The sequence below is a fragment of the Lepisosteus platostomus genome, chromosome 8 (genome assembly GCF_059453375.1).
Source record: "Lepisosteus platostomus isolate fLepPlt1 chromosome 8, fLepPlt1.hap1, whole genome shotgun sequence".
In the NCBI taxonomy this organism is placed as follows: Eukaryota; Metazoa; Chordata; class Actinopteri; order Semionotiformes; family Lepisosteidae; genus Lepisosteus; species Lepisosteus platostomus.
This window is the reverse complement of record NC_142618.1, coordinates 24737785-24848558: the sequence shown is the minus strand read 5'-3', so window position 1 is coordinate 24848558 and position 110774 is coordinate 24737785. Positions and strand designations below refer to the sequence as shown.

Below are 110774 nucleotides of genomic sequence, written 5' to 3'. Positions count from 1 at the left end.
TCTTTCATGTGTTAAGGTAAAACAATTAACTAAAAACTTCTAATTTAACAAGCATTATGAACCTCTTCAATGTCAGCTGAAAAACTGGTTTATATAATTGAAACAGCCCTTATTTAGGTTGATAATGATCTTTTGATGGCTTCATACCCAGATGCTTCCTCTATTCTAATTTTAAGTCCTCCCTGTCACTTTCAATATTGTTAAACATAATATTTGATTTATTTGGCCACATGCTCACTTATCATTTCTAGTTCCTGATTTCTGATAGCCTCCTAGTCTCCTCTAGTGTTCCCCAGGGGTCCAGACTGGGGCCTATTCTTTCTAGTGTATATACAGTATGTTGAACCTGGCCAACACTTGGGATATTTTGGTGTGAATTTCCACCTTCACACTGACAATATTCAGATTCTCTTGCATACCAGTCCTTAACAAAAGTTGATGTTTCTGTGCTTATGCATTGCACAGCTGAGAATAAATTTAGGACATATCGTAACTAAACAATAATATGCATGAGATTGTGTTATTGTGTTATGTATCAGCTGCAAAAACAAAATTATCTAGGCAGATCAGGATTTGTGCTAAAATGATAACTTTGGAGGCCAGTTTTGACCCTTGTTAAACTTCTGAGGTGCAGGTCTTTCTTTAATCTTAGGAGCATTACTGGGTTCCATTCTGTCAATTCCAGCTGTGGAAAAAATAATCCATGCTTTTGTTTCATTCCATAAATGACTACTGAAAGACCCTACTTGCCAGTCTATCAAAGAAACGGTTACAAAAACTCTTGACTAATGGACCATAACCCCTGTCTTGATATCCCTGCACTGGCATCCTGTTGAAAGATATATAAAATTTAGGCTAGCACTCTTGACTTTTCAGGGTATAGAGGAAGTCTCTTCTCTTATTTATGACCTCCTTAAAAATTACAATTTTTGACTCTCTAGTCCTCGACTGCTGGTCTCTTGTCCTTCCTGAGAGGAAAACTGGTTACTGTTCCTACACAATTCAGCTTTTCTGGAAATACTTCATTATTTACCAATTCACTTGTCAAATAAAAATGTGGTCTGAGTAGGCCAGAAAGTGGTTCACATGGCTTAGTTAATTAGCCTTAGTGTCTGGGATTTTATAAATGGTGGTTGACAATTAACAGAGTGCCCACTGGGCTTAGGTAGTCTTGACGTGGTTATATTATTCTCTACTTTCCATGCAGCTGTGATCCCTGCGAGCTGCCAGTCACCTCTGAGTTTGAAGTTTCATAAGTGAGATATACAGCACTCCTTGTACTCTTTGTGATGCATAGAGCTCAGATCATTTCAAATCCAAGTGGTTTAAGAGAATCCAAAGTCCTCCATTCACCTTTCCATGGTACAGTGGTTGAAACAGCAAGGTGAGATGGTCAGCTTACCAAACTGAAAGGGTATATTGCTATAATATTTAGTGATTTTGCATTTTATAAATGTTTGCTTGGAACAAAACATAGCTGAGAGCTTTCTACAATAGATGAGTACGTTATAATAACATACCGAGAGATTGCATCATTTTCTCTTTTACTAATAACAATGGCCTAGAAAAGGGATTTTGGATCATTTCCATCAGCAGTATTAGCCAGCTGTCCCAGAATTTCTCTTTTTAAAAGACCGCTCTGTCCTGTTCAATATTCATAAGTGATGTCTGCTATCTAATGGTGGTTGACACAAGTGGTAGTTTTGTTAATGATCTCAGTAAGTGTACCTCATGGCACACATAAAAACCATGATATTTATCATTAACCCCATTAAGATGCATTGCAAAAAATTAATAATCTTATTTTAGTCATTTTATAATCCTGTGTACAAATATCTAAAGAATGGTGAGGGTTGAATAATTTAAATTTATCAAGCTTGTTTCATTTTTAAATTTCCCTTCTGACTTGCTTTATGATGAAAGTTATCATTGAGACAAAAACATTTATACTTTTATACTGCCAGAAGTCTCTAATGTCTCTGTCACTGATAACAAAAACATTATCTACCAATTTCAATAAATTACTAGCAAAAGAAGCAACCACATTAATTTCAATATATGAATGGAGTATTACAATTAAACTTGGTTTATGCCTGGGCTGTCATCTGGGATCTGTGACCAAATAAAAGTATATATTGTCAGAGGAATCAACAATCCACGCAATGATGAATTGTCTGGCATGTCTGAGCTTGCAATTTTGTCAGAGAAACTGTAGCACTTGAGAAAATAGTTACAAAAGTAGAGGAGGCAATTTGTCCCGTTTAGCCAGCTTGGTAGTTTGTGGCTAATTTAAGATTTCATCCAGCGATTTCCTGAAAAAAAGCAGTATACTGGCTTCCAAAACACGGAGAGAAAACTTGTTCCAGACTCCTCCCCTTGGGTCTAACCCAGACCATTTGTGAAGGGAGGCCCTCCTTACTCAGTTATACTTGTACTTTCACATAGTTCTCTTCTATATCTTCTGGTTTGTGTTCCACGGCTGATTCTGAAGAAATCCATTGGATTGACCAATGGATTGATTAATGTCTTTGTGGTTTTCCTATGCATTTGAGGACTTGATCTCACATAGATTAAGCTAATTTGTGATTTCATACACATGTAAAACAGACATCAGTCCTCATCAGTAGAGCCATAAAGCAATTTCCACAACCTCTTTACATGGAGAGTCTGTTGCATTTATTTATTTCCAGAGACACTTCATTACGTAGGTGTAAATAATGAGGTGAAATGGAGGTTATTGAGGACCAAATCAGATTTCAGTCAAAACAGACAAAATAATTTGGGTCAGAATTAATCTCTGCATGCGTGTCCATCCCAGTAATGACTCAATACCTAACTAGTGAAAAATTCCAGATTTTGCTGGAAGACAAAAGCACTACATTTACCACCTTTTCTTGAGGTTGATTTTAAGGAATAAGAATTTAACTCAGCTTCTATTGTAAAGAGCAGTTAGATTGTATATATTAAATTAGTGAATTAACATTTATGTTAAATCCTTTTCTGACTCTTGTTTTATTTTTTTTTGTTCAAGTATTTATCAAATGGAATTAATTAAGTCTGGATTTCTCAGTGATGAGCAATTCTTCCATCTGCAGCCTTTAATTTCCTGGAAATCAGGTTAGCAGTATAAAAAATGTTCTTCGTGCTATTTAGTGGGATGTGAAAAAATGGATTCCGCCCTTTTAACACCAGCAGTTGAGTTATGCTGGCATGGTTTAAAGTCAGTTTGCGCTGCAGAGTAACAATGTGTTTTTTTTGTAATGTTACCATATTCCATTGTTAGTACCCTCTCAAAGCATCACCAAATTGACAGGGTGAAATTTCTTAACCTTCCTCTAATCCACTCCAATCCTTTAATCTCTACAGCTTTAGGTATGTTATGGTATTAAAATGTTGATTAAGGCATGGTAACTACTGGCTGTTAGCAGCAGTGTCCAGGATTCATCACAAGCAGGTACTGTAGATGTTGATTTTTCAGACATATTTAGTTTTGTTCATAGTGGACATATCTAATGCATAAAAGCAAAACCTTACATTCATTTTTTAGCTTGTCTCATAGCAAAATGCCAGACTGAAAACTGAAATATGTCATTAGACAACTGCGTGTAGGGTTGAGTGGACTCAACTTATCTAGGATATTCTCAGCTCAGCTTGCTCTGCAAACCAGCATTACCAGTGACAACTGCATGAGCCTTGAGCAGAGCAGAGGGAACTCCATGGGAGGAATAATAATAATAATAATAATAATAATAATAATAATAATAATAATAATAATAATAATAATAATAATATTTTTTAAACCCCTGAAGGAATATCACGCCTGTTGTACTAACCTGAGAGCACCATGTCCAAATTTGGATTGCTATTGCGACCTGATATTTTTCTTATTAATATAATATTAAAATATGAGAAGTATCATATTAAAATGTTCGAAAAATAAATTATATAGTTTTTTTACCACGGATATACCTGTTATCAGAAAGGCCCACATATTCCATTCCTTATTGCACATACTCTTGAAGTATGTCTATACATTCATATACATTTCATCTTATATTAGCATAGTATCATATATCCAGCATTTTGTGTACATCTGTCTTGTATACATTCAGGCAACACTCATACTCATTTATAAGGACCAAATCTCTGAATTATTCAAACCTGACAGTCATTCGCCTTTAACAGAATTAGTATTCTTATTAACGAATATTAGCATTACAGTACCACCTGCTGGCTAATATAGGTAAATAAAAAATACGTTTATTACCTGTGTTAGTTGACCACATTGTTTCCTATGATTTTATCTATCTGAATATGGATTTAAATTTTCTTCTTATTCAGTACACATTTTATTGTGTTTATAACATCTTAAATTCCCTTTGAAGAATATATGTATCATGTGATATGATTAAATTTGACTTTCATGAGATATGATTAACTTTGACTTTGTCAAATCCTTTCAGGATTTTGCATACTTCATCTGAAACTTCTGGAACTTTTTTTTACCCTGGAACAAAACAGGACATTAGAGAGATTTAATTAAAATCCTGTGACCTAATTACAGGTTCATATTTAACACACAGTTTAATACTGGAGGCACAAGCCAAAACAGTGTTTTGGACCTCTGGAGAGGTACTTGAGATCCAGGATAATTAGAAAAATGGTTGCAGTACTTGCTTATTCTACTATAGTATTTGACACCCTCACACTGATACAATTACAAATCAAAATAAATTGAAAGGTGACTTTTGAAAATTCCAACTTTATAAACATATTCTTATTCTTAGTATGTCGAGCTTTGAACATGTTGTTAATACTGTGGCTACTGGAGAGGAAATCTCAAAGGCAAGAGCAAAGGAAACAAAGGTCTAACTAATGCAGGCTACTTGGAAACTTTTGCTTCATCCCATTTATGAGTCTCTTCTCCTTGACTAAAGGCTTATGAACAGTTTCACCCAGCAGTCCACTCATTTCCTAAACTTTTTACCCAATTCAAGGTCGCTGGGGAGTCACAGCCAATCCTGGCAAGCAATGGGCACCAGGCAGCATACACCATGGACTGGACACCAGTCCATCACAGGGCACACACTCACACCAAGGCCAATTTTCACAGTAGCCAATTAACCTGCCAGAATGTCTTTGGAATGTGGGAGGAACCCAGAGCACCCAGAGGAAACCCATGAGAACACAAGGAAAACATACAGACTCCATGCAGAGAGAAGTCCAAAAATTGAACCAGGGCCACAGCACTTCAAGGCAGCAATCAATGTTTACCACTGCACCCCCATGCTACCCGAAGACGCAATTGTGCGTTAATGTGTACTTTGCTGTTCTTAAAGAAACATTAACACCTGCACTAAATAAAAACAGTTGAGATCTTCAGCAAATCATGCAGTTGGATTGGGAGAAACAAGAAGCCGTCACTCAATATAAGTTAAAGGAAAACGAATGAAATGAGAATGAAATAAGAACTATCGTTTTTAAAAAAAGGAGACTGTGAATCAAATGTGTTGGTCCAGAAAGAGCCAATCTAGTGTTGTTATATCTAGTGTCAATCTAGTGTCAAACAATGGGAAGGAAGTACCTAATGTACTTATTATGGACTGAATGCATGCATTTGTCTCAGCTGTTTAGTGCTGATCCGCAAATGTGTTCTGTACAGTATTTCTGTATGATTTGCAATCTATATTCTGAGGCATTTTTAATCAGAACAGCAATGATGTATACATTCTTGTATAGACAAAAGCTCATAAATTGTGAAAATGTGCAATAGACAACATAAATAATAATACATTTATCCAGAGCATCTGTGTAGCACAATAGTGGGACATTTTCTTGGGTGAAACTAGAGACTATACATAATTCAAAAGTATGTTGTTCTAACAGTAAAACTAGAGAGAACAAAAACATATGTTCACAGGAAATGCAGCATCTGTACCATTGGGTAAATTAAATTCGAAATACTCGAATATAAGTTTTTTTAAAGTGCAGTAAGCTTGTCAAAATGTTCTGTCATTGCCCGTTGCTATGCAACTGTAAGGAGACAGAGAGTGTGGGTTGAGTAACCACACAATGCTACAATATAATTCAACCTTTTACCTCAGCAGTTGTCCAAGTGCAGTCTTTAAAAGGTGAAAGCTTAATTTCTCTGAAATATTATGTCACAGGCGAAGTTTTCCTATAATATTTCTTAGTGAAAATTCACCAAAGTTGAGAGATATGTGAAAAATAGACTCCTACACATAGGAGCCATGTAGGAATATGATTAAAGTTGATAGCACATTGGTTACATCACTCTTATCCATTTCAGGTGAGTTTTTATGTATTGTTACTAGTATTATAATTATTAAAAAAGGGCTCATAATTGCTCAGAGGCATTCTTTCCACTGGGGAGTGAGATATGAGTGGGACAAGAATAAGCACAAAAGGTCAAATGAACAATTCAAAGTATTTTTTAAAATTTGATTTCAAAAGATTAATTACCTCATTGGATTTACTGTACAGTATGTTTCAGTGTTCTCGTGTTCAGTTTCACATTCTGAAGCTCAGTTTTGGATGTAGTTCAGTTTAATGTGAAAATGTGTAACACAATTCAGAGATAGATATCCACTTTAGACTTGGTATTGCACCACACTATATACAGTGCCTTGCGAAAGTATTCGGCCCCCTTGAACTTTTCAACCTTTTGCCACATTTCAGGCTTCAAACATAAAGATATAAATTTTTTATTTTATGTGAAGAATCACCAACAAGTGGGACACAATTGTGAAGTGGAACGAAATCTATTGGATTTTTGAAACTTTTTTAACTAATAAAAAAATGAAAAGTGGGGCGTGCAAAATTATTCGGCCCCCTTGCGTTAATACTTTGTAGAGCCACCTTTTGCTGCGATTACAGCTGCAAGTCGCTTGGGGTATGTCTCTATCAGTTTTGCACATCGAGAGACTGAAATTCTTGCCCATTCTTCCTTGCAAAACAGCTCGAGCTCAGTGAGGTTGGATGGAGAGCGTTTGTGAACAGCAGTTTTCAGCTCTTTCCACAGATTCTCGATTGGATTCAGGTCTGGACTTTGACTTGGCCATTCAAACACCTGGATACGTTTATTTGTGAACCATTCCTTTGTAGATTTTGCTGTATGTTTGGGATCATTGTCTTGTTGGAAGATAAATCTCCGTCCCAGTTTCAGGTCTTTTGCAGACTCCAACAGGTTTTCATCCAGAATGGTCCTGTATTTGGCTGCATCCATCTTCCCCTCAATTTTAACCATCTTCCCTGTCCCTGCTGAAGAAAAGCAGGCCCAAACCATGATGCTGCCACCACCATGTTTGACAGTGGGGATGGTGTGTTGAGGTTGATGAGCTGTGTTGCTTTTACGCCAAACATATCGTTTTGCATTGTGGCCAAAAAGTTCGATTTTGGTTTCATCTGACCAGAGCACCTTCTTCCACATGTTTGGGGTGTCTCCCAGGTGGCTTGTGGCAAACTTTAGACGAGACTTTTTATGGATATCTTTGAGAAATGGCTTTCTTCTTGCCACTCTTCCATAAAGGCCAGATTTGTGCAGTGTAAGACTGATTGTTGTCCTATGGACAGACTCTCCCACCTCAGCTGTAGTTCTCTGCAGTTCATCCAGAGTGATCATGGGCCTCTTGGCTGCATCTCTGATCAGTCTTCTCCTTGTCTGAGCTGAAAGTTTAGAGGGACGGCCAGGTCTTGGTAGATTTGCAGTGGTCTGCTACTCCTTCCATTTCAAGATGATCGCTTGCACAGTGCTCCTTGGGATGTTTGAAGCTTGGGAAATCTTTTTGTATCCAAATCCGGCTTTAAACTTCTCCACAACAGTATTACGGACCTGCCTGGTGTGTTCCTTGGTCTTCATGATGCTCTCTGCGCTTTCAACAGAACCTTGAGACTATCACAGAGCAGGTTCATTTATACAGAGACTTGATTACACACAGGTGGATTCTATTTATCACCATCAGTCATTTAGGACAACATTGGATCATTCAGAGATCCTCGCTGAACTTCTGGAGTGAGTTTGCTGCACTGAAAGTAAAGGGGCCGAATAATTTTGCACGCCCCACTTTTCATTTTTTTATTAGTTAAAAAAGTTTCAAAAATCCAGTAGATTTCGTTCCACTTCACAATTGTGTCCCACTTGTTGGTGATTCTTCACATAAAATAAAAAATTTATATCTTTATGTTTGAAGCCTGAAATGTGGCAAAAGGTTGAAAAGTTCAAGGGGGCCGAATACTTTCGCAAGGCACTGTACTTCTGATCTACGAACTCTGTGGATTATCACAATTGTTACGGATACATTCAGGAATTCCACAGTTCCTGTAGTCATGATAACATCAAATGATTCTTTTTAGCAGTATGATGAAACCAAGCAAAGAAAGAAATTATTTATTTACTGTCTTTACTTATTTTACTGCTCCCTATATACCTTTAATCTAATCCATTATCTTCTATATTGGTTGATAAAAGGCACAGGGATTGTGGGTTTAAATTTAGATAAACAAACAACAGTGTTTGAATAAATAAGGTAGTAAGACCTCTCGTGATTGAGATCAAGTTACATTGGTGGATTTGAACTTCAGTATAAAACATACAGTATAAGGTGTGCATACATATCAAATTGTGAATATCAAAATAGACATCACTCTGATTATGTATGATTTTAGAAGAATAAATTATACAGATTTTAAACAGCAAATAAAAAATCAATTAATTAATCATTCAAAATTGTCTACTGTACACTACATCACTTGAATAGTGAGAAAGTTGTTTGCACAGAGATAATGAAGTGATTTAACCTGTCCAATGTCCATTCAGGTGGGTAGCTGCATCAGCATGCGTAGGCTGCAAAGGAACAAGTAATAGGTTTATTCCATGCTGAAAAGAGAAGAAAGAAAACACAACGTTTCGGCCGTGGAGCCTTCTTCAGGTGTGAGCATACCCCACACCTGAAGAAGGCTCCACGGCTGAAACGTTGTGTTTTCCTTCTTCTCTTTTCAGCATGGAAAAAACCTATTTCTTGTTCCAATGTCCATTCAGGTGAAAATCATGAAAGAAAAATACAAACAAGAACCAATACACCTTCCTAATGATGAAAACTAAGCAACATATTAATACCTGAGGTAGGCTCAATAATGCAACCAAGTCCTTTTTAGGACTTCACCAATTTGGTGAAAAACCAAGGAGTTGAACACCACGATAAATGTCAGTGATCATGACACAGAGTTCAGAATGATATGCTAATCGTTACGTACAACAGACCAATAATAGGGAGGTCGAGGTGTGATGCTCTAGGCAGGACAGTCTAGATGATACAAAACTCCACTTGTAGTGACTGATGGTAGCCTAACTATGGCACTGCAGTACATTGATCAGGTCCTGGACCTTAACCCGACAAATACCAGCGAGACAATGCCCACACAAATGACAATGGCTGACTTGCAAGATGACAGTTATGCACAGCATGACTACAGCCCCATTGAACATTTGTGAGACTAGCCAGGACAATGTCATGTGGCATCTAGGGATCAGAAACTAGTGAATAGGTACAGTACACGTCTGCCCAGATTCATGCTGTACGCCCACAGCAGAAGAAATGGCAATCCTATGGTTTTGTGATGTAATTGTATGAAGGGCTGCTGAGATTGCAGAGAGCTTTGTATTTCTCGGCTTCAACACTTTTAAGTTTGGAATTATTTCCATCTTTGGAATTATTTTTGAATTAAGCTTTTCACAGGGGGTATTGGGATGGTATGCTGAAAAAATAAATAATATTTTAATTACATTTTATAGCAGATTTCTGTTTATATTTCACTTAAAATGTGTAGCCATGAAAAAACTGACATGAAGCATAAAACAACAGAACAGGATGCAAGTCCTTGCATTCTGCTGCGCTGCTGATGTGCTGTGAGTGTCGACTATGTTGTCAGTGCAGTAATGTGCAATGGGCACATAACAGGAGCATCAGACATGCACAAAAATGCAGTAAATCTAGATCAGCCTTTAGTGTTCAACCCAGTAACTTCGAGTGAGAGGAAGTACAAATTAACTTTAAATGCATTTCAGAGGGAAAATGTCAATATTTGGTTGGTTATCCTTTTGACAATAACAGCAGGAAGTCTGTAACCCATTGAGCACACTAAGCTCTTTGTGTAATCATGTAATGTGTGTGTAATCACATTTCCAGAGGTGGCCATGCATGAAGAATGTATATATGATATTGTACTTATCCATCCATCCTTTTCTAAACCGCTTTATCCAGTACAAGGTCACAGGAAAAGCGAGAGCCTAAACCGGCAAGCAGTGAGCACAAGACCAGATACACCCTGGATGTGATGTCAATCCCTCACAAGGCACACACAAACAAGCACAGCATATCTTTGGACTGTGATTGGGAACCAGCGCACCTGGAGGAAACTCAGGCGAACACAGGTAGAATATACAAACTCCATGCAGATAGCACCAAGCAATTAAACCCAGGGCCCCAGCCCCAGAAGACAGCAGTATTAACTGCTGCACCACTTCGTGGCCCTTTGTTCTTATCATTCATATTAATCCCATGTTCATCAATACAAATCGCTTGACTGTAAAGATAAAAGTTCTGCCTTTGCTGCCCAAAACAGTCTAACTAAATTCCCCAAAACATATCAAAGGGTTAAACACCTAGAGCTACAATATACATGTGGCAGAAAAAAAGGTCAACTTAGATTAGAAAAATATAAATTCTCAAGAGATTCAAGTAAGCAAATGCTGGAGGAAATGGATAAAATGCGAAATGACCTCATTTTCTTTTCTTGAAATTAACAAATGCAGGGAATGTACTTAATGAGTAAGTACTTACCGTACTCTGATGGAGTACTAGAGTAAATATTAATAATGATATGGATAACTGCGTCTCCCTAAATCGACTACAACTGAGTACTCCACATAGATTTTGTTTCAATTAATCTCTCAATCCATTTTCAGCTTTTATTATTTTATAGACATTTTTCATACAATGCTTAGGATACTAAAACAATTTGTACATAAAAGTGTCTTCAGCCTTTTTGTGTTCTTAAGTTTAAGACATTTATTTACTGTTTTTTTAATTCCCAGCTCTTATAAAAATATTTTACTTGAGCAAATCTTTATCCTGAAATAAATCATTACAAACTAAATAGCTAAATGAAAATAGTTTGGTTGAAGCATTACCTTAAGTTCTTAGTTCAAAAAGGACAGAAATCACACCGTACTTCGTTCACATTAATAGATGATTAACATTACTTTTCTTAATGTGCGAGCGTTACAGTAAGAAAAGGTATTAATGACAAGAATTATTATTAAATCTACTGCTTACGCGTGGACATGTATGGAAGTTCATTGCTGCCATTAAGGAAAAAAAATACTTCTTGTGGGATGTCGTGTTTAGGCGAAATTATCTCGTTATTACAATAGTACATTATATCATAATAATAATATGGTAAATTATCTCCTATTTACACGATAGGAAATTATCTTGTTATTGCAAGATACTAAATTATTTCCAATGACCATTTGAGTGTACAGTATGGACGACCCATTACTTTGGAGCGCATAGAAGCTAGAAGCTACAGAATGTACGTGGGCTTATTTTCAATTGGGATATAGACGTAACGAAATGATACACTTTTTACGGTTATATAATAACTGTGAGGACACACACTTGTCCTTAAATAGGAGTGTACCATGCCATCGATTCCACTGTTTAAAAAACTGAAAGTCGACTAATGATAATGTACATGTAGGTATTGTATGACAATTGTGCCATCATATAATTAGCACATACAGTACGCGATACGTACTATTCTCGTAATTTCAAGATAATTTTCTTGTAATTAAGCGCTAACACATGAAATATTTTCTTTTTCCTTGATGGTAGCAAAGTGCTTTTTTAAACTTGTAATGCTCACATCACTTTTCTCAGAATATGATATTGTGTATTTTTGAGAGTGAAAGAGTTCATATGTTCTGTACCTTTCACGTGTGAAACTGTCATGGTGAATTTATTCACCATTTCCTATGGATTTAACGTGCATTCTCAGTGCAGTAAAAGAAAGTGAATGCATATTGAAACCATTTTTTCATTTCCATAATTAAGATAATGTTTTTCAGTGTACACAAAAAATAAAAATGTTCATGTAAAATGCTTTATAAATGACATAGCTGTACTTGATGACTTGGTGGAAATGGTGGAAGATTGTTGTCCTGCATTTGCTAAACATAACAAAGTTCTCACAAGTACCATTAAACATTTTGATTTTTATCTTCACACTAACCAACTTCAAATGTCTTGTGAAGGCATTAGGCATGAAGAAAACATTTCAACTTGCATTTAGAGATGCTTAATTTATTCTAATTTACTGCCTTTTAGTTGCAGAAAGCACATTAGTACCTATTATCTTTTCTATTAATGAGGTACATCAAAAGAGCCCTATGATAATGGATAAGGACTCATATGGTGCATTAGCCTACTGTAAAAACATCTGCAAGCCAAGTGTGTTTATTTTACACCCAAGGAGTAGTCAGACAACAGAGGAAATGTGAAGCTTTTACAATATCATATAATGTTTAGAACATTAGTAATGCATTAAATATTGAATTGAATAACCAATCTTTTTTCCAAACTGGGAACTTTATTTCCTAATAGCAATGTTTAACTGTTTACAACACAAACATAAGTATTTGACAAGACTGAAATGATATTTTTTTTATTATTATTATGCTACGCAAATAAAAAAGAAATAACTTAATGTACTTTTTGATTTTATTGATTGAATATATATGCCACTTGTGAAACTAAATTTAAAATAGTGAGACAAAAAAAAGAAGGCATACCCATCAATGATAAGATTGGGAACTCGATAAGAAATACAGAATTTCATATTCCAAAAGCTTATAGCTATAACACACATCTAAGAATTCAATGATTGTGGTTTTTAATGTCAAATATGATTGGTCTAAACAGACTACTGTTGTAAAACAATATATGTGTGAGAACTTCAATAAAAGGAGATTTGTGAGGCTTTCTAATGGAACTGTATGTCGCTAAGTAAGATGATTTGGTTCTAGTTCAAGAAAGCCATTAGATCTACAGTGATATAAAGTCAGATATGGGGCACAAAAATGAGTTAGGTTAGCTTCAGGATACTATTACTGTCACTGTAATAGTCTTATTGTCTAACACTGGTGGACACTCCTGGAGTTCATGTTTTTGGTCATTAAATATAAATAGGTTTAAAACGGGAGTGTGTTTTAATTGGAATTATTGAGGGGTTTTCATACACTACAGAACTTGTAACGAACAGTTCTTTCCGGACCCTATGCGGACGACACAATCCAAAGAAGTGGGGAAACACTGGGAAAACGTCATGCAGGAATACGGGGCTGAAAACAGGGGGGCGTGTCCAAAGTGCGCTGGTGCACGGGGAAGGTGTGGCCGAGGCAAACAATCCAAGAGAGGGTATCCAAAAACACAAGAGTAAGTTCAAAGCCAGGAGATCCATCAAAACAAGGAATTAAAAACCATGAACCGGGTTGGAACCGGCGGACTAGGAACAGGAACAGAGGTTAAAACCTTAATGGGACCAGGCACTTCCAGGTCCCGGACTCGCATGGTGCGGAAACCGGATGCAGAGCCCGGATGAGCGTCAGCGCCTGGCTTTTAAGGTGGGCTGGGAATAGGGATCAGGTGCACAGAATAAAGTCTAAAGTGAAAGGGCTGGAGCACCCTTAAGGAGGGGGAACTATAATCGTGACAGAACTTCACCGTTGTTTTAAAAAGCTGTCAAATTTCAATGTTGCACTTATTCTCTGAATCAGTCAACTGGCTATGATACTTTTTCTTTTTGTATTGGAGGTTATTTGTCCAATGGCTTCTGTTGGTAGTACTTTCCAATGTACGCTAATTTAGTAATTTCCTTTGAGGCTTACCACATTCAAAATGCTGTAGTTGTTAATGGAATACAAATTGTCCATGAAAGCCTTGTGGTACAATGTAGATGATGACACTTCCTCATACACCAATTTTCAATTTAAAAGAAATACTAAGACTAGTATGGGAAACAATACCTTAAAATGGGACAGTGTTGGTAAACAAGAGACATCCAGAAAATACATAGAAATGGTGCTGAATTTGAAATCTCTGTCAAAATTTGCTCATACTGCACAATTTAAATTCACGATGACGAAAATAATTTGCAATGTATCTGTAATATGGTTCATTAGGGTGAATTCTGGAGGGTGTGAGTTTTTACTGTACTTAAATATAAACACTCTATTAGTTGCAATCAGTACAGTTTTGGTTGAACTCACATTGCCAACCTATGGGCAGAGGTCATGTCATTCGTTGACTCTGAGTTTCCTAAGCAGCAGCACACAACAGGCTGAGAATCTCCAGGAATGCGTGGGTTGGAGTTGGCCTTTAATGTTATTCTTGAGAACTGTGCTTCTCCTCCACTTGACAGAGTAGGAGCGCCCTCTGGCTGCAGGTCATCACACTCTTGTTCTTTGCTGTCCTTCTGGTGTCTCTCTGTCTAGGGCTATATATTTCCGGGTCACTCATTCCCCTTTGCTCAGCACTGACGTTCGGATGTCCTGAGACCTGCCTAGCACCAGGCCGCCGCTCCGTCCGTGGCCTGAGGGCATAGTTTTCTATACGGCAATTCCTGAACTCTTGCATTGCTGAGCTCGGGCTAACTCCCTGTTCCGCCGCTTTGCATAGGATCTTTTTCCGCTCTCCTGTCATTCCACGGTTCGTCCCTTCCAACATCCATGACATGTACAGTTCTGATCTTGCAGTGTGTGAAATGGCAAATGGCTCAAGAGTGTGTGTGTCAGTACAGTATGTAATCTTGATTCCCACTGTGCTAGTGCAAAGAATATGAATCAGAATCACTTTATTTGCCAAGTATGTTACATGTACATAGTGACTTAGTGCATAAAAGCATAGAAACAATTCAATAAGTTCATTAACTGGTCTCTAGTCATTAAAATGTGCTATTTTATCCTTCGTGGGAACAGGAATGATAGTAGAGGATTTGAAGCATGCAGAGACCCTGCACTGGCCCAGGGACTAGTTGAATATGCCTGTGAACATGCCTGAGATAGCCGAGCAACACAGGGGCTGGAGAAACCTGATCAGGTTCAGCAGCCTTCCTGCAGTTTTAATTTGCAAAATTCTGTTGACTGAGAGGTAGAAAAATATTTATATTTTAAATATTTTTCATAAGTGAAGAATGAGGAAATATAATTAATTCATAAGACTGGTCACAAACAAGAAGAGGCCATTCAGCCCATCTATCTCATTGGGTAGTTTTAAGTGCACCTCCACATAGTGTCTACTCTTGCCCTTTGTGTTTCCTTGTTTATTAGTTTAGTTCATTTAGTTCAGGCAAGATGAGTTTGCACGAATCCATATCACATTTTCCCAGTAAATTAATATTTTGTGCAAGCAGCTCAACAACTAAATTTGTGCATCACATATACCTGTTTCGTGGGTCTTGGAAGTACATCTGCCTCTGAAGAGCCTGATCTCAAATGCCCTAAGTACTGGCCTTTCTGTGGCAGCTGGAAGGCAAAATGTAATACCTATATTCTGGCAGAACCTGTTTTTTTTTATCCGTTAGTCCAAAATAGAATCAGCTTTATTCTGGATAAAAAAGTATGTCATGATGGGGCTTGTGTAAGTGCCGGGATCTCTGTCCCTACAGGATTAGGATATCATCAGTGTAATGAAGCAAAAAAGCCCGTCCTTCCTGTCCTTGTGGTGTGCAGAAAATTGGGTTAGGATCTTTTCTGCTCAGTTCACAAGGTCATCACACTCTTGGACATAACTTATTAGTGACATTTGTGGTCATCAGAAGCCCATCATCACCACATTGATTTAAATAAAAGAGTGCCGTCTGTATGCAGACTCCATATATAGGAAGGGTTAGAAATTCCACATGGATAACGTTTTGCTTTATATATCATATTATTAAAGGCAAATTAAATGTCTTTTTTCAATGTCAAGACTTTGACAGATAACCCTATAGAGTCGCTTTTCTGTGTGGCTAGTTATTTCTGCTGCCCATCCTGTTGTTGTTATTGTTGTAATAATGTCTTTATCTGTTAACATGTAAGTATGGTAGTAGATTTTTCTGAAATACTTTTCCAAACAATCTTTATCAGATTAGGATCCATCAGCATAATGAGGCAAAAGGCATTAAAATAGATGAAATGCCCAGATTTGGGGTCATTGTCTTAAGGGTAGTTGCATAATTCCTACAGTAAGTTAATGACATCTGAATTGTACTGTTCAATACCAGCAACAGATGAAAGACATTACAGTTTTAGAGATTGAAATTAACCTGTTAGAATAATTTGTATGCTTTCTTCAAAAGGTGCAAGATTACTGATAACACAGTACATATTAGGTTATGCAAAGGGAAAACTGCCCACGCATAGCAGAGAAGCAACTGCTTATATTCAAACAAGTGAAATGCCTAAAAATCAGTTTTTTTATAAATTATTATGCATTTCTCTGTCTTTCATAAGTAAAATCAATGCCTTGAACTCATAATATGTTAGAATATACTTTGCCCAAAAGCAGGTCTGATTCCAATAAAAGAAGACGTGGCCTTTACGTATCCAGCTAATTTTGCATGTATTTGTAAGATTCGTTGTTTGACGTGTACAATTCAGCTGAGTCTTATCGAGGTCTTAGGAGAAAATCAGGAGTGAAGACATCACAGACAGATCAATTGGCAGATGTTGAGACAGATAAACCTGATCCCTAAGCAAAACTGGCATAGAAACCAGGTGCCCTTTCTACCCGCCCAAATTTCTGCATTCTGATGCAAGCACAAGAGATTATTGACCCTAAATGCTACATGAACTGTGAATAAGGACAAAATCCATAATAAAAAGCTGTGTAAGCCCAACGAAAATGGAAAGAATTTTAATTCCTGACGCATGAGCGCACTGTCTAGGAAGGAGCTTTTTCAAAGTCCCCTGTCAACAGAACAAAGCAATTAAACAAAACAATGGTTCAGGAGTCAAAATCATTTTTTCTCGTCTTGCATGACAACACTTAAGCACATGCTTGCCACTTTACTTCCCTTGCTCCGTACATCATCACCCTACCAGGCAATTAACTTACAATTGTTAATTAATAAGTGTCCGATCATCCATGTTGTGAATGTGCATTTTGGATTAGTTCCTTCCTCCCTGGATTCTACCTGCTTTTGTAGTTCTGTGTCAACATGGGGTGTGAAGTTATACTGCCTGCCCCAACTATGGATTATCTCTAGTCAAGGATACACAACTGAAAAGGTAGATTGGGAAGTGTAGGCATGCTAAACATGGAATGATTGTACTGTTACTAAACTAATGCTTAATAAACACATTTGTTTATCTAATAATAAACACAAGTTCATTATCTGTGAACTTGACTAATTTACTGACTATACCAGAATCTAAGTCTCTGATATTATTATGGAGCTGTCCCACTGTCACCTGTCCACTCTTCACAGCCTGGAAAATAATAAAATAATAATCAAGGATAAAAAATATGGCACTTAGGATTTCAGGAGTTTACACTTCAGGGCCACCGTGTCTAGACACAGATTTCGGAGGGAAAATTAGATAAAATTTATCTGTCTTCTAAAACTGTATATTTTTCTCCTTCTTTCTCCGTCTTGATAAGATTCCTCTAATAAAGGGATTTTGCATCTAGTCCCAGCCCTAAACCCAACTCTTGAACCAGACTTCAAACGTGCAACTCTAGAAACCCTTGAATTTATATTTAACTCCTTCCTGAATAAATACTAACCCCTACAACTAAGGTAGTCAAAATAAACAAAATCCAGATGGGGACGGTCCAAACATTCTCACCTTCAGCATCATACTGATGACATGCTGTATACCAAAACTAACCAAAATCCTCTTGTTTATGCCAACAGAGTAATGGGAATGCTACCAAGGGCAGGTCTTGCATGACCAAGTAAAAGTACTCCTCTGTGCTACATGATCACAAGAGCAACCTCTGTCCAAAATCCCAGATTAACACATTAGAGGTAAATTAAGCTTTTTATTGTTAGTTTCCTTAGTTCACTGTCTTGCCATTTCCCCCCAAGTGCTGATTCCCACTTTACAGCATCAATATAGGCAATGAGGAAACACAGATGGCGTGGTCTGTGTCTGTCATAAGAAAAAGCAAACAACCTGTCCTAACCCTAACAAGACATGGTCTTTAATGTCTGCGTTAATTAAAATTAATTGAAAGTCTTACAGGAAAACAAGAAAAAACTTAGATATTGCTACCCTGTTCTTTCCAAGCTTCCTTTCCACAGTCGACAATAATGGTACCAAGGGCATCCATAGTTTTCCTCCTACCAAACATAACAGTTCTTTGTATGGAATCACTCAATTCGGATGCTGGTATCCGGTTTGTTGCCACTGTCAATGTTTATATGCTCTAAGTGCCACGTTTGGAAAGTCCTAATACAATTAGACTGAAACACCACAACAGAAACTAATCTGCACAATAAACTACCTGAATCTCCTTAATTAACCCACATCACAGAAATCTAACACAATAAAGCAGTACAATGGGAGTGACATACTGCTCTCTGCAGAGGATGATTACTACAGTTAATTGGCTATTCAGTTAACATTATCAACAAAATTCCCAATAAAAGATGGCAGATGACCATGTAATTTTGTGGTTGGATCTAATAAGCTAACATTATTACACGTACACTTCCTACCAAGTCCAAACCACCCTAGCGAAAGCTGGAAAGGAAAAGGCTGCACTAACTCAATTCACCCACTAAAGATATCACGTTGATAGAGGCCATATCTGTTTGAGATCATCTGGAGAGGATGAATGATTGTTCCATCGTCGCAAAGCAAGGTCATCTCTCCCAGGCAAAGTAAACTGTTTATAGTTCTGCAACTGAGGTTTAGGTAATAATATTGGTAAGACCATGAATACTGGTTTTAAATGTGCTGAGAAACGAGCAGCTGTAGGTGTGAACGTGAAGCTTCCCTGAAAGTGTTACAGTCCGACTCCTGGGCCAATCAAACTGCATCGTAATCAAATTAATTATATACACGTAAATGTAAATTGCAATATTCTGAACCCATTACATTTTTATCTTTAACATTTCAAGTGGGTAGCTGCATCAGCCGAAACGTTGCGTTTCCTTTCTTCTCTTTTCAGCAGGGAATAAACCTATTACTTGTTCCTTTTTAAGTTTGGTTTCATGACGTTATAACACTTATGGCCTTCAAGATACAGATACTGTTTTTTTAACCCAGTCTTGACCTCTCCTAGCAGCAGAAACACATCTGCTTGGATGGTCTAATTGTGACTAAATAGATGCTGGTGCTACTTTGTGAGCATTTGCATCTCCTACCCTGGGATCATTGGCTCCTGTCTTGGAATTGTTCACATGCAGCTGATGCGACCAAATCCTTTTTTCACGGCCCTTCTATCATAGCTGTCCAACTTTAATAGAAAGTCGGAGGGGGTTACCACTGATTGTGGGGGAGGGGGGTTTTATGGGATGCTTGTGCATACGTAGCACTATAACAAGACTCACACTGTAAGAATTTCAAGCACTGTGAGGCCCAAGAACTTAATCGGGTATGAGAATTGTGAAACACTACAGGCTAGAATATAAATTGCCACAAAGATAGACCTACAATACATATTCTGAATTTTGATCTCCTTCAGTATTTATTCTGCAGTTAGTGTACAAAACTAGTTTTCGTTTGATTTTTGGCCCTTCGTCCACTCTGCTGTTATGTTGTGACGCATAAAAGAAGATGGCTGGGCTAAAAAATTGGCTTCAGAAACTAGAGCATTTATACTTTCATGTTCCTATAATTAGGTTACCAACAAGAGGCAATCATTTAGCCCATGTAGCTCATTTGGTTGCAAGCTAATTTACTATTAATTTGGAGGAAATGTTTATTCTTAATGACTTACAGAGGTTACATTACCTATTTTATATCATGCACATTTCAGGTAAATTTGCTTTATGTCCTATACCCTAATATCAGCAGATCTTGTTTCTTTAAACACTGGTTACAAATCTGTCTGCCAGGATCAGTTTTTTAACAGGGAGTCCTAATTAGGTTTCTTGAACTCACCATAAACTACAGTGAGACTTTTGAGGATGGGGGTGCTCACCAGTGATTTTGCAAAGAAATTTTCAAAAGGAAAGCAGAAATTAATTCCTCTTATCTATAACCTACACACTGTCATATATGAGAGGTACAGGAAAGATCCTTGTAGTATAACATAATTATTTCATAACGAAGTAAAGAAACATTAAGTTGACAAGAGATTACAAATATTTTACAAACACTCAAAATATAAAAAGGATAATTTAAGAATATGCAAAATGCTTGTGTGACCAAATCAGTTTTATCACTTTCAACCTTGAAAATATTTAAAAAACAACAAATATGTTGTTGTATGATGTTAATTTACAAAGATATACGGGATGAATGCTTTTTTAGTCTACATTCTTTTGAGGTAAATGAATTACTGTTTTAAAGAGCAATTTGCATACAAAACTACTAAATGTTTAGGTATAAGGCGTTATCACACAAGCTATTACATTCCACTTATGTATGTCAAACTTAATTAGCTTAGACTTGTACCTAATGACAACTATCTGGATCATTTCCCAAGTTAAATTCCTTTTAAAAATAGCATATGGAGGACTGCAACAAAATAGACCTTTTTACTTTTAATTTTTAGAATTGGCAAAAACATAACATAGCAGATATAATACTGATGAAAACTGGAGCAACTTTTTTGGGATTACTTTTCTTATCAGAATAAAGCCTTTTTTAACTAATAAGAATGACTGTATAGAGTACTTCATCATCTGTGAAAACCTGAAAACTTGAGTTCTAATATGCCTCTAACCATAGCTCAACCACGATGGCAAACATTTATCTGAAACAGTTAATTGGAAAACATATGAAAACATATGTTCCACCATTATGGACTAGTGATAAATACAGGGAAGAATAAAGATCTTAATTTATAAACCTATTAAACCGAGCTCAGAGATGTGACTATGTGCCACTTTCACTGTCCTAAAATGATAGTATTGAACACAGAAGAAGCACTATTCAGTTGAACGGTCTTGTCTTGCATGGGGGTGTTGTTAGAGAAGACAGACACAGTAGATGTAAACACTTGCAAATGACCAATGAGCAAAACAAACCCAACCAGAAGGGAAAAATGAAAGTCAATATACTTTATATGTGAAAAAAACAGAGAGCCTGTGCTGTACCCAAAGAAATTACAGAGGATTCTAAAAGTGATATATTACAATAAATCACAATTTGTTTCTAAAAAAAGGAGTAGCAATTTATTGGTCTCATCTCATGGCTGAAAAGGCCAATGTAATTGTCCAAATTTCTATTTAATTTGAGCTTTTTGATTTTCAGAGCAAACGTCAATTGTCAGGTTCTCCCACTCTGCACTACAGAGAGATGGAATACATCTAGCTACATGTGCATAAGCAATTCAGTGGATTTAATAAACAGCCCAGTACAGCTGTTCTAAAAAAATTGAAATACTTCACTCAAGAGGCCTGTAGGCAGGAAACAAAAAGGTAAGCTCATACATATTTGGAGAACAAACAAAAAAAAAAGCAAACTTAAATGAAGAAATAAAGATGCTACAAGTGCTGAAGTACCTCTTCCAGAGATAAGTCAACAATGCATCAAAACAGTACTGATACTGCTGTAAAGATCAATTTACATAAGTGTTGCAATGTGACAATCAAAGGGCAAAAAGAACTGAGCAGGTCAAAGCTTTTAAATCATATATTTTCCATACTTAAAAAATAGATGAACACGCTCTGCATGTTCATGATGTTGACATAATAAGTAATTGTAACCTCCTTCCAAGTCCCTCCTTTCAACTGCAGGGCAGGTGTAATTATCCTGACTTCCTCTCCAGTACCGCCCTAGAACTTAATTCTTTCTTTTTCTCCTCATACAGCCTGAGCAGATAGTCATCAGGTTCAATTCCAAACTCCTTCAATTCGGACATTATCTTCTCCAGTTTGGGCTGAGTCCTGGCACTAGACACCTTGCGGCCTGTGATATAAAGTGTGAATTCCTGGAAATCCATCAGCTTGCAAGTATCTGCATCACAGAGGTTCTGAACAGGCTGCGTTGTGTCCAACTTTGGGAAGAAAGTAAGACCTGACATCTTCTCCAGGTATTGCAGACTGACCTGGTACTCTGTCAGAGGATGGTCAAAACTTATTGGCTTGTTTGGCGCCACAAAGGCCCCCAGAGCAAGAGGTTCAGAGGATGACTGCTTTCTTTGTACAAGGATGACTTTGTAGAGGTGTGTGGGGACAGCAACGTCATCTTTTCCAATTACCTAGTTTAAAATAAAAGACAGTTATGTAAATACATGTCTGAATCAGTACCAGTGTGGACAAAATCCACATTTCTATGTATTACATATTTACTTGCAGGCTAAAGAACATGACAAATACAGCCCCTTTATCACATTAACTATACTGTACATATTTAAGAAGTGCTAGCTTTCTAGAATAATATTTCATACATAAATTAAACCACAAATATAATTCATTATTAATGACAGAAGCTATTGAATCTAACTAGAGGTTATACTCTGTATACATTTATATTACGATTTAGTAGTAAAATGAACATAGACTTCAAGATCATTATTAAATCAAATCAATCCATTCAACCATCCACTTTCTAACTGGTTTATCCAGTATAGCGTCGCAGGGAAGCCGGAGCCTATGCCAGGAAACAACAGTTACACAGTATATACCTGGATGGGATGCCAGGAAACCACACATACAAATTTGGACACACTCACACAAGGCCCAATTTTTCCAGAAGCCAATTAACCAACTAGTATGTCTTTGGACTTAGGGAGGATGTTTAAGAACATTTGCAACTAAATTTGAACTGCAGTCTTATAAGTTCAAATGGATGAAGGGAAAAGAAAATATGGAAAGGATGAGAAATTTAGAACTATATGGGTAGATATATCCTAATTGACAGTATTGACAGAACTAAAAACTACACCTACGTATTATATGCCATTATTACATTCAAATAATGTTTAACAACCTTTCAAAAACAAAAACAACTGTCTATTTGCACCAAAACTGATATACAGAAACAGCAAAAAGCACTTAATCCAAAGAAAATGTCTTTCTATAATATACAGTACGACCAACCTCAACCCTTAATATTAGCTGTTTCTTGTACAAAGGTCTTCCTTCATCCATGGTGGTAATTAAGTACTGCTTTTTAGAGAGCTGGAAAAAAAGTATGTGTGGGTGCTTAAGTGTTTGCACACGTAAATGGAGGAAAGCCTACAGGCAACACTTTCTTTTACATAAATACATTAGGACATTTTACACACTGTATTAGATTGTCTACATCACTAAGATTTCCATAAAGCACAATACTGACCTCTCAAGGACAAAGACAGGCACTGACAGCTCTCTTAAAAGCTACAGGGGCTGTAAGCAACAGACTTGTATTCATCTATAGTTTTAATAATAATTAACACTTATAATAATTGAATGCCCAACAGATTGACTTAGAACATCATGGTTAACACAAACATAAAAAACATATATAAATATTTACATAGGGGGACATGAATTTTGAGTGGGGAGTTGTATTAGCACACAGTTGTATTTAAAAAACAAGTAAATATTAATCAATTCTATAAAGTATAAATAAATATATGAGTAAAAACAATGTTTTGACCATGGATCATTGAAGTCTATACGTGAACCAAGACTTAAATAAAACGTGTATTTCATTTTTATTTTTCATTTAAATTAACCTCTGCTTGTTCCTATATATATTCATAATTACAAATATACAGTCATCAACACACTGAGATTACTATTTAGATATTGTATACTATATATTCTGGAACACAGTCATCAGGGCTCATTCAAAATAATTGCTACTGTAGCTAAAATGAGCTGCTTGACATTTAATAGTATACTATTCTGAAATTAAGACTTTCAGTCTAAACTCTACAAGAAGGAGTCTTTGTTGTTACAATTAAGAGTCAGAAGAAAAGATTTACTACAAAACATTCCAGGACTATCTGTAACACTTAAATCATTTTTTTTTTGTACAGCCAAAATACCTTGCATTGTTTTTAAATTTTATTCATCACCTTACACTAAGTTTCATGGAGATCATGCTGTTGACATTCATGTTCATAAGGAAAACATAAATGAAAAACTAATCACAAGAATAAATTAATGGCTTCTCACTTCTGTAAGAAATGCATAAATCACTTTGTTAATACTGACCTCAGAAAGACAAAATGTTTATTTTATCCAGATACCAAAAACCCTCAGTCACCAACATCAAAAATGAGAGATTTACTTTGTAATGGTAGGCAACCATCATCCAGATGGCCTTGCTCAGCATTAATTACATTTAAGATGGTCTCTTTCTAGATGTATTTTTTTCCCTGTGAAATGAGCTGCCACCTTATATACTATTAAATGCAAAAAAGACAAGCCTGTTAAGGGGCTAATTAGGATGCTTTCAATAATGTGCTGCTTGTTGCACTCTCAGTGTAATCTAACACCCTAATTGTTATCTGTCAAGTATAATAGCGACTCATGTTGTAAGCTGTGATACTATGTTCTCCAAAATGTAACTTACAGGAGACAAGGCATACCTCGGCAAAAACATATGCAGATAATGGCTTTTTACTGCTGTAATATGTTGTTCAGCTAACTGGTAACTTTTCCAGAAGGTGCATGCTATGCATCTATGACATTACCAGAGTAATTTTAAGGTACATATTTCACCTTCACCTAGACCTAAGTTATTGCTGCTAAAGGAGATGCCACAAGTTACGGAATCAGAGATGGAACTTACTTTATCACACAAAGATGCAAATGCTATTTTTAAAAAATAATTAAATAGAAAAATTAAAATAAGTTGATTTTGTGTTTGTTATTTGTCAAATCAGGTTAGTTTTATATACTATTTGGACTTGGTAAGGACAAGGTGAAGGTCAAATATGTCTAAATATGATCAACCAAAAATCTTTTCTGTTTTCTGTTTTTGTGAATTGGCCCCTTTTCCTGAATGTGTATATGAACCATCCATGCCATTGCCTGAGTAATTTACAAAGATTTTAACTTTTAAAAAAAACAACAAATATATTAAGAATGCATTTTTTTAAAAAGATAAATTTTTACAATTGCCATTCTTTTAAAGTAAAATAAACCAAGAGGTTTCTTTTCTTTTGTTCTTTTACTCATTTATGATTTAATTATATTATTAATAGTTATATTATAGTAACAACTATATGAAAATACTGGCACTCTACATATTCTGCAAACTGCAGATATGATATGCCACCACATTATTACTATAGACTGTCTTAAATTAGAACATCATTGAACCAAAAATCGCTGGCATAGATCCAGTGGAAACTGTAAGGATCCCGAAAAATATTTTTTAAGCAATTTCACTAGAAGGCAAAAGGCCTCTCTGACTATCCTGAAAGCATTGTCATGCTAAACATTTTCCTTCATGCTAATCAATGTTCACCAGCCTTTGCATTGTGCCCCCAATCATGACAGGTAGGGAACTCTGGCAGCTTCTCTTGATGATTTAGCCAGTCACTCACACTGGACACAAAGGGTTCCCAAGGAAGCCAGCTGTGCACATGGTCCCCTGCTGGACATTACTCCTCTGCATGGCACTGGTTAGCAAACAGACAGAGAACTAAATGCACTTTTCCCCAGATGGCTCACAGAATATAATAGAATTCATTCCAGATTAATAAACATCATCATTTCACCCTAGAATACCTCAGACCGACACTGTACCAAATCCTCTGGGCATTAGCAGAGAAAAGGTTAAACCAGAATAATGTGAATTTACGGCTGATTTATTTTTCATAAGGTCGAAACAACATGTTTCTTTCAACAAATGAACTCTGAAGACTCCTTGCCTACATGACAAATTAAGCCTGTGTTAGTATACACCCCACATATATTCACTGATGGGCAGTGGACTGGATACTGCAGCTGAACTGCTCTGCAGGAAATTTTGCAACAGACATTTCAAGACCCCAAAAATATGACAAACAAACGTTCTTCTACTCTTACATACAGTAGTGGAGATGTCTTGATGTGATTCTACATTTTAGTATAATTCTAGTATTATATTGAGGCCAGATGCAGATACATTTATTCTAATTTATTCTTGCCTAATGTAATTAAAACAATGCAACTTGCTTCAGCTGCCTATGGAAGCAGGAATGATATGCCTATGAACTCCTTTCATTACACATCTGAGACTCCAGTTGTTTATTTAATTAAAACCTGGGATTATTACTTTGAGCTTTTCATGAATCATAATCTACTAAAAGAAGGTGTAATTCTTTTAAACAAGGGTATTGTTCATGCGGATAAAGCTGTTTATCCTTTGGCTTGGTTTGCTTGGGCTTTTGTGTGGTATGATAGTACAGAGGAAACACACTACCATCCCTTGTGAAGGAAGAGCTAAAGAGGATTTGAGAGTGATGCCACAACAACAGTTACTTTTTTTCTAATTGTATCATTGTTATTATTAAAGTGCTTGGTTAAAACTGCCAAGTCAAATTTTCTGATATCACATACGTATAGATACAGCTTTTGTCTTAATATGCATTTGTACTGTATTGCCCATTTTGCTATATATATACAGTATTATATATAAAGTAAAAAACGATCAGTTGAAAAAATATGTATACACATACATACGGTCATGTGAAAAAGAAAGAACACCCTCTTTCAATTCAATGGTTTTACATATCAGGGCATAAATAACAATCGTCTGGTCTTCACCAACTTCTATAATTAGACAAATCTAGCATCATAACAGATTTCACTATGTCATTATTTATTCAACAAAAAGTAAGCCAAAATGCAGAAACCATGTGGGAAAAATTAAGCACACCCTTACTGCTTCAATAGGAATTAAGAAGCTAATTAGCAGCCAGGTGCTTCTCATCAAATGCACTTGATTAGTTGATCATCAGGAAGTGTGACCACTTCTATAAAAGCAGAATTTTGGCAGTTTCGTGGTCTGGAGCTTTCAGGTGTGTGTTAACACCATGCCAAGGAGAAAAGACAGCAGCAATGAACTTGTTGCTGTTCATCAATCTGGGAAGGGTTATATGGCCATTTCCAAACAATTTGAAACCCATCATTCTACAGTGAGAAGGACGATTTACAAATGGAGAACATTCAGTTGCCAATCTTCCCAGGAGTGAGCGTCCCAGCAATTTCACCTCAAGGTCAGACTGTATAATGCCCAGAGAAATCGCAAAGAACCCAAGTTCATAACAGTACGATCAGAAAAAGACTGAACAAGTATGGCTTTCATGGAAGGGTAAATAGGAGCAAGCCCCTTCTCTCCAAAAAGAACATGGCAGCACAGCTTTGGCTTGCAAAGTTGCATCTGAACAAACCACAAGATTTCTGTAACAATGTCCTTTGGACAGATGAGACCAAAGTGGAGATGTTTGGTCATTATGCATAATGCCATGTTTGGTGAAAACCAAACACAGCTTATCACCACAAACACCTCATACCAACCATCAAGCACGGTGGTGGATGGGTGATGATTTGGACTTGTTTTACAGCCACGGGACCTGGGCACCTTGCAGTCATCGAGTCGACCATTAACTCCTCTTTATACCAAAGTATTCTAGAGAGAAATGTGAGGCCGTCTGTCCAACAGCTAAAGCTTGGCTGAAATTGGGTCATGTAACAGGACAATGATCCCAAGCACACCAGCAAATCTACAACTGAATGGCTGAAAGAGAAAAGAATCAAGGTGTTGGAATGGCCAAGTCAAAGTCCAGACCTCAACCCCATTGAGATGCTGTGGCAGGAACTTAAGAGAGCTGTGCATAAATGAATGCCCCCAAACATCAATGAACTGAAGCAATGTTGTAAAGAGGAGTGGGCCAAAATTCCTCCCAACCGATGTGAGAGACTGATAAACTCATACAGAAAACAATTACTTCACGTTATTGCTGCTAAAAGTGGTTCGATAAGCTACTCAATCATGGAGTGGACTTAGTTTTTCACACATGGCTTCTGCATGTTGGCTTATTTTTGTTAATGACATAGTGGAATCTGTTATGTGTTGTTCGTCACGTGAGGTTAGATTTGCCTAATTTGAGGACCTGGTAAGGACCAGATGATATTTTTATTATCCTGATATATAAAATCACAGAATTGAAAGAGGGTGTACTTTCTTTTTTACATGACTGCATATAACTGCATCCCAAGGAAATGCAGTCATGTTTTTAATTTAGTTTATGCATTATGTAGGTTCTTCCTGTGAACATATGAGTTTCCTCTGGGTTCTCTGTTTTCCTCCCACAGTCCAAAAACATACTGGAAGGTTATTTGGCTTCTGGGAAAATTGTCCCTGACCTCAGTGTGTATGTGCCTGTGTCTGCATGTGCCCTGTGATGGACTGGCGTCCTGTCTAGGATGTATCCTGCCTTGAGCCTGTTGCTTGCCAGGATAGGCATTGACCACCCCACAACATTGTATCCATCTATCCATTACATGGATACATGGATACAATAAATAGAGAACATGTGGGGACTAGTGTTCCACTAGCATCCTAGAGGATGGTTTTTGAACTGAAATTCCAGGTGCACATTTTGCTGCTGTACCTCCAGAAGAAAGTAGTTTACTCAAAATTACTCCAGCAGTATTGGCTGTATAAATTGATACCAGAAGCCAAATGACTTAGAAAACAATAAATCCTTTGGGAAAAAAATGAATATATGTCACTCTGGATAAAAAAAAAACTGCCAGATAAATTATGTATTTAATAATATTGAGTTACTATTTAGGAGTTATGGTTTGCAGTAATTGCATTAGTCTGCTCTGTTCTTCTGTCTTAATTCCCAATCCCAAGTCCAACACTGCCATCTAGTGTACATTTAGCTGTTTATCTAGTCATATATCTATTTCTGCTATGAAGGCCAGCTACCGAGTTATATGTTTTCCTGTGTTTCTTTTCCAAAACACTGTATTAGGACATCTAAAATTAAAGATACGTAAATATGCAAATACCCCCATCTCAAAGATTACAACACCTTTTATGAACTTTCTGACAACATAGGCCTAATAATTTAAATGAAATCACAGAATACAAAAGACATTCCTGAAAACTGAACGTAGTAAGATTTTAACTACGGTTAATTTACCTTCAAGATTTATTCTAAGCCTGCAATTAATAATCTTGTTCTGTAAACTGGCATTTGCAATTCATCTACAAACAACACTTACTACATTAGTACCAATCATAATAACAATTCTTACTTTGTATGATACAGTTTTGCTCCCATCAGCTCCAACTTCAGGCAAGACTAGGGGTCCTGTAATGATCCATACATCATCAAACCTCTTTGTCAGATCTCTGCAGTACATTTCAAGCCTGAAAAAATAAAACCAATAACATTAATTATCCATTCTTTATTATTACAGAATTCTGTCCAGTATCCTGTTTTGAAAACTCACAAGGGGTAGTAATCACACAGAACACAAAATATTCACTGGAAGTATTTAAAAAATCTTAATTTGGAAGATGACGGATTAAACAAGTCACACAAAATTAATGAGCAGATTAATTACAATATATTTCCACATTTCTCATGGACAGATAATTTTACACCCAAAATGCAAGTGCTGGCTGAACAGCGGAATACATCTTTTCCATTAACAATTTTTGAAAACTGTATTTGCTTTACCTGTTCCAGAAACCACCATTGTTTTCAATGTTCTGTGGCACGATATTAGACAGGTAAAATGTTTCAGCCATTGACTGCTGTGTAAAGAAAGAGATATAGTCAAAAATCAATCCAAATGTGCTGAGATGTTAAATGGAACTTAAAGTAATCCACCAGTAAAAACAAAGAAGAAGTAAAAGAAAATAGCAGAAAGGAATGAAAAAATGAAACTTTTAAGGAATCTGGAGTATAGTCTCTCAGTGTCTCGCCTTAGTCCACCCCTTTAGCTATCACTGTGAAACACAGACAATTGATCCCCTCACTCTCACTGTGGGACTTGGGTAATGACTAACGTATGGTCAGAAGGATTGCCTTATAATTTACCTCACTACTCCCTGCCCTAGCCAAAGAGAATAAGCATTAAACTTAAAGATCTCAAAAATTAAGACTGTTCAGATAATACATAGCCAGAAATTAAAGAACCCGTATTGGATCATGAAAGACAATCACTTTTGAATGCAAGGAATAGACAAAATGTAGCAGAATTTGTAAGTGTTGTCCAACTCTAATTAAAGCAGTCACACAATTAGAAGTGTATATTCTCTGCAATATTTAGACTGAATATGAATGAACAAAAAGGTACATGTATTTAGTCTATTTAAAGACAGTCAAGTAAATAAAACAAGTCTCAGTCCTAAAGAATAATGGAGTTTTAAAGTCCATTATAAATTTCTTCCCATTGTCTGCACCTTAATGTTACCAAAAGCATATCAACTAAAGACAAAAGCGTTAGTACAAAACTTGTCTGTTTTCACAATTCAACTTTGCATCATAATAATAAGTGGAGAGAAGTCTCATGATGTGTGCAGGGATCAAATATTGTCTTATAAAAGAAACAAAGGTTATAGCCAAAGGGAAACAGAACAATAGGATAACAATACAACACCAGTCAAAGCATGTGCCCTCCATACTACAGAAGTACGTAAAAACTGAAGTGAGCATACTACAAGCAAAAGGGAGAAGAATCCCCACAGAGCACTGCACAGAGTGAATTAATGCAAAAAGAAGAGAGTACTGAACATATGTACAAATGTAATACTTCTGAATATTTATTGTCACCCGCTGGTGCCATATGTCCTCGTGACCAGCCGCTGTGCAAATAGTCCTCGTTCACAGCTGTGAAAAGCGGAGGAACACTTGGGTCGGGCTTGAATTTGCAGTGCTTCCTGTCTGCTTTGCCTGAAGGACCAAAAGGAAAAGAACAATCACAGTCTGACTGTATTTTTGTAAGACCATATGAGAGTTTGCAATGGTGAGGAGGCCATTAGGCCCATCCAGACACCATTCGGTATTAAGTAGGTAATTGGCCAAAGATATATCTTTGGCCTCGATGATAGGGTTCAGATTTCAACAACATGGCTGTGTAGCATGTTCCATGTTCCATAATCCCACAAACTTGTGTCCTTGAATTTATGTTTCATCGTTTATTTTGAAGTACACAGGTTGACTTTGGCAATGCCTTTGAAGGTGCTGAATACTTGTATCAGGTCTGTTAGTTATTTGTCTCTGTTCAGGATTGAAAATATTCTGTATCATAATGTTCCCCTGACTTTTCATATTGTAAAGTAACTCTTTTCAATTACCACAACCACTACTCCAGACAGATATGGTTAACAAGTAGGCAATATGAATTAATAGACACAACTGTTCTGTGCATGTACAAAAACTATCAAGTCCTTTTTTATTATTTTGTCCTGCTATCATGACTTCAGCTGTTTTACTAGTGAGTGCTGCTGACATCCCAGTGCAGCAAAACTGCACAATTCTAAATGCTGATATGGCATTCTGAGCTCAGGGCGAATAACAGCAGAATGCATACTATAGAGACAGCATTAACCAGATAACTGCAGTATGAAATACACAATGGACACCTCAAAAAATAATACAACTAAATTCTGTAGATTAATAATATTCTGCTTGTGGTAAATCATCGTTTATATCTGGCTGGCAATGCACTGTATGACTTGCATGCCCTGATTGCACACCCTTGTTATACTGTTGTAGAATAAATATACTGGTATGTCAAAATTCTTATAGAAAATGCTACTTAAAGGGGAACTGCAACACTATTTTTATACTTTGGGGTTAGAAAGAAATCAGCATTGATGAGTGCATTTTCAGCTACAATCAAAGTAAAAGGTACACATTAGCTTGTAAAACCTCCAATTTCCATCACAAAGCAGACAAAATTTTCACCATATTCTGTGATTCATAATGAGGCAACAAAATGTCCGGGGATGTGAAACAGCCCTCTTACATTGTTAACAAGCAAGCTTCTTGTACATCCATCTGTTTTATAATAGAAATATTAAGATCACTTTATTGGCCATATACAACTTCTTGTTTTAGGAATTAGTTTTTTTGCATACCCCAGCTTGCTCTCCATGAGACATACAGACAGGGAGAGAAGCTTGGGGTCAGATCATAGGGTCAGCCATTTATACAGCACCCCTGGAGCAGTTGGGGTTAAGGGCCTTGCTCAGGAGCCCAACGGAGTAGGATTCCTCTGCAGGACGCGGGATCCGAACTGACAACCTTCCAGCCACAGGGGCAGATCCTTAGCCACAGAGCCACCGCACCTGGTCCTTCCAGTTCTTTTTTTGAGACACAGTGTCCCAGGGTGAATCCATGTCTGATGACCAGTTACTAGATCAGCAGAAAATGCACTGGATCAACAATGCAGTTTTATTAAGCATAACTTGTAGTGGACCAACATGGAGCTTTTACTGGTTATAATTTTGAGAATTGAGATTTCTGGAAAATGTTCTTGTAGAGACCTTTGACATAAAAAAAAACTTAAGGACGATCCCCTAAGCACTTTCATGGGAACTGCTCCCCTCTTCTGTTTCACGTTGTGTTGCCATGAGTTAAGCACTGGACCCTGGGTATTTACCAAGGGACAGTCTCCACCCTTGAGCTCAGCTGATCACTCTGCTACAGTCATGTTTCTGGCCCCTCCATCATCACCAATCTTGATAGATTTCCATTAGTTTTGCACCTGCCTTAACTAGAAACATGAGAATTTGACCCAAAACCAACACAATAGCTTCCATGGGCTCCACAATAAAATGTATAAGGAAAGAAGAGTTTATGTTACACATGTAAAGAGCAAGTAGCAAGTTCCTTCTGTGGATTAATAGTGCAGACTGAGCAAACTGCGTGCCCACCAGGGCTCTGTTTTACACTTCAGGATTGTTTCACTTTTGTGCATGTGTGGCTACCACTACATATTATTTTGCACTTTTTCATTGAGAATTGTGAGAAATTCAGATTGTTAGGAATAGCTCCCAAGTGATTTTATTATTTTTATTATTCACTGTGCATTTTATTTTGTGTTTAATTACTGAACAGTAAGTAGAACTGTAAGATAAGTGTTAGCTAATAAAATGTACAGTTTTATGAATTAATTAAAAGTTCATTCTAATGTAGCTGTTGCATTTGTAAGTGTATGCTATATATGACATTTTAATTAGTTTTTTTAAATGCTTTTTTCATTAATTTATTTCTTTCAATATAAATGGGGGAAGCATCCTTTTTCTAGCTCACTGTTAGCTACTGCTATGTTCTCTCTCTCGCTTTCAAGCCCCCTCCATGACGAGCACACACACCTGTTAACCAGACGTGGACAATAAACCTTGGTGATCCTGCAATTCTGCTCTATGGTCCTTCCTTCCTAACTGACAGACACAGCAAAGGAAAATAATGGACAACTGCTGAAGTATCTTAGATGGTATACGGTATGTATTCACACAACAGCTAAGAAAGGGCCGCATTGATTTATGCAAGATTTGAGTTCAAGACTTCAGGAATTGAACCCTTATGTAACCCAGGGAGTTAGTGCACATCTAAAAGTTGAACACACTGGAGGATGTTCATTGCTTACCTAACAATTTTGCACTTGAAATATGTTCAGCCACCCATCTAGGTATCCTTTTGGCCTGGTCATATGATAATGTATGGTTGGTGTAATATCTTAGTTCTGCACCTGTCAATGGAAAACCATACCTCCCCAACTCTTCATTTTGAGGCTCTTCTGTAAAACAAACAAAAGTTGTTTTTTTTAAATGTACTTTCTCTGAGAAACAATGAAATCCATGAACCACCACAAAATTCTGCAAGCACATAAGGTTACAAACGACCGATTCCTAAACTTCCTCTTGTTATTTAAGGCTGTGTCCGCCTTCTTGCTACAGTATTCTGCGAATAAAAAACCGTACAAAGTGTTTATGCCAAAATATTAGTGCTTCCTTGTGCGTAAAACCCCTGCAAAGACAAAACAGTACATTGGCAAAGTATAATTGTAGTTACGTTCAGATGCATGATTTTTAATTTAAACAACAAAAAAAGAAAACATACAAAATATATCTTACGTGAAAATCGTTTTAGAACAAAACAATTCTCTTATCATATATATATATAGCCTGGATTACAGTATCTTCAACCAGGTCAGTGCATTTCAGATACCACTATCTGTCGACAACTCTACTAAAACTGTACTAAATTTTATTCCGTTTGAAGAGCTGGTTTTCTTTCATTTATGAATCTCGCGGTACGTGTGCATACTTACAGTCCTACGCCACATGGCGAACAAGGAAACAGGGAACTTGTCTGTTAAAAAATTAAAGGAATTTGTCTTTGATTACATTGCTGTGCAGTATGAGTGAATTCAGTCTTTCCTACAGTACTTCATCTTACCATTATTTCTACTATCAATCTTTTTCGAACTATTCCGCTTGTAAAATTGCATCAGTGTAACGCATGTTGCTGTGCTTACTGCAGCACCAGACACAAAACCACTAATGAATTTGTACTGAAAGAGCTTTTTCCACCGTAGGAACATTTTTTTTCTCCTTTTTCTTCTCGCAAGAGCAGAAAGTTTTAGTTGAGCTTCATAATTCCTTGCAGCACACACACAAAGCTAACCTACGGAACAAGAATCAACGTTAACGAAACAGGAAAGAGAGACTACTGTAAAGTTAATAAAAGATTGCGACTGACATCTAGTGGTAGTGAAAATGTACGCTCGTGTATAAACCGTGCAATCAACTTTTTCTACCCCTTTTACCATTTTGAACAACAGATGTATACAAATTTGAAATAAAACCTTGTTTTTTGAAAATTGGGTCAAAAATTGTATAATTTGGGTTAAACAATTAATCAATGCTGACGGTGAAATATATTATAATATATAATTACACCGAGTTTGTTAAAAGATATTTTTCAATTTCATTGTAATTAACGCGATTCCTAGAGAAATATTGACTCTTTTAAGGAGTTGCAATAGTACTCCATTAGAAACTTTGAAAGAATTTACAGCTAGCATCAGACTACAAGGAAAGGACATTTTGAGTTTTGTATGTAATACATTTTTAAGATCTGTTGCAAGATGATAGTATCCTCACTGTTACAGTATATTGGAATTCCTCATTTGGAAAATAGGGTTTCCCATAAAAAATAAAATTACTGGATAATAAAAAAATATAAGAAAATAAAAACTGGATGATGCCCAATAAATAGTGTGTAACTAATAAGGTTAAGGAAAATAAAAACTGGATGATGCCCAATAAATATTGTATAACTAATGAGGTTAAGGAGGTTTCATACAAAATAATTCATTGAATTTACCCAATTAAGACCCGTTTTGTCCAGCGATTTAAAATTAATATAAATGATAAATGTGTTTTTTGTGACAGAAAATTATAACTAATGCGCTTATTATTACATATAAAAATTAGAACTGCATATCCTTTTTAAAATTGTTTTAGCAGATCACATATTTTACTATTTTGAGCATTACAGGTTTACAGAATTACTATACATTAACATATACTAAAGGAACACAAAATCTGTAATTAAAATTGAAATGAACAAAGAAGAGAAAAAAGACAAAAACGTATGTCAGTCAATTACAACTCGTTTAACATAAATTATGAGTAAAGAGATAACAGAGTAGATAACACTGTCAGCTTTCTGTAGCCTTTAAGATAATTACCAATCATGGCCTCCTAATAGTCCCCATCTACAGTGCCTTGCGAAAGTATTCGGCCCCCTTGAACTTTTCAACCTTTTGCCACATTTCAGGCTTCAAACATAAAGATATAAATTTTTTATTTTATGTGAAGAATCACCAACAAGTGGGACACAATTGTGAAGTGGAACGAAATCTATTGGATTTTTGAAACTTTTTTAACTAATAAAAAAATGAAAAGTGGGGCGTGCAAAATTAATCGGCCCCTTTACTTTCAGTGCAGCAAACTCACTCCAGAAGTTCAGCGAGGATCTCTGAATGATCCAATGTTGTCCTAAATGACTGATGGTGATAAATAGAATCCACCTGTGTGTAATCAAGTCTCTGTATAAATGCACCTGCTCTGTGATAGTCTCAAGGTTCTGTTGAAAGTGCAGAGAGCATCATGAAGAGCAAGGAACACACCAGGCAGGTCCGTAATACTGTTGTGGAGAAGTTTAAAGCCGGATTTGGATACAAAAAGATTTCCCAAGCTTCAAACATCCCAAGGAGCACTGTGCAAGCGATCATCTTGAAATGGAAGGAGTATCAGACCACTGCAAATCTACCAAGACCTGGCCGTCCCTCTAAACTTTCAGCTCAGACAAGGAGAAGACTGATCAGAGATGCAGCCAAGAGGCCCATGATCATTCTGGATGAACTGCAGAGAACTACAGCTGAGGTGGGAGAGTCTGTCCATAGGACAACAATCAGTCTTACACTGCACAAATCTGGCCTTTATGGAAGAGTGGCAAGAAGAAAGCCATTTCTAAAGATATCCATAAAAAGTCTCGTCTAAAGTTTGCCACAAGCCACCTGGGAGACACCCCAAACATGTGGAAGAAGGTGCTCTGCTCAGATGAAACCAAAATCGAACTTTTTGGCCACAATGCAAAACGATATGTTTGGCGTAAAAGCAACACAGCTCATCACCCTCAACACACCATCCCCACTGTCAAACATGGTGGTGGCAGCATCATGGTTTGGGCCTGCTTTTCTTCAGCAGGGACAGGGAAGATGGTTAAAATTGAGGGGAAGATGGATGCAGCCAAATACAGGACCATTCTGGATGAAAACCTGTTGGAGTCTGCAAAAGACCTGAAACTGGGACGGAGATTTATCTTCCAACAAGACAATGATCCCAAACATACAGCAAAATCTACAAAGGAATGGTTCACAAATAAACGTATCCAGGTGTTTGAATGGCCAAGTCAAAGTCCAGACCTGAATCCAATCGAGAATCTGTGGGAAGAGCTGAAAACTGCTGTTCACAAACGCTCTCCACCCAACCTCACTGAGCTCGAGCTGTTTTGCAAGGAAGAATGGGCAAGAATTTCAGTCTCTCGATGTGCAAAACTGATAGAGACATACCCCAAGCGACTTGCAGCTGTAATCGCAGCAAAAGGTGGCTCTACAAAGTATTATCGCAAGGGGGCCGAATAATTTTGCACGCCCCACTTTTCATTTTTTTATTAGTTAAAAAAGTTTCAAAAATCCAATAGATTTCGTTCCACTTCACAAATGTGTCCCACTTGTTGGTGATTCTTCACATAAAATAAAAAATTTATATCTTTATGTTTGAAGCCTGAAATGTGGCAAAAGGTTGAAAAGTTCAAGGGGGCCGAATACTTTCGCAAGGCACTGTATATGAATTGGCTTCATTACTCTGCTCTCCTCCCCACTGATAGCTGATGTGTGGTGAGCGTTCTGGTGCACTATGGCTGCTGTCGCATCATCCAGGTGGATGTTGCACATTGGTGGTGTTGGAGGGAAGTCCCCATTACCTGTAAAGTGCTTTGAGTGGAGTGTCCAGAAAAGCCCTATATAAGTGTAAGCCATTATTATTAATTATTAATCTACCAGGGCTTAATGATGCCGTTTCCAAGCATACAAAATTGAAACAAAGGCTTGTGTGAACTACCCATTGAGTCCTTGCTCATATGACTGGGAATGCCAAGTCAAGAAAAGAAAGTCTAGGTAGAAATTGCATGTAATTTTGAAATAAAAAAAAACAGTGCACACCTCTTCTTCACTTAAAAACAGTTTAATACCATATCTTAAAAACACTATATCCTGGTGTTAGTCCCTCCTGGGTATGGTTTGTTTGACCTTCCACGTCTTTCAGGCAGAGGCGGGGGGCATTATTGTTATTTACAACGGTTTTTACAATCTAAGTCCTATTACTGTACTTCCTCCCTCTTCTTTTGAGTGCCTTGTTTTAAACGTTTCTATTCCCAGTCTACTATTATTGCCACAGTTTATAGACCACCCAAACCCAGTGAAGCCTTCTTAGGTGGGTTTGCTGATTTTCTCTCATTTTTATGCCTTAAGTTTAAAATAATCTTTATTCTAGTGGGCTTTAATATACACATCAATTCAAGGTCTTCCAGTCTAGCTAAAGACTTCTTTTCTCTATTGGGATGTTTTGATTACTCAGTTTGTTTGTAACCCTACACATAACAAAGGACACACCTTAGATTTAATTATGCAAATTACTCTTTTGTCTCCCACTGCTCTCCCCTTGATCTTGGGCCCTCTGACCACTTAGCTATTCTTTTCAATTTGGAATTACCTGTTTCTAACACGTCCCCCCCACACTCTGTAAATTTCAGCAACTGGCGATCAATTGATCACCCAAGGTTTGCAAATTCTGTTCTGCGCTCCTTATTTTGTTTCTCTTCCTCTGACCCTCTAGAGGACAAAATACAGTTACTTGACAGTGCTCTTTTATCTACCCTTGACACCTTTGCCCCTTTAAAAACTCAAACCATCTCCTTCTCTCGCCCTGCACCCTGGTACAACAACTATCTGCGATCCATGAAGGCAGCCTCCCGCAAACTTGAGTGTAGGCGGCGTCTTTCTGGCTTATGTACATTATCAGGCTTGAAGAGATTACTTGTCTGAATATAAGGTTACTATAGAGTCTGCTAGATCCACCTACTTCTCTCACATCATTGAAAATCGCCAAAACAACCCCAGACATCTTTTCTTTACCATCAACAGACTGCTCAAGCCAATCTGCCCCACCACATTACCTGCCTCATTGCAACTTTGCAACACATTCTTATATTTCTTTAGTTCTAAGATCAACAACATACGGCATCACATTCTCTCCACTACGCATATCATTTCCATACCTCCTCCCTCCTCATCCAACTTCTCTGGTTCCCTTCTCTCCAGCTTCTCTCTTCTTGACTCAGCATCCCTTAATAAACTAGTTACACGCATGAAACCCACCACATTTATTTTAGTTCCCATTCCCACCACTATATTTCAGTCCTGTTTCTCTTCTCTCTGTCCCATTGTCCTCAATATTATACATGAATCCATGAGCACTGGCATTGTACCAACGGTCCTCAAAACTGCTGCCATTACCCCCGTGCCAAAAAAGCTTAGCATGGCTTTCAACAACCTTAACAATTTTCGCCCCATCTCCAACTTACCCTTTCTTGCAAAAATTCTAGAACGTGCTGTCACACTTCAGTTACATAACCACCTCATGACAAACAACCTTTTCGAACCCCTCCAATCTGGCTTCTGTCAACTTCACAGCACAGAAACTGCCCTGGTCAAAGTCACTAACAATCTTTTTATAGCTTCTGATTCTGGTTCTCTTTCTATACTCACCCTTCTTGATCTCAGTGCTGCTTTTGACACTGTTGACCATGACATCTTACTATCTCATCTTGAGACTGTGTTTGGAGTTTCTGACACTGCTCTCAAATGGTTCAAATCTTACCTCACTGATCGCTGTCACTTTGTCTCTCTTAATGGGTATAGGCCTGAAATTGGTCTTGTTAAATCTGGTGTTCCTCAGGGCTCAATACTGGGCCCCTTGCTTTTCAGCATTTACATGTTTCCACTTGGTCAGCTTTTAAGATCACATGGCCTCAGCTATCATTTCTACGCTGACAATACTCAAATATACATCCGTACCAAACCTGACACTGATGTGGCCGTCTCTATTCTATCTAATTGCATCTCTGACATAAAAATTTGGATGACTCAAAATTTCCTTCATCTTAACTGTGACAAGACTGAAGTCATGCTTATTGGCACCCCCCATCAACTTCGTAAAGCCAGTCCTGTAACCCTATCTGTAGATGGTTCTGTACTTGAGCTTCAATCTAAATTGAAAAACCTTGGGGTTATATTCAATTCTGGCTTAACATTTGACACACATGTGCAGCATATTGTCAAAACATCTTTTTTTCACCTCAGAAATATCGCTAGACTACGCCCTATGCTATCACTAACTGTGGCTGAAAAGCTGATCAACACATTTGTGTTCTCTTGAATTGACTACTGTAATGCTCTACTTGCTGGGGCATCTAAATCTACTTTGAACAAACTGCAATATGTCCAAAATTAAGCAGCCAGAATCCTGACCAGGTCTAGTGCAAATGATAACATTACTCCTATCCTGGAGTCCTTGCACTGGCTTCCTGTCAAATTCCGTGTAGACTTTAATTCCTCATGCTCACCTATAAGGCTCTGCATGGCTTGGCACCTCAGTACCTGTGTGAACTATTATCGCCCTATTCCCCACCTCGCAACCTTCGCTCTTCTAATTCTGGTCTCCTTAATGTCCCCCTAGCCCATCTGCATTGTATGAGTGACAGGGCCTTCTCCTGTTATGCCCCCAAGCTCCCCAAGGATATCAGAGAGTCACCTTCTCTAAACTCCTTCGAATCCAGACTCAAAACCTTCTTCTTTAGAAAAGCCTTTACTTAACTGGTTCCATTCTTCACCCTTCCGCTTTTCTTAGTACCACCATCCACAGTCTCTTCTTTATATTGTAATTGTGTTTTATCTTGTGTATTCTTTTTATTTATTGTCGTCATTCTGTAAAGCACTTTGAGAAGCCACCTTTAAAGGCGCTATATAAAATAACGTTTATTGCAAAAGTATTCAATCCTTTCCAAAGATGCCCCATTTTGTTGAATTACTAGTGACATATACTTTTTAAATGACTTCAGTCAAAACTTGAATGCTCAATCTGAGCACATTTATGGAGGAAAAGTTAAATGCCAGAGAAGCCTGCAGACAAAAATTAGAAAAACAAGTGTTGGTTGCATTTATCCCCCCCAGTCAATACGAGATGGAAGCTCTTTTTAAGTTGCAGGATAGTGTCATGTCCACCCATTCTTATTTACAAATCTGTTCAAGCTCTGTCAAGTTCTGCTGCAAGGTGAATTTGAGGCATAATTCTAGGCCTTTGACACGCAGACAGGCTTTCCTATAGTTTTTGCCTACGACTTTGGTCTATCCATTTCCCCCACAAATCTGACAAACCAAGTCCCCACTGATGAAAAGTGCCCCACAAAACAATGCCGCCACCACCATGTTTGAGTGCAGGCGTAGTGTTAACTGAGTGATGCACAGTGTTAGGCTTACGCCAGACACGTTGCATTTAGACACATAAGCTTGAGTTTTATCTTTCAGTAGTTTGGAAAGGTCCCTGGCCTTCGTGCTCGAATCTTTATGTGAAATTACTGACTGATGGGCCATACATAGATGCATTTACTCCGAAGTGAAGCAAATCACTATTTTACACTGAGGCCTTTGAACTAATCATCTGACTTGTCAAAGCAATTTTGTGCTCCTGTTCTAATTTAAGCTCGTCATAGTATGGAGGGTGAATACTCTGTAATCAGTTATGTAATTTTATTTCTTGTTTTATCCCTGCATTTTTTAGTGACATGCAGCTTATTTCATGTATAAAAATGCAGATTGGGCATTCACATTGATTAAAAATATTCAGTTTAAAAAGTGCATAATTCAACAAAACCAGACATTGGGAGTAGAAATTACTTTTATAAGGCACTAACTACGGAATACTTGGTCGAGGAAAATTAAATGCAACGGTCATTTTGGTTAACTATTCGCAGTATAAGAATTTGCACGAGTGCCTATTTGCAGTTGACCCATCTAAATAATCTTAATTAAAAAAAGATGCACCCTCAAGAATTTCTAAAATTGGAAGTGTTTTTCATTTGTTTTGGAATAACAGACACCAGCGTGAATGGTTTATCAGTATTTTATTTTCATATACAAAAAGATAAACTTGAAATAATCCTTTCTAGTATTTTTTCTCTACATGTTGGGGTGTAGTTGCTTCACACAGGGCAAATACTACATTCATACTGGTTTATTCTGGCACCCAGTGTCGAGAGCTGAAACAACAACACCCCAAAACTAGGCAAATCTAAGTCAAACTCCTGATACTCAGTTCTAAAATTACCACAGTAAAAATGAACAATAATCCACTGCAAATTAATGAACTATGTTACAATGATCGTTCAAAAAAGTCCTCATTTCATTACGGCGATACAACTGATGTTTTTTTCCAGGGCATTTCATATATATATATAAAACTTAACATACTTCCATCCAAAAAAAGGGGATACAGCAACAAGTTTAATTCTCTGTATACATTTGTCGTCTTTTACAGGATACTTTTTAGTATAATTGTTAAAATCAGTAGTACAAGCCATTTCTGATCTACATTTTTAGCTACAATAGTGAAATATAACCTACAACATTTACATTTCACATATCCTGGTAAAGAAACAGCACTTGAGTGACCCCTTGACAAAGAACTCTCTTCTCTTCACCCCTACACAGATCCCCCTTTACTAACTCCTCAGCAGTTTATTTGGGAATCCCAGAGACTTGGGTGGATACATACCCTGCAAATGATGGAAACACACTTTCAAGTTTGCAATTGATATTATAGAAACTACGGCTATTGGTTTGAAAAACTGTCAAGTATTAGAAAAGGCCTTCCTAAATTCAGTCCACTAAAAAAGTTGAGTTTTCCCAAACACTACAGTTCAGACAACGTAGTGCTGACATCAGTTAAGAGCAAACGAAATGGTATTGTGCAAGTGTTATGTTGTGTTAGAGCAAAGCAGAAAGCAAGATGTCAGTAACTGCTCCTTAAAGATGAAGAATCTTTGACATTTCAAGAGCCATTAGCGTTCATATTCAAACTTTTTCAACTAGGGGAAATGTTAATACTTTTTTGACCAAAAACTGTAAATAACCTAGTCAGCCCTACCTGAAGTTCAATACTTACAGTAAACACTGATAACTTAGGAACATGTGGTAATGATTTTGATGTAGAAATGTGTCCCAAGACAGAACTTTCCACAGCTCCTCCAAAATTTTTTCCGAACTGTTTTATTTTAAGGTAAACTTACTGGCATAAATATTTGTAAGACTTAATTTTAGAAATTATCACCATTAAATATTAAATACTGAAAATAATGAAACTGTGTAGTTAGCCATCATTTTTTGCTGTTGACATTAAATTATTAAACTTTCCTGAAAAAATAAGTCTTCTACAGTGCTTTAACAAATTAATTCTATAGATATTCAATGGGGGACAATTTAGAGATGCCAATTAACCTAGACTGCATGTATTTTGACTGTGGAAGCTGGAACACAGAAAGCCCACACAGCTACAAGGAGAACATACAAACCCCACACAAAATATTCACCCACATGGAATCAGACCTACAACCCAAGAGGTGGATCCGCTGCCTGCGATTTTCAACTTTTCTCAAATATTTTCAGAGATTAAAAAGACAGCGGATAACTTTACTGTGCTTTCCATCCACTTGAGAAACCTTGCTATGTACTGACTCCTAGAAGTTGACCCATTCTTTACTTCAAATCTCCTACCAATTGCACAAATTGTTACAAGCGTTTTCATTTTTTTTGCAAAAATTACATGTGTGAACAATGTTATTCATTGTTCATATATTGTTCATATATTTTTTTATAGTTTTATGGATTGGAAAGCCAATGCTAAATGAAAACTTCACAGAAATGTACAACACAGAAAACTACTTAACAAATCCTCATTGTTATGGCTCAAGTAACAAAGTTGGGGACACCAGTATTTAAGAAGGTCATCTACATCACATATGAAAAAAATTAAAGTAGAAAGGAAGCACTCTTGAATATTTACAGCACAATACCATTTCTCAGCTCAATTTCAAAGGTGTGAATCTAAAAAGAGGAAGGTTTCACAATTGGCAAGGGGGCCGTTACACGTTACACTGGTACAAAGAGGTTTCCTGTTTGTGTTTTATAGTATACATTATGTGATATCAAGGAGTATCCAGCTAGCAACACTGTTTCACATGAGGTTTGAGGTAATTGGTTCCTGAAATACCTGGATCTCTGACTGCATCCAGAATTTACAGCTGGCCATATTTTATGAACTTTTTGTCAGGTACTACAACAAAAAAAAAAAGGCTCACAGCAGTTGCTTTTACTTGTTTGAGGGAAAAAAGGCACAACATCAAAACACACCTTCATTTCTGCAAGATGGCCAAGTCTTTGTTCTCTGTATTTCAAATATTAATGCCACTGACACCCATACGCATTCTGATCTCCAGGACAGACTTTGTGACTTTTCCGTCATCATTTAATCAGGAATACACCAAGGTCAGCCTTTAGAATCTGTTGGATAACTACATTAAAGCTAATACAATCGATTTGGAAAAAATCTGAAGTGATATTTTTGAAAAATATACGAGATTTTCTAAACATCTACCCTGGTCTTATTTTATTGAGTAACTCAGAAAAAGGGAGCTAAAAACACTCCAGAAATTTCTCTGCCCACTCAAGAACCATTTGAAAACTTCTCCTCAACATGGCACCTTATATTTTTATACATTTATTTTCAAAAAGTAAATAATTTAAAGAATTCCACAAGCTGGGAAAAAAAATAAACCTCATGTAAAATGTAATGTTCTACAGAGCTCTGTACAACTATTGCATATTTTTGCAGATTTGCACAAACAGGAATTTTATTCAACATAATACTGATCACAAGGCTTTGAAGTTAAACATGATTCCATCCCACGTCAAAACTTACTTCACTTATGACCTTTATAAAAATCATTCTAGAAGGTTATGCTACAATGTAAAAGCCAAAGAACCGTTTGAAGTTCCATGGTGAAATTCAATACTAAACAGCACCCCAAAAATCCACCCCCCCACACATTTCAAATTCAAAGCCTATTCTAATTCCAACAATCAACACTGAGTTTATTCTGACTTGATATATGTAAAATACTCTATTGGCTATTTTATAGTTTACGGAATAAAAACAAACTTCTACAAAATTAAAATTTTATAATTACAATCCTCCATTTAAAAAAAAATGGAGAAAACTTGCCTTTATGGGAGAGTGAACAAATACCTGTCCTTCCCGTAAAAAAAAGCAATGTAGTGTGTGGTACATCATTTTATCACAGGCTTTTAAATATTTTGAGACTGCTCTTTTCATAAGGTCCAAAAAAACAGCATGATGCTGGATTTACACATAGCAACACAAGGCTAAACCTGATCTTACTATTTCCTGTACCAAATATTTCTAGACATGATCAGAGCAGTCAGAAGCTTACATTCTTAACTGCCCAATAAAACTTCAATTTGGTTTTTTTCAGAGATTGTCTAAAGTCAAAATTCTCATGTGCCTGAAAAAACAATTAGAAAAGCCAGAATGTTGATCTAGCCATCCCTTACATTAAAAACAGACACAATGAAGAATATCCTACTCTACTAAAAAAATAAAACTTTGGTTATTTTCTAAGTAGTCAAATGCTTGCTTAAAATTAGAAGCATTACTGAAATACTTAACTAGGTTAAATTTTTCAAGGTATTTCACAATATGACAGTTACACATTTTATACTTGATAAACTTCACCTTAATACTTAAGTAAAATTAAAAATGCTTAAAAAAACGTCAGCAAAACCCCACTGTTCTGACAATCATTTACAACAAATCATTTTTCATTAACTGGATCTAGTGTATTTCAAAGACCTATGGACTTTTTGTAGGACTTCCAAACCTTAAGTCTAAAACAGCACAGCGTATTGTGGTCTTTATTAACAATTTGGTTGATTGCTTTAGGGCCATTTACAGTCCCCAAGAGTTCATTTTTTAAACCTGAAAACAGAAAAAAATATATGCCTTAAGGCTATTGCTGTTGATATTGCTTGCTACATAGCTTGCCAAGTCCTTTTGTATCTCGCATCGGAAATTCAAATCACAAAGCAGAACCCTCTTGATTATATCCCTGTAAAAAGTAAATGATTTTTAAAAACTTCATTTTAGCCTTCCGAGATTAAGCATGAACTTAAATTTAGAATTAATGGATAAATGAAGTTATTAATGATGTCTGAAAGAAAGAGAAAATGTCATTCAATGACAGCAGTTAAAAAGTTCTAATTTCACAGATGTATGATTAAACTCAGTTATAGGTTTCTGACTTGGTTGTCTTTATATGAAATGTTGCTTCACGAACCCAACTCACTGTTTTTAAAGTAATACTTAGCTGAAGAAATGCTGTAGATAGCACCCTTCCCATGATTCATAGACCTGACAATACATTTGCCACAGTCAAAGAGGCAGACAGCATTACAAGACTGAGCTGCTTCAGTACATTTTCTGGCAATCCATTTCGAAAGGGGCGTTCTTCTACTTTTTCAAAACATTGGTTTGAAAATTATCTACCTATTAAGCACTACTATAAACTTCAAACCTCAACTGAAAAGAGCTGTACAGATATTGCTTACCCACAACAACCCTGACTTATTAAATACTTAACAGTTACTTGTTAATGAGATGATTTTTGACAACAAAAATGAAAAAGCCCAAAGTCACAATGTGTGTACCCTTTTCATGAAAGGTATCAGAAATAATTTTCAATTCATATGATTCCAATTAAATAGATATCTGAGCAGAAAAGTAAAACCTCTAGATAAATATGGCACCATGAAAAAAACAAAGCTCATAGGAGGGAGATTTTGTTTTTGAAAAAGCAACTGCTGTATAGCCTTAGTCAGTATGTGTAGAAAACAGCTGAAACAGCACAAAAACAGGGACACTAAACCTTTTTGATCTCTATCAATTCAGCCTTGTATCATACTTTTTATAAGCTTTTTTGTTTAACGGTATAATTATATGGCTCCAGACTGAAATATGTGAAGAAATTTGTCCACCAAGTAAACAATTGCAAATTGGACAGATATAACCCCATACCTGCCTCAAATCCCATGCAAAACTTAATTCCTTTAAGTGCATTGAATGATTACATTTCTTCTTTCATTTCTGTTCTGCACTAAATCAATCCAGAAAATGTGCTTAATAGATAGTATGTACCAGAAACACTTTCCAGATGATTATTGAAATTCACCTGGAAATCTAAAAAGGTTTGTAAATGGGTAAAAAAAGGTTTGTTGTCCCTTTACATGTCAGACAAAAATGTAGAAACAGCCAGCACAGAATGAATAATGCCCAGGTACCTTGTATAGGCAGTATTCTACAACTGTATACAGTTATTTACAGGTTTTCTTTTTTGTTTATACAACATAAAATGGTAGCACTTCCTAAAAGATTTTGGAACTTTTTTTTTCAAAACTCCCTTGTCATAAAAGCCAACTTACATTAAAATATACTTACTACAAGACAACACAACTAACAAAATATATAATAAAACTGATACACGTAGAAAAATCTGAGGTATTTCTGGTTTGAGGTGGTCTGTGGTCATGAACTTTATAGTTTTGTTTTTTTTTTAATTTTGTTTTTACCTCGGAAGCCACGTGGTTTCTGTTTATGTGTGTTTGCATGTGTATGCTGTTATCTTCAGAATGTTGCACATTTTGCAAAAAATAATAAAATAATATATATATAAATTCATCTTTGAGTTGAAACAGCAGCATTAGGGACATTCACCGACTGTGTAAGTTATGGCATACTGAAATGTTTTCTATATAAAGAATATGCACCACTTTAAGACATAAGTTATCACTGTGGTTTGTGTAAGGAGAAAGTTACCACTCACAGCCTCTGTAACCTGAATGTGCAGTTGAATCTGTAGTTTGTCATCCAACCCATTTCCCCATGTGGACCTAACTTCAAAGTACGGCCTATATGTTCAGAAATCATTTTGGTCCCTGTGAGTAGAAGTTAAAATTAAGGGACCTAACAAGTCAGATGAACTGAATCCTCTCTCCTAATACCTCTGTAAATGAAAATACAGGCTGATCCAAGGACTGAGTCTGGTCTTGAAACTCCTCAAAACAGGTCCTTAACTCTTGCTGTCCCAAATATACACTGTTTAAATAAAGAAACTTGGACACATCAACAAAATAGTTGCTTAAGCCCACAATATCTTTCTTAGACTGTATATCATGGACCTAATCAAACACATACATACACTCGCACATCAATACATAGTACATACACACACACATACTTATTCCTTCACCATGGTCTTCCATCTACTAAGGATTTGTTTGGGCAACTACCACTTTAGTCTATTAACCCCGGCTGCATTGGCCATTTTTTTAAATGATGCCTAGTGAACCCCTCCCCCCACCCAACCATCATCATCATCCCTGTCCATGAGTGGATGTTCTGGCTCTCTCCTTACGTAATTGGTTGCTGTTGACGACACCCCGCCTCAAAAGCTCTGCCCGATGAGACCGGTTACCTGAGAAGTAGTTCCGTACCTAACAAAATGTTTTGTCCAAATGCTGCAAAGCTCAAATCTCAATTTTGCCATATTCTCTTATCCTTTTTTTTCCTTTTACCCCCTCTTAAATATGCTTAACGAACCCCTCATAGACACCAGTCTCTTAAGAAACAAAGAAAAACAATTAGTCCTGTTGCCTTCCACTTTTTTTACGTGTTCTAGTGACACCCGTTAGTTCCGTAAAAGACACGTTTACCGTTATTTTGTTAAGCACTCACTTTCAGCAAAAAGAAAAATAAGTGTAAAAGAAAAAATAATCCCTCGAGGAAGGTAAATTGTATGTAACAGTCTTAAGTTTCCTCCAGGGTTTTGCAGCATTGTTATATTGTCCAAAATGGTTAGATGGTTTATTTGTCACAGACAGTCCTGTCTAAAAGACAGGAAAAAAGAAAAACTTGAGTAAAAAAATGAAATGAAACAGTTGAGGTACCTGCACCTTTTTCAGCATTCATAAGTCGGCACCTGAATGCGCTTGAGATGTCCGTTTTAGCTTTTTTCCTCTCGAAAAAATACAGTAGAGAAGTGTGCTGGTAATATTGATCCAATCAAAAATAATAATTAATAAAAAAGTCAGGATAAAATAGCAGCTGCATTCATGTTTTTTTTTCCACTGTTTTCTGAAATCCACTGAGTCTGGAAAGACAAGGGTTTGATGGACTCAGATACTGGACTCTTTGGGTGGCAAGTCCACATTGGTGACAGAGGTCACCATGGAGACCAGGCAGTCCGAGGTAGTGCCGTTTGTCAGTCTGCGAATTTGCGAGATGCGCTCCTCAACGCACCCTGCCGACAGACGGGCCTCTGCATCGTGGTCCCAGCATTCCTCTATTGTCTCGCACAGCTGTGCCAAACCCTTTAGAACAGAAGAAAATTAAATTAATCACGGCCTCTTACACCATCGGTTAGGACTCTCTTAAATCTGTTTTCACCAGTCCTTTGGAAATTTCACATTTAACTACTTTTTTATGGCTGCACTGTGAAATTCAGGCTCTCCCAAAGTTAATAAAACCAGTGTATTTTTACAGCAAATTCTCATTTTAATCATGGATATGCTGCAGCGTTTTAAAATCCAAAGTATTTACAGATCAGTCTGTAATATGCCTTAGCTGCCTTAAGTGAGCACGGCTCACCCTGCAACAGTTTTAGTTATTCTACGGTGAACATACCAGTCCATAATTAGGCACAGTTCTCTATGCTTGACATTTCACAGAATTGCCCAAGAGCTTTGCAAGGTGTGTATTTCTCTCTACCAGCTTCCAAAACCATAGCAACTTCTGCAGCAAAGTTGCTGTAACCATGAATAATACATTACAGATCACAGAGAAGAGTATGTCAACATCAGCATGCAGAATTTGCCTCACAAATTCATTCACATGATCTAATTTAGTCTTTAATAGATCGATGCTTACTAATATCCTTTGCATCTTGGCCATAAGTGATTATAGGTCTTGGATAAAAGCACCTGGCCAATGAATACATGCATATCTAAAGGCATACACTGGCCATTCAAATTACCATGAAGAATTAGGACCTTCACATGCACAGTGAGATTTCTAAGGAAATTCCCTGCCTCTGCTCCAACCCATAGGACTACTCTTACCTCCCAAAAAATAATTCATGAATTAGGGCATTTGGTTTTAATGTTTTTAAAAATGAAGATAATGGTATGAATGATTTTTTTTTGCTGGATTTCATTGCAATGCCATTTATTGGACTTCAGTTCAAAATAAAGACTTATTTTTTAATATTTTCATATTTCACTATCCATGCCACATTTTTACAGTTATGAATTTGGTGAGGCTTTAATCATAGTGCTCATCTTGGTATGGATTAGCAAATTCATTTTGTTGATTTAAAACAGCCAATACAACATTTTGTGTATTGAGTGATGAACTGAAGGAAAGGGATTATGAAATCAGTTTCTTTACAATTATTACTTATACCTCCTTTGATGTTCCTAAATTGTCCCTTGCTGTTCAAGGAACAAAAAACATCACACAGGTATGGAAACTAAGTGTCAAATCAGAAGTATAATGAGGACACTCACAGAATGTTTGAGCCAGCAGTCCTTGAAAGTGGGCCTCATCTTTTTGTGGACAACCACTTCCTGCAAATCTTCCAGGGACGGGTGTTGCCCAATCTCCTCTTCAAACGGCAACATGTACTCATCTACAGGGCCTGAAAGAAAAGAAAGACCAGTTGATGAAGCTATACTGCCAATTAGCATACAAATGCTTTTAATTCTCACAGGTGGATAATGCTGGTAGATGCTGGAGCTGAATAACGTTGGGGTGGTGTGGTGGCTCTGTGGCTAAGGATCTGCACCTGAGGTTGGAAGGTTGCCGGTTTGTATCCCGCGGCCAGCAGAGGAATCCTACTCCGTTGGGCCCCTGAGCAAGGCCCTTAACCCCAACTGCTCCAGGGGCGCCGTAAAAATGGCTGACCCTGAGCTCTGACCCCAATCCCTGTCTCTGTGTCTCATGGAAAGCAAGTTGGGGTATGTGAAAAAACAAATCCCTAATGCAAAAAATTGTGCATGGCCAATAAAGTGATCTTATCTCACAAAATCCAGAGTGAAATACTACATTAATAAAATATATGGATATGAAAATGTATCACATGTCTAAACTAGAATTTTACATTTGCAGTTAAAATCCTTTGAATATCCAAAAAACAGGAGTCAGTCTGAGTCTGTACTAGCAAGTGTATTCTGCTTTCTCAATGCAAGCTCCATTATACCTACGTGATTTTCAGAATTCAATTCCATTAGGAACGGGTTTCTCATAATAGTTTTATGCCATTCAACCTCAATTCTCAGCAAAAGCTCTTTTTTTCTGATTCGCAATTATACTTAAAAATCTATTATTTTAACACTTCCTTAGAAGACGTTAGCCTGACTTGTGTTACTTTTACTTAATGAATGTACATACAACTTGTGCTATGAATGCAGGTGTATTGTCTCTTTCAGAAAGTTTGCTATGGTTTCTGTATTTTAATGTGCAATGTTTTACAAGCACTCCAAACTACATGCACATTAGGCAATGTAATTTAAGAAGCCTTTTGTATCATTCATCCTTTGTCCTAACATTAGTGTCAATGCACAGCGGAAAAAGAAGTTCAGGAAACTACTGAAATTTAACCTTATACCTGATAAACAGACCCTTATACCATAGACCAGATGTCACCCCTTGATGACATCTGATGTGCACAGTCACAAGATGACTGAAGACGGTGGCTGAAAAGTACAGAGGACTATCAGTCCAGTTTTAAATGACCTTCACTACAGAACTGTTCAGATAAGACAGCTGGAAAATGACACAGGTGTACACCAGACAGAAAAGTCATTTTCATAGGACTGAAAGTTTCTTTCAAAGGTTTGGGTAAGCCAAAGCAGCAACTGTTAGCACCTTAGTCTCAGAGAAATAATAATCGACTTCGTGGTTCTATCTATGCATATAACAGTAGGACCCACTGAATTTAGTCATTTTCAGCACAACAACTTTTGAAGTTAAACTGAGATCAATAATTCTTTGGAAGGTCTCCATTGCTTACCATCAGCAGCTTTGCATCGCGTTACCAGTTCCCACAGCACCAGGCCCATGGCATACATATCTATCCTCAGAAAGGCATCTCGCTGGAAGTTAATGGCCCCCTCCAACACCTCAGGTGCCATGTATCTCCTCGTCCCCACCTGCATAAAAAGAGAATTTTCCAATCAATCCGCAACTATGAGCCACAATCCCCAACAAAAACTTTCAGGTAACTAGTCATGAACATCAACAAGAGTCATGTTAAGCCGTTTTTCATACCTGGCCATGTGTATCTCCTGGTGGCTTCCCAGGCTCAAATCGAACCGCAAGTCCAAAGTCTCCTATAATAGCTGTCAGGTCGTGCTTAAGCAATACATTCTTACTTTTAAAGTCCCTGCAAAGTTCCAGAAAAGAATGTAAGTTGTGAAGTAAAAGCAGAACCCATGCATCATAAGAGAAACAGTAATTTCAGTATATGATTTTTGCCAAATATGGATAGTGTATTATGCATACACTGTTCTGCTTGGTTACCAAGCAAAAATAGATTTAAGCACTAGCTAACTTTTCTGAGGAGTTAAGCATCTCCAGTTTGTAATCATTTAACCACAAAAATAATTGACGTGAAGTATATAAAGGTAAATGCATCATTTAGGTTTTTTAATAATTGTACCATGCAGTTCAAATGTGACATTCTTAACCCATTTTAAGTAAGTTCAGTAGTACAGAGAGTAAGATGTGCAAATCGGAGGCTTATAGTTTAACGGCTGGCAGCAAAGTTCAGTAAAAACAGGTCACATCACTGCTCAGCAGTCAATATGCAATGAGGACAGATACAACTACAGACTGTTGTAATGACTGAAGAGACTGGCAGAAAAGTGTGGATAAAACACTCAATTTTTACATTTTTCACAGAATTTTTCTAGTTCATAATGACATTCAATATGAAACTGCTCAGATAGGACAGTGGGAAAGTGGAACAGGTGTATATCTGGGAGAAAGGAGCACTTTTCACAACACTGAGAATTTGTCTTTCAAAAGGTCTGTTTGTCAAAAGGACAAACTGCAACACTAGCCAGAAAAACTGCACATCTTTAATGAACAGATAATTCAAAGGCATCTCCCAAAAGGTTGGGTGCAAACTGTTTAATTTTAAACTCTTATGATTCTTGGATATTCTTATACAGGTATATTAAACTCCATAATAGGGAAAAAAAACAGTACAAAGTTCTCCCACTGGAGGGCAGTGTCATCCATAAAAAATCAGTATAGAAACTTGCTTACTGAAAGTTCTGCAATCACATTATCTGCTTCATATGCACTATAACCAAATGTGAGCCCTGAAGAATCATTAAAATTGGTACATTTCTAACATCCACCTCTCAATGTGCTGCCATTAACATGATCTGTCATACAATTAATCACTTCTATATTAATCATTTTCATCTTAATTTGAAATTAATTGAAAGTCTCCCAGGTGCTTTATAGGATTATATAGAAAAAAAAAGTTTAAACCCTTGATCTGTTCTACAGCATTATGTGCAGCAGGCTGGTGATCTTACCTGTGGGCAATGGCAGGCTTGGGCCCTTCGCCCTTGTACCGAGGCACATCCTCGTGCAGATAGGCCAGGCCACGGGCCATCGTCTCCGCAATGTGACACAGCTCATTCCAGCTCACAATGTTTCCTTTCAGGTAATCAGTCAGGGAGCCCTGTGCACAGATTGAAAACAAAAACATCATGATCATTAAATAAACACAAGACATAACCTACTTTTCCTTTCCCCAGAACTTTGTGCTCTGGGGATGTTCATGTTTTTCTTGAGCATCTACTTTTCCTGAATTTATAACCTTGCCACTTCCAAGGTCAGTCCGGAAGGATTAAGCAGTCGTCTGGTGCAGAGATCTGCGATTTTATCTGGTCCAGGGCTGCCACAAAAGTGTGTTTTCTCAAGTGGAGGCAGGCCTCAGATGGAAAAGGTTTAGGTTACTAATTTGAAGGCTAACTTAGAAACTGGAACAGTGTTATTTTCATATGTTTGCAAACTCCATAGTCCCCCTCAAATACAAACATTTATAGTTCTTGACTTTCAGTATATCAGTTTAAGTCAATATATATCAACACAGTATAGGAACTATAAAAAAAAACTTGTTTGGAATGTGGTTCACACTTCTCCTATGAAAACTCTCTTCTTTAATCAGCGGTCACGATACAGTAGGCTCCCTCGGCTGTGATTTGTTAAACCCAGGCATCACTAAAACCTGCACCATAATCACCCAGCTTGCCAGGGCTCAGTTTTTTTCTTCATTTCAGAGCTTGAGTATTACCACCTCTGAGACTTCATTAGTTGTTTCTTTTCCAACAGTCACTAAGAATATCACCTTTTCCAGAGTGGTTATAGGTACCTTAAAAGCCAACTGAGAGGCAGCTTCAATTTCCTCTAGACTGTTTATGTTCTTCCTGCAAGTACATGCTGTAGCATAGTTATTTAATTAGATAAGTGCATCCGATTGATTCCCAAATCAGTCAGTAAAATAGCCAGCAATAAACTGCAATGTTAAGGTTAACAAATTCTTGGCAGTTAAATGCTAGCAAATACTAAAGAAGCACTGCAAGGAATACCTTTCAATTGTACAACCACACAAAAAGCATGTGGAATGTATACAAAAGTAGAATGCAGAAATTCAAACCTCTTCCTTTACTTTTTTCAAGTGGCGTCATTTAAATTTGTGGACAAGTAAAAAAAAAACACTGCAATGCGATTTTTCTTTAATTCCGTCGAACCCTTCCTTACATTCATTCAGCTAATCTAGCCTGTAGCTAATTGATCCAAGGATCTCATCCAGCCATTTCTTGAAGTCAGACAGGGTGTAACAACATGGCTGGATATTACACAGAATAAGCAGTGCTATCCTTCCAAAGACAAGCATTACTATTTGATCGCATACATTTCGCAGAATTAAGTTTTAACACAAAACCACATCTTTCGATATAATGATAATAAAATTTGAATTAGCTACCCACCCAAACCATTCAAACTTCTAAGACAATATTACAAGTGCCCTACATTTCTGCAGCAAGAATATGAATAAAATTGCAGCTCAGATCCTTGCAAAGAAAAAAAGAAAAAAGTAATCACATCTTTATTAGTGATTTACCAAACTAAAAAGTATTTTTTAAACCACTAGAGTGTAAATAAAATGGACTTAAACGACAAAACACTAAAATTATTTTGTATAACCTTAAGCACTTCACAATAATTACTCCTCAACACAAATTAAATGAAATCATGGCGAGGTCTATTAGCAATTAGCAAAAGAAGGGCACATGATTGAAATGTTTTTAACATTATGCCTTGCTTAAAACTTAGATACAGTGTTTCCACTTGATACCTGAAAATATCTTGATAAATTCACAATAAGCTATGCCTTACTACTCACAGTGCTTTGATTATATGAAAGGAAAACCATCAGCTGGCATGTTCCCTTTAACATCAGGTTAGTCTCTTCTTCCCATCTGGCATTTTTGTGTCTTTTTACTTTAGTGCAGCACCTGACTTACACTTGTGATCTAACTGTGAAATTCCAGGAAAGAGGAGGCGAGGTGTAGCCTCATTTTAATTTTTTTCTAGCAATTTTACTGTGCCATCCAATTGTATTCTTCTGGGATTTTCAGCATTAATTAAGTAGTGCCCTGGGTATATAAAAATTATAATTATATATAAAAATTTTGGGAAAGGCCACGCTTGAAAAACTCATTTTTGGCGACCTCACAGCTAGACTGTCAAAAGTTATAAAAGTTGCTTTAAGCATATGCTACAACTCATTAAATCGAAAAAAACACTGGAAAAAATCCCATTTCTTAAGCTTCCTTTACCTTGGCAAAGATAAATGCTTCACAGTCTTAATGTCCTTTATTATGCAGTGTTTCTCTTTCACAGATGAGAATGTCTCCACAGTCACTTGCCAGAGAACAGATAGTGAAAGAACACATTCTTTACCTTTTCGTGAAACTCTGTGATCAGCCACAGCTCCATCTCCAGGTTGGTACCTCGTTTCTCTGCTGCAATGTAGCGCAGCAGATTCTCATGCTTCATTCCAGGAGTTATGAAGATGTCACGCTCATTCTGCCAGGACTGCTTATCCTTTAGAAAAAGGAGGAATTTCTGGTCACTTTTTAGGATTTCATGACCGTGGCTCTTTCACATGTGCTCCCCCCCCCCCAAAAAAAAGTTTAATGCTCGATTAAAAATGATGTTTTCCTAACATTTCTTAAAAGTACTACTCCATATTAAAACCATTCCCAAATTCTACAATCTAATTTCACAATGGAAAACAAATAGCACAGACAGTAAAACTCTGAAAAACTGTCAAAAAAATGAACTTTAAAAAAAATCTGAAACACCTCAAACAGCCATTATTTAATTCATGTCCTAAACATTAATACATGAGCTAAGTAAATAATGTTACTAAATTACTTACTTGAATTGGAAATATCTTCACCGCTACATATTCATTCATTAACTGTGCCTTCCAGACACAGCCAAAGCGCCCCCTAGCTTTAATTTCCAGTAACTGTAGTGGTTTGAGGCCTACAAGAGGTGAAGGCGGAGGGGGACCAGGATCCTGGTAAGTAAAACAGGGAAAGGAGACTTATAGACTCACACAGATATAAGCATAGGCATTAGAAGTCTCAGTATTCGCTGAACAGAAGCTGGACAACTCCCTGACTTGCAATGATACTACCATACAGGCCCTGGCACAATCTGGTTTTACTCTCTGTTAAACAATAAGCACTTTGTCAGCTACCTTAACTCCATCAAAGATGTTTAATGCTTTTGTCTTTCCAAATATTCAGGACACCTGATAAGACATTAGTTTATCAGTCCTTACGGTTTTCATAAGCAATGCAAGAAAATATTCATACAAATTAGGCCACAGCAAAAAGAAATCTCCAGAGATTTCAAGACGTCAAGACAGAACGTGGTATCAGGATAGCCTTGAAGTAAAATCAACAGTCGCTGGTAAAGCTGCTGAAAGCAAGAAAAACAATATACATTTACAAATGTCAGCAGCCATATCACCCTGCAACTCACAACTGGCAACCCACTGAAGCTAAGCAGGTGTGAGCCTGGTCAGTACCTGGATGGAGACCTCCTGGGAAAAACTAAGGTTGCTGCTGGAAGAGGTGTTAGTGGGGCCAGCAGGGGGCGCTCACCCTGTGGTCTATGTGGGTCCTAATGCCCCAGTATAGTGACGGGAACACTATACTGTAAACAGGCGCCGTCCTTCAGATGAGACGTTAAACCGAGGTCCTGACTCTCTGTGGTAATTAAAAATCCCAGGGTGTTTCTCGAAAAGAGTAGGGGTGTAACCCCGGCGTCCTGGATAATCCCATTGGGATTTCCCATTATCAATCATGGCCTCCTAATAATCCCCCTCTATGAATTGGCTACTTTACTCTGCTCTCCTCCCCACTAATAGCTGATGTGTGGTGAGCGTTATGGCATCCAGGTGGATGCTGCACATTGGTGGTGGTGGAGGAGAGTCCCCATTACCTGTAAAGCGCTTTGAGTGGAGTGTCCAGAAAAGCGCTATATAAGTGTAAGCAATTATTATTATTATTATTATTATTATTATTATTATTATTATTATTATTATTATTACGTTACTATTGTCATGAGAGACACTGTAAAAAAATATTCTAATCCAGGAGATTGTTAGTGGAAACATTTGTCAAGATCATATCCCTAAGCCGAGAATTAAAAGTAAACCCAGGCAAAGATAACAGAGGCGCACAAGCCCGATTCCTTCCCAGAAATATTTCTGGCTGCGCTGATGGTTTGGCGGTGGTGTTGCAGGGCTTGCGAAGATGGATTCAGGCAGCCACGAAAGAGATGATCACAAATCCGAGAATGAGAAGAGATGGCCGCCAACCAAATGATGATTAAAGTTTGCATGCTCACAGATATGTTCTGGGGAAACGTCTCATCCCTTTACTCACCTCATTGATGTCGACGTGGCCATATGGAGGTTTGCGGTGACGGTACATCCAGAAGGCAAGCAGCATGGCCATGGACAGGACAGTAATGGGAAGCAGCGAGTACACCAGGATGTTGATTAATGAAGGTGTCGGAGGAGGGGGCTCAATGTTGACTGCAACATGCACACATACAAAAATCAAAAATCACCTTGCGCTCAGTACAGTCGGAAAACAAAAGGCAGAAGCAGCTTCCTTATGAAAGTACAGATCAATATTTCAGCAGAAAATGCAACAAAAGGGCAACTAAACTGCTTAAGGGGCACCTGATCCCAAAACGAAACACACATGTTGTACAAATACAGCATTAAAAAAAACTAATGGTCAAAACTAATGAGCACTGCTTCAAGCCATAAGTAAGAGAAGTGTTTTTGCCTAGGTCTAGGAATATAATAGATTATAATATAATCTTATAATAGAAGAATATAATTACCCCTGTTGCACACATTTGAAAAAAAAATAAATTGTGGTATTCAACTAAAATGACTTGCTAAAGAAAAACATTTTTCGTCTTAAACACTATAAGTGGACAAACTCTATGGACGTGAATTTAAAAATAAGAACAGAAGGCACTTTTATTTTTTACCTAAAGAGTTGTAGGAATATGAAACAAGCTTCCTCACCCATGTTGTTGTAGCCTATATCCTAGCTTATTCTAAGAGCTAGCTGAATGACATCCTGGGATCAATCAGCTACTAACAAACTAACTAAATATGCTAAATAGTTGTAACCTTTCGTATCTCTATTTCATACTGGGGACTGACTTTGAAAAATTAACAGCAGATAAGTGTTTGCTGAATACCTGTAAAGGTATTTAAAGAAGAGGATGAAATCTATTAACATCATTAAACCCCATCTGTAAAAGAGCTCTGCAGATGCAGGCCCAGCTTGACATAGATGTTGCAGATGGATCTTGCACAGGTCTCTGGCTACGCATCATAAATAACGCAATGATACTTAAAAAAGCAACAATGTGGAGAAATTAATGAACGAGTTTAATATTAAACTGACCTTAATAGAGATCAATGCTGATAAAAGACAGGAAATATTTCGCTTACTTCCTGCAGTAAGGTATTAGATGCTATTCAAGCTCTGACTGGAAAGGCAAAATTCCGCCTTTCTAATCAAACACTGCCTATGTTCGTTTATTATGCAAAGCATCTGAAGTCACGTCTCATTGTGTGCAAAGATGGGCAGAAACATTTTACTGCAGTTAGATTTAAATTTCAACAAACATCCAATTCAATTTAAATTAGATTTACTGGCATCTGTTCTACTAGTATTAAAAATACACTACATTTGTTACCACGAATTGTAACAGCTTTAAAATCCTATAGCAACAGCATGCTAAATATAGCAGACTAGCAATTTGTTGGATTTTGCACAATAATACCATTCACGGAACAGTGCAGCTTTAAATACGTGTCTAACAGATATTTATTAAATGGTTAAAAAATAAATTCTCACCACTTGGTGTAGTCACACCAGGTAAATGGGTAAATTTTTCATTGCAGTAGTTTCCCTCGCAGCAGCAGAAAAAGACTTGGGGGTTTTCCTCTGTGGCTACACACTCTTGTCTGTCAGGGTACAAAAACACGTCAAACAACTGATACAGCTTTGAGTGAAACATACCAAGCCTGCACAGAATGACAGGTGATGGAGAAACTAAGCGTTAGAGTTTTGACACCTAGCTTTCTGTATTGACAAGTGACTGCAAAATTCTACAGCAGCTCGCCATGAGACGGCATTTTTGAATTGGATACAATGGCTTTTTTGGGCTTATTCTGATCCTGAGTACAGAATGCCTCTGTATGAAAAGTCACAAAATCTACAGGAGCATTTGCTCCTTGCATAGGAGCCTGCAGTCACTTTAAGACTGATTCGTGCCAGTTTAAGAAAATGAACCATAATCCATAATGGACCAACCAGTTTTAAAAAAAGTTAATTTTGAATATGCAAAACCATTTTCTGAATTACAAATGCACTGCGAGCAATTGTAAATCCATTACCTCTGCTACAGTCATAGTGATTAAAATAACCACTTATACTTTAACACCATTTGTCTTTGATGTCAAATAATGCAGGATTTCTTCCAATGACACCTCAAATAGAAGTCTCTATGTGAAATACAGGTCACGTTCTCTAAACTGGAAAGATCCTGCTAAAATCCAGTTTGTACTACCTGGCTGCTATGACCAGGAAACTTCAGTGGCAATACAAAATTGGTCATGTGCTGCAGGGAAAACGTGGAAAGAATCCAGCTAGGAAATTCTTAAAATTGTTCTACAGAATTGCTCTGCAGAAAGTGGCCAAGTAAGACAAGTTATTACAAACAGGGATTCTGTCCTGCACCTGAAGTTTAAGTTTCAGGGTCTCTAATTTGGATGGACAAAAATAGAAATGACTCACTGACTGAACAGAAGAAACAAACTTTCTTCATGTCTGAGTTACAGCAGTCTCTTTATTCAAAAAGGCACACAGACTCTTTTAAAGCTTGTCAATTAATACAATTATAAAAAAGGCAAAATAAATTACAAGCTTCATCCAAAAGAAAATAGTTTTTTTAATCCGTTTCGGGGGGGGGGGGGGGAACCCCCAGCTTGCTCAACTTATTTGCACAAGAACAGAAGTACAGATGAAGACCTTTACATTCACCTGACGTTCAGTATTGAAAAGCTTAGTATGTTGGAACAAATCACCATCACAGAAACAGTTCCCATTTAAGGTTTACAAATACTAAGCGCTTGCAAAAAAAAGGGCAGTTCAAAGTCACTGAGAAACCTATGCTGACCTGTCATAGCAGTTGAAGTCGTCCAGCCAGCAGCCCTTCTTCACCAGCTCGATGGTGCCCGAGTTATTGCGCCAGGAAGCATAGCAATGGAGCCGCTTGTCCTTCTCCCCCTCGCAGCGCTCCACGCCGCTCTGATTCGTCTTATCAAACTCCCAGTTGGCATTGTAGAAGATGCACTCTCGGATCTCAGCCTCCCCACGGCCCGGCCCTGAGAGGGGGGGGGGGGGGAAGGTTGAGGCAAACTTAGAAGCATTCCAATGAAAGTTCGGCACTTGCCACCGCAATCCACGAAGCCTTTGCTGCATTTGAAATATCACGCAACGGGATAAGTTCTGATCACTTGTCGGGGGGGGGGCAGTTTTGGGTGGTGTCTTTTAGTTTTTCAGACAGATTCAATTAAGAACAATAACCAATCGATATTCTTCAGGTAAGAAACTTTCATGTGATATACAATGCATCTGATAAGGTGCAAATCTGAAGTGAGCAACAAGATTTTAAAGCATACCAATTTTAAGTGGAAATATGAGCTTTTGGAAACCACACATGCATCAAAAGACTAATGCCATCACTGCTTTTAATACTTTCATTGTTTTAAGACCAGGGGCTTGGCACTTTCTCTTGAGCCATGATGATTACTGCATTCCCAAACACCAAATGTATCCTGCTGGCAGGAGAAGAGTGAAAAATATCCTGTGACGTGGAGAAAGGTTCTCTCTGCTTTGATTTGTTTATACTGCTCCTCAGGATTGTGTTCATCTCAGAATATAACCATGATCAAAGGGACACTGCTGTCGTAAGGCCAACGCCACATGCATGTTCAATACAGGCATCAAGCCTTGAGAGTAAAAATAGGAGCTTTGAGATGTCTCCCACAGTGCTAAAATAGCTATTGAACCCTTTTAAGTACTGCCAAGGGTACACTGCTATAATAAATAAGTAAAACTGTGACTGCAAATGTCATCCTGAAAGCTCTATTTGTATCCCTTGACTGTCACAACATGATCAGAACCAATTCTGATCGCACAGAGGTCAACTTTCTCTTTATGAAGCCCGCTATTTTAGTCCACCTTTAGTTTATATGGAACACATAGCAGGGTATTGTGAACCCAGTGTTGTACATAAACTCAGAAGAAATCTTTCCCTGATCACGTAACAAAAAGGTTCAATATGACAGATACCACAACAGCGCAGCCTGTTGTTTATAAGCCACTCTGAAAGAAGAACATGTACAAGCATAATAACTTTGGATTAACTTGACATTAATAAAGAAACAGACCAATTATTAAAATTTCACATTAAAAAAAAAACGAATTTAATCAAATTCTATCACCCATTCAAAGCTCACCCATTATATTAGATTGCAAACTGTTTTGCTAAAATAGGTTTATAAAGCACATTTCCCAGTATATGAACATTTTGCATTACAGTACAAGGGCTTTTTTAGGCTTGAATGCTTGAATTTTTACGTTTTACTCTCTAAGTTGTTTTACAGAGCAGTTTAAACCTAAAAACATACAGTTGCTGCTAAAGAGTATAATTTTTCAATAGTCCTTTCACACATGGCATCCAAAATGATTTCTTTACCCAGACTTTCCAATTTTTACAGTTTTTTTTACAGTTTGACAGCAGACAACTTAAACTTAAAATCTGACTGAACCATGGTCACCTTACACACAAACAAAATTTTGTATATTCACTTATCAACACTTGTGTTGTAAAATCAATTTTGTAACAAAATCAAAGACTAAAGATTATCAAAACGGGGGAAAAACAAAAGCTTATGCATGACATTGAGGTGACAGAAAATCATTGAAATACAGATGTGATAAAAGGTCATCTGAAGGACTACAGCTATTTCATAGAACTGTGGGAAAAAAAACAAGCAAAAACAAAAGCTTAACTTCTTGTAAATTCTGACAAAAGGGCAAAGAACATGACTATAAATATAAAGCAACTGCAATCTTCTCATTGGAGACCCAAGCGTGAAGCAATGTTTACTATACGACACAAATTTGGCAAGGTTGGATACAGCAGATGTTCCCACAAATCTGTGCATTACGGTTGCTAAGCAACATGAAATGTAGGGAGCCTTGGTGACAACCCATCCCCCGACAAGCCTCCCCTCACACACATACATGATACACAAACAGCTTATGTGATTGCTGTGGAAATGAACAGGAAAAAAATGTCCTGTATACATTAATGTACAAACATTATAACACCCTGCTGCCTCAGTTAAAGACTCTTAACAACACAACAGAAGACATTACAAGATCCCCTAGCAGACATTAAGGTTAATGGAAATTTCAAATCGTGGACATGGCAGGAAAAATCTTTTTTTAGGACAACAACTAGGCACGAGCACACAAGAACATTCACATTTTCAGAAAAGGATCTCACCCTAGCTTCTTTCTATAACTTACCGGGTATCTGTCTCAACATGCTACTTATAACAGTAGCTTTTTCCACACTCCCACAAGGCTTTATGTAAATAACCTTTGTTCTCCGTTTAAAATGCATGTCCACAGTTTTCTTTGTACAACATATGGGTTGTGTTTGCTTGTTGATTCTAAAGAAGTCCACTGTGTTGACACCACCAAAGCCACCAAGCAATCTAAAATCTTGAATTGGGTCCTCTCAGTTCAAGACTTAAAACATTTAGAGTGTATCTGGTTGCTTTTTTCTGAATTGATCCTAGATTTGTATTCTTAAAATGTTTTTTTTTAATTACGGTGACTACAATTGTACACAATATTCCAAACGAAGTTTTCCCATCTTATTTATTATACTATTTGAACATCCCTTAACTGAAATCCACCCTTTATCTTTATATCTGAACAGCTTAGTTTTTATGACTTTTCCACAGGATAGATAATGCTAATGTGGGCACATCATTTTCATTTGTACTACAGACAGTTCCTTGCACCATGGAACAAAATATTTTAACCTGCTCAATTCAGCTGATTTGTCAGTCTTTCTATAGCACAGCAGATAGGATATTCAGGCATGTTCTTATAAATATTTAAAACATAACAAATGATTAGGATATTGAGGGTATGCACTATTTTAAAATCATTTTTAGTGTTGCCATTTCTTGTTCATAATGGTATTAAGCAGGTAAGCATGAGAATTATTAAACTCCTGCCTGTAATTTAGGATATGCCACCAAATATGCCACAAATAGAAAAAAATAGCCCATACCCCAGGGAAAGAATACTGATCCAGTTCAAAGAAGAGCTATAAAACATTTCTCCATCTCAAAACAAAGCAAGTGGAAGAGAAGCTCAGGGTGAACCGCGGACACTGAAACTGGTAAAGCGCTTGGGAGTTTCATTGCAGACAGGAAAAAGAAATGGAAGGTACAACCAAAGGCCTCATAAATTCAGCACAGCAAATGTGTCACTACTGAGAAAGAAGTATTTTAAAGCATGGATATTTAATGGCTATACCAGAGAAAATGTTCCTTCAGGTTACAAAGGAGAAAAAAGTATGTAGCAGTAATTTCATTTATGTGGCTACATACTATCTTTAGTATTAAAAGATACTAAAATAAGCTTTGGGAAAAATAATGAAATGTCTACTTTGCTATACTGTAAATTTATATGAAATGGATCTCCCCCTGCTGTAACTATCTCCAACCCCATGATTAAACTGAGAAGTCAGAACAGAACAGGCAATCCCTCAATGTGATGATTTTTAAAGTAATCTGTAACAAAATATGAAAAAATCTTTTTGCAGAGAAACAATCATAGATGAGTAGCAATCTCTCATGTGGCCTGATCATATGATCAAAGTTATCAGGGATCAAAGGCCCTAGGCAGGGCAGTCCAATCCTGGTCCTGGAGGGCCAGTGTCACTGCAGGTTTTCCAGGTCTCTTTAAAGCAGCAGCTTCTGAAGAGGTTGAAGAAGCTGCTAAATTGGTCCACTTAAGCCAGTAGCCAGACAATTTAGCTCATTAAGTGTCATGCTGGAATGAAAGCCCTCAGACACACTGGTCCTCCAGGACAAGGACTGGCTGCTTTCTGTACCACGGGTGTCCAACCTAACTGCCTGTTTACAAAGTCTGGGTGTCTGCATTAACTCCTTAAATAAAATCCGTTAAGTCTTTTGGTTTCTGCTACAAAGCTTCAGTTAATTTAATTTAAAAATTTAAAAAGCTACTGTCATGTGTACTACTCATCAGAATCTACCACTGTGATTTGTTTGACTTCCATAAAGTAAAACACCATTGGTAAGCAGTTCAAACAGAAAAGAACCTTTGAGTGAGTGCAGGCTGACTTTTTTAAAACAATTTGCTTAAACAAAACTTAATTTATTCAAAAGCTGCACAGAAATCTCTTGCAAGCTTTTCACTCGGTTTAAAAAAGTGTTTTCATTGTTCTAAATTGTCTGTGTCTTTTAAATAAATCAATGCAAAAACATACATTTAATTTGTATGACTTGAGGATTTTACTGTCCCTCATTTTTAAATGCCTAAACTGTGTACACAGAGCTAGCCAGTCCTTTAGTAGGATTAATGTTCCAGACTGATCCACTTCTAAAACTTCACTGTCCCCATGCTGTCAACATTAACCTGTCAGGTTGCTGCTGGAAGAGGTGTTAGTGGGGCCAGCAGGGGGCGCTCACCCTGCGGTCCATGTGGGTCCTAATGCCCCAGTATAGTAACGGGGACACTATACTGTAAACAGGCGCCGTCCTTCGGATGAGACGTAAAACCGAGGTCCTGACTCTCTGTGGTCATTAAAAATCCCAGGGTGCTTCTCGAAAAGAGTAGGGGTGTAACCCCGGTGTCCTGGCCAAATTTCCCCCCTGGCCTTTACCCCATCATGGCCTCCTAATAATCCCCCTCTATGAATTGGCTACATTACTTTGCTCTCCTCCCCACTGATAGCTGATGTGTGGTGAGCGTTCTGGCGCACTATGGCTGCCGTCGCATCATCCAGGTGGATGCTGCACATTGGTGGTGGTGGAGGGGAGTCCCCATTACCTGTAAAGCGCTTTGAGTGGAGTGTCCAGAAAAGCGCTATATAAGTGTAAGCAATTATTATTATTATTATTATTATTAACATTTAGTGTCATCACAAGTTGAGTAAAGTGTTCTTAGTCTCACGTCAGCTAAGGAATGGACTCCCCCATTACTGCTTCTAATAACATGCTGTGAACTTTAAAACAACACAGACTGTCATTTGAATAAGAATAAAAATCAAAAGCTTACCACTAAACTCGCAGACCTAAACGTCTTTAGGCTGAACTATGTTACCTCAACACAGAGGTAATTCTTGGGAGGTATTCTTTCCTTGACAGCACACCTATCAGCAGTGCACTATTTTTTTCCTCAATAATGTTAAGGATTATGTTCTACAATCGGATACTCTGATTTAAAAATTATCCATTAAAATTTTGGGTACAAAACATCTGCTATGGTTCGCTGATTATGTTTTTATTTTTAGATGCCTACAGACAGGTTTCTTTGGTGCTAAACAAACTGCAGGAACAGGTCTCAATTTTGCGTGTTGCCATCTTGCAGTTTTATAAGTAGGCTTACAGATTGTATGGACGTGTAGGCCTCAAAAGCTATTTTAGTTGGCCAATACGGCTTTGGTGGTATTACAACAAGATAAAATACAATGGTTGGTGAATAGTGGAGTGGTAATGTATTAGGCATAAAACAATATTGGGAGACCTGTTTAAGGGAGTGTAAGAGTTGGACTGTACTACACAGAAAAAGTTTAAATTACCCGATACATTTTTTACAGTTTTTGTTAAATTATTGCAAAAGTGTTAAGAAACACCATGAGAATTAGCTGGCACAAATTAGACATAGCCAATTGTCCAAAGGCCTGGTAAGAGGCTAGAACCCTTTTTATTAAAACAATATTCTACTTTTATGCAAACTACTTCAATTATTGGAAAAGTTTCACAGCTGATTTAAAAAAATAATTTAAAATTTAACAGTTAGTTTTCTCAGAAGTGTTTTGTATAGTTATTCTACCAAATCAGTTGTAGCATAAGTCATTTTAGGGCTTTTAACAGATTTTACGGATTCCCTCACAACTCGGAGACATGGGTTATAATAAAAGCCAACCAAACATAAAATAGTCCTTCTCACCATACTGCTGAAGTCTGGAACTCATTTCATACATCCCATAAACATATCCCAGAAACAACCCTCCTACTGGATTCACATCCCACAACACAAACACTAAACCTCAACATTACACAGGCATTTCATACAACCACCAAGATCTCTAATTAAACACAGATGTGGTAACCACAAACCCACAGCGAGTTTTTGTATCACACAAAAATTAAGGAGCAACAAATACGTTCATTTGGCTTTAAACCTCTTTTAAAAATAGCCTAAGGCACATTGCCGTTTTACATAAACCAATTTTGCCCTTGTAGCCTTTAACAAGGCTGTCAACGAAAGTATAATCATTAGAATCCACAAGTTTGTGTTGCTGCACGACATGACTGTTTTGTAACTACAGGGAATGATGAATATCTGGTCTTGCATTATCTTATCCCAGATTTTTAATCACCAACCTGATGAAGGGACAAAAATGTTAGCACAGTTCATTTTAAATCAAGTGAGTTAAGCACATGGGTGGAAAATTCTTGCATGGGCAATACTGTATTACACACTCTAGGATTCTAGTTACTTTTAAAATGAAATATACAACCATTTTAAGTTATACTTCAGTCTAAAGCAGTCTAACATTAGTTGAGAGCAAAAAGGTTTCTCCACATAAAATTAACAAGTGGGAGTTATTACAAGGTCTCCTTGAACAAATGTATGAAAACATACAGCAGAATGTTAACAGAACAAAAACTTTGATAATGAAACTAAGACCATTTTGAAATTGTACAAAGCTCTACCAGATTTAAACTAAATATCCCTAGGTTCATAACAGTTTGCAATTCTTTTGTTAGGTGTTAGACATTATATTATGTACAAAAGATGTCATCATTCAGAGGAACATTGTTTTTTCTCAACTTCAACATGCATTACTGAGTTATGAATGTAAAACAAATCCTAAATAATTTATTGCAAGACTAAAAGCACTTCATCTCTTGATTTAAGTACTGGAAACCAGGTACATTCCTATACTATATATCCCAGTATAGTCATTTGAGTGAAATAACAGAAAGCGAGATGGACACAGACAACTCATGGCAATAGACTACCATTACAAACACGTTTTAATCATAGTATCCCTTCAGGGAACAATTTTAGTTCCCTCTCCCCAGGAAATACACAGTTGGTTTGGGTAACTGCATACTATCCTTGGGTTAATTGGTCCCATCTGGTTCCCAAGCACATGTGGTAAATTCCCCTTGGTGGGCTGCCCAGAGAATTTATGAAAACAGTTAAATGGAGAGATTAGTGGTATGTGGTAGTAAGATTAGTGAATTGCCCCCAGACTAGCAATGCCCCAGTCTCCCACCAATTTAAGACTGCTGTGGCTTTTGGGAATAGTAACTATAACAATTTTTCACACTTATAGGGTGCTTTACATCCCAAAGGATCCAAAAGCTGTTTACACATAGGAGAGGACCCACATCAACCAGCAGAGCATAACACACAATTGGGTGTCATGTGGCAGCAATTGTAAGTCAGCAGCTCTACTTCAAAGTAGCGAGAGCAGAGCCAGTAGAAAGAAAACAGGAAATGCAGCACATGTTATAGCCAGTTGCAGTTCTTTCACACTTGTTCAAAATGTAAGATTTCCCCAAACACTTGTTTTATAATTCTTCTGCAGACCAGCCAATAGTCTTCATTCCACTCCCACCTTCCTCCCTCTCCATCAGAAACATTAAAGACTGTAGACAGATGTGTTTTGAAATAATGTATTACTGTTCTTGTATGTGCTCTGGTTTTGTTAAATAAGTTTAGATACAGGAATTATTAGTGGAACTTGCTGACTAACTTCTGGTACCAAGAATCAGATTGCTAATTTGGCTGGTGACTGGATATGAGATTATTGTAGAAGAAAAAAAAATCTTTAGTTTATAGTGTATAAAATACAGTCTTAAAAATGCATTCTTTTTCTATACTTAATATAGGATTTTATAAAAATTGAACTTTAAATGAATCCAAGATTGACATGCATATTCATTGCTTTAGCCTTGGTGAATTCTTCTTTATTTTGTGATAATGGATAATAAACTGCTCCTGCTAACAAAGACATTTCAACTGGAAATGATACACTAGTCTTGGTGAAACATTACAATTCCCTCGGTGACAAGATTAATACCAAGTCACTTAAAACTCATGTGTCCTTGAACCTGTTAAATGAGAATTCCTGCCATTACAGCTTTCAAACAAAGAAATACTGTAAATTCTTCTATCAATGGACTGTTTTTAAAAAATCTTTATTATACCTTTTAAAGTCGCAGGCTACTGCATGAATATGAAAAAGGTTAAGAAAATACTGAAAAACATTAAATGGTCTTAACTATCTCGGAATATCAAGACATTGCATACAACACCACAAAGAAAAGGTGACGTTATATACAAATGGCAGAAAACTGGATACACATGTGTATACATATTCCAATGACAATATGATCTAAATTTGATATAAAAAACTTCCTTGACCATTCCCCCTCAGGCTTTATGAATATTTCTGGAAGACACATCTGGCACTCATGCAGATAAAAGAAATTGGAGCCCGGTAATTAGAAGATTCACTGAACAATGAGGGGATATCAAGTAAGACAGCAGCATTGATGTACATCTTGGTGACAAATGCTTTTCCCCCCTGTAAAGACTGTCAGTTATTTTTATTGTTCACAGTTTGAAATTGCTATTAGTCAAGACTTTGACAATGTCCCCCATAACATAAGGAGAAAGAGGAAGAATAAACAGGCTTCTCCAACTGCAACTCATGCTTCTGACCTCATCACTGCAGCGACACAAGCTTCAACACTATGTGATGCACCTTGTTGATGTCAGTTCCCAAGATGTTGGAGGGGTTTGCCATTTCACTGAAAGGCAAGAGCCCCAACAAAATAATCCCAGCATAGAGCTTGGTGGTACTGAGCCAACTGTACAGCACCACATGGAGAATCTTGTTGGCTAGTAACACGACCGTGTCTTGAACTTCATATCTGAATCACAAAGCCAGCACTTTTTTCCACACTTGAGTCACTTTGGTGCTTAAATATGAACTCTTAATGTATTTATGAAATGCCACTGAGTTGTTTCTTTTTCAAAACAGGAAAAGTTTAACTTTGCAATGCGAGCAGTGGGACTGATAGAAACAGTAGTTAAAACGTTACTGAATTTTAAATTCCCATTTATTGGCTAATCGCACTCCCATACATCATTAAACATTAAAGTAACTGAATTGACATAAAACATTGGTAATGTTGCAGGTGGATGTGGGAAAAGGGACTTGTTTTTTTCTTGGTAAATCATTTGTGAGTAACCTTAATCCATCCATCTTCTAACCTTCTAATCTTATCCAATTTGGTGCTGTGGGGATGCCACAGCCTATCCCAGCAAGCAACTGGGGCGCAAAATAGGATATATCCTGGATGGGACACCAATCCACCGCAGGGCACACACAAACTCATACCAGGACCAATTTTAACTATACTTCAGGACCAATTAACTTTCCACTATATCTTTGGACTGTGGGTGGGACCAGAGTGTCTAGAAGAAATTCACACAAACGCAGAAAGAACATAGAAATAAGAAACCCAGGGCCACAACACTGGCCTAACTTGATCCCAGAATTTCAAAATCCTTTTTAATGAAATGTAGTTGGAAAAAAGTTTAAATGGAATGGGAAAAAACAAACAGCTGCACATACTATCTAACAACGGCAGCTACTTCACTGGTCACATATGACCAGTGCATCATACACACACAGATGTAAATCCAGCTCTGGTGATGTTTTAATTTACAGATCTCTGGAGTTCATCAGGTTTCAGTGTGAGAGCAAGCTTGAGTAGAATACCCTCTCCAGCAAGTCAAAAATGCCAATTTTTAAATAAATATTATCTGATGAGTGGTAGGAAGCTGACCAAGGTATCCATCCTTGTGCTATGAGACATGACTTAATTCCCAAAGTCATCTGAACACAATCAATAAAGGATGAGAACAGCCATATGCAAAATGTTCCCATCTCCGATGCTGCATTATTTTACAAAATGCTGGTAACCTGCTGAATTAAAGTGTGCCCTCCATTCATTTATGCATCACTTCAATTTTATAGCTCTACAATAATTAATTGTATTTTTCAGAAACTCAGAGATAAATTAAGAATTTAGTCTATATCCGAGTATTACAAGAAATGAAATTACTATTGACTCCAAACCATTTGGACTTTATTTTTCCTGAATTCAGCCCTGCCCTAATTCGATCCCCAAAATAAACTATTTCAACAAATACACAGAGCCAGGGGAACGTTTGATCACACATCCCCAAATTGTTGATTGGAACAAAGCTTCTTAGGAAAATCCACAAAGGCCACTGAAGTCTTTCCTTACTGTGCCCTTTCTTCAGAACACACCATGACACCCTTAATTTGTGGAAAGTAAAAAGCAACTGACAGTGCAAAGCAGAGCCTTGCAACATGCTGGGAGGATGGACTAAGTCCTGATTATCTACAGGCAGGATCTGACACGTGATCAAGCAAACCCTGCGGTAAGCAATCTTCCTACTGAGCCAACAACACACGCTGTATAAATAAACCACCCCAAGACAGCGCTTAGACTTGGCAAAGGCACATACTCTAACAGCTAAGTATTAAGCGCATGTGTCTTTAAGAGCAGAGGGGAGAAATGGCATTATAATTAAGCAACACTCCTAAAAATTCTCCTGTAACAGGGTGTGTCTGTCTGCCATGATCATTTAATCCCCAAACCCTTCATAGCAACAGCAGCATTTAGTGTCCACATACATCACTGTCGACCAGCTAGCTGTAGCCAAGAGGGCAGTGCCAGATTGATGAGGTTTCACAAGCAAACAAGACTGCATTAGCCCTTAACTCGGACATAAGCTGTGGCTAGTCAGCAGACAGCCAGATTAAAATGTTCACAGGTTTTATTTCTGCAGCTTCCTAAATATGAACACCTAAAGCCACTCAGACTGTTTCCGTATTTTGCTTTCTTGAAAACAAAAAGGCCATCCAATTATAAGAAGGTATAGCAAATTTTGATTTTATCTAATCTTTGTCACAAATCACCACAAGCTCCAGGAAAAAACAGATCTCAGGATTGATTGTGCAGACAAAATGCTTTTTTCACCTTAAACATTAAATATCATTCATTAAAGTACCTTAACTCTAAGATCATTATAACACTGTGAATGTCTCATTCACAATATGCAAGTCATTACACCCTATGAAACAAACATAATACTCAATGTTTTAACACACACACCCCTTTAATACTAAGATAACTAAAAGCACTTAAACCTTAGGTTTTTCATTTAATTGGGAATTCTGTTAGCTGTATTTATGTATATACAGTATATAAATGGTTGATAAATACTACATCTTATAAACATGCCAAAAAATACTATACTTTGAACATTGTGCCATCATCTACAATAGCTTCAACACTTTAAGGTTCAAACGAACTTGAGGATATAAAAATCACTAGAAACATGACATTTTAATTTACACAGGCCCAAGGGCAAGTGTATATAAAAGACAAATTCCGGTATACACAAAACGCTTTTTCGTTCTGGAACATTATTAACATAGATGGTGAATGTAATAAATTGTAAAAAAAAAAAAAAGATTAATTTCCTTCCTAAGGAGTCTTTGCGTGTTGCAGATATCTGGGTCCAAACAAATCTCACAACACAACATCCGCCAGCTTAATAAAACAATATAATTTTTACTTTGATAAGCCTGTAATCCCTTAAATCTGAACTATGGTTCACAACCCATTCATCAGTTGTATGAACTGCAGAGGCTGAGTCTTCCCTTATCCACTAACCAAGTGGTATTGACTATACCAATCTAGCCAACAGTACAGAAACATACCCAAGTAAACTTACACCAGTAACACTAGGCACTGGAGTTCTGGGAACACTCAGCGAAAATTCTTCTTCTGGAGTGTCACCAAGTACGAGTACCAAGTGGCTATGGAGAAAACCCCTAATGAAGACAATGGACAAAGAGGAGAATACACCAAACCCGAACAATGCCTGGGAAAAAAATGAAAAGGGGGCCCACAACACCCCCATAGAAGAGAATACATAGAGGACTAAGTATTACCTGCATGTATCAGGGGCTGTAATTTTCTTCACAGAATGGAATTGGTAAACTCGATGGGTCACTCTTTGTATCAGTACATCAATTTAATCTTTGTTAAACATGAAATGCATAATTCTTGCCATAATAAACGCATAAGACCCAGATAGCGGCTATAAGCCACGGAGGCAGTCAACTGCAAAAGGTCTTAAATTATCATCCCACTTACCTCCAACCCTATTAGATCTGGGACAAAATAATATTGAACACTGAAGCTAGTGTCAGATGTAAAAATATTTTGATTGTACTACATCTTCTGTGGTCATATTTCATTGTAAACTGCCATGTGGCAAGGCCATCTAAAAAAAATAAAATCAAGCAAAACACGAAAGGATCTGTTAAATGTTTTTTCAACAAGCAGTCACTGACATTTAGACAAAGTGGTTCTATTTTAAAACTATTTTGTTTAGAATTAATTTTCTACAGTTCTTCACCAATGAAAGACATACAAAGATTGCATATTGGTGCACAACATCTTGTCAATTATATGCATACTACACAAAAATATGATAAAGGAATACTTCTGTTAGTAGAAAAATCACAAATGTTAAATTCTTAATCAAAAAAATAATTTTCGATAAGGAACATGTAAAGGTTTATTCCAATGCTGAAAAGAGAAGAAAAGAAACAACGTTTCGGCTGTGGAGCCTTCTTTGGGTCACAGCCGAACAAAAAAAAAAGATGGATTAATCATTAAAACCCAACAACGACAGCAAACTTTAGGAATACCAAGATACTCAAAAAAATAAGGACCGTTTCATACGAGGCAAAATAAGTAAAAGAATCTAGGGATTAAACATGTCTGATCTATAAATTAAATTATAAATCTGTTAAGCAGAAAAAAAAATCCTAGCAAATATCCAGCCAGGATTATTAAATTTAAAATGCTTTATGAGTCAATTTCATTCCTAATCCAATACTGAGTTCACAAAACAGTGTTAGAGAGGAGGTGCTACGATGGCACAAATGAAAACTAAAGGCCAAGTCTCTCTAGAGACCAAGGAAGCTGAATGCTTCTTTATGACTGCAGGTCTTTGAAAAATGCTGAGTGCAGAATTCTCTCTTTGGCCCCATTTATTGCTCTCATCAACACAGCAATCAAAGGACTTAAGTTCAGATGCTTAAGAAACCAGCTCCACACAGACTTTGTTGGACAGCAGCTTCATGCATACTACTGATAAACAGTAATATAAAGGCTCCTCCTGTGGATTATCGGCATTTCCTGACAATTTTTTACCCCGACTGCAAATCTCTACATATTTCACAGTCGTTGTGCACCTTTCGAATGCTACACCACAGTGAACCGAAAGCCCCTGGACACCCATGTTGTGAAACCTGTTTATGTGCACTGAGGGCCATCTTTTTTTTTAATGGAAAAGGCAGTCCTGAAGGCAAACTCTTGCAATTTTAAGAAGCCTCATTCCAACAAAAAGCAGCAGCTTTTCACTAAACAAATTCATTTCAGTGGAGTCAAGCACGATTCAGAAAAGACTGTGAAAGAAGGATAAATTACCTGAAATAACTGAGCTACGACCAACGTTTTTTCTCACCTTCGCACTTAGCGATGGAAGTCTTCCCTAACAGTTTTTTTTTTCTCTGCAAAACACAGGAATTAATTTGCAGAACAACTTTTACACCAAACACTTCTCTAGCCCTTAGCTTGTAGGATTTGAACCATTTCCTCATTATTGTCCAAATGAAACTTCTATGGAAAACAAAAAAGCAAGATACAATCTTGAGCTTTCATTAAAAGCTTTTGGGTGACCGCCTACATGCGCTACCCAAATAAAAAGTGGACTTTTTTGGGGGGGATACTTTGTATCAAATATGAATGATAACATGTTATTGGATAAAAAAAAATAGTATTCCATACACTTCTCCTTTAATTAAATAGAAAGAAAACCCTTAGTGCCTCACCCACTGAAACTAGTAAATAATACTCTATAAACACACACAGCTTCTCACACGCCTTCCTGGCCAGGAACCCAGGACACTCTTTGTTTTATTGAGCTATAGCCAGCTCCGCTACGCCAGCTCTCAGTGGCACTTGGTCTTCCACGCTGCCCTGTCAAACTGCCTGTGAACTCAAGTGTTGTTCTTGGCAGAACCTACCTGGCCTGCATTTTCTTTCTTTCCAGGCTCGGTGAAAGGGAGTCACTTCCAAAACAGAAGACTCTAAGAAGTAAAACGCAGGTTCCACCCATGATGAAAGCAAGAGTTTCCACATTTTCATTCATCTAAATCAGCTGTCCACCCTCTGCACAGAATTCAGCTATCCTGGCGATACGAAGCCTTTATTTAACCAGAAGGCAATTGAAAAATTCTCATTTACAACAATGACGTGATGAGTACCCATTTATTCACCAGGGCACTTTACAGAAGCAATCTGGCAATCTGAGTGAAGTGTTACTCAAGGGTATACGAGCAGTACCCCACCCAGGACTTGAATCTAAAACTTTTCCCTGTCCAACGCTGCCCCCACAATGATAGAAATGTTAATTCATCAAATGTGTGAATTGAAAAATGACAGCTAAGCTAGAAAAACATGACCAAAGAACATTTTATCAGCATCTTTCGCCATCTTCCATTGATTACTATCTGGAAAGAAAGTGAGCATAGCTACTTATACTATTAAACACTCAATATACATATTAAGCCTCATATCCACCACTCTCCTTCAATTATCCCCGTAAATTAAAAGATTCTGATAATTATATCATTTTATCTCTAGAAGGAACATCTCTCATGTTGTATCTATGGAGGAGAATAACTTGTTTGCTTTTAGTAGCTTAGCTTCCATCTGCATTCATTTGGCTATTCAGTTTACTCATCAAGTAACAGAATAGGAAATACCCATCAGAAGTCTAACAATAAAGCAGGTGTTAGGCAAGATTTTATTTCTGATTACACCAAAACATTGTTACAATTTCAGAATTTTCTATTATTCTAGCTTCATACTCTTATTTCCCTTCCTGTTTTCAGAAAAAGCATTATATTGATTAAACAATTACAGAGGTAATGTCTTCTTTTTGAGCAATCCCATGAGTTTTGAAATGGCTAAAGCAAACTATCTTACTGCTGAGATTTTATTGCAAAAAATAGAAAAGAGCGTTGATGTCAAAGGGGCAAATAAGTCCTATCCAGATTGTAAAACTACAGTCTCCGTACTTGGAAATTCACAAAACTGAGCTCTCGTGCTTCCACTTCATTTTCTCGCACTGGATCTGTTAAACCAGAAGTAAGAAATGTTCGCTCATTGCGATTCTTATTCCGTCTGAAAGTACAAATGCATGAGAAACTCATTGCACTGGTCTCTAAACATATGTCCTTCAGAGCACTTTTCAAGAAGATTACAAAGAGTGCAGAAAAAGTGTAATTACTGGTAAAAGTAGCAGTTGTGTCTGGTACACCTGATTGCATTGAAGTTTAATGGAAGCGAAAAATGCTGCATACTTACTCCAGAAGAATTTTCAATCAAAGGCTAATGACACTAGCACAAAAAGACTTACTTTCATTTTAAACCTTACCACAATTATGAAGCTGTCAATCACTTGTGCTCTTCATTTCCTAAAATTCGGACTAATTTAGGCATAGTCTGGGTTTAGTTTAGAATCATTTATTTTACATTAAAATTAGTTTCTTACAGAAATAAAAACTAATCGCTAATAGCTGCCTTCCCTTTCATGTGACAACCTGGAGTGAGGTTAAAACTGAAGCAAGAAACAGGCTTCTATGAAAGCCTATCCCATAACATCAAAACATAGGGGGAATCCACTGTCAGTTTTTAAAGTGTTCATTTAAGCTTACTTTTGTGCATTAACTTATACTCCATCACAATAGTTACAATTTGAAAGTAAGACAATTCACTTTTTATATTAACACCAACACCAGAGGTGAAGAAATTATTTAAACAGACCACATACACTTCCTGCAGACATACAATGAAATACTATGATTTTCATGCAACGATCGCAGTAATTTGGTAGTCAAGACTACAGTGGCTCAAATGTACCAAAACAGACTGCAACACTAAGTGCAAATCAATGATACACTGAATTGAATAAACACTGCCTTATAGCTAATTTTCAGAAAGGTACAGCATTTAATCATAATTTGAATTAACTCTACGTTACTGTTTAAAATAAAAACTGAAAAGAAAATACTTCTCAAATGTTTTACAAAAATGTCTTGCTGAATTGTAAAGTCGCATCATTATACCGCCTTGCAATTTCATGGCTTCTTATGTTCAATACATCTACATTCTTTTTATGATACAAATGTAAATCGCAAATCGGCAAAATGGATGCAGTATATTGACTGAGCTACACTGTCGCTCATGTTTTGCAATGGCAGTTTTCTTTGAAGACTGGAATATTTAGCTTCCTTTTTTTCCACGGAACCCACACTGTACTAATAATGTTATTGTACAAGGTAGACTGACAACTTCATTCATCCATAAGAGTTCCAGTCTAATCTTTGTTCCCAAATACAATATAATTAGTGGTCTGTACTCACTTTGTTCTTATCTAAGAACTGAGCAGCTTCTTTTAGTCACATGTCCTGTGGTTAGTGAACTGCTTGTGGTATTTTTTATGTGGTTGAGGCAGTCCAAACAAATCAGTACATGAGAAACACTCATCTCTCAATCTTTTAAACATAACAGGTTTTGAATACTAGTGTTGTTAATGACCTTGTCATGATCTATGCATATACAATTATTGCAGAAACACTTAATTCCTGTCTAAAGGGCATTGAAACAGATCTTGCTTTATTTTTTTAATTAGCTGAGGTAGAAGTAACTGATTTTTTCATTTAAAAGAATACCATAAAAAACACAATACTCCTCAAGAGGCCATATAATCCACAATAAAGCACGCTCTGGTGGATGAGAATTAGACTTGTTAGAATTCCACATTTAGCCTCAGCACTTCAACAGTTAAACAACTAAAGAATTTCTGCTACAGGCAGATCTGCACATATGCTGTTATTAACATCAAAAATGCTTAGCAAGCATTCAAGGATGTTAACCTCAGAAAGCAGTGGGACAGAAGTTAAACTGTAACTAAGATTATAACTCTGGAGTGGTCTTAATCTGTAAGAGAGAAAGATGAGGATGTTACTCACACCTGAAGAAGGCTCCCCGGCCAAAACAGCGCGTTTCCTTTCTTTTCAGCATGGAATAAACCCGTTACCTGTTCCTTTGCATCAACTATATACTTAAGAGTGTGTGAAACATTACTATTAGAACTATGAAAAGTCTGAGCATAATTGTATGCTGTCAGTTTTTAAAAGTGGTAGTGTCAGGGTAGTACATTAATTCACAGAAGCTCAGTACACCAGGACCAGAATCAGCAACAAGAGTTTGAATGTACATTAAAAAAAGAAATATAAATGGGCTTAATGATTTTACTTAAAAGTGGAAGTACTTTTTCAAAAAAATAATATTCTATTACGGAACAGTGCATGGACACTTGTTTGAAATAGTAAAGAGGCCATTTCTCATTGCATTCTTTGTAACAAAGAGCAGACATACTGATGGGCTGAAGAGTTCAGATCCTTCCGCAGTGGAAATCAAAAAGTTTACCTGAATATGTTTTTGTCTCACATTATATAATGTGTGTCTGTAAAAATAGAATACATAGATTAAGGCCAGTAACCAAAGGAGTATTGCACACAAAGATCTTGGCCTTCCACAGAGGAAGATGGGGTAGCTTAATAAAGGCCTACAGTATCCTGAAGGAGACTAGTAAACTAAATCATTGCAGCTCCTTTCATACACACTACAAATAAATTGTAGGTGTATAAAATATATGAAATGAAAGGTTACATTTTTGTTTTCATAAAGTTTCAGACTTCCCAAAGAACATTCATCCATAATCATCTTAAAAAATAGGCAATACTTCACAAAGAATGGCTAAGGTTAGGAACTAGTTATGAATGCACTATGTTATACATTTATGATTCTGTACCAATAGGTGCTTGCACGACTGACTCAAGCCATGTACAATTTGCATGGCAATTATGTTCTTAGGGCTATAGAAGCTAATCTTGTGAACGATCGCTCTGGTTTACATCCTTAAGCAGAAACAATAGTCTACACACCATTGAATCATTTGATGTGGCATTTGACCAATGACGAATTTGCTTATGCCATTTTCCATCAAGGAGCATTACCTTCAACTCTGGATATCACACTCCGACACTGACAGGCAAACAGGCAAATTCCATTTATACTTGAATTGAAACAAGAAGGGGCCTTCCCCACAACCTGGCCAGACCACAGCCCCTCTTGTGTGTGACATGGGTGGTGTTGACCTAGAGCAGTGGTTCTCAAACTGTGGTACGCGTACCTGCAGTGGTACGTGGCGTGCCGCCAGGTGGTACGCCAAATGACCCTGGAACTATGTTGTGTGCACTGAAAAAATCGGGACGGGTTTTCATATTTTGTATTTTTATACGTGTCGAATATGCAGCCTACGTACTACGATACAGTGTGCGCTAATACTTCAGTGGACACAAGAGATACTCTGTAATTCTATACCACTCTATAGGAATGCGTGCTACGGACGCAAGTGACTAATTGTATTTAAAAAAAGCTACTGTATCTCCAGCAAATAGGGAGAAAGGAGAATGTGCGTGATTTTGGAACAATGCCAACGTTGTTAACACAGGAATGCATAGAAATGCGTGCTACAAACGCTGGTAATCTTGTGAGCATAGGAAAGCGTGAAAAATAACAGAAAAATATATAAGAACTGTTCTAAGTTAATTTGAGAAAAATACACCGAGCGTCTCTGTGTTTCTCTCCCATGCACTTGAAATAAATACTTAAAATAAACACCGAAATAAAAACGGAAACGTGGAATGCAAGGTTGCGGATTGCTAAAGCAGGTAAGCCCCACACTACTATGTGTGGAGAAAAAGCTGCTGAACAGCTCGACCTGCTGCCCCCCCTGAAAGACACAGTCATTCATAGAATTATTGAAATGAAGGATTATATCAAAAGTACGCTGACAGAGCGCGTTAAGATGAGCAGATGTTTTTCACTGCAATTAGATGAGTCTGTAGTCGATTTGGCCGATTTGCTCGTTTACGTTGGATACAAGTTTGAGGGTACGTCCCGTGAGGACTTTCTGTTCTGTAAGCCGCTACCAACGGGAACTACAGGAAATTAATGGTTTCATTGCAACATCACCCTCGAGACCTTTGCCATCAAGAAAATGCCTGACGATTTAAAATCTGTTAAGACTGTTGTGAATTGTATCAAGGCCCGAAAAATTAATTCACATCTGCTTTGCTCTACTAAACAGGCTCACCCCTCTCACTGAAATGGTGCTTTTTTATTTTTATTTGTTGTTGTTGTTGTTTTTTCTGTAAAACACTTTGAGAAGCCACATTTTAATATATCAAACAAAGTTTATTATTATAGTATTTATTATACAGTATGTATGCGTGAGTGTGTGTGCACATGCGCTCATGTTGGTCATTGAGAATTTCTGGGGTTCCTATGAAATGATGACTTGTAGGTGGTACTTTGATGCTATGGTACTTGGTCCAAAAAGTTTGAGAACCACTGACCTAGAGAATTCCAGGCCAATAGATTTTCCATCTTATTTAGATCTGTGGGTTACCTTAGAACGTGTCAGGAGTGGTTTCTTGCTACAAATACTTTTCTGGGTAAATCAGAAACAGAAATGGAACACTATAAAAAATGTGGGTTTCCAAGTAAGTCTAAGTTTGTAAATACGGATTACCTTTTAGACCAGTTGTGAAACCAAGCAAGGCTGAAGACCACTGCAGTTCTCTATGGGCAAAGTACACACTTCTTTCTTCTGTTTTGAGCTACTCTAAATATTTAGCTTGATCTCAACAGGTACCAGCTGTACTACACAGGGCATGTGAATCATTTGTTTTCAGTTAGTCTGGTGCAAAAAAAAAATGAACAACTATAATTAAATGCAACAATGTGTAAAACTGGTTTCCTTGTTTTAATAAGAAAATAAACCACATAAAATCAGTCTGAAAACCTGAACACGGGGAGAAACCTTAGCCGAGAACAATAAACCAAGATAAACAGACATCAATTTTGCAAGATGTTGAATATCTTTTCAGGTTCCATATGGCATCACTAAATCCTGTATGTAAGAGCAGATTTTAAAGCACACAATAACAAGAGAAAAGACTTAAGTAACACAAGCAGGATATTTTTAATTAAAACATTCCCTAAGTGTTCACCTCATGTTGGGAAGCAGCCTGTTAACCATTTTCACTGGAAGTCTATTTTTTTTTAAATTAGAAGCTATCAATTTTTATAATGCATGCCATCAGATCATTTATAAACAATCTTGTTTTTAGAGAGAATCAGCCATGAATTTGCCATTTCATTCTTTTCTTGCACAATTATTTTAACCGAACTGTTATCTGGAAAAACTAAGCTTAACTTAAAAATGAGCAAAACTATTTTCTCCATAAATTAAAACTTCCCCAGTTAAGGTTACAACGTGGAATGCAAATTTAAATAATTGGATTTAGACTTCCTGGATTCAAATGCTACAGAACTGAGTTATACTTTATCCCCATGACTATTAACTTGCTTAATGTGGACAATTAGATTTTACTTTACATTTTTTCTCTCATCTTATATACATGTCTCTGTTAATGGGTCTGTGCCGTGTTAAATTTATTGTGCTATGTATTTGGGACAATAAAAGGAAGCACATGGTGTTGCATGGATTTGCTTGAACTTAACCGATTTCTCACTTTGTAAACAATTTGAAACAGGAGTAGAGCAGTAGCTTTTAAAACTTCAACTGGATCACACAAAAACAGTTTACAAAAAACACCCCCCCCCCCAATCATTTTTTTCCACAGTCCATTACACAGTTTCAGTCAATATACTTATCTCAAACATTAGTGCTTCAGCAACATTTTTAAATGGTCTGGTAATTTTCCTGTGCTTTATCATTCATTTAGGGCCATTCTAATTGAGTGCTGTCTGGCACTTTTGTGTGTGGTGAAACAAGAGTTGTTTTATAGACCTCAAACAAATAATGCATTTCCATCTGTATCTTTGGGCCATACATATTTATAAGGTTGTCCAAGGCCCCATTTTGAAATGAAACAAATTAATCTATGCTGAAATGTAAAAAAGAAAGATTACACCCTTCTTCTGGGGTGGTGTGTGTTCTAATAGAGGAATTAATGACACTGCTTTAGGTAGAAAACTCAAAATGTCATGTTTGCAGTAATGTATTATTCTATGATCTCTTTTTACAGTAATTATCTTTTTAAAAATCTTTGATATTAAAGGTTGTATATTACTGTTAGTTTGTGCCTCCTGATCAGCAAAATAAAATCTTTATTATTGCTAAGCAGAATAAATCATATGTAACTTTACAAGCATTTACATTTGTAAACTTTGATCAATGCAAATTTTATTACAAACTGATGTGGAAGTCTGATTCCACTGTTACAGATTCTCCAAGGTTAATAGAAAATGCAATGCAATAAAATGGACAAAAGTTCATTGTGCAAACAAATATTGAAAGTTCACATATTTATTCTATCATGTATTGCAATCCTTTGACAGGCCAAGTATATTCTTTACCACAGCACTGCTTGGGGTCCCACTTGGTGTAAAAGCAATAAGAAAAATACAATAATCATTAAAATTAGTCAAAATTAAAAGGTATCTTATTACTCTGTACCTGTGATTTGGACATTGAAAGCTGTGTGTGAATAGTTTGCTAAAACTAAAAAAATGTGCTAGCATTTACCAAACACCTTATTTTTGCATTCTCCTTAAAAAAAGGCCTGGGCAAGATGAGCAAAAATTTGGAGATTTTCTTTTATGAAGATTTTCTTTAAAATGTTAACTTGAAAATGTTAGTTGCAGGGATGCAGGCCAGTACTAGAACTTTAATGTTTAAGGGCAATAAACGTCCAAAATTCTATCGGCTTTTTTTCCCCTCCATGGCTAACTCCATGGGGAGTTTCCTGTTGCATTCAGCTCACTATCTGAGTTAATGGCACACTTTGAGACAAAATCAAAAAATGGATGTAATCTCAGGATGCAATTTGTAAAAAAAAAAAAGTCTATGAACTTTACTTTCAGCGCAATTCACACTGAGTTTGGGAGTTCCAAGCATGAATGTCCACCGTCCAGGACTAGAAATTAGATACAAATGTAACCTATTTTAACTGTACCAAACAAAAGAGAAAGAAATAAGCTGCAAAAATTGTTTTGACTCATTCACAAAACCCCTTAGTACTGAAAAGCCAGATACTCAGCACTCTCCTTACTATACTACCTCAAAAACACTCATCTGCTGAGCCAATCCAGTGTTTGGCAGACAGCCAGCTGGAAGCCAAATGGGGCTTTTCCTTTCCTGCCTCTCCCTCTCATTCAGATGCTAACTCTTACACAATTCTATTTATAGCTGTTGGCGAGAAACCAGCCACAACTCAACCACACAACCACAGTGCAAAAAAATAATAAAGAAACTGTACACACTCCCAACGATTCTGCTTTTGATATTCCTGGTGTGTGCCAAATAGCATCTCAAGAACAAACAGGGCAATCGGAGGTCAGGAGACTCATTTATTCAGAAGAGGACCTGCTCACTGGATCAGTCTTTTCTCTTCAAGTTTAAAATGGGCCAAAGATAACCGAGACAACAGCTTGTGACATTATTATATGATCTTCTGACTTTTAAACTGCACAAAACACCTGGAGCAGAACAATGAAAAATGCATTTGGATCAATAAAACTAGTTTTGACAGATACATGCTACTGAACCTTTTGTGACACGCCAGCACTTGACATAACAAACAACCCTAACATTTAGACATCTTTCAGAACTCACTCGTTAAAATATGGTCTTAATTCTAAGTAAAAACCAAAGCTTCTTATCTCTATCATTATGGAAATGTGACAGTCAAGTAAGTGAATACACTGCCATCAAATTTAGCATTAAAAATATGAAAGAAATAATACACAGTGATCCTTATTTTCCTTGTAAAAAAGAATAAGCTTTGCTTAAAGCTTGCAGACCGAAACAGAAAAGGTAGAGTTAGGAAAACAATTCACAATGAACTTTTATAAACACATTAAGAACATGGAAAACCATTAAGTAGGGAGACTTTATAGTAAGTGAATTGATTAAGGCCTAAGTAAAATCCTAGATCTTCATTAAAAGATGTCTGCTATCGCATGCCCATGCAAACGCTGACCACAGCTAAACTTATTGAGTATGTTCACTAGGCGAAAGCGTCAAAGACGACAGTCACACAATGCGCAGCAATCAATCACCAAAATGGATCCAATCCTTTGTTTGGAAAGAAAGGGACTCCACAAAATGGCTGGATACAATAAGGAAAAAAGCATCTACTTGGGACAGGCCAGCAGTGCACATTGAATCCCCTATTTGAATATCTGCGATAAATGAAACCAAGGAAAACAGATTAGGCAAAAAACGTACATTTCATGAATCCAAAGTGTGCAAAACCTGAATTTCCATTCACCATTCTGATGAAAGTAAGGAATTTGGTGATGCAGTAATTATGTGATGACACTACAGTGTTTTGGCTGAAAACATCTTTCCAAACCGGGAAAAATTAATTTAGTAGAGTATAATGCCTCAGAGTAAATAGTCTCTTAGTTGTTTATAATTCTGCATTTGTTAGTGTAAAAAATGCAATGAAAACAGGATGCATAATGGGTTTGATAAGAAGGACTTCACAGATGTGTTAAACCATTTGTAGCATAAGCTTTCTTTATAGATTAACCACAACTGTTCATGGCAACGAAGCACAAGGAACAGGAGAGAGGAGGTAAATTTGCGAAGTAAAGGTGGTTTCATACTAAGCCACGTCTGCTACTGCTGTCAATAATATTAGCCAATTAGAACTAATGTTCTCAACAGGTCTGCAAGAAAACGTAAATAGTTTGTGAGACAAAAGGAGAAAGTCAAATTTTTAAACCCTGTAAAAGAAGAGCTAACTGGGCCCTCAACCTCCATAAATATTACCTATTGCTCAATCTGAGCTCTTTTATTCTCACTCTGCAAACAGTCATTGTTGGGTCTCAGCATGGCAGGTGGTAGCCCATACTTTCCATGACAAAAGGCACTGACCTAAGATCACTCCCCCATTGACAGAACCCGTCATCTCAGGACAAGGTCTTATTTTTGCTATTGTCTAGCAAAAGATAGTTCTGTTGGCAGAATACATAACTTTCTTTTAAATTACATTTTTCATTAAATTTGCTTATTCATTAAATACTAAATCACAATGATTTTCTAATTGTTAAATTACCTTTTTGCTAGACAGCAAATACCTTAATGCTACTGAGCACTGTAGCTGTCTGAAACATGACAATCTTAACATTTAATAACTACCTAACCCCAGCTCCACAGCTTACACTTTCACAGCAAGACAGAACTTTAGGACAGGAACTGCATCTGGGTTTCATTTAAGGACCTGGGTTATTGTGTTTTCTGCTGCTGCTGTTATTGCTGCATTTATAAAAGTACTGCCTGGACTGGGCTCTGCGTTTCGCATGTGACAGCTGGATTGGGAGACGGGAGGTCATGAGACAGGCTCCGGGTCATATCACTGTCAAGAGTTGAGATTAACACTAAATCTCAGTCTTAAAAAAACAAGCATCTGCTGCATCGCTCTCTTGAAATAACTTCTTTATGCAGAAGGAAGCGCTCTGAATAAATTACTCCTCCGGACAGTCAGCTGGTAGGGCTGCATTTTCATAACAGATGTTGCAGCTCCACTGAAAATATCTTAGATGACAACATTGCAAGACGCTTTAATAAATTCAATAATGCACTGCTGCATGTTGTTGAATCCGTTTGAAACATCACGCTTATTGAGCCTAACTATCTTTGCAATTTCATTAATATCTGACGGACAAAAACAAGAGTTGCGCGAAAAGCCCAAGGATTTAAAAAGTCTCTCATACTACATAGGTATTAGCTTCTGGTAGTAACATGGCAGTTGTTTCTGATCAGGTTCTTTCCGATCTTGTGAATGCAAAAGGGAGGAAAATCTTCTGTACATTTTATTGAATGAAACAAGTGTCCAAATACAGAAGGAAACAACAATGCAAGGTTTTGCCCCCCCCAAAAAAGCCCATTTCAAGCAAAAGCCTTTTCTTTGCTAACATCAGCTAATATATTTAGCACATTTGCCAATGGGGAAAAAAGCATGGCTGTACTTTGCTTGCTCTCAACATCTACAGTCATTACAGAAAAACAAGAAAACCGCACTGGTTTCTGAGTAACAGAAATGGAACCAAATTAAGAAATGATTGTTTGAAATGAATTACTGGTTATTATCACTGCAAAGCTTCTAACTTCACAAAACCATACCAAGAAACATTCTTCCTGTACACATTGCTGAAACAAATTTCGTTTTGTATTGAAATCCTTGTTAAATGCTTATTTTATAGGAATATCTTTCCCTAAACCATAATATATCTATTGATGATAAAACATGTATATACAATTACACAAGCAGAAGAACAGCATTCACAAATAAGAGATAGCATAATCCAAAACTGGCATTTTGAAGGACTCAAATTAGGTACAGTAATGCAACCCCAAAGGTAATGGGGTGTTTTGCTTTAATCACAAAGTAAAATCATGCACATTTTCTATAAAGTCAGGTGGTACCAAGCAATAAGGGAAACAGTTCATCACCATTTTACACTTAAGATAAGAAAATGTACTACAGTGTAACAGTGTTGCCTACACATCTATGAGTGTATTGAAGTCCCAAATGCAAAAAACAAAACCTGGCAAGATGTTTACAGAATGACCCCAAACTGAGTTTAATGTCCCTCAATTTCTAAATAATATGAAGAAGAATATAGAAAATGTTAAGTTTGCATAACACCTACATAGACATTTCTTTCAAGTCCCGCATTCTTGCCAGGAAATTTAAGAGCAAATGTGCTGCACAGGGTTTAACTGCCCATTGTGCTCAATAGGTTCTTAACTGTATGCTATAAGATTAGAACATTTAAAAATAAATATAACAAATAATTCTGTAGTACTGCAAAGCAATTAATTATTTTACAGGAAAGCTAAATCACCACGGAATCACAAACAATCAAGCAACTACAAAGTAATTAAGTTAATATGTAAATAGCAGCTATTTTAAGGTCTTAACGCTCAGCAGAGGTACAACTTTTTTAAATAACAGTAATCAGTTAAGGCCAAAGCATGAAAGAAAACATCTTAAAACAATTTTAATAATGAAAGGAACTTCAGTAGCTGAAGGGGGATTACATTTTATCGCAAAGCAGTTACTTAGGAAAAGCTGTTTGTTGATCTTATGGTTTAGAAACCATTTTACTCTGCACAAATCAATTTCGTGTTTAATGGGGAGTCTCAAAATGATGCTTGTTTTAGCCGTGTTTTTGTTTGCTTCTTGTTGCGCCAGGACAACCACAGAAAAAAAAGGCAGTATTTTGTCTCAAAAGTATCCAAGGTACTAGAGCAGAAGATTACCAGCAGCCATTGCCCAACCTCCCCCCCGCCTCAGCCATTTTTCCACAAACAAACCCTCATGACCTGACATACCTCAGCACAGACTAGATGGCACAAAAGCAGAGGGGGGCCTCTATGGGGACCAGTGTTGCGCCTCTAGACAAGGCCCGTCTTATTTTTTCACACTCCCAACAAATGGCTGACAAAGGAATCTCCCAGCAGGGGGGAAAGGAGCCTTTTTAACTTCTCAAGCATGAGGCCTTCACAACTATCAATCCCACACTGAGCAGCATTCTCCAGAATCCAACCTCCTGCTCTCTCCCTACCCCAAGAAACTAAATCACCCACAAAAGAGAACATCCGCAGAAGAGAAACACTAAACCAGCAACCTTTCCCACCTCCCCCCATAGGATCAAGTTGAACCTTTCTTCCGCAGGACCAGACCAAATATGAGTTTTGTGCCATTTTATATTTTAAAGCACAAGAAGCAGAAAAGCAATAAGAGAAATGGACATAAAAATAATTAATCCATCATAAAAACACAATTCAAACATTTACATAGGTGTACTGTAACGACAGTCGAGAACTATACGTACTGGAACAAACAGAAGATAACTGCATGCTGAAAAGTTAAAAGAAAAACACTTTAAAAGGAAAATGGTTTGGCTCTAAAGGCTAGTTTTCAGTGTGAAATTAATCTCAGCTTTTCTCTTTTGCAGCACCGAAAATGAATTAGCTCCTCCATTTTAAAATTGCTTCACTTAATGCATGTGGTACCAACAATTCTTTTCATTTGCATCTTAAAAGCTATGTTTTATTCACCATTCCAATGCAAAAAACAGTGGATAACTGCGATATGCACTTACAAAACAAATAAGCAGAACAGTACTGAAAGAACAAATGGTTATATAACAGGTTAACTTTATAGTTATGTAATAATTATGTTGGGCTATTTGCTATTTTGTTTTGCCGGTTAGGCCAATATATTCTATGAAAAAGATCCTCCTGACTTTAAAATGCATTTCATGTTTCAAAAAAGGATTAAAACACCTATTTTATTCCCCACAAACACAATAAAACATGTTTTTTTACCCAGTGTATGCAGGCCAATATCTTTAGTTTAACCACAATTTCAATTCTTTTAATGAGGCAATGTCAATCTGTCACTTATCAATCTGATCTGTTGTGTATTGCACTGGGTGGGTGATGCATAATGTTTTCTACAGATCACATCGCTTAGGTAGGTGCTGGACTTTATTTGATGAAGTGAGTCCACACCTATGTGAGAAACAGGAACAAAGTAAAGGTTTATTCCACACTGAAAAGAAAAAAAAACACTTAGGCTCTGGAGCCTTCTCTGTGTGCAAGATGTTTGTGAAACAGTTCTTGGATCCTTTGGGATGAAGAGCATTATGCATATGCAAGGAAGTAATGCTTCTGTGATTCCAGTGATATCACAGTCATATGCTAATATGGTAGCTTTTATTTCCTACATTTTTTGTAGGACAAGCACTCCTGGCATTTAAGTGCCTACTGTTTTTCCCTGACGGTCTCACTTTGTGTTCTACTTGCTAAAGATTTCCTATGCAGCTTCTCTTTGGATTTACCTCCCATTCAAATTTGAATTTGTTCATCTATCTGCAGATTCTTCCCTGCAGGCAGATTAAAGTACCCTTAAAGAGTTTGAAGTTTAATCAACTCAATTTTTACTTATCACAGCTTGATTTACTCTTCACTTCCCCCTTCAAACTCCTCAATGCTATTTCCAAAAATTACTTTATAACGTTTAATGCCGACAGGTATTACCTGTATGAGACAATTAAAGCACAATAATTTCGAAGGCCTTTCTTTACCTCAAGCTTCAGAACCAGCAATAGTGTTGAATTAAATCAGGTCTGTCTCTGTATAAATTTGTAATGAATGACAATACAGGTTGAATGCTATAGTACTACAGATGACAACTTACATTATGGAGCTCTGCCTTTTAATGTGTACAATTGCATTTAATTTATTAAAATGCTCCAAACCACAGCTTCAGTTCTTAAATTGTATTACATGTATTATGGACAATAACGAAATGCAAATATCCACTTAAAAACCGTATATCTGTTTGCACCTTGTTCATTTACCGGTAACTTACCCAGTTACTTACTAAGATCAGTGTTCAATAAACATCGACAAGATTTAACTGATAAGCATAACTCCACCCCGATTAATGATGGATGCCAATACGCAAGTCTGAAACTAAGCTGTAACTAAGAGACCTTGGCAACAACACTGCACTCAAACACAATACAGCAATAACTTTTACATTTTGTAGACCAGCAGGAATTTCCGTTGCTAAATTAGTATTTATTTTTTGCATCCAAAACTATTTTCAGCCCACTCACCTTCAGACTTCAAATTCTATAGATTCATTGTGCTCATTAAACACTCAGTAGAGGCCAACAGAGGCACTTGTTGTTCTCTTGATGTCACCTCTGCCAGAAACATTCCAGCAGGAAAGAGAAAACGGTCTTGTTTAGCTGCTTCTTCACAATACATGTCAAGTGCACATGGTTTGAAAGCATTTAGTAAGGGACAACCAATGCAAATACAGAGGATTACGTAAACTTTAAAAGAAAACCAAAGCACAAGCTGGGAATTATTGCTGACACTACAATGATAAACTTGAGAATTTCCAGTTTGATATAAAATGTTTAGTGATGTGTATTTATCAGAAATCTCACCACCTACACCATTAAATTTATTTTAATTTCTTGTATTTTTCATTTAGACCTTTCTGTATTTAAACGATATGTCATAACCATAGGAAACGGCAGGAAATTCAGCAGTATTACTTCAGGGTTCAATTAAGTACCACCTGAAGGCACATGAAATACAGAGGGTGCCCACAGACCCACTCTCATGTACAGAACCAATGTTTTTATAAGACTGCACTGATTGATCAAGGGGACTTCAAATAATCTTATTGGTTGTATTATCTCTTTTATAAACAGACTGCATTCACAATATTTTAAAGATTGTTTTTCTTTACCTAAAGGAGACCGACACCAACCCTTTTTAATGTAGGTCAGATGTATTACAACGAGTAAAGAGACTACATTGTGCTGCATAATTAAAAGTCCATTTCAGATTGTTAAAATGTCAGTTACATATCATTTTAAAACTAATGTTCCACAAAATATCCATATAATCTGTGCGCCTTTAGAATTTAACTTGCCAATTTATATTCGTGCAGCAATAAGAGTTACTAAAATTAAAATGCCCCAGGTGGGCAAAATTTTTTAACTTGGGATTCTCGAGGTTCACAGGCTACACTAAGCAATGAAAAAATACTGAAATTAAAAGGAACATATTTAACTGGGATCAAGACAAAAAAAAAGTTGAATTTGGCTCTACTGTGACACTAAATATTCTTCTGCATTAATTGTATGAATCAATCCCAAATGGAGAAGATTATGAGGGAACAAGTATTCAAAATTCTCAAACCTAAATTCTCCATTTCTTCACCCAAAGGGCTGTGTATGAAACAACTTACAATTAACTAGAAATAGGTAATGCTGAAAAGAGACAACATTTTGGCTGTGGAGCTTTCTTCAGGTGCCAACACCTTCAGGTGACACCTGAAGGCTCCACACCCAAAATGCTGTCTTTTCTTTCTATCATGGAATAAACCTTTACCTGTTCCTTTGCAGCCTACGCATTTTGACGCAGCTCCCTACTTGAACTTCTTTCAAGAAGTGTGCGGGTGAGATCCCTGAATCAGCCTACTACCAAATAGAGTAGATAAACTGAGTGGTCTCTTCTCATTTCTAACCTATGTTTTAAATAAGAAATACATTGTAATGAACATTAAAACAAGACTGGTATGTGCTTACGCAATGTTTCGTCATGTTTCATTGTTATATGAAAACCAGTTCACAATGGATGGAACACCCTAAAGCTTTGTGACTTTATGAGGCAATAGACACTAGTACAAATGTGGGGCATTTACCTCTGTCATGTTCTGCAGGGAAAAGACCGACCTCTTACTTTTGGTGGTGTTTACTGTGGGAATACCCTAATGTCACAGCACATCTTTCTATGCACCCAATATAGTAAAACCTCAGTTTAACAGACTTCAGATTTAAAAGACAAAATCTGTAAATGGGGAATTTTGTCTGTAAAATCAGAAATACCAGACGTTCTCCACAGTAATGTGGACAATTGGTATAGCAGTTAGTTGAGTGCGTATGATGCGTGTTTGTGTTTCGTATACTTTATTGAATTTTATACAGTGTATATACAACACATGAAATAAAGAGCTCGTACATTTATAATAAAATGACACCGGCACCAGATCCTGTTAACAATTAAGTTAAAAAAATCCAGAAAGCATATATATTTTCTCATATAAGAGGTTCTGAGCTGAAAAACAATTAATGATCTAACTGGCATTCAGCAATAACGGACACCCCCCCCCAATTAGTCAGTTAAACTGAGCATTCACTGTCCCTTCATAATTTTATATATTTCAAAATTCTTGTGATATATTCGCCTCCTATTGAATTCAGCCACCCCTTTGTCCATAATGGGATCAGAAGTGCTAAAATGACATTTCTGTGCACTGCCAGCTCCTCTTGGGAGACTTGTAAAACATCCAGAGCTCTGCTCAGAAGGAGCTCAGGCTGCAAGCCAGAAATCAACTGTACTTGTGAAATAAGCTACACTACTGTAGGCAAACATCTTGAATTAGCCAGTAATATAACCTTCAGTACAGAGAATATTATGGATATCCTTCTCTTTTTTTAATCAGGCAACCATCCCAATTACAGTAAACCATCATGTGCAGAGTATGAGATAAATATAACCCACAGTATTTCTTAAATATAGATTTTCTAATGGTGTCCATGTACTGTAGAACACATCAATGAAAACTATGAGTACTCAAAAATATGAAACAAAATTCACCTATGTTTTTTTTCCTGAACAATCCAAAACACTGCATTACTCACAAACATGAGTGCTCAACTATTCTTCATATGTGCTCACTAAAACTAGAGATCAAGCATGATATTTCTTTAAGTCTCTATTGACAAAATATGGATTTATTAAAGGTGTCCTCTATCTGTATATTAGTAACCTGTTACCTTTCCTGGTAGCTTCTTTACAGTTAGCTACACACATTTATGTGCAAAGGAGTTCATTTATAAGACAGTGATAACTTACTGAAATGTGGATATAGTTTTATCATACATTCTTTTAGATCAGTGCTTATGACGTGACTTTTAAGATTCAGGTTTTTAACTGGTTACATGTCAAAAGATAGCAGTAGCTAGACATTCTGATTTTACAAGTCTGCTGTCAAACTGGTAAACTTCCTATATACACAATGTACATTTTAAATAATTCAAAGGCATGCTGCTCAAAAATAAATCAAGGTTCAGGGAGGGAAATAATAGCAAATATAAATAATATCAGCTACTGACAATTAGTATTCACTAGCAGAGTCAGAATTTTTTGTAAAAGATCAAATATAAGTTTAAACAAGTATAGTTTAATATTGTCCCTAAAACTAAACTAATATTAAGAAAGCAGTACTCATAGTAGTACCATTTGACTCATGACAATTACTGTAGGAATTCATTCATTCAAATAAAGAGATTACTATGTGATGTTAATCTAAGATGATAAATTGCAATATGTTGTGCTCCAAGTCTTATAAACAAATGGGGTTCCGTTTTCCAGAGCTTTAAAATTAGTTCTGTTGAAGCTAAATGTCTTTGAGTTTTATTTGCCTGCTGTAATTACCAATCTTCAAACATTACATGTGTGAATTCAACCAAACTAGAAGCAAGTGAAACTAGCAAATGTTACTTAACAGTATGATGACATGTATAAATGTAAATAGTGTGAGCAGACCTACTTGCTGGGTTGAGAAACAAGCTAAACGGTCCTCTCAGCTCCATTTTGTTTTCCTCTCAATTCAAGAGAAGGTATATGGCTGATCACATCCAGACATTTTGGCAGACAAAAAAGAAAAAGACAACATGAAGTACACATTTAACATACAAAACAACTAATGTGAATGTACAGCATAATACTTCAAGCGTGGCTGAATACATTTGTCAGTTATATATATCTACATCGACTTTACTTCTATCCTATGTATTTCAAGCGTCATATTGCATTTGTGCATTTTAACATGGAAATGGTAATAAAACAGACCATTCAGTTTGAAGGTAATGTTTTATGTTTCATAAACCTATGTGGAAATACTTTTCATAGTATGTTCAGGTACCATATTAGCATATATTTGCAAAGTGTCAATTAATGTAACGGGGGCATTATTTTTTAAAAAGAGGTGACGTTGTAAAATGTTGATACGCGTCTTCAGAAACAAATGTTAATAGTGCTTTGAGAATTTCAACCCCAAGCAGGTATTTGTTTAAATTCCAAAACCTCCACAGTTAAGAATCCCAGTTATAGCTAAAAACATCCATATCCGTGCAAGCACCAGCTAAAGTACAACACAAGAATAGACCTTAAACCGACAAATTCAAAAAAATTGACTTTTAAAAAGTCCAAATAGTTTAGGTATTGTATTTCTGCTGCCATTTTTTAAAAGACTGTTTCTAAAGCTGCTGAGGATCTGATCGTAGTAAGACTTCTCGCCTCCACAGTAAGGAGCTGACAGCATGACCATGACGTGCATTCTTTCCACTAAAGAACGAGCACGGCATTTAAACTATACAACACGAAGGGAAGGGTCAATTACTTGATTATGCTAAAATTAAAATACAAGAACCTGAAGGCACCACAGCACTTGAGTTTCACAAAATTTCAGTACTCTGGCTGTACTACTGTAGCAACCACATGTAGCGATAGAAGGACTCTTTCTTAAAAACCTCACTTTCTAAGCTGACAGCAGGTAGCTTCATTAATTACAACTGAACCGTTGAAAAGGTCTGCATTTACAACACTTTAGCACCTATCACGTTTACACATTTAGTTCAAAGTCTGTATTGAAGAAAATTACGTTTCAAATGAGACAAGACCATTTGACCCATTTGGTAGCAGCAAATTGATCCAAGGATCTCATTCAGCTCTTGCCTGAAAGAATCCAAGGTCTTGGCAATAACACGGCAAGCCTGCTCCACACTGTCACAACCAAGACAGAGGGAGCAGCCTTGACTTTGATTTTAGCAAACTGACGGCTGCTTGCAAATTATTTTCCACATGACTGACTTTCCAGTCAAATCTTTCTTTTTTGTCACATAATATTTTGTTCTGTTCCACATAACATCTTGACTATGTCAACTTCAAGTGGACATTTTACAAGCTATCCTCACGACAATTTATTGCATTGTATGCCGATTACTTTAAACTAGGAGCTGCTGTACACCACAGGAGCTTCACAGTAAAAGCTACATGGTTGGAGATTGGAGATCAAAGTTGGTATCTACCAACCTCAGTTGGTACCAGTAACTACCTCAGTAACTTAAAGTGATGTTATGATACCTGAAGGAATTACCCACCCCTAAGTCCATGTATGTCAGAGGCTCAATACCAATGTCCTAATGAGTTTGTGTGCAGTACAGTAGCTGGGGTCACCCAACCACCTATGTCACTGTATAAACACCAACATCTTCCTTGTCTCTCTAAGGATGTGACTCAGACAAGGGCTTCCAGAAAGAGGTAAAGATCATGTTAAATTTTCTTCTCACCTACAAGTCAGTCCATGCACTTTACACCGGAACAGTAAAATAGCCTGGAAAAGAGATTGATTTTTCTAAGGCATGGGGAAATGGTGTCCAGATAAAATTTCAGCAAGGCTGTACATTTCTTAAGGATATATATCGACAACTACAAATTCTAATTCTGGGTATCTTAGGATAAGTGCTGTAACAATCCTGAGGATTAGGTTACAGGTTCAAAGGACTTTGCAGAAATGCTGCAAGTCCAATAGGCATCCATGCCAAAGTCGACACAGCAGTATGCATTGATTACCAAAACAACTTTTCAAGATGTTAAAAGGTAAATTGAGAGCATATCTGTAAAATATCAGTGAACAATCCATGTGCTCACCCATTAGCTCTTGTCAATCTAGTCTGTCCATCTTAACAATAATGCTTCAGTTGGCAATTACAGTTTATCCCAGATATAAGTGCTCATCTCACATTCTCTCAAACTTGCTAGTCTGTCCAAGGGGGTTAATGGTTTACCAACACCAGCATCACAAATACTTTTCTTCTTATTTTATGACTTTTAGAAGTCTATTTCCAAGCATGGCATAGAAAGCTTTAATATGAATGATTAACTGCTCCATTAGAAAACTCTGGCACTGTTTTAACAATTAATCGTAAATTTTCCTGACTGGGTGTGGTCACGGTCATTTGCATTACTGAGCACAAGTCCAGTTACTGTAAAACCGATCCAAAAATCCATTGTGATATTTAATGTGCTGTGAGGCAAGAAACCTTTGCTACAGTTGGAATCATGTATTTCTGGGCTGTTTGTTCACAAATGATTTAGACATTTTTCAGCAATTTCAAATGGCAAGAAATTGTTTTGCTCGGTTTTAAATGTTTTTCCATGATTATGTCACTGAAGTGCTGAACCATGTGTTCAGGAGAGAAAGATACAAGATAACAAAATTGTTTGTTCAAGCTTGCCCATTTGACAAATCTGATTTGATCTCAAAACCTCCCCCCCTACATCACAAACTCGACAATCAGCATGGAAACAGCACAAATAAAGCCATTACTTCTAAAAAATTGTGGAGTAGTAGGTAGAACTTTTTATGTGGGTTACCTGTAATAAGACTGTGAATCACAAAGACCAACTAAAAATAGGAACCATTTTATTCCGTAACTTTTCTCCACTGTAGCCCAAGGCAGTCCCAAAGCTATAAGCTTGTGTACTAATATTTGAGCTGAATATATTGTTCGTTCAGTCTTAGTAAATCCCATGAGTCCTTGTCCATATTCCCAGGTAGAATTCTTTGTAGTTTTAAGGGAAATTATATAAGAGTATAAGCAATGAGTACAGTCACATTGCACTGATTTGTTTTTATTATGGTATCACTGCAATGACAGCTTTTATCATCTTCAGAAATAAAATGTGGAAACAATCTATACCAGAAGGTTTGTAGCAATTTTAGCAATAGCAATGCAGATGACTAGATATTACTACACACACACATTGGGAGCACATTATGCTGTGGCAGGAAGAGGTTATAAAATATGCAAATAATAGATAAAATTAGAGAAGTGCTTATTGGTTACATCTTTGTGGTTTTTAATATGCACACATGAACAAACACCTGAAACCACAGACGCACTTCTGCATTAGAGAGGAAGAAAGAGGGAGAAAGAAAAAGGCTGAATCACATTAACATGGAGGTGGGTCAACTGTAATTTGATATTTCCACCGTGGGAGCAAAACAGAGTCCTATACCAGCAGTACTAGTGAAACTAGCAATGTAGCATTGTATGCCTCTTTCAGTCTGAGATTGTCAAGGCCTTCAAATTAACTAACGCAATCAATCATCTTTCTTCCCTCCCAGTGGGAAATGATGCACAATCACCTCTAGTCAAACACAAAAAAAACCCCACAGAGGTCATTTTTAACCTACATGTCAAAACTTAAAGTTTAGCCAAGCCACAAACGGAACACTATCAATATTACTACAGGCTGCTGCAAATCACAAGCGGTATCAATCACATTTTTCACTTCACGAGTGGATAAACATTTAGTTACTGGCTTTACCCGTTATAAAACACTTTAAAAACACAACGTAAAATGTAAGAGTTCTACAAAACGATAGATTTTAAGACGAGCCATAAGAAGAGTCTATTGTATCTCCAACACAGGTACAAACTCAAGATTATGGTTTAAACAATAGCTGTAAATAGTAAAACCATAACATCGGACGCAACGATTCCCGTCCCCTAAGGATTTACATTTAGGGAATATGTAACATTATTTGAAACAATGAAGTATAAGTTCTCAAATTAAAGAGAGGTTGTTGTTTCAATATTTTTACAAAATAATATTAGCTTTGGTGCTTCGTTGAAACTCATTAAAATGCATACTCCTCAACTTTTTTTCTTTTTATAACATGTAAGACTATTAAATATGATCATTTTCATAGCAAATTTGTAAAGTTTTATCAAAGCAGACATTTTCACAGTCCATTGTGAATTGTCAATCTTTATACATCCTTTCGATATGGACGAGGTGGATAGAGAATAAAAGCTCAATTCTACCATAATCAAAAATATTAGCAACACCACCTTTGTTCTCTTAGAGAAAAAAAAATAGTGCCTGCCGCTTTAAATCCTGGCTCTTGCTGGAGTGTGCCCATCCCCCCATTTCCCCAATGTTTATCGCTACCCTCCATCAAACCAAAATACTACAAAGCAAATACACTGCAACAAACTAACCCCAGCATTTCTCTATTTTATCAGCTTGGTTAAAATAATCAGGTTATGATAAAGTGATCAGATTTTACAACATTCAAACATGGTACCACCATAACCTTTTTTCTCCTCTTTCTAATAACCATGTGGCCAAAACCTTTGAAAATTTGCAACTGAACAGAGCGCCCAGTAGACATGGTATAGATACGCTGTTAATACTGATCCAGCAGTCATGTGATAAGAGGTCTATTACAACATCATCCCACCCCACCCCCTCAATCCCTCACACACAAACAGAAGCCACACACCCAACAATACTGAAGAGCGAGCACGGATTCACTGAGACAGCAGAGTTCAAAACCTACAGCATTCCTTTTTGTGTTCAGTTATCGACAATAAAACCACGATAAGGGTGTAGGTGCTACTTTATCGCCACACAGATTTGAATGAATACACATTACCAAGGAAGCGCTTTTATATGGAATCGCACATTTAAGAAGTAAGTCGTTTGGAGGTGCATCTCAAAACATCTGCATTTGAAAGAGAGGGAATCCTTTATCTTCTCCGTTTGAGTATTCCGGAATCACAAGTTAAATTATGATGGTTTAATCACTCAGATTATGTAAATTATAAAATGTCCCAAACACCAATGCAATACATGCACCAAGTAAAATGACAGATTATATGAACTTTTTTCCCCCAAAGATCACAAACTTCTGTAAATTTCAGCACTACATGCATTGATTGCATGTTCACAATTAATCACCACAGCTACTGTTCTAATAAATTAGACCTATCAGCTCATTTACTATTGTTTTTTTCTTAAATTAACGCGTTTATGTCTAAAAAACATTTTATGGACAAAAAAGCTCGAAGAAAGAAATACTAACTGCGATTACAAACGAACTTTTTGTGAAATAGAATATGCCATCTGGTTAAAAAAATACATAAAATCCTTCCATAGAGTAGTCTTTTAAAAAATGGTAATTCACTTAGCTCGTCATAAAGTAGCAATATGTTGATACAATGTTTTTTCGATAAAGACGGTCTTATATGCAATGTGTACAAACCCATTACAGTTACATTAACAACCGAGGAGTTTAATTTTAGTTTAACAAAATAGTAGCATTTTATTATTGTTGGAGCCCAAAAGCTCCAATACTCGACCTCGAGACCTATTTCATATTCCTACTCAAAGATGCACACAAAAACTGACCAGGCAATTGCTGTTTTAAGTCCTTCTAATAATCTAGAAACCTCTAATAACTTAAAGAAAATATACATATGCCACTTAAACATTGTTTTAAACTTCATGCTTTCATGGGAATCCTCCCAGATTTCTGTATCATCTTAAAAACTCAAATAAAAAAAGTGAAAATTACACAAATGTCATAGTTGTCAGTAAACATTCTTATCAACTTTTTCCAGAAGTAAATTTAGCAAAACTGCTTAAAGACGCCACAGAGCTCAAGCCAAAACGGCACAAAAATCCAAAACCTGACCTTAAAAAACAAAAAAGCCAGATGTAAAGCCAATAACAATAGTTCAGTTTAGGATAGTACAGGAAAAGCGAATTAGCAATGATCAAAATTAAACGTAAATTATGAACAATATTCCTTGATTAAAGTCCACGAACAGATCTAAAAACAAAGAGCAATAAGCACATTTTACTTGCTACGGTCATATTTTCTCTTGAGCGTTTACATAAACATTTATTACATTCAAAACGCAAACGATACAAGAGCCTTTGCGCATTCAACGCAGGACCTAACAAAGAAAAACAAAGCTAGCCCGAGCAATTTCACGTGCTCATTTTGTAAACATTTTGACTAAAAGGAAAATAAACGCAAATGCACGACTAAAGTCCGCTATACGAGTGTTAAAATAAATTGGAACAACCGTCTTTGTGATTCGTGCTTTAGTTCTCTTACGAAGCAAAATTGCGAAAACAGAGCTTAGTTCAATTGCCATTTAAATAAGGAAAAGACGTGATTTTATAAACAAAAAAAACAGACCTACATCGTTATTTAACAATTCGCCAAATTATGTGCATGTTACAGAACAGCGTCATTTTGATATTTTAGAAGGTGTTTTCATATTTACTTTCAATAAAGGGAGAAAGTAACACTTAATTCGAATTTAATTTCTTTACTATGAAAATACGCACAAAGGGTTGTTTTCACTCCCCCCCGGTACCCCTCCCCCAAACTCGTCAAAACAAGGAGGGAACCGCACAACAAAGCAGCCATGCAGGATCCAAAATTCAATTATCTGTTCATTTAAATCGAAATCAATGTTTATGGATGTAATTACTAACGAAACAGGTAATACGGAAATGCATGTTTCACCAAGATCAGTTAGCATGCAAGTTTGATATCGTGCCCGGAGAACAAAACATCCAGGCAGTATCGTGTGCTTGATTATACTACTAGTCGTGCAAATCTGGTTGGGGGACTAAAATGGTTCTATCAAAAATGCTGAAGCAATTACACACACATGCCAAGTTTCATCTCACTATTCTCGGTTATGTTGTGAAAGATGGATATTTGAGCTAAAACAGACTGCATTCGCCGAAGAGGGAACATCGTTATCTGTCGCACGTGGTAATTTAAAACGATGGGATTTAATAAATGCGAAGGAATCCGAAACCAGTGCGGTTGGTATTCTACAACTTTCAATTAGATCATTCCTATCGCAAACCAGCCCACATGACTACTGGGTAAAAACAAAGTCCACTCTTTCATTTTTAAAAGTGCACATCTCTACAGAAACATTTTTGCAGTAACCTAAGCAATGTTCATGAAATCGTCAATGTAAGGACTCGTCTAAACAACAAAAACAATGTGTTGCTACCTGAGCTACAAAAAATGTTAACAATAACGATTCAATGAGCAAGTAGTGGTCGGAGTAACATTTTCACAAATTGCTTGCAATTGTAACATTTTCGATTGTTACAGAGCCCTTTATAACGTAATACCATGAAGTGTACCTTTAACAACCCTGGATCATTCAAATTTGATACCCTGTTCAGTAACACCAAAAGTACACATAAAATAACGAATTAAAAAGTTCCTAAATGCGACGCTACTCATTAAAAGATAGAAATGACTAAAGGATTTGTACCACAATGACGAGTGAAAAATATTTTAAAACTGAATCCCACAGAAATCAAACTGCAAGGAAATTATTCTGCCACTTTCGGCCACCCCTTGAACAACGTCCTCGGCCAAATTCCTGTGGGTTTTACGATTATATCAAATTCATTAATCGCAATCAAATGAATAAACAAGTCCTTACCTGCACAAAAAGTTCCCCAAAGAAGCGCAAAAGTCAGCCAGGACGCAAACATATTCCTTTAATTTGAGAAAAGCGCACCAGATTTTCTCCGTTTAAAGCGCTTTTCCTTTCCGAACATTTAAAGAGCTGATCAGCACAACACAACGAGCCAAATGACCCAGGGCCCCAGATGTCCAAAGAACCAAGAGAGTTTGCGTTGCTTTTGTGTGTGGAGCCCAGTGGGAAAAATGTTCGGGTACGGATAATAAAAAACTTTAAAATATAGGCAAATCCATCGGGAGAAAATAATTTCCAGATATTAATGTCAATAATACAAAACAACTCTGCCTGCTGTATTGTAGTGTTTTTCCCCCCGTCTACCTTTCGCGCTACCCCCTTTTTTGCTTAAAAACACTGAATAGCCAGAGAGACTGGGCTAAATTGACATGCAAGAAACTGAACTGAGTCCAAAATGGCTTCTGAGAGGAGAAGAGAGTAAAGCAAAGCCAGTTGGGAAACCCGGATGTTTAAATACAAAGAGAGGAATGCAATCAAAGAGGCAGGGTAGGGGGGTGCAGTAATGTTGTTATTGGGCTTGCAGTGGCGATCTAGTAAGAGAGCCCGCAAGCCAAGTGGAACCACGGCGAGAAAGGAGGATAGTATTACAAACCGTTAGTAAGACATTCCCAGGAACTGTACGGTCGATTGAAAATATTAAGAACGCTGTTTTAATTATCAGTTTATGTATAGACTCTAGGAATCCACGGGAAAGCAATAAAGCACAGCCCAAAGCCTGTAAACAATTCCTGTGATATTGCATATAGTCTAGAATGCATACCATTATCTCTGCAAACACGTGAATACGAGATGAAATCGACAAGAAGATTTGTTTTAAAAAACAAGCTACTCCTGTATAGCATGTCACTCTGTGGCAACAATATCAGTTATGCTGAACTATGTTATGGTCATGGCCTGAAAGTTCAGAAATAAGTGTCATCGTTGTACATAAAATTGTACGTAGGCTAATTCTTACCCAGGAATTTTAGAATGAAAAGGGAATAGTGCATATACTCTATAGAATTAAGACCAGCCTTATCAGTAATAAAGGAAGTCGGTGGTTGTGATAACTTCAATGTACTGTAGCTTTCAGTTGTATTATAACTATCAGCAGTAGAAATACATTGTGTTAAAGTGTATGTAAAATCAACACCATTTAATATTAGTGTGGGAGAATACAGGAAGACGTAGGCAAAAAAACATGTATTAGCATCAGATAGTGATCGCTATTATATATTAAGCATGTTTTAATTTACACTAAGGGTTGTTAAAACCATTACAGCATCGTCAATTTTACATTGAAATTCACCTGACCTATTTCTGGGACTTTTTTTCCCCACATTTAGAGACGTTTAGATTTATAAAAAGAGATACAAAAGATGGAGGAAGTGCAATTGCTGTGTAAACATTTTGAGAGTTTTGCTGCAAACTAATTTACCCCGTTTAATATCCAATTTTTCAAGTTATTTTACGTTTAAAAAAGTGTACCAATACAAAAGTGTAAACAGACATTCACATAGACAAAAGAGGCATTAAAAACAATCAAGTATTTAAAATAGCTGTTGCATTTTTAATGCCTCTCAGTATATGTGAAAGTATTTCTCAGTATATGTGAAAGTATTAATGTATTAAAAACTCACTTTCTCTTTAAGGCCACATGGAGCTACCCCTTAAGAAGGTGACTTCTTCATTGCTCTCCAGTAATTGATTTGTGAGAAAGAGCTACTGAGTGTTTACACTGAAATAAAAGAGTTTTAAACCAGTTGAATGGAGGTAGCTTACTTTAAGGGAAATAAATGATTTAAGGCTGCGTAAATTTATGTAGGCATGTTAAAGATGGAGAAAAATGCCTCACACGTTCATACATTGTGTGATTAGATCAGGCTTTCAAGTAGCACAGATGTTTAGAGCACTATCTTTGCTCCTGTCTCGGTTTCTTCTTTCTGTTTCCTTCTTTCTTTCATCTGATTCCCTGGATTCACAGAAGGCAGTGAACAGCTTGAGAGTTTAGTTTTACTACAGAATTCTGCAGCAGCCACTGACACGCATTCTGAGGTCTCATAAGAACTTAAGAAAGGTTTAAAACTAGAGGAGACCACTCAGCCTATCGAGCCCATTTGGAATGGTAATTAGTAGTTAATTAATCCAAGGACCTCGTCCTAGGGATACACCGAGGACAGAAAGCCAGTCTATCTCAGAACAAACACAAAGACACATACCAGGTTCAGTTTTTAAAGAAGCCAATTAACCTACCAGGAAGTCTTTTGGACTGTGGGAGGAAATTGGAGCACACAGAGGAAACGCAGACAAACACAAGGAGAGCATACAAACTCCACTCAGATTGCAACCCCAGAACTTAACCCAAGTCCTCAGAGCTGCAAGGAAGCAATGCTAACCACTGTGCCACCATACTGCCCAATTGTACCAGTTAGTAGTACAAATGGAACAGTTCATAATATCATTCAGCGCAAATGCAAAACATTAGTACCAAGAGTGATGAATATGAGAGGGACTGGGCATTTTTGATGTTGGAATGCTGGAATGTTACAGCATTTGGTTGCAGATCATCTAAGTGTACATGCAGCAACCATTTGCTGTTAGTGCCAAGACAACTGGTGACAACTGGTTGTGTTAGTGGTAGTCCCTATTCTGGTACCTTACATACAGTATCACCGCAGGAAGACGTGAGAGGAACTTTTCTTTATCAGCATTGCAACCAGTTTCAATGAAGCAGAGACGCAACAGATGCTGTAATCTGAACCTAAAACATTCAAAATACAGACAGAATATTTTCTGCAGTACATCAAAGCCTTATGGTAGACTGTGTATTGTGGTGTCGTTGGCTTTATCATAGCCAATTCTTACCAATTAACACTGATTCGCCCAGCAGAAGCAGGCAGTTTAAGAAGCTGACGTCTGTCATTTAATTAGCCATTTTCTCCAGTTAAAGAAATTTGCATTAACACATGTTTTGTTAGAGGAGGAGTGATAGTGCAGGGTGCAACTAGTTCAGCTCAGGGTTTATCAGAATCTGCTATTCAGGGTAAACACAGCCCCAAGTGGGCAAAATCTTGCAATAGGTCTTCCACAAACTAATTAATGCAACCTTGCAGACAAAGACATCTTATTTTCTAATCCTATAATGCCAGCCTCCACTCAACTAGGGTTAAGCAAGCATTCCTTCATGCATACGATTTTCAAGTGTAGGATTGACCTTCAAGTTCACCTGATATGAGTGCAGCTGAACCTTTGTGGGATGTGTTGGGCCATCATATTCAACCATGATGCAGTATCTTCAGCCTTAGGCCATTGCAGGAATTTCTGCAGGATGTACAGTTCTCTCAAAAGTCTGTTTAAGATGTGGCTTATGGCTTATGGCTTGTTTCAGGGCTCCAGGTGGTCACACCTGTTACTTGGCATCTGTGATCCCCGCCAAAGCCTGGCCATATAAGTGTGGAATGTGTTTCATCAGGTTTTTGCAGTGATAAACAAAGCAATGAATTTACCATATGCATCTTCTGTCACAGGGACATATTTTAGTGTGATAAAAGTATTTCAACCATGGAAATGTGTTTTACGTCACTCTGTACATTTAATGTGCCTTCAAGAACGTACACCCTTTGTTTCTTAAATATATGTATCACAAAAGATAAAATTGTTTCTTTAAAGTTCAATTAAATTAAATCAATATGAAACTCATTCTTAAGTGTGTTTTGTTGAAAGAAAAGTATTACTGAATTTTAGCCTTCTTGATACACAGTCCCATTATTTGCAAATCTGTATCTTAATTTCATGGTCTTAACACATAACTTTTTGTTAGCTTTGAAGCTGTTACATTAAAAGCTTTATGGAAAAGGTGCATTTATAATTTGTGCTTTGAAACAAGGTATTGTGTGTCCACCAATAAAATGTACATCATTAGCAATATGGCATAAAGGTATAACTTCATACTTAAATGAACACTTTATGGTGCAAAACATAAAGTATATTATTGCTTTTGGGACCACAATTCAAAAAGAAATTTTTAAAATGTATATCATTTTTATTTTTTCTGATTTTTTTTCAGTGCTGCACTAAAAATATTTTAAGTACAGTTTTCACACCCTTTGTGAAGTGTGAACTGTATGTGTGCCTTTACAGTAATAATGATATCAATAACGAGATGGTGAAACAATACCAACATATTTGCTCAAATATAATTCTGTTTATGAAGGTAACAAAACTTTTGACCCTAAAATGTGTTTTATACAAGTAGTGCATAAACTCTACCACAATTATAAACCAAAGCAAAAAATCTATGATTAAAATGAATTAACGTCAGTGAACCTCGTTGTATATGTTTTTTACTTCAGAAAAGCACTATATATATATTTTTCAAAATCAAACTTTTACAAAATAAAAATGTCCTTTAGAGGCAGATACCAAATAACATCAAATATGTTCATAAAATCTTATCAATATGTGAAGAATTACAGGGAGCAGGAGGCCTTTGGCCTGTCTTATTCTTCTGATTGCTAAAAACTAAAAGATCTAAGAATCTGGTCTAACTGCATCTTGATGTATGATGACTAAATACAGTAGCTTGTTAAAGACTGACAACTCTTTGTGAAAAGAAGTGCTTCATATTTATACTTTGTCACTCAATACCTTTCAAGATTCTGAATAGTTATGTTAAGTCACCTTGTAACTTCATTTTTCTGTAGCCTGAAGACATTCAATTGCTTCAACCTGTCTATGCATAACTTTTTTAGACTTTAAATTATTGTGACCACTCCTCTAGAAACTCTTCTTTGGGCAATACTGTCATCTTTGTTGTATAGTAACCGAAAACATGCACTTTACATTGTGAAAACTTACTATAACTTCCATTGGTTTGCATTATGCACTTTGCACTATATACCCTAGATCTTGAGCCAAAATATACCCTTAAAGCCTAGTAACCCTAGTAGAAGTAATTGTTTTATATCCTATCTGATACTAATTACTTGTATTCTTTTTACTCTCTGCATACATTGATTTTTAAAACATATTGATTTTTTATTTTTTTGCAACTTTTACATGGTTTGCAGTCACCCTGTTTTTCTTTAAACATTAAAAAGCTTACTAGCAATTGCACTGTCAAGATTATGTAAGTTACTGTAGGAACAGCAAGACTATCCTTTAAATGTAGGTTACAGCTAAAGATTCTTGTTGATTCTAATGTCTTCAAAACTTTATAAGTAATGAAGACTTACTGGTCTTTAGGTGACTGGCTAAGATTTTACCCTCTTTTAGTGGATGGGTGTTAGATGTGCAATTCTCTATCTGTATATACAACTGTTAAAAGAGTCATGATTAATTGACTATGAATAATATCTCATTTCTGAGGTGATTTGCTTATGTAGTCCTCGACACTGCAACATCCACCTTTGGTAATACTAAGATTAATCAAAACTGAACTGTTCACTTATTTCATTTTTAGGCATGTTGTCAATCACTCCATTAATGAACACATATTACCATTTTCTTTCTTAGTCTATGGGTTCTGCCTTATATCTGCTTAATATTTTACATCAGTTTTACATCAGATCAGTGCTTTCTCAAAATGACAATACAGACAACATAGTCAAAACTGTACATGCATATATAATATATATAATAAAACACGTTGTGAAGATTAAATAATTTTGTATCATTTGAAGTCTTGTTTAAGAATAATAATGGAAATATTCTGAATCATTTTTGATTGAGTAATAATGTAGACAGATTTTACCACATGTGAGATTCACATAAACAAGGCTTAAGAATTTGTCACCTTGGGAATCATTTCACTTTTCATGCACAATGAATGTTGCCATTTGAGATGTTACTGATCTATTAACTTTAGAGAATGAATCTAATTTTTTTTTAAGTTAAACAAGTTACGTGCTAATTGGAATATTACTTTTGTTGTCATTACTGGTATTCTACCCTCCAGTTTATGGAGGAATAAATCAAACTTAAAACTACATTGCATGTATGCATTTTTTGCTATCTCTTCAATATAATGATATGATATTCTTTTGTAATAATAACATGTTACACCATGTGGTCATTCATATTTAATTACTTGGAAACAGGATTTCCTTCCTAGTGTAATTGCTTCATTATTTAATTTCATTAGTAAATGAAAGTCCATCATGTTATCTGATGTACTTCTGTTGCAGTAAGATCAAAGGTCACAGGTTCACAAAAAAGCAACAATAACTTTTACATTTCATGACATAACTTTGGTAAGAGGACCTAGGAAAGATGCTCATGCTTTTTCTTTTAGATTCTATATTAACTGACTGTTAACTTATATTGAAAAACAATGGTAAACCTTGAAAAAGTAGAATATTAAAACTGTAAAAAAAGTCAATTTACTTTGGCAACTGAAAACTTTAACAACTTTTACAACTTTTACAGACCCTAGACCCCTAGGGTCTTTATCTTATTTTTAATACCATGGTCTTAAATCACACAGGGAAGCACATACTTAAATAGTATAGTACGAAATGGTAATCATAAAAGAAAATGATAACCTTGGCTTCAGATTATCATATTTAATTTCCTACTAGGCGAAGTGTAGGATTTACAGCTTTACAAAGAGAATATTAAGCGATTTCAGTGCTACAATGTCACAGTGTAAAATGGTTAACTGTAATTGGATTTTTCATGAGTGTGGTCACAAAAAAGTGTCTGTTTATTATAGAAAAAAGTGTTTATTTGATTTTTTATTGTCAATCGAAAATGCGTTAAAATTGTCTGTTTCTCAAGCACTAAAAGAAAACTCATCCACTTTCCCAGGTTTGCATTAAATCAGGAACTGATTGTCAATACTTATGTTCACATCCTGCAAACCAGCCTGATCTTTTGATGTGATGTACATAAGTGCCATCTTTTTCTGAACTGTAGAAGCTTTGAGAATGGTTCCCAGCCAAGACTGTTAACTTTGATCAGTAAAGCTTCACAATGTCTGCCTAAAATCATTAATTATATTCATAGCCATATCTCTGAGAGCCATGCTACTTCGAGTTTTCTGCTGTGTTCTGTGTTCTGAAAATACTGGATTTCTCACCACGTTTATACTTCCGCACTCCATTTGTGAAAAAGAAGCTTGTGTGAAGAAAGAAGCTTATTCAGTGAAGCTTGTGTGAGATGTTTAAATATTTAAGCAATATTTTCTGCCAAAGGCTCCTTGACGAACAACATCATTATCATCATAATCCCTTGCATTTGTTATAGGCATTCCATTCCAAAGGATCCAGGGGCCCTTTTTAAACCCACCTCATTCACCACTATGGTGCAGCAGCCACCCGGGTGATGTGAGGCAGAGACTGTGACATAGAGGCACAGAGGCTCAGAGACTGCGCCTGTAGCTTCACTTCCCAGCAGATCTGGTGGAGAAGTGAGAAGAGACTTCACCAATTGAATTAAGGAGGAAGTTTAAGTAGGCCAACAGACTGAGCAAACCTGAGTGGAATTTAGCCAGGGCACAAAGGCTGATACCCTCGCTTATTCAGTTTCAGGGTATCTATAATATACAAGTAGGACCTTGGTACAGTAAGTTATCATATTAGACTTCCAGACAGTGATAAGGTCATATTTCAACTTGTTTTGCATATGCCACATTCCTCTTCTTTATTACAGAGTGAATCTGTCAGTTCCTTAAGTTTCAAGGAAAAGTAAAATTCAGGCATATTAATATAATATTAATTAATATTGTACACTGAGCTGCAAATAAGAGCTTTATAAAGGATTGTCTTAGCAATTGGAGGTTGATGGCAATCACAACACTCCATGCAGTGCAGAATGTCTGTAAACAGCTGAGAATATGCTAATAAATGGCTAGAGCATTATTTGATTAGTCCTCCCAAGATTGAAGTGCTGCATAATTTTAGATTTTTAATATAGTTATTATAATTAGATATCATTTAGAAATATGAATCGGTACTCCTCCTGCCTCGAGACCATTACTTATTTATATTTTAAATGATCTAAAATGTTTTTCTGAACTGAGAAGTAAATTCATTTTTCTCATCTATGTAGAATGGCCAGTGCCGATTTCACAGCGTAGCTGCAGCCCTCACATGAGCAAATTGGAATGAAAGTAGATGAGATGCTGCCAATCTCCCACCTTAACTAGATCCTCTTTACACTGGGTGAATCTGTTAAGTGGAAGGTGCCAAACTACTGAGGCCTGAAATGTCACTGCATGCATGTTCAGGGCTTGTGGATGGAGCATTATTGTGCCAGGAGGCAAACCAATCATAGTCAGTTTTCTTAATCTAACTCAGAAAGAGTAAATCACAATCCTCGTAGGCCCAGCACAAACTCAGCAGCTCATAAATGACTAGACTTGAACCAGCAATGTGCTCAGATGCACTGTATGCATGCATTTTGTTTTCTACAGCTTAAGGCAGCTTCATCACAAGAGGCTTCTGGAATCTACATGTACAGGTTGGTAGAGCAGCCAATATGTTTAGTAATATGACACTGAAAAATTAACCACATGTTTTGAGGTAATATTTCCTAAGTTAAAGATATTTACTCAATGAGTAAATTGTAGAACAGGCAAGCAGCATGATGGCACAACGGTCCCTGGATTCAATTCCTGGGGTGCTATCTGCATGAATATCTCTCCACGTTTACATAGGTTTCCTTCAGGTGTTCCCGTTTTCTTCCACAGTCCAAAGCCATATTACTAGATGAACTGCCTTCTGGGAAAACTGGCCCTGGTGAGAATGTGGGCATGACTGTATGTGCCCTGTGATGGACTGGCTTTCCATCCGTGGTGCAGGGTGAATCCTGCCTTGGGCCCATTGATTGCCATAATATGCCCTGTCCCCGCCTTCCACCACGTATCAGATTAAGCAGTTAGAAAATGGACTGATGGATGTACAAAAGGCCAATGTTGAAGAACTTTTGCTTTAAAGTAAACATTGTGATTACCACCTTGAAGCCAGATATGCTGGTCGTGGAGATCACCAGATACATTTTCTTACTGGAGCTCACTGTTCTTTGGGAAGATCGCTTGGAGAAGGCCTTTGACAGGAAGCTCACCAAGTGCGAGCGACTACTCAGTGATTGTGGCAGCAGGGGTGGGACAGCAAGGTGCATGCCGGTCAAGGTCAGGTGCAGAGGTTTTGCGGCTCGATCTATTTGAGACGGTCAGTGCACTGGGCATTGTGGGGGAGAGGAGGAGATGAGCCATCTGCAAAACAACCAGAGCAGCAGAAAGAGCCTCAGTTCATGGGGTTTAGTGCCACCTAGACACAAGCTGAAGTCTGATCAGCCGCAGCTGGGTTATTTGGTGGAGGGTGTATGATGTTGAAAGACCTGAAACTCCCAATGACCCCAGGAACATCACTGATGATGTGTCTAGGAGCATCAGTAGATATATTAATTCAGAAGGCAGAATTCCAGATC

At 36.9% G+C, this 110774-nt stretch overlaps 2 protein-coding genes across 2 annotated transcripts; both read right to left on the bottom strand.

The window, feature by feature from the left end:
- Nucleotides 1–21284: 21284 nt before the first annotated feature.
- On the bottom strand, nucleotides 21285–34861 carry exog (exo/endonuclease G). Its single transcript, XM_088642955.1, has 6 exons — nucleotides 34596–34861; nucleotides 33784–33933; nucleotides 30940–31079; nucleotides 29862–29938; nucleotides 29434–29548; nucleotides 21285–22439 (listed from the first exon to the last, which is right to left on the bottom strand). Exons 1-6 carry the CDS (start codon nucleotides 34738–34740, stop codon nucleotides 21987–21989), a joined length of 1080 nt encoding a protein of 359 aa, XP_088499081.1. The 5' UTR covers nucleotides 34741–34861; the 3' UTR covers nucleotides 21285–21986.
- A 7070-nt stretch (nucleotides 34862–41931) lies between these two features.
- On the bottom strand, nucleotides 41932–101779 carry acvr2ba (activin A receptor type 2Ba). Its single transcript, XM_088642954.1, has 11 exons — nucleotides 101310–101779; nucleotides 60827–61034; nucleotides 59503–59612; nucleotides 58000–58151; nucleotides 56478–56621; nucleotides 55997–56140; nucleotides 53560–53708; nucleotides 52280–52394; nucleotides 52023–52161; nucleotides 50518–50648; nucleotides 41932–49323 (listed from the first exon to the last, which is right to left on the bottom strand). The coding sequence occupies exons 1-11, from the start codon at nucleotides 101359–101361 to the stop codon at nucleotides 49129–49131; spliced, it is 1539 nt and encodes a 512-aa protein (XP_088499080.1). The 5' UTR covers nucleotides 101362–101779; the 3' UTR covers nucleotides 41932–49128.
- Nucleotides 101780–110774: the final 8995 nt, after the last annotated feature.

Coding starts and splice junctions, on each gene's coding strand:
- exog (XM_088642955.1), bottom strand. CDS start 34,740: ATGTTCCTACGGTGGAAAAAGCTCTTTCAGTACAAATTCATTAGTGGT. Junction 29,549..29,861: donor AATGGTGGTTTCTGGAACAG/GTAAAGCAAATA, acceptor TTATTTTTTCAG/GCTTGAAATGTACTGCAGAG. Junction 22,440..29,433: donor GCAAAACTGTATCATACAAA/GTAAGAATTGTT, acceptor ATTTTAAACTAG/GTAATTGGAAAAGATGACGT.
- acvr2ba (XM_088642954.1), bottom strand. CDS start 101,361: ATGTTTGCGTCCTGGCTGACTTTTGCGCTTCTTTGGGGAACTTTTTGT. Junction 53,709..55,996: donor TCACAGAGTTTCACGAAAAG/GTAAAGAATGTG, acceptor ATCTGTGCACAG/GGCTCCCTGACTGATTACCT. Junction 50,649..52,022: donor GCGATGCAAAGCTGCTGATG/GTAAGCAATGGA, acceptor CTTTTCTTTCAG/GCCCTGTAGATGAGTACATG.